The sequence below is a fragment of the Artemia franciscana genome, chromosome 11, assembly GCF_032884065.1.
Source record: "Artemia franciscana chromosome 11, ASM3288406v1, whole genome shotgun sequence".
Classification (NCBI taxonomy): Eukaryota; Metazoa; Arthropoda; class Branchiopoda; order Anostraca; family Artemiidae; genus Artemia; species Artemia franciscana.
This window is the reverse complement of record NC_088873.1, coordinates 29,507,462-29,624,095: the sequence shown is the minus strand read 5'-3', so window position 1 is coordinate 29,624,095 and position 116,634 is coordinate 29,507,462. Positions and strand designations below refer to the sequence as shown.

Below are 116,634 nucleotides of genomic sequence, written 5' to 3'. Positions count from 1 at the left end.
CACATCTTCTACCTCTTCTAAAACCACACTACTCTTCTCTTAAAACTTTGTCTACAGAATCCAGACCACACTAATGCCTCGATAATTACTAACATTCACTCTTATCACCTTTCTAATACAGTGTTTTAATTAAGGTTTTTCTAAAATCACTTGGTACTCCCCCTTTTCCAAATATGATTTTCATAATCTTCAGTAGCTTATTTCTAACCTTAGAGCCATACTTAAGAAATTCATTTACCACACTATCAACCCCTGGAGACTTATTATTTTTTAATACTTTAAGTACTTTCACTAATTCTTATTCACAAAACAAATCTTCCTTCACCAGGTATCACAAACTTTTTCATTTCCTCTGTATCTTTTTCTGCATTTCTATTTCGGTTTAACATATTCTCCAAATTTTCTCCCCAACTCACCTTGACTGAGACAAGTCTGGACTGTCCCAGTCCCTATACAAAATGTTCAAATATATTTAAACATAAGTGTATAATGAATTTAAATATCAGAAAACACTACTGTGAAGGTCGTGATGACTTCAGCCGAGTAAAAGAACAAGTCATGCATAATTTCCATCCACGTATACAATAATACTCGTCTCTGTCCACCCACATTTCTTTAGAGAAATTAAATAAAAAAACTAATTTTTTTAGCTGAAAGTAAGGAGCGACATTAAAACTTAAAACGAACAGAAATTACTCCGTATATGAAATGGTTTGTCCCCTCTGCAATCCCTCGCTCTTTACGCTAAAGCTTTTAATTGTTTTAAAAAGCATAATTGTGGCAAAGAGTCAAACTTTAGCGTAAAGAGCGAGCCACCCTATATCCCATCCTGGCATATATATATAATAACAAAATTATTAAAAAAAAAATGGTCAGAAGAATTCAGAAATGAAGTTAAGGGAAAAATGTATTCTAGATATGAGTTTCAATTTATTACTTGTCTTGTTTTTTCAAAGGTTGCTTGAGGTATGTGGTGGAGTAAGGTGGAATGTTTTGATTTTGTTTTGTTATTATTATTATTATTACTGTGACTCCAGTATTTGCATTATGAGCATTTGTTGTGTAGTTAGTTCATGCGTATAATCAGTCTTAAGGCAATTTCTGTTCCTTAAACGCGCCTGTAAGACAGCTTGTTCTTGCAAGCTCATGGACAGGACAGAAGATTTATTTAAAAGATGGGGATGAGTATTTCATCCCCAAAGACATAGTTATCATGGTTTTCGACTATGTTGAACAAAATGGCTATCTCAAAATTTTGATCCGTTGAATTTGGGAAAAAAGAGAGTGGGAGGGGGCCTAGATGCCCTCCAATTTTTGGTCACTTAAAAAGGGCACTAGAAATTTTCGTTTCCGTTAGAATGAGCCCTCTTGCGACATTCTAGGACCACTTGGTCGATACGATGACCCCTGGGAAAAAGAAAAAAAACAAACAAATAAACACGCACCCGTGATTTGTCTTCTGGCAAAAAATACAAAAGTCCACATTTTTGTAGATAGGAGCTTGAAACTTCTACAGTAGGGTTCTCTGATACGCTGAATCTGATGGTCCTTTTCGTTAAGATCCTACGACTTTTAGGGGGTGTTTCCTCCTATTTTCTTAAATAAGGCAAATTTTCTCAGGCTCGTAACATTTGATGGGTAAGACTAAACTTGATGAAACGTATATATTTAAAATCAGCATTAAAATGCGATTCTTTTGATGTATCTATTGATATCAAAATTCAATTTTTTAGAGTTTTGGTTACTATTGAGACGGGTCGCTCCTTACTACAGTTCCTTACCACGAACTGTTTGATTATTATAAAGACTGTTCATCGAAAATTATGACTACATAACCAAATCTTGTCCACAATTTTACGTACAATCCAATGTTTTGAATTATCAAGCAGAGAACTGAAAAACCAGGAAGCTACCAACCAATTTACAATTATTGGTACATACACTTTAAAAGCAATAAATGGTGTGTTTATTTTGCTGATAGCCCACATCATAACCTGGTTGAGCCTGGGCATCATTTGAAAAAATATCAGAAGCTAAATAAAAAAAAAATATCTTTTTTTCAACTAAAATTAAGGAGTAAAGTTAAAACTTACAACAAACAAAATGCTCTGCATATGAGAGGGGCTACCCCACTCCAAAACCTTACTCTTTATGCTAAAGTTGGACCTTTTATCTAAGTTCCTTGAAAATGACTGCTAAATACACTCAAATCGTTGAACTAGAATGAGAATGTTTTATGATACTATACTCGGTAACAGCTCATTCGGTAGCTTTGGTTGAAAAACAGGCTAAATCTTGAAAAAGGGCTTGGGAAATTTAGATTTTATATTGAATTTAGGCCCCTCCAAAGTTTATTTGACCATCCTTTCCTTAAAAATCTTACATCTTAAAAATTGGCAACTTCAATAGCTTACAGCCTTTACTCTGGGGGCTGAAAGGGGGGTTGTCGAACCCGAAGGCATAGTCATTTCATTTTTGAACTATCGGGAACAAAATGGCTATCTCAAAATTTTGATCGGATACGTTTGAGGAAAAATCAGAGGGGTGGGTGGCTTGTTGCCCTCATATCACTTTTGACTCTTTGAAAAGGGACTAGAATTTTTAATTCGTAATTGAATGAGCCCCCTCCAGAATTAATAAAGTGTCTCTAGGAAAAAAAAATAAACAAATAGTACCACATCGAACCTTTCGTCTCTTTATTATAGGCAATGCTATAAGATTGCCTCTGACTTATAGAGGTGAGTAGAACTTTCAATTTCCCTTCTAATGAACATCCACAATTATTCAGGGAGATTATCCAGGGGGGGGGTGTTAACATCCGCTTCCAAAACTTCAATTTCAATCTGCCAGTTGTTTACTGAGACAATACGTATTTTGATAACCTGGACACTGCGTGCACCCTTGTTTTAACCCTTTAGAAAACCAAGTGTCTATACTTTCAATTCAAGCTATTCATTCAGTTTCTCAGTAAAGCGGAAATGACACTGACTTTCTGGGGCAGCTAGGGAAAGAAAACCCGCACTTGCTAGCGGTAAAATTCTTACTTTAAAAGGTAGGTGATAATCCATTTGGTCTTACTGTCTTAAAAGACTTGGTTATTTTAACTAACATTAACGTAAGAGCTATATCTTAGACGTAAGATCTGGCTCACCTTATATTTAGTTTAATCTAATTTCATTTTCAGTTTTAAAATACAGTGGCGTCAAGCGGCTCAACAGTAACCGATAATCTAAAAAATAGAATTTTGATACCAATAGTTACATCAAAAGAATCGCATTTTAATGCTGATTTTAAATATATAAGTTTCATCAAGATCAGTTATACCCATCGAAAGTTACGAGCCTGAGAATATTTGCTTCATTTTGGAAAATAGGGGAAAACACCCCCTAGAAGTCATACAATCTTAACGAAAATCACACCATCAGATTCAACGTATCAGAGAACCTAATTGTAGAAGTTTCAAGCGCCTATCTACAAAAATGTGGAATTTCGTATTTTTTGCCAGAAGACAGATCACAGATGCGTGTTTATTTGTTTTTTTTCCCATGGGTGATTGTATCGACTGAGTGGTCCTAGGATGTCACGTGAGGGCTCATCCTAATGGAAATGAAAAGTTCTAGTGCCTTTTTAAGTGACCAAAAAATTGAAGGGGAACCTAGGCCCCCTCCCACGCTCATTTTTTTCCAAAAGTCACCGGATCAAAATTCTGAGATAGCCATTTTATTCACCATAGTCGAAAAACATAATAACTATGTCTTTAGGGACGACTTACTCCCCCGCAGTCCCCGTGGGAGGGGCTGCAAGTTACAAACTTTGACCTGTTTTTACATATAGTAATGGTTACTGGGAAGTGTACAGACGTTTTCAGAGGGATTTTTTTGGTTCGGGGGGAGGAAGGGGAGAGTTGAGGTGGGGGGGCTACGTGGGAGGATATATCCATGGAGGAAATTTTCATGGGGGAAGAGAATTTCAATGAAGGGGGCGCGGGATTTTCTAGCATTATTTGTCAAAACGATAAAAAAAATAAATATGAAAAGTTTTTTCTACTGAAAGTAACTATTTATTCTACGGCCTTTGTGATTCAGAGGTCATTCTTAAGGAATTGGGACATTTAAGCTTTAGTGTAAAGAGCGAGGTATCGACGAGGGTTGAACCCCCTCATATATGCAATAAAAACATACGAATATAGAAGTTCGTTACGTAATTTAATTCGTAAGTTACGTATAATTTTTACCAATGAAAATGTTTGCAAAAAAATTGAAAGTTCTAGTTGCATTTTTAAGTAATCAAAAAATTGGAGGGGAACTAGGCCTCCTCCTTCACTCCTTTTTTCTCAAAGTCTTCCGATTAATTGCAATTAATTAATATGCGAATTTTGTTTTAATTATTTATGTGCGGAGAGCCAAGATCAAAACATGCATTAATTCAAAAACGTCCAGAAATTAAATAAAAAAAAAAAGTTTTTTTAAATGATAGCAAGGAGCAAAATAAAAGCTTATAACGAAGAGAAATTACTCCGTATACGAAAGGGGCTTTTCCTCCTCAATATCCCGCTCTTTACTCTAAAGTTTCTTACTGTTTTAAAAAGTAGAGTTAAGAGAAAGAGTCAAACTTTAGCGTAAAGAGCGGGGCGTCGAGGAGGAAAAGCCCCTTTCATATACGGAGTAATTTCTGTTCGTCTTAAGTTTTAATTTTTCTCCTTACTTTCATTTAAAAAAAAAACCTTTTTTTTTTTATTTATGCTTTCATGAAAGCATTTTTATGCAATTTTATGAGTAACTGCTACTACAATTCAGGTCAAAACATTAGCAAAATTTACAACTTACGTTTTTGATTGGAACCTTATCCGTTAACAGCTTGTCTGAGTTTGAAAATAACTTCGGCAAAAATATAACTTTTATACCTAAAGTCAGCCTAATTAATAGTAAAAGCAATTATGCAAAATTTATTTCTTGATTTCCTGCCTTAGCTTTCATTAAACATCTTGTCTTATTTGAACATTCAGGTCAAATAGTAATTAGGAATAAATCAACTAGCTATGACGAAATCAACAAAACCTGGTTAAAAAACTCAAGGGAAAACATTTTATTTTCAGGCGACTAAAAAATATACCTGACCCAATTGCATTTATTACATTTTTTCAAATAAATTACGAATTTGTCCATTATGCAGTATTTTGGGGGATGCATTGTGATATTTTCTTTTTAGGTGCAATGACTTGGCAAATTTGGGGGGACGGGGATCCCCAATCCCAGGATCCATCAGTGGCCAAAGGGAAGTTAAGAAAAATAAAAAGAGTGAAGAATAGGAGAGTCTATGGAAATTCGACCTATATGTCAAAATAAATGTAGAATTTATGGTGCAGAATCAGACAGTTCGTTGTAACGAACGGTTAGTAAGGAGCAACTCGGGCCAGTATTTACCAAACTCTAAAAAAAAGGAATTATGGTAACAACTAATACATTAGAAGAATTCTTTTGTTACATATCAAACAGCATGAGCCTAAGATAATTTGCCTGATCTTTAAAAATGGGTTAAACACTCACAAAAAGACAAATGATCGTTTTTGGAGACATAGGATCAAACACAGGCTCTGGGGGGTCATGCCATCCCCAGAGGCATAGTTTCTAGACCCTTACATAGGACAAAATGGCTATCTCAAAATTTTGGTCGGATGTATTGGGGGGATGGCAGCTAAAAGGAGTGAAGAAAACTTCGGCATACAATTACTTTTTATTCTTATAAAGGCACAGGAACTTTCAATTTCAAATTGAATGGACACCCTCCGAAGTTTCTACGACAACTCCTTCCTTACGATGTGGCTTGGAATAAAATAGTAACCCATTAAAGCCTCATCGCTCTCTAATTAGGTATTATGGTGGCACTGCCTATGGTTATTGGTTAAATAAAACATGTCGAAAAATGACCAAAAATCAGTGGAATTTACTTCCCCTACCCCCCAAACATTTTGGCTAGTGATGCCTTGCATAGAAGTGGCTTGTTACCAACATAGGGCTTGCTGCGGTGACGATTTCCGTACCTTCCTTAGTCTCCCAGTCAATGCTCTTTGGGCCACCATGTAGAATATCTCCTCTTTTCTAAGGAAAACTACCTTAAATTTTTCCTAAAGACATATATAATCAAAAATTGCGTTTTTTCTACTGTGTTTGAGAAGAAATAGGTGAAATTCTAAATTTAGATATTTTTGCTTATTAATGATTTTTTTTCAAGATTTTGTTGATTCTATGTTTGATCTGGCTTTAACTCTGCTTTTAATGTTTTCTCAGCGCAACTGCCACAATTGCATTCCCTTCCCCATATTGTAGGAACCTGCAGGAACCTGCAGGAACTATGCAAGAACTTGGTTACTTCCTTGGTTTAAATTATTTTTGTGGCTGAGTTTCGTCTTCGTTTGTTTAAAATAGCAAAATGATATCATCAAGAAACAAAATAAGCTAATCAGCTTTTTTGTTATGTCCAACGGGTATACTTGGGCACTGGGATGTAATTGTGAAGGTAGCGATTATTATAGTCAGAGCGCCAGATTCTGTATCTCGCTTCCTTCGATTAGTACCCATGCCGGAAGGTACAAAAATGTTAAGGGTGGATCCCATGGTAGTCGACCATGCTGATAACGAATATCGTAGGGCGCATGTTCGCCGTTGGGGCGTTTCTGAGATATAGGCCAAAAACACCAAATTTGGCCTATAATGGGGTTCGATGATTCTAATTTTTTTTTGAGATAAGATTGGTCAAATCCAGCGTACTCTTACATCAATAGAAAGAAGAGACTTGGGGCTACACGAATATGATTTTTGTTTGTAAAAAAAAAAAAGAAAAATAGTACACTTTTTACCGTAGTTTAAAAAAAAGTCAGACTTTTGTCAACAAATTTCTAACAGAAAAGCTAAAAACTCGAAATTTTTTCAAGATAAAGTATTTTTTTTTGTATATTAAAAAAGAAAGCACGTTTAATTCCGAACACATTGAGCTAAGAATAAAAAGTTTAAATTGTTATATCTGGGTGGTCTGCAACTTTTTTAGCGAGTGTACCCGATAATATGAGTTTTGTTTAGTAACCTGCTACCTAGCGGGAAGTTGATTGATAAGCTAAGCAGAAGAAATTGATAAGCAGAAGATGAAAAAGAAAAGTGAGTCAGGTAGGCCAAGATAAAAAAAAACAAACAGTTAATTCAGGTTGATTCAACATGTTATTCTGACTCAAATACTGATTTGCTGATGGATGATAATGAAGAATATGACACAAATTTGGAAGATCAAAAAACAATTTTTAAAGAAATAGAATTTTTAAAAGCACTTTTGGTGTTGTAAAGTTGGCTGGAAAAATGAGTGTAATTTTTTTTTGCAGAAGTGAGAGACTTAATGAAAGTAATTTACAAAATTAAATATTAGAAGAAACTAGGTGATACTGACTAATTTAGATTTATAAGGACTGATAAAAAGGCATGTTACATTGATCAATCAGATTTAGTATTGGAACTTCCAGCTCTAATGAAAATGCTTGTCAAATGGAACATCTGTGATTTGAAATTGATTTGTCAATATTTAATCTAATATCTTGCTTTTCCTTTATGAAGCACCAAACAACCATGCAACAGTCGAAAAATTTCTGCGAACGTTCACGACGATAAGTAAAGCTGTCGGATGTGACGATACGGTGGTCACGCAAGATCTCTTCATTTATCAGCTAGCACAGGGAGTGAAAAGTAAATGCCCAGATGACTTCAAAAACGTAATCCTACGGATGGGAGGCTTCCACCTCCTGCTCAACTAACTCAAGGCAGTTGGTAAGATAATGGACAGCTCCGGACTCAAAGAGAGCTGCTGCTACCTGGTAAATGCGAAAAGGTATTCCAAGGGAAAGGCTACTACCAAGATATCAATGCCTACTGCATACTGTACGAGATCTTGCTATCCCTCTACTGGGAGTCCTTGGAAGAGTATTACTCCGAAGCACAAGAAGACTTATCCCGTCTGAACCAGCTGGGTAGTGCCATTGAGTTATTCAGGACTTCCTTGGCAAACGGTGCTAACGCGCGAATTGCACTTCAGAAGGCAAACGATACCTTAATCACTTTGGCTCCCATAATGAATGCCTTCGAAACCCTTCGAAATGCGTCACCCACGTTTGCTTTCTGGCGGTAGTTCTTTGGAATACTTGAAATAGCGATGCAATTCAATCATGCTGAACGAGACTGTGACTGGGAGTCTTACTTGACAGCAACTGCTCGGATATTGCCATACTTGGTGGTGGCTGACCGTCCTCAGTATACAAGATGTCTCATACAGTACCTATATGACATGCGAAGTTTACCATAAACCTTTCCTGATGTACACAGAAGGCTCATGAAAGATATTTCGCAGTGAAGAGAACGCACACCAGGTTTACGGCCACCTGTTCCGATCAGATACTGGAATGTACAGTGAACAAGGATGCAAAGACGACGGCCGGAATAATAGTAGAACCAATGGATGAGAGACAGACTGAAGCTTGGATTCAGTTGGATTCAAGATAAGGTCATATCGGCCTGCCAGGTTTGAAACAGTGAAATCCTTCGCGGAAAGATTGCTTCTGTCATTGCTGAATTATCTTCCAGTGGGTATTCCTGAGGTCCACATTGTCGCACATCGGTACAACGGGCTGTTTGGGAAGCTCACGGACACCGGAGAGTTGATCTCCTTGAAATTAGCATGCAGATTCAGACAAGAGAAAGGGAAAAACCTCCAGATTTCCGCTCTTAGCACAATTGAAGAATAGGATGCCATACTTGCAAGCTCAGCGTCTAAAAGCCGGCTCCTCTAAATTTTGTATGAAACCTGGGAGCCGATGAGTGACCAGCTTCCGAACGCACTCAACCTTTTTCTCTCAGGTGGGTTCAAGGACAGATTCAAAGTGGTGAAGCGTGGCTGCAGTCCAATTTTACCAGAACACTGTTACTACGAGGAATGCTTGTCCTCCAGCCACGAAGAGGCTGACCAACGCCTTATGACACATGTCAAGTACGCTAGCCGTTACGCTTGTAGCATCGTAGCATCGTTGTGCATGCCAACGACACAGACGTAACAGTAGCCTGTGTTCATTTTTTTGAAGAGCTTCAAGCTGAAGGAATGAACGAACTTTTCTTGAAGTTCCCAACTTACATTATCCCAGTACACGAGCCGGCGGATGGAGTCCACTTGTCCAAAGAGGAGCAGATTATGTTACCGTTCGTGCACTGTCTGGCAGGTTGTGACACAACGAACTTTTTCTTCGGCGTCGGGAAAGCTTCTTTCTTAAACACCGCGGTGTCTCCAACTTTTGCCTCAAAAATGGTGTCTGTGACGGAGCAGATCAAGGATGCAGAAGGGAAGTTTTCATTCGACGCGTTTAGAGAATTTTACGACCTATCAAAATTCCTGGTCATTGTAAACAATACGGTAAACAGGCCTGATTCAATTCACTGGCCTGTGTAAGGGCTTACATTCGGTGCCAGAAACAAGATATGAAAAGACTTCCACCTTGTGACAACACCTTCGAGCCATGCATACGTAGAGCCTTATTCGCTACATAGATAATATTGTCATTAGTACAGGCTCGTCCGAGCATTCCAGATCCACCTCTCCTTGGATGGAAGATGGTTGAAGCGGGAGTAGATGCGGTTGTCTCAAACTGTAAAGAAGCATCAAGCCTGGAATCGTACTGCAGATGTAAAAGTGGAAGATGCAGGAAAGACTGTAGCTGCTCAAAAATGAAAGGATGCTGCAACTTATGCTCCTGCCGCAGAACGAGGAGGGCATGCATGGAGTCTGACCTTGCCCCATCTGAATTCTCGGAAGAAGAAAATGAGGAATATTTGTGAAAGTTTTATTTGATACCTTTTACTTTTAATTACAACAGGTCCCTAATCAGTTACTATTACCTAATTTTACGGGCAGGCCGAGTAAGACAACTCCAATGCGCCGACTGAACCCATCTGTGAAGCTGAATTCTTTTATGTAGTAAATAGCTCAGTCGTATTACTGGTAAATCAGGTCCCAAAAAGGTAATTGCAGACGCCTTAGTACACCAGAGAACATATTCGTCCATTCTAAAAAAAAAAAAAAAAAAAAAAAAAAAAAACTTTTATTAGTCATCATTTTTTAAAATCTATTTTTATTTTTAAGTAAAAGTTACAAATTTTAAACAGTTGGGAGTTTGAAGTATTCCTACCCTTCGAAGAAAAAAAAATATTATGTCCCTTTTCACGATACGGCTAGTGACAGTGACACTACAAAAAAAATCGCAGACCTTATAAAAATAAAAATAGCTTATATGTTTTTAGCTCAAATTGTACGGAATTAAATGCAATTTCTTTTCAAATAGGAAAAAAAATTGTTACCTTGAAGAAATTTCGAGTTTTTAGCCTTTCTTTGAGATATTTGTTGAATTTTACAGCACTTATTTTGAAACTGCAGTAAATAGAGAAAAAATTAGTATTTTTTTTTTTATTTAAAAATCATATTCTTGTAGATCTATATCTCTTCTTTTGATTGATATAACATTACGCTAGATTTCTCATCCCAATAAGTCGCAAAAAAATCCTGAATCGTCACACTTAGTTATAGGCTAAATTTGGCGTTTTTGGCCTATATCTCAGAAACGCCCCAACGGCGAACATGCGCCCTACGATATTCGTTTTCAGAATGGTCGATTACCCTAGGGTCCGTCCTCAGCATTTTTGTACCTTCCAATGGGTGGGTGCACGATACAGAATCTGGCGCTCTATTAGATTTGGAAAGAGATTTAGCGATTTTATATAGTGATAAATCACTAGGGATGGCAACCCTGTGCACCTGTCTGTCCTTTTATCAGTTCTACAACTTTTTAATCAGGGACCTAATAAGACTTAAATAATTTTCTCATCTCGAAGAATTTTATACAAAAATGTCACCTCAGATAACTGAAATGCCAAGTGACAGATGATGAATAAAACAAAGCATAATTTTTATCACATGCGTTTTCAAAATGAAGGATTGCTACTGTCGACAAATCTTTTGAATACCACTCTCCTATTTGGAACATCTTCCCCCACATCTTAAGCTATGATAATTTCATACACATTACATTTGACAAGAAAATTCGAACTTAAAAAAGTCAAACTTGTTTGGAATTTCTACACACGCTCGACTCTATAGACTGATTTAAAGAAAACTTTTTCCAAGAGAAAAATTGAAGCAAATAAAAAGCGAAATCGTATAGTTCGCGGTAACAAACTGTAAGTAAGGAGCGACGCGATTCAATACGCTGAATCTGATGGTGTGATTTTCGTTAAGATCGTATGACTTTTAAGGCTGCTCCTTCAACCTCCTCTCTTTCCGGTAACCTAAAGAATGACTTTTTTCTCATTACTTCATTTAAGAATGCTTTCGAACAAGAGTAATCTAAAAATAGTTATACCAACCTGCTTCTATGGTTATACTGCCACTACGGTATAGTAAATACAAAAATTAAGTTTTCAACTGAAAGTAAGGAGAAACATTAAAATCTAAAACGAATAGATATTAATCCTTATATGAGGGGGTGTCCCCCTCTTCAATACCTCGCTCTTTACGATAAAGATTGACTTTTCGTGCCAATTCTTTAAGAATAACTTCTGAAACCAAAGGGACCTTTAATTAGAATTGATTTTAAAAACTTTTTCCAAGAAAATTTTTTTTCATAGAAAAGTAAAGAGCTTCATTAAGCCAAGAATGTGCAGAAAAAAAGTAAAAAAATCTTCCAAGCATAAAACTACCACAAATGACTATCAATAAACAAATGAATCTCAAAACGAACAGAAAACAAACAGTTCGTGATAACGAACTTTAGTAAAGAGCCACTCGGCTCAATAGTAAGCAAAGCTCTAAAAACTGAATTTTGATACTAATAGATACATCAAAAGAATCAGATTTTTATGCTGATTTTTAATATATAAGTTTCATTAATTTTAGTTTTACACATCAAAAGTTACGAGTCTGAGAAAATATGTCTTATTTTGGACAATAGCCCCATTAAACGTCATAGTATATTTTCGAAAATCACACCATCACCTTCAGATTATTAGAGAACTCTACTGTAGAAGCTTCGAGTGCCTGTCTACATAAATGTGGAATTTTGTGTTTTTGGCCAGAAGACGGATTTGGCCAGAAGAGATTTTTCATAGGGATAGTTTTCTGTGGGGCGAGAAGCTTCTGGGAATGGAATTTCAAGGGGCAATGAACCCCCTCCCCCCCTAATTGCCGGCACCAGTGGAAATTTTACTCTGGGCGAATTTGCCAGAATTCCCAAATATACAGCTATAGAAAAGAATTGTCTTGGGGGAGCCACATTTTTGTCGAGATTCTTCATTGTAGAATATTTGAGAAAAGGACAAAAAAGGATGATCTGGCTTAACGGAAACTTCATTGTTTTTGCTTCTTTTCTATTTGTTTTTTTTTTACGGTGGCTACAGTCCAAAAGATTACTTTTGTCAATCGTTTACTTCATTAATCGATTCCTTATGCCCACTATCGTTATTGATTAGCTGAGCCTATATCATATTTAAACTTTACTGTAGGTTAGAAATATTGGCTTTAAGATCAGGAATGATTGCCACATTTTTGTCGAGATTCTTCATTGTAGAATATTTGAGAAAAGGACAAAAAAGGATGATCTGGCTTAACGGAAATGACAACTCTTGTTTGATCATGCAATTACTTGTTAAATAACCTTCTTTATGCTAATTTTTTAAATAATTTTAAAAAAGCTTCTTGTTTTTCTAATTTAACGACCCTGGTGGTTCAGGAGACAGTCTTAAAAAAGCTGCAACAAAAAGTCAAACTTCCGCTCAAGGAGCGAGTTAATGAAGAGGGGGCAGCCCCATCATATACTTAACAATTTCAGTTCGTGGTAAGTCTATGGCGGATTTGATTACAATAATAAAAAAAAGGCTAATCCTCCCGCCAATATAAAACAAGATAATTTGCGTGACCTAAGAATTCTATCCAATCTCCGCAAAGATCCGTCCGTTATTATAACTAAAGCAGATAAAAGCAATTCTTTGGTTGTCATGGATACAAAAGATTACGACACAAAAATTTATGCACATCTAAATGACAAAACTACATATAAAACTATAACCCACGACCATACTGATCAGTTTGCTAACAGAATTATAAAAGAATTAAAAGATCTAAAATAAAATGGTAAAATTACTCCACAATTATGTATTAAATTTTCCCCCGAGGCAGCTTTTGTTAATATTACATGTGGAGATCTTACGGAGTAATATTCCAGGGGAAGTTTTCATCGGGTGGCATTGTCTGGAGGATTTTTTCGTGGGGGGATTTTCTATGGGAGCAATTTTCCACTGGGGGGGGGGATTTTCCGTTAGAATTTTCCACGGAGGGGGATATCCGGCATGACTTGAGAACGATCAGAAATTAAAGCCTTTATAAACTGAAAATTTGCTAAGGAGAATTTTTCTGGCGGAATCGTTTGCAACAAATTTTTCAGGTGGGAATTTTTAGGTAAGATAGAATAGTCCGAAAAAATTTCCTCGGTGTATTTTGCATAGGAGGTACTTTCATTAGAGAAATTTCCTTGGGAGGGGGAGATCTTACTTGGAGGTCTAGCTTGATATCCTAGTATTAATTGAAAAACAATGAGAAATTAAATAAAGAAAAAAAATTTCAACTGAAAGCAAGGAGCTTCAAGTGAAATTTTAGCGTAAAGGGCGAGATATTCAGGAAGGGACAACCCCCATAACATACGGGATAATTTCTGTTTTTTAAGTTTTAATATTGTTCAGTGCTTTCAGTCGAAAAAACTATTTGTACTTCGTTCTTGTTGAATTAGAGTAGTTCTTAAAGAATTGGGACAAAATGCCAAAACTTTAGTTTGAAGAGTGAGGGATTGAGGGCAATCTCCTCAAATGCGAAATAATTTCTGTTCGTTTTAAAGGTTAATGTTGCTCCTTACATTCAATTGAAAACGTTTTTTAATAGCTCACAGGATTCATATTCTTGATATTAATAATTTTTATATATTGTATATATTTAATTGCAGCAAAGTCAACTATAGAATAGTCCTGAAGCTCACATCTTCTGGTTTGATTGGTCCATAAGAAAATAAAGAAAGAAAGCAGATTGAAAAGATACCAATTTCCTTTAATTGAAGGGACAAAGGAGAAGAAGAATTAAAGACAGAAGTTTCTCTAAGGTTGGGTAGATATCGAGGGGCTATGGCCACGAAACAAGCCTTCAGCTATTTGTCAATGACGAGAATTAAATTCAGGGAACTGTAATCGGGTGCTTGTTAAGGGTCTAACGATATATTTATCACACCTTGTTTTTTTTTAAATTGGATGTAGGTCTATTTACAAGCTTTGGAATCTAGACAGAGGGACAGGGGGGCAGACATGGAACCATCTCCTTTTATCTTTAAAGAACTTTAATGCATAAAATTTTGGAACATTTGGAAAAATATTGTGAGTTTCTAAAAAGAAACTATTTTTGAACCTTTATTCCCCCTCCCAAACCTTGAAAAATATGTGTAGTCTTGCAATTTCTGTCACTAATACATACATACACACACACACACACACATATATATATATATATATATATATATATATATATATATATATATATATATATATATATATATATATATATGTATATATATATATATATATATATATATATATATATATATATATATATATATATATATATACTACAACCTTTTGCATAAGATTTGCAAATTAGTAATAGTCTAAGTTCATTCTAATTTGGTAATTCATTTTTTAGTTCTAAACAGAAATTAACACAGAAGATAAGTTTTCCCATTATAAACAAGTTTTAGGTTACACAGTGTGCAAAATTGAAAGATTTGCAAATGTTTTAGGGTGGTCGAAATGACGACAGTGGGTTTTACGAGGCTTTACGTTTCAAACAATGTTTTGTCTATGATACAGACAAAAAGATACAATGTATCTATTTCTTGCATTCTGACATGTTCCACAGAAACCATATAGGATTCAAATTACCTTCGTCCGTTGTTATGCAGCCAAGAAAAAAGGGGATTTTCTGGAATTAAAAATATGGTTTTACTTTGATCTAGCTCTAATGTTGGTATATTTCGAGCTTTCAGTTAGTTTTTTTTAATTACAGACAAATATCGTAGTAAATTAATCCTTGGACTAGTTGTTGCTTTTACAGGGAGATGAGTTATACATCAGGAGGGTTTACAGGGAGGAGGATACAGGGAGAGGACTTAGGGGGTTTGAACCCCCCCCCCCCAACTGAAGTGTTTTTCTGACTCGTAAAAACGTAAAATAATGAATATAAACACATTTTTGATGCGTTTTATAAAGTTTTTTTTTTGTAAAACCCCCCGAAAAAAGATCCTTTTAAACCCCTCCGTGTAAAATATCCCCTGTGAAGTTTATCCCTGGAGATTTCCCTTGCAACAGAAAATTCTACCCGATGAAAATCACCCCCCTCCCCCACAGAAAATTCTTCATAAGGAACATTTTTTGCACATAGGATAATATCCTGTATCCCTCACTGTGTAGTATTTTAATTTGTCTAGGCCTACTCGAGCTTGTCTCTCATATGGCCTAATCTAATATGTGTATATGCACGTATTTGGAATAATAAATAGTTGAACTCGAACTTACTATTTTGCTACGCCATTTATATGGTATTGTTGGTGACTAGCTTTCAAGTTTTTATTTTGATTACTAATTGTTGCTGGTGAATGGATCAGCAACAACAGTATAGTGGTAAGGAGCTAACTTGCGGGGGTTAGGGGGAGTAGACTCAATTCTGATACTTTACCCAAGTGAGAAAAATCTTAGGATTTGTACGATCCACGCTCCCAAAATTTGAGGTCACTACTTAAAAGGCTGTTTTAATATATTGACGATTAAATTTATCCGTTAACGGCATGGATAACAAACTGTGTCCGACTTACGAAACAAAAAAATTTATTCTGCAAGAGAGAACACAAAGAACGAAAATAAGAAACTAACACACAATAAACTATAAATACTGCTACAAATCTTGTCCAATTATAGAATCAACTGAGAACGATATCTTTGGCTTCTTTGTAATGGGTGACTTCAGGGGACTTTTGGGACACAGATCGGACTGAGTAGACTGTTTGATCGTCGAACTCTCATGCAACATAGTTGCGATTTTTTGTGTTTCGAATAATTCACCAGCGAGAAGTAGCTTTCGCTGAAATTCCTGCTGCTGACGATATAGCATCAGTCCTAGCTCCAGTGTCAGTAGTGGTGATTGAAAACCAGCAGAAAGCATAAGTCTTTGCTGGTTTTCTACGGCTACTTGCTCCCTATGTAGCATTACCTCTTCCAGTTCTTTGTCAGCGAAAGCACGTCGTTTCCGCATTCTTTCACATACACTTTGAGGAAGCATTGGGCTAGGGGCGACTGATGTCAATCGAGTCATTTTTTGTTGATAACCTGAAAAATAAACATTTTGAAACATTGCTACTTCTAAAAAATATTGATTGGTAAAGTTATCTTCAATTATTTTCCCTTTATGCTTAAGTTTTTACTATGGATTTCAAATGGATTTCAAATGGATTTTTCCCAGTGTTATTGTCAAACAGTTAGTGATAACGAACTGTAATAAGGAGCGACCCGGCTCAATAGTAACCGAAACTCTAAAAAAATGGAATTTCGATACTAATAGTTACATCAAAAGAATTGAATTTTAATGCTAATTTTAAATATATAAGTTTCATCAAGATTAGTCTTACCCATCAAAAGTTACGAGCCTGAGAAAATTTGCCACATTTTAGAGAATAGGGGGAAACATCCCCCTTAAAGGCATACAATCTTAACGAAAATCACACCATTAGATTCAGCGTATCAGAGAACCCTATTTTAGAGGTTTCAAGCTCCTATCTACAAAAATGTGGAATTTCGCACATTTTGTCAGAAGACAAATAACGGATGTATGTTTATTTGTTGTTGTTTTTTTTTTCCCCAGGGGTGATGGTCTCGACTCATTGGTCCTAAGATGTCGCGAGAGGGCTCATTCTAATGGAAATTAAAAGTTTTAGTGCCCTTTTTAAGTGACCAAAAATTGGAGGGCACCTAGGCCCCCTCCCACGCTCATTTTTTCCCCAAAGTCACCGGATCAAAATTCTGAGATAGACATTTTATTAACCATAGTCGAAAAACCTAATAACTATGTCTTTAGGGACGACTTACTCCCCCACAGTCCCCGTGGGAGGGGCTGCAAGTTACAAACTTTGACCTGTGTTTACATATAGTAATGGTTACTGGGAAGTGTACAGACGTTTTCAGGGGGATTTTTTGGTTTGGAGGGGGGAGAAGTTAAGGGGAGTTACGTGGGAGGATCTTTCCATGGAGAAATTTGTCATGGGGGAAAAGAATTTCAATGAAGGGGGCGCAGGATTTTCTAGCATTATTTAAAAAAACAATGAAAAACAAATATGAAAAGTTTTTTCAACTGAAAGTAAGGAGCAGCATTAAAACTTAAAACGAACAGAAATTATTACGCATGTGAGGGGTTAAGCTCCTCTTAATACCTCACTCTTCACGCTAAAGTATTTTTAGTAATTTCAACTATTTATTCTACGGCCTTTGTGATTCAGGGGTAATTCTTGAGGAATTGGGACAAAATTTAAGCTTTAGTGTAAAGAGCGAGGCATTGACGAGGGGTTGAACCCCCTCATATACGCAATAAAACATACGAAAATAGAAGTTCGTTACCTAAGTTAATTCGTAAGTTACGTATGTTTTTTACTAATGAAAACGTTCGTATAAAAATTAGTAGTTCTAGTTGCCTTTTTAAGTAATCAAAAAATTGGAGGGCAACTAGGCGTCCTCCCTCGCTCTGTTTTTCCTCAAAATCTTCTGACTAAAACTATGAGAAAGCCATTTACCCAAAAAAATGATATGCAAATTTCGTTTTAATTATTTATTTGCGGAGAGCCAAGATCAAAACATGCATTAATTCAAAAACGTCCAGAAATTAAATAAAAAAAAACAAGTTTTTTTTTAACTGCGACACTGCGACATTGAAACTTAAAACAAACAGAAATTACTTCGTATACGAAAGGGGTTTTTCCTCCTCAACGCCCCGCACTTTACGCTAAAGTTTTTTACTGTTTTAAAAAGTAGAGTTGAGAGAAAGAGTCAAACTTTAGCGTAAAGAGCGGGAAGTTGAGGATGAAAAGCCCCTTTCATATACGAAGTAATTTCTGTTCGTTTTAAGTTTTAATGTCATTCCTTACTTTCAGTTAAAAAAAACTTATTTTTTTTAAAATTTAATTAGACTAAAAACTGAGGGAAACCTTTGGTAATTTACGCATAGGCATGACTTAAACAGCGGCAAGCTAGGTAGACGGTTTGAGAGTCCAGAACCTCTTTCACAGATGATAGAAATCACGAAATATTTTTTTTAAGGGCTTCATACAAAGAAGGGTAAGCACTCAGAGAAGTGCAGCAATTACCACCATTTTTTCAATCGCCACCTACTTTTCGCTATGTTTCCCAGGATTTTCATAGTTTTACTTGAAAAAGGTTGACTGGAATAAAAGGAACAGCGACAACAGTATTACAATGCACTGCTTCTGTTTGAGAAGTTTTATTTCCGATGAAACGCAGGAAGAACGGGTTAACAAGGTTACACTGGACGTGGATTTAGAAAGACCAAGCCAAACAAAGGATATTTTAGCCCAAGATGGTTCAAAAAGGTCGCAACGGTTTTTCTTCAAGCCAATGCCGACAACAAGCGGTGCCTTTGTCGATCTTCTGCAAAGACGCTAATGAGTCATTTTAGGCAAAGAAATGTGATGCAGCCTCTTCAATGATTATCAGAAGGCTGACATACGCGTGCTAAAAGATCAACATCTCAAATTTATGTCGTTATCACCAGAACATCAGACCTTAATGGTCATTTTTCATTTGAAGAACTTCCAGAAGTCCTTTGTAAAGTATAATAGTGCCATATTTTTTCTACCTGACTTAGTGTTCATGTAGCCAAGGTCTACTGGATATCATGTAAAAACACAATTTCCTTTTTAAATCTATTGAACCTATATTTCTATTTTGTCAAAAAATAGTGTAGACCATCTATCTGATACAAAAATGCAAGATATATTCTTCATTAGGTAAAATGGGCATTTTTTTTGTAATAGTGAAAAGAACGAAATCGTTGTAGAAATTATTAGAAATAACGGGGCAATTATAAAATCAGGATAAGCTGAAGCTATTAAGTTAATACTTCCAGGGCATGTTAAGCAAAACTTTGAACTAAATCAAAAGACATCCAATTACTTGAATAATATATCATGTACCAATCCTTCCAAAGTTCTATAGTACTTTTATCTTTTAAACTTGTTGCAAAATTTTGTCCAAAGTACTAAACCAAAGACAAGCTGAAACAAAGTCAGTTACAATAAATTCAAGCGTAAAACGCCCATAAGTCACCATTAATAAGCAAATAAAATCCAAAAGAAGGATAAATTTTAATACATATTCAAGTCAAAACTTAAAACATACAGAAAATACCACATACAGAAGTAGGGCTGATGCCCTCTATACAGGGTTGCCACCAAATGATAAAAGAAATCACTAGATTCTTGAAAGAAAAATAGCTGAACGGCAACATCACTAGATTCTTGAAAAAAAAAAATACTAAATCAGAAAGAAAAATCATTAAATTTCCAGTTTAGCTACTATGACAGGCAATATACATTTGTCCCTTTAAATAATCGGTTTTAGTTTTTATTTTTTGCTTTTATCAATATTATGTTTTTTTAGCATATTCAACAGAAAAGCACCAGTGGGAGGATGAGCGGAATTCACACCTAAATTCTGAAAATACCTTTACTTTTATATCTTTATTTTTCTAAAGCGAAATTCACCAAATTATGGCGGCCCTACCTCCTGCATTTTTTTTAATTGGTACCCTTGGCTTATTCAATCAATCTGTGAACCATAGTTAGCGGTGGTCTAACCAATATGCTTACTTTTCCTTTTTAGGGATTTTTTTTTGTCCACTGTAAACCCCTACAAATCAGGAACCCTTTTCCTCCTAAGTGAAAATTTCTCCCTTTGGAAAATCCCTTCCTGCAGAAAATCTCTTGCCAGAGAAAATGTCCCCTCGAAGAATTTCTTCATTTTCTCCAATAACAAACACTATATAGAAAGAATTGGCAAAGTGCGAAACTTACTGCACTTTCCCTGGGGCTTGAGGGAAGTCATGTCATCCCCAGAAGCAGAGTTATTGGATCTTTCAACTATGCTGAATCGAGGACCCGGCGTCCCCCCTCGCCCATGGAAAACGTGAGGAAAAGGTGGGCAAGGCAAGGCGAAGAGCCTTGCCAGAAAATTCTTGGGACAGGGGGGGGGGGGTTGACATGTACTACCAGGTGCTTTGTTTTCATCAATTTTCAATGGGTTTTTTCCTATAAAAAATGTTTAAATGTATTTCAAAAATCCGTATACAACGCATTTAACCATCAGAAAAAACTAGTGCGAAGGTCATGATGGCTTCAGTAACGTAGAAGAATAAGTCACACAGAGCTTCCATTCGCATGATTAATACCACTCATCTCCGTCCAACCTAATTTTGTTAGTAAAATTATTACTAAGAACTTATTTAACAAAACTACTGTTTGTCGAAACGAGAAGCTACCACCCAATTATACATTTTAATAGAGTAAATCGTGGGTTTATTGGGCTGGTAGCCCACATTGTATCTTGGTTAAGCTTGGGTATAAATTGAAAAACGATCAACGATAAAATATAAAAAAAACTTTTTTCAACTGAAAGTAAAGAGTAACATTAAAATTTAATACTGGTTGGTAGCAGCTCTTGTGGTAGTAACTGGTTGAAAAGCAGACTAAATTTAAAAAAAAAGGCACTTGAACTTCCAATTTCCAATTAAATGAGCCACCTCCAAAGTTTATAGGAACCAACCTTTCCATAATAATTTATATCGTAACAATGGCAACTTGTATAGCATACAACCCTTGCCCTGTGGGATCTAGAGGGGGGCTGTCAAACCCGGTGGCATGGTTGTTTTACCTTTGGACTATTTAGACAAAATAGCTATCTCAAAATTTTAATTAGATCCGTTTGGAGACAAATCGGCTATGGGGTGGCTTGTTGCCCTGAAATCATTTTTGACTCTTAAGAAAGTGCCCTAGAACTTTTAATTTGTAATTGAATGAGATCCTTCCGAAGTTCATACGACCACCTCTTCCATATTAAGTGCCTCTTAAAAAATTAATACGTTGAACGCTTGTGATTCTCTACTATAGGCAATACTATAGCATTGCCTCTGAATTAGACACGTGAGTAGAACTTTTCATTTCCATTCTAATGAATATCTGAAAATATCCAGGGGAAATTTTGAAGGGGAGAAATTTCCAGGGGAATTTTCCGTGGAAAGAACTTTCCGGGGGTGCTTTTTAGGGGGGGGGGTCTACACCCACTGAATCGAAAGTTATCTCAAAATTTTGATCAGATGTCTTTGGCGAAAAAATGGGCGCGAGAAGGGGGCTAGTTATCCTCCAATCTTTTTGGTCACTTAAAAAGGGCACAAAAATTTTTAATTTCCGTTCGAGTCAGCCATCTCCCGATCTTCTAGGGCCATTAGCTCTAATACGATCATCAGTAGAAAAAACCGCATTCGTGATCTTTCTTCTAGCAAAATGTACAAAATTCCATATTGTTGTGAGAGGAGCTTAAAGCATATATTAGAGTTCTTCGATAATTTGAGCCTAATGTTTTGATTTTCTTTAAATTTGCTTAATTTACAGGGATTACTTAATTTTTGGGGAGACATTTTTCAAAAACCAAGCAATTTTTCTCATGCTCGTAGCTTTTGATGAGTAACGTTAAACTTCATAAATTGTATATATTTGGATTAATATAAAAAGTCTATTTTTTATGTATTGTTATCAAAATTACTTGTTTTTAAAGTTTCGGTTACCAGAAACGCAGCTTGGGTTTTAAGTTTGGAGGGGGGATATAAAGAATGTGCCGACAAAATGGTCCAGTGAGCCAGCAAATGCAGACACATAATCTAATTTAAACTAAATATACAAGGTAAATTCCCAGGTGTAAGCGCTGTGCGTCGATACCTTGGAAAGGTGGTGGAGGGAGGGGGATACCACCTTCCCCTCCCCTTAGCTACGCCCCTGGTGGTTACTATTTGGCCAAGACTTTCTTTACTTATGTTTCGTTACTAAGAACTGTTTGATCTTACAATAGCTTTTGCTATATACGATAGGGAGAAATTAGGAATATTTAAAATAAAAGTATGGAAACCTGGTTTAACAATCAAACAGTTCGTTGTAACGAATTGTAAGTAAGAACCGGCCCGGCTCAATAGTGACCGAAACTCTAAAACACAGAATTTTGATACTAATAGATACAACAAAATGATCAGATTATTATGCTGATTTAAAATATATATATTTCATCAACTTTAGTCTCTCTTATCAAAATTTACTTGCCCGAGAAAATTTCCCTTATCTTTGAAAAAAGGGAGGAACATCCCCTAAAATTAATAGAATCTTAATGAAAATCACACCATCGGATTTAGTATATCAGAGAACCCTACTGTAGATATTTCAAGCTCCTATATATAAATATGTGGAATTTTGTATTTTTTGCGAGAAGAAAGATCACAGATGCGAATTTAACGGTTTTTTTTTCCAGGGGTGATCTTATCGACCCAGTAGTCCTAAAATGTTGTAAGAGGGCTCATTGTAACGGAAATTAAACGTCCTAGTACCCTTAATAAGTGACCCAAAAATGGAGGGCAACTAGGCCCCCTCCAACACTCATTTTTTCCCACAGTTACCGGATTAAAATTTCGAGATGTCCATTTTGTTCAGCATTGTCAAAAATCTAACAACTATGTCTTTGAAGACGACTTAATTCCCCACAGTCCCCGGGGAAAGGGCTGCAAGTTATGAACTTTGCCCATTGTTTCCATATGGTATTGGTTATTGGGAAGTATACAGACGTTTTCGTTTTCAGGGAGAATTTTTTCTGGTGGGAGGGGGGTTGGGATTTACGTGGGAAGATTTTCCAGCATTATTGAAAAAAAAGAGAAATCAGGTAAAAAAGTTTTTTCGACTGAAAGTTAGGAGCAACGTTAAACTTAACAAGAACAGAAATTTATTACGTATGTGAGAGGGTTCAATAAAAGTATATTTTGAGGAATTGTCAAAAAAAAGAAAGATTATCTGACTCCTGGAGATTCTGGGCCAGAGTCTCTTCCCTTGTAAATGCATCGATGTTTCTGGTTGATTGATCTATCTTCAAACGCATTTTGGAAAGCTCAGATCCAAGACTAGTGATTTGTCCATTATCAAAATCAAACATTTCCAGAATCTCAACCTGAGGGGCGTGCCTCAGGAAAAGAATCCCCTCATTAGGAAAGAAGACAAGAACAACTCATTTAGGCCTTGACCTTGTTTGTCCACAGGCAACTAATCAAATAGACGAAAGCGGATGTAACAATCAGTAAGAGGAAATGAGATATAGGAAGTGAAATGAGAGATATAATGCTACTAATTTCATAGGAATTCAAAAATTCTTATTAGACAGAATGACGCCAAACCGTGGGACTGTGTACAGGATTGAAACGCGAACCTTCACGCTCATGGGAAGTGACAATTGGTGTACTGTATTCTTAAGCGTGATTCATCACGCAAGACATACCGCTTTTTTATCCGTATGCTGTGTTAGCCCAAGGAGAGGAAGGTATGCTCCCACAGATACGATATCATTAGGTATCCACCCCCCAGTTATGACCATAGCCCAAAGAAAATAAATAATTACGTTGAAAGTAATCTGAGATTAAATTAGTAATAATTAGATTTAAATTTGTGATATCACCAGATGGGTGACACTATACTGGGCATTGTTTAAGGTTATGTGGTTGTTTATGTACAATACCGATTAAGTCTCGACTCGGTCAACGTTAATATTTTTGAGCCCAGGTTGTCTAACTGTGCTTAAAATTTTGATAAAATAAAACAATGTATTTGGCGTCATAGTTGATAAAAGAATAATGATTCCGTTGTATGGTGTGCTAAATGTATGCCAAACCGTTGAGAATAAATTATGACGAAAGATTAATAGGGAACAAATTAAATTTTAACTTCGTGTTTCCTTCAATTACGCGCTCTCTGCATGATCACTACAATTCTTCCTTTGACAATCATATTCCCCGTTTATTCTGGACGTAGTTCCCAGAGGGCAACATAAATAATCAGGATATTTTTATTCATTTTTTATTGGAACATCATTTTCTGGAGGACCAGTTACTTTGACATACAGAGGTCAATAGATTTTGTTAACATGCTCATAGTTGGCAATTCTATGTTGGTCATTAGGCAATTTCTTTGAGTAAATCATTTTTTAAATTTAAGTTACTATGGGTCGTCGCTCGCTCTTTGCTAGATTACAAGTATGACAAAGGGGCCACTTTGACGCTCAAATAGAAGAAAGGCGCGCTTTAAAGAATACGTTTTTGCGTCTTAGGAGAGAAGGGGAGAGACCTCTGGGCCCTAAAGCTTCAATTACCACCGTAGATTCCCCAGAACGCAACCGATTATAGTTGCCTGTGTTTGAAGCAATTGACATGCATCACATGACTGTGTCCATCGCTTGCTAAAGTATACAGACGTGCCAAACGTTTCCAAGTGCTAAAAGCCACAATTTCAATGATTGCTTAGTTTCCGGGATGTGTAATTTTGGGCAATTCACAATAACCTCACCTCAAATCATTCGTTATTATGACCGATAAGCAAAGAGCGATCCTTGTCAATACTGACAAGGACTATAAAAAAAATGAAAAGACTAAAATAATACAAGGAATATAAAAACAGATATTTGGAAAAGAGCATGCACTTCGGCAAAACCTTGTCTTTATATTGATTACAATTATATACACCTAGATTAATTTTTCAGTAATATATCAAAAATTATTTGCCGAAAATATTTGCGTTTTTTAGAAAAGAAGAAAACGTTACCAGAATATGGCGTTATTTTCACAAAAATAAACTGTAAAAACAAAGAGTTTCAAAGCTCTTTACTGAAGATTCAGCCCTGTAGCTGAAGAAAAATTGAAAGATTCGCTGGGTTTTTCTGGGAAGGGGTATCGCGTAAGGGAATTTCTGTTTTTTTCTTGTTTCACATAGTTTTTTTTTTAAGGGTTGTAGGTATCGAACCAGTGGTCTCACAACATATTTCAGCGTAAACGGGTATTTCTAGGTCCTCTTTGAGTAGAAAAGGAGGTCAATTGGAGCCTAGGTGACGTTTTATTGCCATCTTATACCGTAAATCGCCAATTTTGGCGAAACTTGACCAAAATACAGTAAAACAAAAATTCCAAGATTGACGACTAGTTTGAACCTATTCTGAGCCCTTCAATACCAGGTTTTAGGTAAAACCAAGCACAGTTTTCGAAATATGGTTGGTCTGGCTACAATATTGTAATATTAGCCTTGTAATCAAAAAGTCCAGAAACTAAAAAGTACAGACTGTGATAATGCGAATGCTCGAGGCTACATACTGTGTTTTGTTTCGGATACGCACATTGCAATTGAAGCCTGGCGTTTGTAATTAATGACCTCAGAAACTGTCAAATCCCAATTTTGGTGAAATACTGCATGGGGTTCGCTACGCTCTTATACTATTTTCATTTGTTATGAATCAGCGAAGAGAGGCAAAGATGCATTATCAAGTGAGACTATCTTAGAATATACTTTATTGTCACCACCCTTGGCTTGCTGAGACATCTACGGTTGGGAGGTTTGGCCTTCGACCCTCACTAATGGAATTGAGACTTTGGAAATTGCCAAAAACTAACCTGATAAAAGATTAATCTATATTTTGATCGAAATTGGATCGGAATTCTATTGTGGCACCCAATTTACAAAATAAAACTAAACCCGAAGCGTTTTACTTTGTCATGTAGGCTATTGGATTAAGAGTATATCACCCTTAGACACGTTGCATTTGAGGAATCATGCTTTTTTCAACCGACAATTTTTATAATATCATGTTCGTATTTTGAAAGAGAGTTTCATAAAAAAAAACTGGGATTTATTTCAAAAAGGCCATATTTCAATAAAGAAATATTGGGCAAGTACCAAAACTGCAGTAGCTTATAGGTAAATTTATATGGGAAGGAACGGGGCAATAGAAATAAAACTGCGGGTACTAGTATATGTTGGTGAAAAGCCTTTGTATAGAAAAGGCTTTTCAAATCGAGCTTGACTGATCTTTTGTTAAACTTATACATTTTCTATAAAAAAAACGACGAAAAATTGGCCTATATGGCTATTTTAATATATCTATTTGGCAACAATTCACAATCTCTCTAAAATTTGAATTTCTGGCCTTTTAACTCGAAGTCGAAGCAATTAAATTTGACAACTCTCGTATTACAATTCCTCTCTTCATATTTGGGTGTTACATGTCGAAGGAAGCTCTTGACTCCGAGTGGTCGTTTGACCTTTCGGCAGCTGGATGGTGTCTTGGAGGTTACGACGGACACTGCCATTAAAACCATGTCGAAGCATTAATGATGAGTTTAGTGAAATCAGATATTTCAAAAATTATTAACACGGTTAATACAATACGGAAGATATGTGGTTTCGAAAGGTTTAGAAATGAAACAGCTGACTATATCAGTCTGCCCTAATCGTAAGGAAGCTGACTTGAAAAGGGAAAAACAAACTCAAGCGTAATTACAAACATTTAAATTGAGACTTGTTATGATTGTAGTGGTGGCAATCAAGGGAAAGGGCTTTTGCCCTTCCTAGATCTTGGAAAATGCCTTTTTTAGGGATATTCATTAAAGTTGATTTTTTGTTTTTTCATTGAGAAAACTTAAAAAAAAAACGAAATCACCCCCTTAGATTTAAGAAAATACAATTTGCTTCCCCCCTTTCCCCACCTCGCTGAATCTTGATAATTTGTAGCCCCTGATGAAATGCCATTAAAACAAATTAAAAAAAAAAGGTTTAGGTATACTGAATATATACTAAGTTGATTTGTATTTTCTTTTTTCTATTCTTACTCCATGACGAGTGGCTACTTAAAAAAGATATTCAAAGGTAGTGTTCACTCCGAAGAGGTTCAAGGTAATAGAGGCATGAGGTTTAAATTTTTTTTATGTTATAAGGTTTAAAGGAAAGATCTTAGAAATAAACATTGATCGCTAGGGTAATTTGAAATATTATTGCTCATTCTTTTAAACCCTATTCACCAAGAGTTTCTACTAATACTAAGATTTGGCTAGCACTAATTCAAAACAATCACAATTTTCAATAGAACTTTTAAAATTAGCTGAAAAATCTATAAACATTGGCTCAAATTAGTGCTATCGAGAAGGCACCCATTTTCAGAAATCACATTAACAAGGTGGTTCGTGGCAAACGTGGTTTAAATGTGCTAGGCTTGGCGGAATCTGTATCAAGAACGGCAAAAACTGTGCCAAGCTTGGCGGACTATGCTGCACATGTGGTATTCTTAGATGTGCACAAGGTGACGCAAACTAGGTACCCCCTCGAGCGCTAGGCAAATCTCACTGTAGGTGGGACTTAATTAATATCTTTTACTCAGTAAGTAATATATCATAACCACAGGAATTTTAGCATTCCGTTAGAATTTCTTACGATCAATAAAACAAAAAAGACTTACTCTGCAAGACTTCTTTTGCAAATGAGCTTTGTTGAATTGCTCTGAGATGTTTTTGGTATTGTTTCTTTTGCTCTAAAAGTGCTTCCACAGACTGAGGTTGTCTGTGAGTCTTTAATCCCTCTCCACTTTGATGCCTGAAATCAAACGGGCCTTGTGTCTATAAATTAGTCTAAAAAAGTTGATAACAAAGCAACAACACAGACTGCGTTTACGCATGTGTTTCTTGGGGGTCCAGCGTATACCACAGGAAAATTCCTCCCGTTAAACTCCTTCCCATGGGAAATTCTCCTTGAAAAACTCCCCCTGACCATTCCCCTTGGAAAATTCCCTTCGCATATTAGACCGAGCAAACAAAGAGAAATTAAGACAATGAAAATAATAAAGAGCAGAAAGTATTCTAGAATATTCTACCTGCTTTCCGAAATAAATCTAGGATAATATGGTTTTTAGAATATTCATTATGTTTAATGTTACACATCAAACGCTACAAGTCTGAGAAAAATTACCTGATCTTCGAAAAATGGGGAAAACACAAAAAAAATCTCGTGAACCTTATGAAAATAAAATAAAAAAAAACTGCAAGTAAGGAGCGACATTAAAACTTAAAACGAACAGAAATTATTCCGCATATGAAAGGGATTGTCCCCTCCTCAATGCCAGGCTCTTTACGCTAAAGTTTGACTCTTTCTCACAGCTCTACTTTTTAAAGCAATAAAAAACTTTACCGTAAAGAGCGAGGGGTTAAGGAGGGGACAACCCCTTTACTATACGGAATAATTTCTGTTCGTTAGTTTTAATGTCCCTCCTTACATGCAGTTAAAAAAACTTGTTTTTTTTTTAATTTAATTTCTGGACGTTTTTAAATTAATACGTGTTTTAATTTTGGCTAACCGCAAATGAATAATTAAAACGAAATTTGCATATTACTTTTTTTTTACTAACTGGCTATTTCATAGTTTTGATCGGATGATTTTGATAAGAAAAAAGGGGTTGGGGAGGAGGCCTAGTTGCCCTTCATTTTTTGGTTACTTAAAAAGGCAACTAGATTTTTTTTGTTTACGAACGTTTTTATTAGTAATAAATATACGGAACTTGCGAATTAACTTACGCAACGAAATTCTATATTTGCATATTTTGATTACGTATATGAAGGGGTTTGCTTCCTTGTCAATACCTCATTCTTTACACTAAAGCTGGAATATTGTCCCAATTCTTAAAGATGGACCCCTGAATCATAAAGGCCGTAGAATAAATAGTTGAAATTACTGAAAATACTTTAGCGTAAAGAGCGAGGTATTGTGGAGGAGAAGCAAACAAAGAGGAGAAATTTCTGTTCATTTTAGGTTTTAATGCTGCTTCTTACTTCCAGCTGATTTTTTTTCTCATTGTTTTTTTTTTTAATAATGCTAGAAAATCTCAAAGTTCCTTCTTGAAAATTAAATTAAAAAAACAAGTTTTTTTTAACAGAAAGTAAGGAGTGACATTAAAACTTAAAACGAACAGAAATTACTTCGTATATGAAAGGGGCTGCTTCCTCATCAATGCCCCGCTCTTTACGCTAAAGTTTGATTCTTTCTCTTAACTCAACTTTTTGAAACAGTAGAAAACTTTAGCGTAAAGAGCGGGGCGTTGATGAGGAAGCAGCCCCTTTCATATACGAAGTAATTTCTGTTCGTTTTAAGTTTTAATGCCGCTCCTTTCTTTCTGTTAAAAAAAATATGTTTTTTATTTAATTTGTGAACGTTTTTGAATCAATGCATGTTTTGATTTTGGCTCTCCGCAGATGAATAATTAAAACAAAATTTGCATATTTATTTTTTTGGCTAAATGGCTTTCTCATAGTTTTGATCGAATGATTTTGAGAAAAAAGGAGCAGGGGAGGAGGCCTAGTTGCCCTCCGATTTTTTGGTTACTTAAAAGGCAACTAGAGCTTTTAATTTTTTACGAATGTTTTTATTAGTAAAAGATATACGTAACTTACAAACTAGCTTACGTAACGAACTTCTGTATTCTCATGTTTTTATTACATATTTGAGGGGATTGACCCCCTGGTCAGTACCTCGTTCTTCACACTGAAGCTTAAATTTTGTCCCCATTTCTTAAGAATGACCCCTGAATCACAAAAGCCGTAGAATAAATAGTTGAAATTACTAAAAATACTTTAGCGCAAATAGCGGGGTATTAGGAGGAGGCGATCCCATCATATGCATAATAATTTTTGTTCGTTTTAAGTTTTAATGCTTCTCCTTACTTTTATTTGAAAAAAAACTTTTTCATATTTGTTTTTTCATTGTTTTTTTAAATAATGCTAGAAAATCCTGTGCTCCCTTCGTGAAATTTTCCCCCCATGACAAATTCCTCCAAGGAAAGCTCCTCTAACATACCTCCCTCTTCTCAACCCCCCCCAACCTAAAAATCCCCCAGAATACGTATGTACGCTTCCAAATAACCGTTACTATATGTAAGCACTAGTCAAAGTTTTTAACTTGTAGCCCCTCCCACGGGACTGTGGGGGAGTAAGTCGTCCCAAAGGCATAGTTATAAGCTTTTTCGACTACGCTGAATAAAATGGCTATCTCAGAATTTTGATCCGGTGACCTTGGGAAAATAATTAGCGTGGAAGGGGGCCTAGGTGCCCTCCAAATTTTGGTCACTTATCAAGGGCACTAGAACTTTTCATTTCCGTTAGAATGAGCCCTCTCGCAAGATTCTAGTACCACTGGGTCGATACGATCATCCCTGGGGGAAAAAAAACAAACAAACAAATAAACACGCATCCGTGATCTGCCTTCTGGCAAAAAATACAAAATTACACATTTTGTAGATAGGAGCTTGAAACTTTTATATTAGGGTCCTCTGATACGCTGAATCTGATGGTTTGATTTTCGTTAAGATTCTATGTCTTTTAGGGGTTGTTTCTCCCTATTTTCTAAAATAAAGCAAATTTTCCAAAATAAACCCAAACTCTAAAAAATGGAATTTTGATACCAATAGCTACATCAAAAGAATCGCATTTTAATGCTGGTTTTAAATATATAAGTTTCATCAAGTTTAGTTTTACCCATCAAAAGTTACGAGCCTGAGAAAATTTGCGTTATTTAGAAAATAGGGGGAAACGCCCCTTAAAAGTCATAGAATCTTAACGAAAATCACACCATCAGATTCAGCGTATCAGAGAACCCTACTGTAGAAGTTTCGAGCTCCTATCTACAAAAATGTGGAATTTTGCATTTTTTGCCAGAAGGCAGATCACGGATGCGTGTTTATTTGTTTTTTTGTTTGTTTTTTTTTTCTTTTTCCCAGGGGTGATCGTATCGACCCAGTTGTCCTAGATTGTTGTAAGAGGGCTCATTCTAACGGAAATGCAAAGTTCTAGTGCCCTTTTTAAGTGACCAAATAAATTGGAGGGCACCTAGGCCCCCTCCCACGCTAATTATTTTCCCAAAGTCAACGGATCAAAATTCTGAGATAGCCATTTTATTCAGCGTAGTCGAAAAACCTTATAACTATGTCTTTGGGGACGACTTACTCCCCCACAGTCCCCGTGGGAGGGGCAACAAGTTACAAACTTTGACCTGTGCTTACATATAGTAATGGTTATTGGGAAGTATACAGGCGTTTTCAGGAGGATTTTTTTTGGTTTGGGGGAGGGGTTGAGAAGAGGGGGATATGCTGGGGGAACTTTCCTTCGAGAATTGTAATGGGAGAAGAAATTTTCCATGAAGGGAGAGCAGGATTTACTAGCATTATTAAAAAAAAAAACAATTAAAAAATAAAATTGAAAAAGCTTTTTCAGCTGGAAGTAAGGAACAGCAATAAAACTTAAAACAAATAGAAATTATTACCCATATGAGGGGCTCACCTCCTTCTAATACCTCGCTCTTTACGCTAAAGTATTTTCGGTAATTTCAACTACTTATTCTACGGCTTTTGTGATTCAGGGGGTCATTCTTAATGAATTGGGATAAAATTTAAGTTTTAGTGTAAAGAGCGAGGTACTGACGATGGGGCGAATCCCCTCATATATGTAATAAAAACATGAGAATACAAAAGTTCTTTACGTAAGCTAATTTATAAGTTACGTAAATCTTTTACCAATAAAAAGATTCGTAAAAAAATAAAAGTTCTAGTTGCCTTTTTAATTAACCAAAAAATCGGGGGGCAACTAGCTTCGTCCCCCGCTCTTTTTTTCTCAAAATCATTCGATCAAAGTTACGAGAAAGCCATTGAGCCAAAAAAAAAAATATGCAAATTTCGTTTTGATTATTCCTCTGCGGAGAGCCAAAATCAAAACATGCATTGATTCAAAAACGTTCAGAAATTATATAAAAAAAAACAAGTTTTTTCAGCCGAAAGTAAGGAGTGACATCAAAACTTAAAACGCACAGAAATTACTTCGTACATGAAAGAGGCTGCTTCCCCATCAACGCCCCGCTCTTTACGCTAAAGTTTTTTACTGTTTTAGAAAGAAGAATTGAGAGAAAGAGTCAAACTTTAGCGTAAAGAGCGGGGCGTTGATGAGGAAGCAGCCTCTTTCATGTACGAAGTAATTTCTGTGCGTTTTAAGTTTTGATGTCACTCCTTACTTTCGGCTGAAAAAACTTGTTTTTTTTATTTAATAATCTTCTAGGACCATCGGTCGATACGATCACCTCTGGAAAAACAACAACAAATAAAAACATCCGTCACCATTTTTCCTAGAAAAAAATGCAAAATTCTATAGAATTGTGATAGAAGTAAGGTTTTCTTACTCAGGAGTGTGTAAACACTCTCTTATAGAGTGTGTAAAAGCTCTAAAGTAAGGTTTTCCTTAATAATGTGAATCTAATGCTATGATCAAACAGCTCGTGGTAACAAACTGTAGTGAGGAGCAACCCGGCTCAATAGTAACAGAAAATCTAAAAAACGGAAGATTAATACCAATTGTTACATTCAAAGAATTGCATTTTTATGCTGATTTTAAATATATAAGTTTCATCTTGTTTAGTCTTACCCATCAAAAGCTACGAGCCTAAGAAAATTTGCCTTTTATCACAAAATAGGAGAAAAAATCCATTAAAAGTCAATGAATCGTAACAAAAATCACACCATCAAGTTCCGCCTATTGGAAAACCCTACCAGAGAAGAGTTGAAGAGTTTCAAGCTCCTATCTACAAAAATGTGGAATTTAGCATTTTTTATTGCAAGAATACAACAGATCACATATGCGTGTTTTTTGTTTTTTTTGTTTTTTTTTCTCGGGTTGAACGCATCAACCCCATGATCCTAAAATGTCGCAAGGGGGCTCATTCTAACGGGAATTAGAAATTCTAGTGCCCCTTTTTTAGTGACCAATAGAATTGGAGGACACCTAGTTATTAATAGTAGTAGTCCCAGGCTCGTTTTTCCCGAAGTCACCGGATCAAAACTCTAAGATAACTATTTTATTCACTATAGTCGAAAAACCTCTCCGCAGAGGAATAATCAAAACGAAATTTGCATATTTTTTTTTTTTGCTCAATGGCTTTCTCATAACTTTGATCGAATGATTTTGAGAAAAAAAGAGCGGGGGACGAAGCCTAGTTGCCCCCCGATTTTTTGGTTAATTAAAAAGGCAACTAGAACTTTTAATTTTTTACGAATCTTTTTATTGGTAAAAGATTTACGTAACTTATAAATTAGCTTACGTAAAGAACTTTTGTATTCTCATGTTTTTATTACATATACGAGGGGATTCGCCCCATCGTCAGTACCTCGCTCTTTACACTAAAACTTAAATTTTATCCCAATTCATTAAGAATGACCCCCTGAATCACAAAAGCCGTAGAATAAGTAGTTGAAATTACCGAAAATACTTTAGCGTAAAGAGCGAGGTATTAGAAGGAGGTGAGCCCCTCATATGGGTAATAATTTCTATTTGTTTTAAGTTTTATTGCTGTTCCTTACTTCCAGCTGAAAAAGCTTTTTCACTTTTATTTTTAATTGTTTTTTTTTAAATAATGCTAGTAAATCCTGCTCTCCCTTCATGGAAAATTTCTTCTCCCATTACAATTCTCGAAGGAAAGTTCCCCCAGCATATCCCCCTCTTCTCAACCCCTCCCCCAAACCAAAAAAATCCTCCTGAAAACGCCTGTATACTTCCCAATAACCATTACTATATGTAAGCACAGGTCAAAGTTTGTAACTTGTTGCCCCTCCCACGGGGACTGTGGGGGAGTAAGTCGTCCCCAAAGACATAGTTATAAGGTTTTTCGACTACGCTGAATAAAAGGGCTATCTCAGAATTTTGATCCGTTGACTTTGGGAAAATAATTAGCGTGGGAGGGGGCCTAGGTGCCCTCCAATTTTTTTGGTCACTTAAAAAGGGCACTAGAACTTTTCATTTCAGTTAGAATGAGCCCTCTTACAACAATCTAGGACAACTGGGTCGATACGATCACCCCTGGGAAAAAAAAACAAAAAAACAAAAAAACAAATAAACACGCATCCGTGATCTGCCTTCTGGCAAAAAATGCAAAATTCCACATTTTTGTAGATAGGAGCTCGAAACTTCTACAGTAGGGTTCTCTGATACGCTGAATCTGATGGTGTGATTTTCGTTAAGATTCTATGACTTTTAGGGGGCGTTTCCCCCTATTTTCTAAAATAACGCAAATTTTCTCAGGCTCGTAAATTTTAATGGGTATAACTAAACTTAATGAAACTTATATATTTAAAATCAGCATTAAAATTCGATTCTTTTGATGTAGCTATTGGTATCGAAATTCCATTTTTTAGAGTTTTGGTTACTATTGAGCCGGGTCGCTCCTTACTACAGTTCGTTACCACGAACTGTTTGATTATTACCGTCCATTATATCGTCCACTATTACTGTTACCACTGTTCACATTTTTGTGAACAGGGCTTGATGACTTTTTGAAAACTTTCTTTTTTTGAACTACTGCTTGTGCATTGTCGATCGCAAGGGGTGAGCTGGTATCATGCAATGTTTTTGTTGGTAGTGCAATAAAGTATAGGAGGAAGGTTGAGACCCTTCCCAAATATTTTCAGCCAGTTCGATGAGAAGTTTGAGTCGGTAAAATAGTAGTGTAAAGCCCAACTATTTGTGGTGAGATGCCCAATCGTAAGGCAACTCTTATACAGTTGCCATTAATTTAGGATCTTCAAGTTATTTTCTTTAACCTTTATTTTACCTTGCTATGAAAGTTCAACCTCAAAAATATAAAAATAAAATAAATGAAATGTAAAAATAAATACTATATAATATTCTACTTACACTATACATTCTCCGTATATTTTGAAATATAGGTAGAATATTCAAAAAATTCTTCTTTTCTTCGTCATTTTTATTTGTAATACTTATTATTTTGCCGCTCAATTTTGTTAGGGGGATTTTTCGCAGGGGATATGTTCCGAGGGGATTTTCCCGCGGGATAATTTTCTGCAGTGGGGATTTTCGAGGTGAAAAGGGGGGGGGGGGAGAATCACCTATAGCACTGTGTTTCTTTACCTGATGGACTCATAGAAACAATTCGTAATTACCTTACATAAGATGACAAACCTAAATATTCAAACTATTTTTTTCTCTAATGTAAGTAAAAAGTAACTTACAAATAAGCCGGCAGAAATCACATTAGACATTGGGGGATAGCCAACCTCTGGCAGACCCAGGGGGCCAGACCCCCCAAGATTTTTCTGGAGCCCTCTTTCCCCTTTTTTCATTCTTTATTTAGAATACATTTGTCAATTTAGTCAATTATTGGTACCTTTGTCATATTAACCCCCCCCCCTCTCCCCAGAGACATTACTGGCGGATAAGGTGTCAAATCGATGCTGTCACCGCTATTTTTTACAGAGACACGTGAGAAGCCAATCAGGACAGGTAGTGGGTATCGATTCCTGGGTCCCTTTTTGGTAAGCAGTGCGTTAATCCTCTGTGCTACCACAGAGCAAGAATAGCAATATGATTTTTTATTTCATATTGACAATACAAAATAACCCTTATTTCAAAAAATCAATCTCAAGCTCTAATTTGCCTCAAATATTAAGCAAAAAAAAAGAGAATAAGAATGGAAAAGTAACTTCCTAAATCGCCAGTTTTGGCCGGGAAACTTGACCAAAATACAGTAAAACAAAAATACCAGGTTTTAGTGAAAACCAAGCACAGTTTGTGAAATATAGTTGGTTGGGCTACCATATTGTATTATTAGCCTTGTAGTCAAAAGGTTCAGAAGCTATCAAGTACAGACTGATATAATACGAATGCACGAGGCTAAATACTGTGTTTTGTTTCGGATATGTACATAGCAATTGAAGCCTGACGTTTGTAGTTTATGACCTCAAAAACTCTTAAATACCAACTTTGGTGAAATACTGCATAGGGTACGCTACGCTCTTACTATTTTGTTTGTTATTAATCAACGAAGAGAGGCAAAGATGCATTATCAAGTGAGACTATCATACTTTTATACTTTATTATACTTTATTGTCACCACCCTTAGCTTGCTGAGACATCTACGGTCGGGAGGTTGGGCCTTCGACCATCAATTATGGAATTGAGGCTTTGGAAATAGTGATTTTCTTTCGCGAGACTTTCTCTCGTATATTTCAGTGGAATATACAATTGAGATAAAAAGGGAGATTTTCTGGTTCTAAGGAGGATATAACTAGGGGTGTCTCGATTCGTTTTGGGGCGATGGGGAGGCATGTTGGCCAAATAGGTGCAATTTTTTTCTCCTTAACCAGGTTGGTTCCATGCAGAAAGGAGATATAAGGAGCTTTACCTTCATGAAAGATAATTCTCAGGCTTCTTTTGTCTTGATCTATTCTGCCCAAAAGTTCTTTAGAGATGCCAGGGTGTCAAGCAGTGCCAGTGTACTAAGAGATTGGGTGTATAAATAAATGCACTGTTTTTAAACAGTGTCATTGAAGACGCATAAATTTTCTAGGGGCTTAAAGAAGGAGAATTCAGCTTTTACAGTTGCAAAATATCTTTATTATTGGATCTTCATTTCAAATAAGTTAAGACTGTGCCCCCCCCCCCACCCCGAGTATTTTTGTAGTCACTAACCTGCATTTCAGGAGGCGGTAGGGTGAGTGATTGCCTGGTCTAAGGGGTGGACAACTAGGCCAATGCTAATTTGTTCAGAGGTAATGGGGAGGGCTATTGACAAACTGGGAGCAGTTTTCATCCTCCTTTTACTAGGGCTAATCATATTGGCTCTCTACAGAAAGGAGGCATAAGGAGCTTAACTTTCATGAAAGAATGACTCTCGTGTTTTTTTGGGTTTTTTTTTGGTCTTGGTCTATTCTGGCCAACAATTCTTTAGAGATGCCGGGATGTCAAGCAGTGCAGGTGTAGGCTACTAAAGGATTGAGTGTATAAATGAGCAGACAATTGTTAAACAATGTGATTTAAGAGACGTAAGCTTTTAAGGGGCTTAAAGAAGGAGAATTTAGCTTTTGTAGTTGCAATACATCTTTGTTATGGTAGCTTCATTTCAGATAAGTTATGATTGTATCCCCCTGAAATTTCATGGTTACTAGCCTGAATTTCAGGGGGAGGGGGGGAGGGAAAATGAAGGAAGAAAAGTTTTGAAAAGTTTTTGTTGTGAAATTGTTGAGTTTTTAGGATTGGCTATCATGTTATTAGGTGATAGCTTCATCTGATAATTCTTAGAGAATATCTGTTGGCGTGCATTTTATATTTTAGTAAAATGTCTCTAAATCAATTCTTTTGTAAAAAGAAGAAGAAAAGCGTAAATGGTAGATTCATGAGATCATGAAAAATTTAAATAATTTAAAAATGACTGAGGTTGTACTCGAAGTTGTTGGAATCACAAAAAAAAAAAAATAAATAAAAAATGTAAGAAGTCTAAATGCAAGCCCTAGACGGCCAATCTTCTAGGGCTAAACAGAAAACAGGTCATCTTCATCTGGGGTGGGAGGACGTCATACAGAAAGATTTAAAGGAAATGGGAACTTCCCTAGGAGGGTATAAAAAGGGAGGCTTTGAATAGATTGGGATGGAGGAGGAGTGTGCGCAGCTGTGTTGGCCTCAAGTGGCTTGGTGCTGCGGTGAGTTTTTAGTACTAGTAGGAGTAGTAGCAGAAGTAGTAGTAGCAGGTACAAAATTATTTGTTTCTGATAAACTATATATATGATAAATATATGTTGCCAGATGAACTATAGTAAAGTATAAGTTTAGTATTTTTTTAGTTTTCTGTTGGAAATATTTAAGAAAACAGCCAGGAAAATTACTATTACCTTGGAGAAATTAAAGAAATGGCATCTAACAAAAAAAAAACTAGACTCATCAGCTCCTTTATGCACAAGCACAACAATCATCTAATAAACAATAAACATCTAATAAACATGCTTAAACAAGAAAATGGGTTCGCCAATATGACTATGCATACCTTCTTAAAGAAACCTGTGCCGCCATTATTTTCTGCCTTTCTACTACCAGCAAACAATTTGGGCATTTGCAATCACGCCATCTGCACAACTTTTTGTGCCCTTTTAAGCAAGAAACGACTCCGTGGTTGCGACATCGAGCACATTTTGGTGTTCTTAAATGCCGTTTTCGACCTTTTGATTCTTCACATATTTCATAACTGAGTTCGGAGTCGATCGACGACGAGGAAGAACACGGACGTCGAAAAGAATCATTCATCTGAAAAATCATACTATTCTATGAAAAAAGAATACAAAAAGAAATTATTTCTGCGGCTTACCCATACAAGTTCTTAATTCAAACATAGGTGATAGTATTGCTAAAACACCTAAGATTGATGGAGGGCTCTTTGTGCAAGAAAAAAAATGATTTTCGTAAACAAAATCCACAGATTTCCCAGTAACTTGTTTCATGCAAAAAAAAAGGGAAAAAAAAGTAGTTGAAAGTTCAGCGTTCTAGCTGGCATGGAAGTTTTTAAGTTTCACTAGCTGATTCTGTGCAGGATTTCCCATTTTTACCAGATTTTTCAGTTTTATATAGCGTAAGGTTGATTAATTCTTTTTAAACTACAAGTTTTCAAAGGGAGCCATAGAGTCAAGCACGTATCCAGGATTATTTTGGAGAGGGGATGAAAGAGAATATCTAAAAAAAAACGCGTATATAATTTTTTGTATACATTTTTGTTATGTTTTTATGAGTCAGTCAAAATTTCTGTGGGGGGGGGGGGGTCAAACCCACTAACCTATTTCCTGGACACGGCCTTGCATGAAGGCATAACAAAAAGAAATAGCTGAGGTAATTAAGCATTGAGCATATCAAATGAGATCAAACGCTCACAATAACCTTTTCCAAATATCAAACTTAAACGTAACTAAAGGGACAAGAGAGTGGTAGCATCCTTCATCTTTGAGACAGCCCTCGATCAAACATCTTGTTGTGACAATCTCTTAATAAACAGCGACAATTCTTGCATTGGCGTTCATTCACATAAATTCAGGGGAAGGGAGAAATTCCCTTTCCAAAATTCAAGGGGACAAACTTGTCTTCTTTGTTCAATAATAACATAAAAAAGGCATTTAAAAAAAATACTACCAAAGCACGTATTTCCTAAACCTAGAAAAGAGAGGGGGATCTAGGCCCTTACCCCCAGGAGTAAAGGTTGTGTTTTGAGTTGGGAGGGAAGATAAACAAAATTTGCCGATAAAATCTTCCAGTATGCCGACAAATGCTGACACTTACGCTAAATTAAAGTAAAAACACAAGCTAAATTTCAAGGTTGTCCACCGACGCTGCCCACCGGCACCATGAAACTTGGGGGACACCTTAGAACCTGCCATGCTTTCATGCGTGTTTCTCCTCAGGGATGATATTATCGAAATGTGGTCTTATATTATACAAATATGGCTCGATCGAATAAAATTTTTGATGCGGAAGCTCCTTCACACACTCCTTTGACCGAACGAGAAGTATTGAAAGGACATTCGTGTATCCTCCCAGTTTCAGACGTCTTACAGGAGCATGGTATTACGTTCACCGCTAAACATACATGCAGTCCATAAGGAATTAGCCGTTGTCAGGCATTACTGTGTGAGATCAACAGACCATTTATCCAATACAGCTGATGGTTATAGAATATGGCGTTGTTACGCACCAGTTATGAGGGCAGAATCATATTGATTTTATTATGGAGGGGGGGATACCTAACACCCGAAAAGTGTATTTTTCATGTTGAAAGCCGCTGTTGCAGAAACAATATTTTAAAACAAAAATTTCACAAGTTTCTCGTGTTCTTTTGCACATTCTGCGACGAAGTTTGTAAAATGTTTGTCGAATGACAAGATATATCCCAGATTTTATTATCAGATTCATGTGGACATTCCAAATATTGACTAAGATCGTACCCTACCCCCTCAAAAAAGTAATCTTAGTTAATCAGCTGATAGAAAATAACAAATCATTTCCCGCGGGGGTAGTTCCACAGCAGCAATGATACTCTTCAAAAAAATGTTTTCTTAACTACACCAATCAAAACATTTTGGGAATAGAAAGGCATCATCTAATTGCAACGTTGCCTGTAACCACTACTGTTCTTGAATAAAGTTTCTCCAAATTCAGCAGGATAAGAAATTGGCTAAGAAATGCAAAGGACAAGAAAAGCTAAGTGGTTTAGCCCTGCTCACCGTCTGTTGAAACATTCACATCTGCTCTAAAAAGTTAATGGACATTTTGCAGGGAAGTAAAATCACCATTCATAGTTTGTTTTGTAAATACTTACCGTACTGAGCTTGACAGACCTCTTGGTCAACTTTGCGAATCTATGATGTACATCAATACTTGGCTTGCTTATGTGTCATAGGTTAAACGCAAATATGGAAATAATCATTTGATTTTTTTTTTACATATAAGCCCTTTTCCTAGAGTACACATATAGATATATTCGCAAACATTATACAAAAAGTCTTTCCGTGGGGGACGGAATAGTTTTTAGTACAAAATATTAAAACCAACAACAATTAAAAAAAATGGCATAGTGTGCTTTCCTACCGTACAATGCTTCAAGTAAACTCCTTTGAAATCCTATTGTTGTCTTAGAAATGTAATTTTTCACACTGGAAAAGTTTCTAGAGCTAGATCGTTTTCCTCTCTGAAAAGGGTGTCTCCATCCTTGTCAAATAGACCAATCAGGCAAAAGTTTTGGTAATTAACATATCACGTAGAAACCTCCATCGTGGAATGCTTTCTTATTTCTATTTATCTTATCTACAGGCTGTAAACTTAAACAATATTTCCGAAATTTACGCAATATCCTGAGGATATAATATCAGTTCAAAATACTTAATATTAAATATCACGAAATCTATTCTAAGTATTTTCGCAGCTTAGAAACTTAAAAAAAATGTGCTAAGAGTATCTTTAGCTTTGTATTTTAAGACTAATCAAGGTAATGAAAGGTAAGCTTAGAGCAAACCCGGTCAACAAAAAGGGAAACTAAGGGAAAAAATTGAACTTTGACCGAAATTTATAAACCAGAGGAATTTGTATTTTACGGTGATCAATACAGAAAATTAAATTTAGTGGGGCTACCGACCCGTCAGCCCTATAAAAGCCGGAATGTAATTTTCAGATAATTTTGATAAATCAATTTTTTTGGGTTTTTTGATATTCAACATGATTTGTCCTTTACTAAAAACAATTTGTATTTCAAGCAGTGTGTTTTCATTTTTAATAATATCAACAGCAACAAAATAATATCCCAAGACCAGTCGAAGCTTACAAGTAAGACCTACTGGAAATAAGAGTTGTACTATCCCCCCCCCCTCTTGGTCTCAAGTCATTTAAAAGACTTGAGTGTCATTTGTGCTTTACTGAGAGCAATGTGTATTTTGAACAGAGCAGTTCCAATTGACGAAATATCAACAACTAAAAAGACAAAATATTGATCAGGTTTACAGAAAAGAAAGAAGTTTCCCCTACTACAATCACATTTGTGAGTTACAACTTGATTTTACGTTTTTAACAGGACACTTTCTGTCAAACCTTTTTCTTTTGAGTGTATTTCGTTCAAAGATAAAGCAAACTATACCTAAATAAAACCAAACAGTTCTAAAATAATTAAATGTATTTAAAAGACAAAAAGTTTGGATCTAAATTTATTGCATATTAGACTATTAAGTCTATATTAATATAGACTATATCAGAAGATCTCAGGATATAATTTTGATTTGCTCATTTTATAGGGGGATTTGCCCTTTAGGGGGACTGAGGTGGGCATACTTTTCATATGATATTGTCTTATCAGTTTAAGTTTCATTTAATTATTCATGTTAAGTTTTGTTCGTTTTTGAATTCATATATTCATCCATAGCAATGTCTGGTAACTTTATGTTTACAGTGATTATTCATTTTCATTTCCATTCCTTTGGGTTTCATTAGTCGTGTTATTGTAATTTCTCTTCGTTTTAAGTTTGAATTGTAAAATACAAATTAAGTTACAAAAATAGTTTTTTTCAAATTAAAGTAAGGAGCAATATTAAAACTTAAAACGAACAAAATCTATTCCGTATATGATAGGGATTGTACCCTTCTGAACCGCGCACTCTTTGGCCAAAAGTTTTATTTTTTTTTTCTCCATACTTTTAATACCGACTGCAAAAATACAGGGGTAATTGATATGATATAAGGAGTATCTCTAAACCACTATAAACATTTTGCGTAAAGAGCAAGGTGAGGTTCAGGAAGAGGCAGCCCCCCCAAACACTGAATAATACCTGTTTGTTCAGAATTTTAATGTCACAGCTTACTTTCATTTGAAAAATAACTGGTTTAATAATTTAATTCCTGAGTATTTTTCAAGTCATGCCCAGGCCTAACCAACAAATAATGGGGGCTACCGCCCGCATATATGCACTGCCTTGGATACTTATCTCTAATAGTGCCTATGCTAAGTTCTTCTTAGAGTTCTGCCGACTTTAGAACCAGCTTCTTCGTTAGTTCCTTTCAACTTAGCGTGAGAAAAGACAAATACAAGTGACAGAATAGACAGAAAATATATAATTTGCGCTTTCTGTTTGCGCATTAAGAGGGGGAGGGTAGGGTAAAGTATTTGGACAGTTTGAAGTTAAAGAACAATTCTTACTTCATAATATTTGAGAATAATTGTACCTAACACATTTTGCATGCAGTCCCGCTATACTTTACACACCTCCCTCTAATATGCAAATGTACAGCCCAATTTTTTTTATAAAGTATTATATTTTCGTCATATTTTGTGATATTTCATTAGGATTAGTCAGAGAAACAGGTTTTACGTCTTAAATTAGAAGCGTAAAAATTTGCTTAAGGGTTAACACAATTTTTCTGGCACTTCTTATGAAGTAACAAGTGACTAAAGTGATCGAATACATTTAAAAAAAAATGAATGGCAGAAGATTAGCTAGGATGAATTTGGAACGTATACTGCAAAATCGTATTATTCCATGAAAAAAGAATAGAAAAAAGAAACGATTTATGCTGCATACCCATATGTGTTCTTAATAATACCTTAGGTGATAATATTGTTAAAACAACTAAGATTGATGGAGGGCTCTTTGTGCAAGGAAACTAATGTTTTTCTGTCTTTATTTTAAACTAAATCCACAGATTTCCCGGTAACATGTCTTATGCAAAAAAAAGTAGTTGAAAATTCAGCGTTCTAGCTTGAATGAAAGTTTTGAAGTTCCACTAGCTAATACTGTGTATGATTTCCAAGATTAAACAAATTTTTCAGTTTTATAGAACCTAAGGGTTGATTATTTCTTTTTAAACTACAAGTTTTCCAAGGAAAGCATAGAGCACGTATCCGAGATATTTTTTTTTGGGGGGGGGGGGATTAAAGAGAATATCTAAAAACACGTAAATATTTCAATTTATATACATTTTTGTTAATGTTTCTATGAGGCGGTCAAAAATTTCTGATGGCGGAGGGTCTGACCCCCTAACCCCTCTCCTGGACATGGCCTTGTATGCAGGCTTTAACACAAAAATATAGCTGGGTAATTAAGTATTGAGCATGTCAAATGAGATCAAATGCTCACAAAAACCTTTTCTTCAACAGAAACCCTTTTTGCTCAACAGAAACTTTTTCCAAATATTAAACTTAAACGTAAATAAAGAGGGAAGAGAGTGGTAGCATCCCTCATTTTTTAGACAACCCTAGATCAAACAGCTTGCTCTGACAATCCCTTAATAAATATTGACAGTCCTTGCATTGACGTTCATTCATAAGAATCTAGGGGAGGAGGGAGAAAAATTCACTTTCCAAAATTTAAAGGGACAAACTTGTCTTTTTTGTTCAAAACTTCGTTTTCTTAAAGAGTTAAAGAGGCTGCGTCCCAAAGTCGAACCTTAAAACGTACAGGAATTAGGAGAGGCAGTTGGGGGTCTGCCGCCCCCCAAACCCCCCGCTTTTAAAGACTCTTTTGTACAGGTTTTTTGTTGTGGGGGACTGCCGCCCCCCTAACCCCCCGCTCTTGGCTTCGAAAAGGCCCACTTTACAAAAATATTTACTCCTATGATTTTTTTGAATGCAAGAAAAGTAATAATGTTCAAAACGTACTTAGTTTCCAGTAAAGAGCAAATTGTGCTCTGGTCCTGAGAAGGCATCGGGATTTTTAGCCCTACTGACGTTAATTTTTGCTCGTTTTGAGTTTGACTCTGCTATTTATTGTAATTTCTGTTCGTTTTGAGTTTCATTTGTTTATTGATAGTTATTTGTGGTCGTCTTACGTTTGAAAGATTATTTGACGTTATATATGCTCATTCTTGGCTTGAAGGGATTCTTTACTTTTCTTCGGAAAACTTGTTTTGTGAAAAAAGTTTTTCAAATTAATTTCTGTTCATTTTTTTTGACGTAGTCTTTTCATGAAAAAAATAGTATTTTATATATTTTAAGTTTTTTCTATGAGAATTCATAGTATAGGTTGCCAATTGTACGTTGAAAAAACTTTTTCAACAATTTTTAATACTGAAAAAACAGTATTTTTGAATTTATTTTTATGCATTCTGAAGTTGACCTGAAAAATAAAACTCAATAACATTCCCAAAAGATTCTATCTATGCTCCTTGACAACCTGGATATACTTGCACTATTTTTATTTATTTAAATTGTAAGTACAGAAGTAGTAATAGTAGTGTCCCAAAAAGTTTCAACTTAATAACCCCGGTTGTTCTTGATATTTTCCTGAGGTGTCTTATTGGCAACCATAAACATGACGCCTTTTGAACTATTTTAAAGCAACGCATAGTTTTAAGGTATAAAGGGCCAATTGCGTATTGTGGGGGTTGACATACCAAATATATCTAAAGAAATAGTTGCTTGACCGTTCTATTATGCTGAACAAAATGGCTGTCCCAAAATTTTGATTGGATGCGTTTGGAAAATCAATAGTATTGAGGGAAGGGCTGCTCGCCCTCCAATCTCTTTTTATTCTTAAAAAAGGGCACCAGAACTTTTCATTTTGAATTGAATTAGCTCCTTTAAAAGTTTCAATGATATTTCTAGCTATTATAGAGTGGCGCTGCCTATGATATTGCTTATATGCCCCTTTGAAAACCTGCATGCATACAGTTTTTTTTGCTTAACTGAAACTCCTAAACGTTCCCTATAAGTTTTATCTTAATACCCTTATTGTCTTTAGTTACAGTAGCAGTGGTAGTATTAAAACTGTACATATAGTGCCTTCTGGCTAGTCCATCGTCCCCCACAACTTACCTTTAGAGGTTTAAATTAATAATATATGTTGCTTTTCAAGTATTACTTTGAAGCCTTTTTGAAAGTCCACATGCTCATAGTTTGTTTGATTTAGTTCAACCTCCATGTAAATATTCCTTAACAGCTTCAAGCTTTGCGCAGTAGCAATAGTTGTAGCAGCATTAGTAGCAGTATGCATATTGCACCTTAGACTTCTTTAACATCCCCTTCAACACACGCTGAAAGTTCTAGCTTAATACATACCGTCAACCGTTCCTAAAGCATTTCGGGTGCGTCCGCTGGGCATAGTGTGTTTCAGTTTAGTTAAGATATTGCTGTTACAAGCTTTTGACTATCTATATACAGAGTGTGTGTTCTGATTCAGTTCATCTTCCCCCCTCAAAATATGCTGAAAGTTTCACCTTCATACCCTAAGGCATGATTGCAATAGTAGTCACAGTAGTAGTATTGACATCACTAGTAACAGTATTTAATAATGGCAGTACTACTCACGGGCGTACGCAGCTTCTTCTATAGGGGAGGGGGCAATTTTGTGATGAGGGGTGGGGGGTTCTGAAGTTGTATTTGTTGTTAACGAAGCCTGACATTGTCTGTAAGTTCTATCATAACTTTAAAATCTTTATTAATACGTAATCACAAAAATCATAAGTCATTATTAAGCTTCCGCATTATTCTTGCTGGATTAGAAATAAACCTTTCCAAGACGTTATGGATAATTGCTTCTGTTTATTTCCAGCTTTTTCAACCATCTACCTTTTATCAACTACTTTTTTAGCTATCTATCTTTTTCGAATCTTTTCCAACCAAATACTTTTTCAGTCATAGCTAGTGTAAATCTTAGGTTCTAGGGGGGAGGCAGCTGTCCCCCTTCAAACGCCCAGGGTACTACTAGCAGACATAGCTAGTGTAAATCTGAGGTTCTAAGGGAGGAGGCAGCTGTCCCCCCTTCAAACGCCCAGGGTACTACTAGCAGAAGTAGCAGAATCTATTGACTTTTTGTCACTAGAACACCCTGTTCATCAAGTCCTGAAAGTTTCAACTTAAAACGATTAGACATCACTTGACATTTCTGATATGTCCTTTTGATAACCTGTTTGTTCATATACTTCTTGAAATTTTCATCTCAATACTCTTAGCCCTACAAAGAGGGGCAATAGAAATAATAGTAGTAGTAAATGTAGCAGTAACAGTATGCTACTATTAGCAGTAGTGTGCACACATTGCCTTTTCGTAAGATAATCTTCTCCTTTAAGTATTCTCTAAAAGTTTTAACTTAATACCCAAATCAATTCTTGAGATACGCTATTTTGACAATGTGTATGTACATTGTCAGTTATTCCTGTGTTGCACCTTTTTGACAATCTGTATGCACGTAACGTGTCTTGATTTAGTTCAAAACTTCCCTCAAAATTCTCGGAAAGTCTCACCTGAATACCCTTCTTCTTCTTGGAAAGTAAATTTCAAACATGTATACCTTTCTCAATAATATAAACAATGAACGAATGGACTAACTTACAGCCCTTGTTCTGAGGACTGTGGGGAGGGTGACATCCCCAAAGACATAATTATTTAACCTTGTAACAAGGCTGAACAAAACATATATCTCAAAATTTCGATCGGATATGTTTTGGCAAATGATAGGTATGAGGGAAGGGGGCTGATTGGCCTCCATTAACTTTTGACTCTTAAAAAGGACACTAAAACTTCCAACTTCCAATCAAATAAGCTCCATCCGATTCAAAGTTTTTACGACTACTCGTTCAATAAAAACCTTATATGCCCCAGGGCATAACTTACAAGGCCTGCCAATGGACTCTGGGGGATTGTGTCCACTCTAAAGACATTCTTATATGATTTTTGGACTATTGGTAACAAAATGGCTATCTCTAAATTTCAATTGAATGCGTTTGAGAAAAGAGGATAACTTACAAACCCTGCCAACAGACTCTGGGAGATTGTGACCGCTCTAGAGACATTGTTACATGATTTTTGGACTATTGGTTACAAAATGGCTATCTCACAATTTCAGTTGAATGCGTTTCAGAAAAGAGGATGTCAGGGAGGAAGGCCGCCTGCTCCCAATCATTTTTTACTCTTAAAAAGGAACTAGAACTATACATTTCAAATCAAATGAGCCTCTTCTAAAGTTCACACGACCACCCCTTCCATAAGAACCTTGTATGCCCCTGGGACAGAACTTACAACCCTCATTCCAGACTCTGGGGGATTCGGTTAAGATCAAACTGCTTATTATATGATCTTTGGACTATTTTTGAACAAAAGGCTATCTCAAAATTTTTATCAGATGCATTTGTGGAAAATACGACGTACGGAGGGGGAAGCGAGTGCCCCCGACCACTTTGACTCTTAAAATGGGAACTAAAACCTCTGATTTCCAATCCAACAAGTTCCCTCCGGCGTTTATACAACCACCCTTTCAATGAAAACTTTACATACCCTCAGGGTAGAACTTTCAATTTCCAATCGAAAGAGCCTTTTCTGAAGTTTCTGCGAAAACAAATTGCCATCTCAATATTTATATCAGATGCATTTAAGGAAAATACGAGGTGTGTGGGGGATATCTGCCATCCAATCACTTTGAATCTTAAAAAGAGTACTAAAAGGTGTGACTACCGATTCAATGAACTCCCTCCAAAGCTTATACGGACACGCTTTCTATAAAAACTTTATATGCCCCTGGGATATTTCTTACAACCCTTGCCCTGAGGGCTGTGTGGAGGGGGATTGCCATCCTCAAAGGCGTATTTTCTGGACCTTTTAATTACGCTGAACAAAATAGCTATTTCAGAATTTTGATTTGATGTGTTTGGTAGGCGTAGGAGGGAGGTGAGTTGCCCTATAAAGCCCTATAGCTAGACCCTTCTATTTTCATTCGAATGAGCCTTTTTAAAAGTTCCTAAGACAGCAAATTGTCATATCAAAATTTCTATCAGACGCATTTCAGGGGAAAGCGAGGTGTGGATGGGGCTATCCGCCCTCCGATCATTTCTATCTTAAAAAGTGTACTGAAACTTCTGATTAGTCCAATGAGCCCTCTCCGAAGTTTGTGCTAACACCCTTTCTATATAAACCTCAAATCCCCCCGGGCATAACCTAAGACCCTTGCCCTTAGGGCTTTGGCGGGTTGTCATCCTCAAAGACATAATTTTTGGACTTTCCAACTATATTGAACAAAATGGCTGTTTCAAGATTTTCATTGGATGTGTCTGGGAAAGTGGTGGGCGTGGGAGGGGGGTTCTTTTAATCACTTTTGACTATTAAAAGGGCACTATCCCTATCAATTTTCAATCGAATGAGCCTTTTTCAAAGTTTGTATGACAACTCCTTCGATTCGAAGTGTCCTGGTCTAAAACAAAAAACAATAAAGAAAAAAAAATAATACATTGTGCCAGCATCGCTCTTTACTTAGGCAGTACTATTGCACTGCCTATAATAAAAAATAAATTTTTATATGTTAACAATAGACAAATTGCATAATACGTAACCCTTATCCGGAAGCTGGGGGGAGTTGTGTTTCAACCCTGGAGATAAATCTATTTTGGAGGCAATCCTTTGGAGGCAAAAAATGGCTATCTCAAAATTTTGATATGATACACTTGGGTAAAAGAGCGTTGGGGGGGGGGACTGGCTGTCTTTTGATCTCTTTTGACTATTAGCAAGGGTACTAAAACTTACGATTTTCAATCAAAGTTTATACGATCACCCCCTCAGAAAAGAAGCTTATATGTTAGCAATAAGCCGCCTGCTCAGCTTACAGCCCTTGCCAGGGAGTGGAGTTCACACCCGGAAGCATAATTATTCGACCTTCGGACTATTTCGAAAAAAATGGCTATCTAAAAATTTTGATCGGATGCATTTTGGGAAAAGGAGCATGGAGGTCTGGTTGTTCTTTGGTCGCTTTGAACTCTAAAAAAGGATTTAGAACTTTCGATTTCCAATACATTGGGTCCCCTTCAATTCCTATACGACCAAAACCTCCACAAAAGCCTTGTATGTAGACAATAGGCACTTGCATAATTTACAACCATTGCCCCAGGGGCCGGTGGGATTCGTCAACCCCTATGTTATAGTGATTTGACTTAAGGATTCTTTATTCAACAGAATGGCTATCTCAAAATTTTGATAGGATTCATTTGAGAAAAAACGGGCATGAGAAGGGGGAGAGCTTGTTACCCTCTGATCACATTTGACGGTTCAAAAGGGGACTATAACTTTCAATTTCCATTCGAATGAATTCCATTCAAAGCTTACACGACCACCCTTCAATAAAAACCTTATATGTTTACATATATACAGTGTTGTGGAAGTTAGTGACTTAAACCTGTCAAATGTTATTGATCTTCTTTTCCTGTATTATTTTGTTATGCTTTATTTATTTTTGTTTTTGTGTATATGGTAACTGGTTTAAGTCTTTTTTTTTGTAAAATCTTGAATCGCTTCAAGACTTTATAGATGTATGGCTAAAAAAGATAATTGTGTATTTTTAAACATTTGGTCATATCCAATCAGGTACGCGTGAATATATTTTGGAGGCCTGAATCATTTTCGAGAGCTCAACTTATATGTTTGAAAAGAAATATGTAATATTACTCAGGAAACGTAAGGCAAATACGGATGATTTGTGTAAATCACAAATTCCAAGGAAGAGATGGGTTAAGGGCCCCAAAACTCCTACCCTCTGTGCATTTTTGGTCCCTTCATTTATCGAATGTATGTGAAATCAATAATGTAATATTAACGAAAATGAACAAAGCCAGGAAAAGTTACGAAAAATAAATAAATACTTGGGAAAACGTGTTTTTAATCTTTGATCTGTTTAAAAAAAAGAACCAAAAAAAAGTTAAGTGAAATTTTAAAGCCTGAAAAATAAAAAGGGATAACAAGACATGTTGCCAAATATGGCCGGTTCTCGGAGTTAAGAAAACTACCAAAAGAGGTATCCTCAATAATTAATGCTTGATAGTTCAAAATGAGGAGATAAAAAACAACAACAATAAGATCGACCTTGACAAAATCCTTTTTGTGACTGACAATTCATTTGTGTTAAACATTCTTTCGATGGTCAGTTCATTAGGTCTCAATCATAAAACAGAAATGGAAAATTTAACGCTCAATAAAGGATTTGGAATAAACACGGCGTAGTCGGATATCCTCAACAGTTCCGGAGCGGGTGCAGTAAGTTATCGCAAAACCGGGTGTTCCATTTTATAAGATGTGTCACACGGTCCATATCTCACGGTATGAGATATTGTATGGATGCCGACTTTTCTCCTATGGAGTATCGAATGACAGCTTTCTTTAACTTTTTCCTCCGCACGAAGCACTCCCTTCTTCTCAAAACAAATCGAAGTATTTAATCGTATTCAATGAACTGGTGTTTGGAGATATGCTGAGGCGTAGGTATATGAGCTATACACGGGTACTCCAATGGTAAAAAGTGAACCAGCTTCTACGTCCTTTTATCTTTTTCCCTTTGGAAATATCATAGAAACTTCATATAGGGGTAATCTTTTCATAGAGGGGTAAAATTTCATAGAGGGTAATCATAGAAACTTCAGAGAGGGCAAATTTGATTGCAAAACGAGAATTTTAGAGCCCTTCTTGGGGATCAAATTTGATTGAAGGGAAACTCTTTTGCCTTTGTCCCTCTCTGTTTGCCCACTCTTTTGCCTTTGTCCCTCTCCCTTGCCTTTGTTACAGTAAATAGTCAATACTAGTTTAAGACGAACAGAAATTACCATAAACAGGAGTAAGACTAAAGCCCCCTAAGCCTTCTGAAGGTGAGAGTGTCATTGGCACTTTACTGTAAGCTATTTGTATTTATAAGAACAAAAAACGACATTTCAAAGCTAATTACGGCTTAGATTTGAGGGTAGTGCTACCTATCCTCTTTCCTCCGTCTCAAAACCTCTAGACAGCTTGGATATTATCTGTTTCTTATTGAAAATGAAAATTATTTTTGACAGTATGATTTTTATAATTCAAAAGACCAATAAACACAAAAAAAGCACGAAAATCGCAATAATAGCTAAATTTACGGAAAAGAACTAATTGAAGCTTGCTTATTGCTTAAAATGCAATGGCACTCATTCCTGAAAATCGTGATAAGTTTTGATCTATTGATCTTGTAAAAGCGGTAAATAGCAACGAAGACCGCACTGCCTTTCCATATCAAACAAATAGAACTTAGAAACAATAGGGATATTTTCTCAAGACAGTGGAATTCAATTTGGTGAATGTTTCGGCCCTATGTCCAAGGGCTGTCTTCAGCACAACAAAAAAAGACATTTTTTTTAGTGTTATGCTGAAGACGGTCCTTGGACAGAGGGCCGAAATATTCAATGAATTGAATTCCACTGTCTAGAAAAAATTTCCCTATTGTTTCTAAGTTGTGTTTGCTTGTAAAAGAGAGAAAATATTGAATATATTATGTTGTTTTGAGTTTAGAGTAAAGTAAAAATTACACTAAGGCTTCTAGAATGATCAAATGACGTTAGCTTTAAATCCCTAATGGGTTTGAATTATTTCTGCTCATGGATAGTTTGATATGGCTTTTTACTTTTCCTTGAAAAGCTTGGTTACAATATTTTTTGAATTGATTTACATTGTTTTTTAATTGAAAAACATTTCTTTTTTTGATTGATGTTCCCTTCAAAAGTTTTTGGCATTTATTTTTCTGTTCTTGTTCCATTTTACAAGTAGTGATGATAGAAATAATCGGTAAATCTATAGAACTGAATCTCAGCGATAGTGTAGTAGCAACATTTTAATCTTTCGTGGAGACAGTAAAAGTAGTGATGATAGCAATACTCCTACGCTTACCTCATTAGCATATACCCAAAAATTAATTGCATATACAATAAACCTTCTGAGGCTTTAAAGAAACTAGATCCAATGATTTACTTACATGATCATAGTACAAAAGATATATCATTAGCTTGCCCAGACAGGTATCCGACGCTTGCATAATTTTGCATTACTTGTTTACATAGCAATTAGATCCTTTGAACTGACCTACATATTCCTTTCAGGACGTGTTTAACGAATATTCAACCTTCAATGAACCAGAGGAACGACAAGTTATTCTAATACTTAATATGCAGCTCTTGGCAATTATATGAATATTTTCTTTATTTGGGTTGAATGAAATCGGTGTTATGACCCGGGCCTGGGTAAAATAAATTGTATACATTTTATAATACGAACCAAATTTTAATTAACCAAAACTTGAGAAATCTACTACCCTTTTTTCATATGACACGCGCTTGGGAAAAGTACTCCGGCAAACACATGTTTGAAAATGAATCAATTGCTATGGCACTTTTTTAAAGGAACTGATAATCGTCCAATTCCCTCCTCAAAGAACCCCAATATCCGTCCCCAGACTCTTTTCTGAAAAGAAAAAACAACAAAAAAAATAACAATTTAAACATGAAAAATAACGGAAAATAAAAACAAATTTAAAAATAAAAGAATAAAAGAAGTGAAAAAAATTTTTAAATGAAAATAAATAACGGAAAATAAAAACAAATTTTGAAAAGTATTGCTTAGTATTAGAGAATGCATAAAGTCGAAATGAATAAAGTCGTATATATTTTAAGCAAGGATACGACAGCCCTATGAGGGAATGTTAAAGCCTATTGAAAAGCACTGCTTAGTATTGGGGTATGCGTAATATTGAAATTAATAAAGTCACATGTATTTTAAGCGATGATTCAACAGCCCTATGATGGAGATGATCCAATGAAGCCTTTTGAAAAGGATTACTTAGGATTGGGATATGCATAAAGTCGAAAGTAATAGAGTCGTATATATTTTCAGTGACAATACGATAGCCCTATGACGGAAATGACACAGTAAAGCATTTTGAAAATATTGCTTAGTATCGAGGTATGCATAAAGTCAAAATTAATAAAGTTGTATATATTTTAAGCGATGATACGACAGCCCTACTAGGAAAATGATACAGTAAAGCCCTTTGAAAGGTATTACTTAGTATTAAGGTTATGCATAAAACCGAAATTAATAAAGTTGTATGTATCTTAAGTGATGATACGACAGCCCTATGAGGGAAATGTTAAAGCACATTGAAAAATGTTCCTTAGTATTGAGGTATGCATAAAATCGAAATTAATAAAGTCATATATATTCTAAGCGATGTTACTACAGCCTTATGAGGGAAATGATAAAATAAAGCCTTTTGAAAAGGATTGCTTAGGATTGGGGTATGCAAAAAGTCGAAAATAATAAAGATGTGTATATTTCATGCGATGTTACGACAGAACTATTAGGAAAATGATAATAAAGCCTTTTAAAAATATACAAACCTGTATATTTTAAGCGATGATACAACAGTCTAATGTGGGTAATTATATAATAAAGCCTATTGAAAAGTATTGCTTGGTATATAGGTATGCATAAAGTCAAAATTAATAAAATCTTATATGTTTCAAGTAAGGATACGACAGCCCTATAGTGAAATGATACAATACACCCTGTTGAAAAGTATTGCTGAGTATTTGGTAATGCTTAAACTCGAAATTAAAGAAGTCGTATATATTTTAAGCAATCATACGACAGCCCTATGAAGGACATGATAGAATAAAGCCCATTGAACAGTATTGCTTAGTATTTGGATAAAAACTACACTGTAAAATATCACAAATTCTACTTACAAAATACAAAATACTTATTTCACAGAAAACAATCTTACAAAACAAAAACACCACCTAAGAAATTACCAATTCTTATTACATAGCAAATGATACTTCTTACACAACACAAGTATACTTCTTACAAAGCAAAAAATAATTCTTACAAAACAAAAATACATCCTAGGAAATCGCAAATTCTTCTTATAAAATACAAAATATTTCTTACGAGACGGAAAATAATTCTTATAAGACGACAATACATATTAAACAATCACAAACAGTTCTTACAAAATACAAAACACTTGTTTTGTATTTTATTTTTTTGTACAAAAACCAAAAAAATAATTCTTACAAAACAAAATACATCATAAAACATCCAAGATCGTTCTCACAAAATATAAAATACTTCTGACAAAACAAAAAAATACTTCTTAAAAAGTAAGAATAATTTTTAAAAAAAGAAAATAAATCCTAAAACATCCGAAATTGTTTCTAAAAAAATTAAAAATACATCTGAAAAAAAATACATCTTAAAAAGCAACAAAAATTCATACAAAGTGAAAATAAATCTTAAGAAACAACAAATTCTTATTGCAAAATACAAAGTATTTCTTGCGAAAAAAAGATAATTCTTACAAAATGAAAATACATTACAAACAATCACAAACTGTTTTAATAAAATACGAAATCCTTTTTAAAAAATTAAAATATGCTTCGTACAAAACATAGAATAATTCTTACAAAACAAAATGTATCCTAAAATATACCAAATGCTGCTTAAAAGCATACAAAACACTTCTTAAAAAAACAGAAAAAAGTTAATACAAAACAAAATACACCCAAAGAAATTACAAATTCTTACTAAATAAAAAAAAATTATCTTTCAAAACAAAAAATAATTCTTACAAAAAAAATAAACATCCTAAACAATCACAAATTCTTCTTAAAAAATATGAAATACTTATACAAACAAAATATAATTTTTACAATACAAAAATACCTCCTAAACAATCCGAAATAGTTATTACAAAATACAAAATACTTCTCACCAAACAAAAAGGTAATTCTTACAAAACAAAAATATATCATAAGACATCACAAATTCTTATTAGAAATATTTATTACAAAACAAAACATAATTCTTACAAAACCAAAATATATCCTAAGCAATAACATTTTCTCTGCAAAAAATACTTCTTACAAAACAAAAATACACCCTAAAAATTATAGATTGTTCTGACAAAATACAAACTACTTCTTGCAAAGCAAAAAATAATTCTTAAGAAAACAAAATTAAGAAATCAAAATTTCTCATTACAAAATACAAAATGCTTCTTACGAAAAAAATATTCTTATAAAACAAAAATACATGCTAAACAATCACAAACTATTCTTACAAAATACAAAATAATTGTTACAAAATACAGAATACTGCTTACAAAAAAAATTCTTTCAAAAAAAATCTTACCTAAGAAATCTCACCAAAAAAATATATCCTAGAAAGCAAATATTTCTTACAAAACAAAAAATACCTCTTATAAAGCATAAAATAATTCTTACAAAAAAATACATCATAAAAAATAAACATTCTTATTATAAAATAAAAAGAAATTCTTACAAAACGAAAATATATCCTGAACGATCACAAACTGTTCACACCAAAAAATACCTGTCACAAAAAAGTTTTTTATAAAACACAAAAATTCTTACAAAACAAAAAATAAAAAAATGCTTCTAATCAAACAAAAAATAATTCTTACAAAACCAAAAATATTTCATGCAAAACAAAAATAAATCCTGGACAATAAAAAATTCTTATTACAAGATACTTCTTATCAAACAAAAATAATTCTTACAAAAATACATTTCCTAAAAAATCAGAGATTGTTCTTATAAAACACAACTTATAACAACTGTTCTTAAACAACTGTTGTTCTTATAACAACTGTTCTTAAAAGCTACAAAATACTTGTTACAAAACAAACAATGCTTCTTACAAAACAAAACAAAATTCTTACAAAGAAAAATCCTAAAAAAAGATATTGTTCTTACAAAATACTTCATACAATACAAAAAACTACTTCTTAAAAAGCAAAAATAATTCTTGCAAAACTAAAATACATAGTAAATATCACAAATTCTTATTACAAATAACAAAATACTTCTTACAAAACAAAAAATGATTCTTACAAAACGAAAATAATTTATAAGCGATCATAAACTGTTTTTACAAAATACAAAATCCTTGTTACAAAACATAAACATACTTCTAACAAAACGTAAAATAATTCTTACCAAACAAAAATTCATCCCAATAGATCACAGATTCTTCTTACAAAATAAAAATACTTCTTAAAAAAACTGATTATTAAAAACAAAAATAACTAGTAAAAAACGAAAATGTATTTCTTACAAAACAAAAGACATCCTAAGAAATCAAAGATTTTTCTATAAAATACTTCTTACAGAGCAAAACACAATTCTTACAAAACAAAAATACATCCTAGGAAATCACAAATTCTATTTACAAAATATTTCTTTTGAAAAAAAAATTCTCGCAAAACGAAATTACATCCTACGTAATCACAAAACTGTTCTTACAAAACACAAAATACTTGTAACAAAACAAAAAATACTTATTACAAAACAAAATACTTCGTACAAAATAAAAATACATCCTTAAAGACCAGAAATTTTTCTTACCAAACAAAAATTACTTCTTGTAAAACGAAAATAAGTCTTAAAAAACAAAAATACATCCTAAACAATCACAAATCCTCCTTAAAAACTACAAAATATTTCTTACAAAACAAAAATAATTCTTACAAGACAAAAACACATCCTGAGAAATCAAAAATTCCTACTACAAAAAAAACTTCTTACAAAACAAATGAAAATTCTTATATAACAGAAACACATCCAAAACAATCACAAATTCTTCTTACAAAATGTAAATTACTTCTTAAAAAACAAAAAATAATTCTTGCACGACAAAAATACATCCTAAGAAATCAGAGATTGTTCTTACGAATTTTTACAAATCAAAAAGTTATTCTTGCAAAGCAAAAAATAATTCCTACAAAACCAAATCAAACAGTTCGTGGTAACGAATTGTAGTGAGGAGCGATCCGGCTCAATAGTAACCAAAACTCTAAAAAATTGAATTTTGATATAAATAGCTACATCAAAAGAATTGCATTTTAATGCTGATTTTAAATATATAAGTTTCATCAAGTTTAGTCTTAGCCATCAAAAGTTACGAACCTGAGAAAATTTGCCTTATTTAGGAAAATAGGGGGAAACACCCCCTAAAAGTCGTAGGATCTTAACGAAAATGACACCATCAGATTCAGCGTATCAGAGAACCCTACTGTAGAAGTTTCAAGCTCCTATCTACAAAAATGTGGAATTTTGCATTTTTTGCCAGAAGACAAATCACGGGTGCGTGTTTATTTGTTTGTTTGTTTTTTTTTCCAGGGGTCATCGTATCGACCAAGTGGTCCTAGAATGTCACAAGAGGGCTCATTCTAACGGAAATGAATAGTTCTAGTGCCCTTTTTATGTGACAAAAAAATTGGAGGGAATCTAGGCCCCCTCCCACGCTCATTTTTTTCCCAAAGTCAATGGATCAAAATTTTGAGATAGCCATTTTGTTTGGCATAGTCGAAAATCTTAATAACTATGTTTTTGGGGATGACTTACTCCCCCACAGTCCCTGGGGGAGGGGTTGCAAGTTACAAACTTCAACCAGTGTTTACATATAATAATAGTTATTGGGAAGTGTACAGACGTTTTCAGGGGGATTTTTTTTGGTTTTGGGGGTAGGGTTGAGGGAGGGGGCTATGTGGGAGGATCTTTCCTTGGAAAAATATGCCATGGGGGAAAAATATTCAATGAAAAGGGCGCAGGATTTTCTAGCATTACTATAAAAAAAAACAATGAAAAAATAAACATGAAAACGTTTTTTCAAATGAAAGTAAGGAATAGCATTGAAATTTAAAACAAACAGAGATTATTACGCATATGAAGGGTCCTAAAAATACTTTAGCATAAAGAGCGAGGTATTTAGGAGGAGATAAATACCTCGCTCTTTATGCTGAAATATTTTTAGTGATTTCAACTATTTATTCTACGGCCTATTTGATTCAGGGTTCATTCTTAAAGAATTGGAACAAAACTTACGATTTAGTGTAAAGAGCGAGGTATTAACGAGGGTACAAACCCCCTCGTACACATAATAAAAATATAAGAATATAAAAGTTTGTTACGTAAGTTAATTCTTAAGTTACGTATATTTTTTATTAATAAAAACGTTCGTTGAATATTAAAAGTTCTAGTAGCCTTTTTAAGTAACCAAAAAATTGGAGGGCAGTTAGGCCTCCTTCCCCATCCCTTATTTCTCAAAATCGTCTGATCAAAACTAAGAGAAAGCCATTTAGCCAAAAAAAATTAATATACTAATTTCATTTCAATAATTTATGTGCGGAGAGCCAAAATCAAACATGCATTAATTCAAAAACGTTCAGAAATTAAATAAAAAAAACTAGTTTTTTTAACTGAAAGTAAGGAGCGACATTAAAACTTAAAACGAACAGAAATTACTCCGTATATGAAATGGGTTGTCCCCTCCGCAGTCCCACGCTCTTTACGCTAAAGTTTTTAGTTGTTTTAAAAAGTAGAATTGTGGCAAAGAGTCAAACTTTAGCGTAAAGAGCGTGGGACTGCGGAGGGGACAACCCATTTCATATACGGAGTAATTTCTGTTCGTTTTAAGTTTTAATGTCGCTCCTTACTTTCAGTTAAAAAAACTAGTTTTTTTTATTTAATTTTACATTCTAAGGCATCACAAATTCATATTACAAGATACAAAACATTTCTTACCAAAAAGAATTTATTCCTTTAAAACGAAAATACCTCCCACACAATCACAAACAAAACACTTCTTACAAGACAAAAAAAACTTCCTACAAAACAAAAAACAATTTTACAAAACAAAAAAACCTTCCTAGAAGATCATTTTAACCAATCAAAAATTAATCCCGAGAAATCAAAAATACTTTATACCAAAAACAAGCTTTTTACAAAATAAAAAATAATTCCTACAAAACAAAAATACATCAGAAACAATCTCAGCTTCTTCTTACATAATACAAAATACTTCTGACAAAAGGTAAAATTATTCTTACTAAACAAAAATATATTCTAAGAAATCAGATTGTCCTTACTAAATTCAAAATTCTTTTTACATAACCAAAAATACTTCTTACAAAGAAAAAAAATTCTTACAAAACAAAAATATATCTTAAAAACCCAAAAATTCTGATTACAAAATACACAATACTTTGACAAAACAAAAATAAATTCTAAAAAAACTAAAATACATTCTAAAAATCACGAACTTTTCTTACAAAATACTTGCTAAGAAACAAAAAAAAATATTACAAAACAAAAAATAATTCTTACCAAACAAAATTACATACTAAAAAATCAGAGATTATTCTTACAAAATACTTCTTTTAAAAAAATTCTTTTTACAAAGCAAAAAATAATTTTACAAACTAAAATAAAACTACAAAATATTTCTTAAGAAACAATAAATATATTTCTTACAAAACAAAAGCACATCCAATACAGTCACGAACTATTCTTGCAAAATGCAAAACTCCTATTACAAAACAAAAAATTCTCCTTACAAAACAAAAATAATTCTTACAAAACAAAATTATATCCTAAAAGATCACAAATCCTTCTGAAAAAATACAAAATACTTCTTACAAAATACTACATACAATACAAAAAACTACTTCTTACATTTATTCTTAAAAAACAAAAATACATCCGAAGAAACAAAAAATTCTCATTACAAAAAAAACATACTTCTTACAAAAAAAATATAATTCTTACAAAACAAAAATACATCCTAAACCATCACAATTTATTCTTACAAAATACAAAATGCTTCTTACAAAACAAAATTAATATTTACAAAAAAAATTATTCTTACAAGACAAAAATAATTCTTACAAAACAAAAATATATCCTAAGAAATCACAAATTCTTATTACAAATACAAAATACTTATTACAAAACAAAGCATAATTCTTACAAAACAAAAACACATCCTAAGCAATCACAATTTTTTAAGAAAAATACTTCTTACAAAACAAAAATTAATTCATACGAAACAAATATAAAACTCTTGTAAAACAGAAAATAATTCTTACAAAACAAGAATACATCCTAAAAATCCCAAATTCTTCTTAAAATATACAAAATTCTTCTTCCAAAACAAGAAACAATTCTCAAGGGTTTAGAGTAAGAGACTTATGAATTGGAGAATTTATAAAGATTCAGACCTGAAGAGATTATTAACAGGTTCATGTTAGAATCTCTACTGCTATCGCTTATTCATTTACAATCATGGATGGTGATATTTTTCACTACCCCAAGTTCTGCCATCTTGCCACATCCAGGATACATACAGCCTAGCTGCCACACCCTGTGAACCTATAGAAAACCTTTTTTTACTTAGGATACTTTATAATAACTTTTTAAGCTAGGTTCTTCTGGGTTCAAAGAGCGTGTCCGCTGGGTATGAAAATAATGGAAACCTCGGATACCCCTCTGAGAATGCTAATGATGTACCTCATGTACTATGCTTATGTAGGTAGGTCATCAGATCTAGTTTCTTTAGAACCTAAGGAGGTTTATGGCGTATACAATTAGGTTAGAATATATGCTAATGAGGTACGCGTAGGAGAATTGGTACTTTTACTGTCTCAACAAAAGATTAAAATGTTGCCATGATGCTATCGCTGAGATTCACTTCTATAGATCTATCGAATCTTTTTTTTGAAGTTGGGTGTACAGGGTTTTTTCGTTTAAAATCAGTTGAAAGTTCGTTAAAAATTATCGATATAAGGACAACTTTCCTATTTCTTAAGCAAGTGTAGACCATTCTCTGGGGGAAATTCTAATTATTATCGACTCTCAATTATCCACAGGGTTGCGTGGCGAGAGTGCCATGGATAATCAAATTTCGCGATAATCCACACATTAGAAAAAAGGTTGTAAGAACATAGAACAACAAAATTATAACACTTATTAAACGTGTATCTAAAGCAAAAAAATGGGAACGAGTAATAAATGGATGCAATTACAGTAATCAATCGAAAATAGATGAGCAAATCATAGTATTTTTTACGATTATGGAATTTTTAACTTTTTTTAAATATACATTGCCGTGGTTAACCCGCATTGCGGATAATCGAACCGTGGATAGTCGAAAGTCGACTGTAATATAATGATTCTGGATCATTGAATGATATGTATAGATGATCAGGGTTACCAACCGGTCCAAAAATTACTAGATTCTTGAAAAAATCATTAAAATAGTACAATCACTAGATTATTGATATAAAATCACTAGGAGTCACTAAAATTATAATACTTTTTATCATTGTAATTGATAATTGTCTTATGTCTTTACCCTGTATTATACAGGCGCACCTACAGGAAGGGGGCTAAAATTACCCCCCCCCCCCGTAATAAATGTGGAAAAATACCTAGATTGATGTTGTTGTTTTTTTTGCAAGCGAAAATTACCCTTAAAATTTTGAAAAATGCCTTTTGCGTCTTTATGTAGAGAATATGACAAAATCCATGCTTCAAGGATTGATACCATTGGCTTATACACCGATCACTGAAAATTGGTTATCAATGATCTCATCGAAATGTTTGCTGTTTCTTTTTAATTTTCTTTCCTTGTCGATTTCTTTCCTTGTCGATTCAAAACCTCAGTTTTTTCCCAAAAAATATAGAAACTATTTTCTTTTCACTCTAGTTGAGCTGGTATAACTACTGTGACAACAGCGAAAATTTTGTAAATAGACTTTTTATATTTTCCTGGAAAAAATTTATCTCATCCTTCGCAAATTTCGATAAGCATCGGTCTTATTGTTTCTCTAATAAAAAAGAGGTACTTGTTAATTATCATGTTTAATAGTACAATTATATTATATTACATGATAATAATACAATTTGGATTATATATTTGCAATTTAGGAGGGTGAGGGGTAAAGTAACTTAACTGAGCTTAAACTAACGTTACCCCTAACCCCCGCCCAATGTGCGAATATATAGCCCAAGCTATACAAGTCCAACGTACTCCGTCAACCGTTATTTGTCTCTCTGGCTACGAAACTGATTTTTGTAGATTGTACATTATTTTTAGCAAATTAACCTTAGCATAAATCCATCCCCACACCTATCCTCAGGGGATGCTTGGGGCATGCTAAACCTAAATGGATAGTTTGGAAACCTTTCAACTATGCTAACCAAAATGGCTATCTCAAATCTTGATCGAACAATTTTTGGGGAAAAAGAGAGGTGGAACGGTGGCTATTAGCCGTTCGGTCTTTCCAGGAATTTTAATTTCCGTTCCAATGAGCCCTTTCCATATGTTCTAGGAACGTTGGTCCGATACGATCGTCCCTGAGAAACAAAACAACAAATTAACGCGCATCGGTAATTTTTTTTCTGGCAAATAATATAAAATTCAACGCTTTTGCAGATAGGGGCTTGAAATCTCTAAAGTAGGGTTCTCTGATACGCTGAAAATAATGGTTTAATTTTAATTAAAATTCTTTGACTTCGGCAAGTTTTCACAGTTTCATAGCCTTTTATGGGTAAAACTAAGCTAGATGAATCTTATATGTTTGGAATCAACTTAATAAGCCGACGATATATCGATTTTTCCGTTTCTAGATATTCGGTTACTATTGCCAGTTCATTCTTACAGTTCGTTGCCACAAACCGTTTGATATGTTAGCACAAGAATCCAAATACTTAGAGAATAGGACGTTAGCTGCGCATATTAGGTGTTTAATTACAAATAAGAGAATTTGGAGAACTATTGGAGTTTCGATCAGATATTAGAAGTAAAGATTAAAGCCATTAGACAATTCCCAGAGTAGTCACCCCAACCCCTTGCTCCCAATTGACTTCGATCATCAAAATACAATCGATTTAATCTATCTAGTTATATTATAAATCGTATTATAAAAAGCACAAGGTCCTATTTTCTTTCCAATGATTTTTTTTTTCATTTAGAAAATTATACTTATCCTATACCTACCTTCTTGTTTTTCGATGACTTCATTTCTGTTCTATTTGCAGATGTAGATGGTGCATACATAATTATCCACCATTCACTCGACTTTCAAAGGTTTTAACAGAAGAAACAAAAAATTAAAACAACCTTTTACTTTAGAACTGGCAGTTTTATTTATATTTTAGCTAGAGTTTATTTAGTACCAGTAACTGAGAAGGGGTACCTAAAATATATTGTGGGTAAAAATAGGTAGTGTCTAAATAAGGCTGAAAACCACTGGTCTAAGTTGGTCATTATCACCCGTCGTACATTTACGTTTCACATGTCGATCTCTTGACTGTCAGTTCGATCTCATGTCGATCTCATTGCATGCTTCAGTTTTTACATTTTGAGCTGACTGCTTTTTACTCTTTTGTTCTATTTTATACTCATTTTGTGCTAACATTAATTGACGTTTGTGTCCCCTAGATATTATGAAACTGCTGAAAATGCCCTTTAAAATTTACGTCACATAATATAGGCACATGAATTTACATATTTCTAAGTTTTTGTTCTGCAAATCCTTTTACAACGGTTTTTAAATCTATTTTCATTGTGTCTTCACTTTCAGTCAACATGATTGCTTAACTATTAAGTGTAGCCTGATTTATCATTGATATTACATAACTTTTTAATGACCTTAGCCTGGAAAACGATCTCTCTCCAGAAGCAACACTTACTGAAATTGTTAAGAAGACTTCATGATTTCGAAAACCAATTGTTCGTTTTGATGGTGGCGTAGTGGCCCTTTCAAACGGGGGGCCCGATTTGGCCTAATCGTTCCAATTGCCCTTTTTCCGGCCCTGTTAAGGTATGTAGTAATATGAATACATTACTATACACCTCATGTACTTATGTATTCACGTAGTACTAATCTAATATGAATTTTTGCAAAGTTTTTTTCTTAGTTTTTATACTTCAGAACAAAGATTTTGGCATGATATTTGAATTTTGGACACTCTGTCCAAATTTTCGAATAATTGCAACTTCTTGCAACAAAGTTTAATAATAGTTTTACTGTAGATTTTTTGAATGGTAGGGAATCTTATTCAAATAGATATAAAATAATCATAACTTTCAGCCTTCTACGGGGCTGAACCCTTCCTGATCCCCATCCAGTTACAATCTTGAATACAGACACATATTAATCCGCTATTTTGTTATGAGAACCTTATTGTATTACTATTTTGTAATTGTTTCTTAGTTTAAATAAATATATTTATAGGTCATTTAAGAAAAAAAAAACATATTACGTGTAGGATTAAAAAAAAAATAGATAAATATAAATCGGACGTCGAGAATCATGGAGTCTAATTTATCTCCTATTTAGGCTTTATTGGTCCAGAAATTTTTATTGAGGTGTCTTCATAGCCCCAAATCTTAAAGCTCATCAGCGTGAAAATTAAATTGAATTTTCGGCACTAAGAATTGATAAATCTAGATTTTGCTTTCAAAATTTATTGTTCTCGATAATTTACCTTAGGTCCATTCTGCATGTCCTGATTAGTTCAGAAAGCGGAGAAAAACAATATTTGGCAATAACAACAAAAGTAAAGTCGATCAGTTATTGGTCACGAACTGTAAGTAGCGAGTGACTTCGTTACTCGTAAAGCAAACAATTTAAATCGAATAGATTTAAGCAATCTATTTTGTTTTAATTAATGTGGAAATGACATTTCAACCTATGGGTGTTTGGGGACAGCTGAACTACACTTATTTGTTCTAATTTCTGTTATTTTTAAGCTTTACTTTATTATTTTAAGTTTCCATTCCATTTCACTTTCTTTGCATTGTTTACAATAATTTATGTTTATTTTACGTCTGATATCTTTCAGAAGTTACATTAAGAGCTCGTTTGAAGTTTTAATTTTACGTCTTTACTTTTAATATAAAACTAAGTCATTTTTTATTTTTCATGGCGTTGGATACGGTGATTGAAGTCCAGCTGAGGGAAGTAATAAAAACTTTATTCAATTCCAAAATTCGTTTAAACGTATTAATCTTGAATATGGTGTTGCTTAAATTTACCCCTCGTCCTCGTCCATAATTTTGTTTTAGTCACACTCCATCAATTATGTGTGAACCGTGAAAAAGAGAGGTTGCCGATTCACCCTCTTACCTGGGTGGGCTCTCGCTAAAAAGAAAGAAAAAACAATGTGGATCACATGCTAGGATAAACTTTCTCATGGATATTTGGTGTACAAATTGACATATTTGTTGGTGATCCAAGCAAAATGGGGTATTATTGTTTATAATTTTGACTTTCTAAGATAAAAGCTGTTAGATTCTAATGACTCGATCATCTTTCCTCGTTTCTTTGTTGAAACCTATCAAATTCTAATGCTGTATATCAATCAAAGGAGAAGGGTGTAAAACACATGTCGTCAATTGGATGTTAAGTCAAGTTTGTTCTTCGTTTTGAGTCCAAATCGAATTCAAATATGTGACAGGGAAAGCATCATCTCAAATATTAGAAGTATTGCTACAAGTATGGTCTCCATATCGAAAATTGGCCCATTTACAGGATTTGGACGTATCTTTCATTTAGTTGAAATTACACGTCTTCTTAAATATTCCTGCAATTTTATTCAGATTGAGAATTTAAGTCTATCTAGAAGAGATTTTCTGCGGGAGGGAATTATTGGGGGTATTTATACGTGGATGGAGTATTTATGCGGGAAGAATTCTATATAGGAGAATTCTATTAATGAGACACTTTCCACTGGGTGGGGGGTTGATTTCTAGGAAAAAGAATTCCACAGAGGTGCTGGGATTCCCGGCATCAATTGAAAAACCGTTACTTTTTTTTCAAATAAAAGTAAGGACGGTTTTCCAGGAAGAATTGCCCGCAAGAAATTTTCTAGGGGATGGGGATTTTCAGCTCGAACGGAAGTGTCTGGGGGAACATACCAGAGGAGGTATTATGTCGAAGACATTTTCAAGAAGGAAAGTTTCGTAGAGGCAATTTTCCACGGAGGGGGAGGTGGATTTCCTGGCACGATTTAAAAAACAATCAGAAATTAAAAGAAATAAAGTAATTTCTTTCAAATGAAATGAAGGAGGAACATTGAAACCTAAAACAAGCAGAAATTATTTTAAATGTGAGGGGATTTCCCCATCTTCAATTCTTCCCTCCTTACGCTAAAGTTTGACTTTTTGTCCAACTCTTTAAGAACGACTCTTGAAACACAAGGGCAGTTTAAAAGGAATAAGGATCTTTTTTAAAGTGCTAAAAAAATTTAACGTAAGGAGCAAGGGAATGGAGAGGGAACAGCTCTCCTCATATACGGTATGATTTTTGTTCTATACATCTCTTCTTATTGAAAAAAAAATTCTGAAAGTTGGTATAAAGTTTCATTTAACCGAACTGGCTTGCTTTAAATTACATAAAATTACATGAAATGAAATTTAAGTGCCTACCGCCTATTATGAAGGTGGAGTGGCAAGTCATTCCTAGGCTCGGGATGCCATTTCCCTTAAAGAGACAATTTTAATTTCCAAATTTCATTGAGCCCTCAGATAAACATAGAATGAGTTTTCGGAAAGGGGAGCGGTAGAAATTCATATCTAACCGCTCTTGATTTTCGGGAGTATTTTTGGTCTCTGCCTTCATCATTTGTGCTGTGGGAGGTCGGGAGGGTAATATTGCCACTCCCATTGTAGTATTTTTTCAATATAGCACAAAATATTACATGTTAATGCCTAAAGGCGTAGAAGTAGAAAATCTAGGCGGGACATCACGATCCTTACCAGGAAATTTCTTAGGGGATGGGAGAATTTGTTGGCAATTGGAACCAGGAACTCTGTTTTCATCGACTTTAAATATTAATGTTTCTCTTTACATATTCATATACAATGTTTCAGTGTATTTAACAAAATGTATACAATGTATTTAAACATCAGAAAACCCATTGTTGAGGACGCGAGGGCCTTAGAAGGTTAAAAGCCACTCAAGTTTTCTAAACATATGAATTCTATTATCCCCCTCTTCCCACCCAAACTTGTGAAGCAAAAATGTTATTGAGAAATTATTCAAAAAACTACTGTTAACTGAAAATTTTGATGTAGCATTCGAATTTTGTCGAAACTTTTCAATTATAATCCAATATTTTAATTTTTTAGGCAGAAAAACTTAAAAATTGGGACACTACCAGTAAATTTACAATTATTGATGCATACATTTTAGCAGTGCGAATTCGGGGGCTCACGGGGCCGGTATCTCACTCCATATTTTATTTAGGTCTGAGCATGATATAAAAACGATCAAAACTTCAAAAACAGTTTTTCAACTGAAAGTAAGGAGTAGCATTAAAACTGGAAATGAACAGAAAGTAGTCCGCTTATGAAGGGGGTGACCCCCCATTAACCCCTAGCTCTTTTTTAAAAAAAAGTTTAAATTTTTGTTTCTATTCCTTAAGCACGATGTTGTTGAAACCAAAGGCCGTTGAATTGGAATAATAAGCTTTTTTTAAGCACTAAAACACTTTGGCGAAAAGAGTGAGGGTTTGAGGTGGTGACAGCCTCCTCATATACGGACTAGTTTCTATGCCTTTTAATTTTTAATGTTATTCCTTACTTTTAGTTGAAAAACTTTTTTTATTCAATTGTAGATAAGGACTTAAAACTCTGCAATAATGATCGCCTGACACACCGAATTAAATGATATAATTTCTATCAAGATCGCTAGCCCTCTTGGGTGTTATGTCCCTTTTTCAAAAAAACACTGAATTTTCTTCGAGCTCATAACCTTTGGTGATTAATTTTAGCTTAATGAATTTTACATATTTGAACTAACTGTAAAAAGCCAATTATCTTGACGCATAAATTTTCATCAAAACTCTCTTTTTAAGCGTTTTTGTGACAATCATCTTTTTGTGACAATGTGACAATCAGTCGCTCCGTGCCTACAGTTTGTCGCGATTAGCTGGTTGATTAGCGCCCTTGCGAAGAAGCTGGTGAAAACATTAGAAGCATTTCATAGGAATTTGGTGCCACAAATCATGTTTTAAGTGGGAATTGAGGGCTAAATTTTGAATTTTTTAAATGTCTAAAACAAGTGACAACCAAGAATCTAATTACTGACGATCCTTCTTTGACAGTTATTACACATAATATCCCTTATAATGTTAATGTGAAGTATTAATTGAATTATATTCTTTTTTTAGTGACTTTGTAAGCTAATCTTTTATATGGATCACTATATCTTTCTCTTTACTTCCTTCTTACCTGCCAAAAGTTATTGTTTATGTTGCAATTATATCTCTTGGATAGATGATGAATAGCATCCGAGGAAAGAATGATGCCTTTATTCTCAAGACAAGGGGAAATGTGATACTTTCAAGCGGCACCTGCCGGTACTTATTTCAAATCTCGGCGGCGAAACAAGATAGATTTGCTACTTATTTATATATGCCTTAGTTGATGTCCAATCCGTAAATTAGCGTCTCAAGTCAATAATGTTTTTGCAAGCTAATTTCACTTCTTAGAAGAAACTGTCGTAATTGCCAATTTCAAGGAATAGAGAGCCTTCTATCATGCATTTCCCAAGTATTCCAGTGTCAAGAGAGTAATCTCTTGACAAGAAAATAATCATTAAAAGGGCCTATAAAACTTTGACTATAATTTCCCTATGGTAGTGGAAGCCTTACCTCCCCTGTCCTTCTTATTACCGACTTCCTAGCAGAAAGGTAGGCATGCTGTACGTCTTTTGAACCAGGATCATACAATTATTTTCAATTGGTATGATTGGAGAAATACCAAAGACACCTTCACTGCTCTGGGACTTTTTAAGAGAAAAGTAAGCGTGTCGCACAATGCTTGAACTACATGTATCCATTTTTTCAATATGCCTGACTAGATGACCAAATTGGGACCATTGCCTCTCCCACCTCTTCCACTACCATTTGTTTAGTGGAGAGGCAGGTGCGAGCTATATGGCATTTTATTAAATTGAAACCAAGGAATGATTTTAGGGAAAAGGTAGGCACGTTGCACTTTTAATTAAATAAAAGAAATAAAAAAGATTTTCAATCTGCAGTATTTGAGCAGGAAAGTGGCATCGAGGCTCCTGTATAACCCGGCCCTCTTCCTGACAAATTTGTAGCAGAACACTGGGCATGTTGAGCCTTGTTTAAGGTAAGATTGTAAAAAAGCTTTCTATATGTGTAATAGGAGTCACAAAAGCAGCATTTAACCTCTTCATAACCCCCTCCCACCCACTAGCTTTTCAGCAAAAAGGTAAGCAGGCATATTTTCTTAATATACAGGCTTGAAATTTCGGTGACAGGTAATCTGGGCCCAATGGTGGTGGGAATGAATATTTTCAGAGATATACCATCTTTCTCCTACCTTTACGCAAAAGGGCTGTGGTCATTGACATTAATTCAAGAAAATATATGGGAGGAGGCAAATGTTTCTTTTTAAAATAGGGGAAAGGGGACAATTTTGTTGCTTTTTTCAAATTTTCAGTGCAAATACTTAGACGAGAGGCTTTTTTTGTAATGAGAATGCCAAAAGCAATATTTTTCAAAATCTATGGAGGTTCCAGGGAGAGAACACCCTGCCTCCTCCTTATTCCCATCCCTGGTTCAGGTCTGCTTGAAACTTACGGAACAAGTAATTTTTGGGTACTGAATGGATGGACTCTCATAGGGGCTCGCTACTTCTCAGCTTCACCTAATTTCCCCTCTTCAGTTTTCAGATTTACTAGAAATTTGGTTTTAAAATTTGGTTTAAAATTTGCAAGTTTTAATTATCAAAAAAGCCCATAAGAAATAGAAGCTTCAATTATACGTTTTATTGAAAGGTAGACATGCCTTACCTTGTTAAATTCAAAGTCAAACACTAATTCCATTTGACTGATTAGAAGACCCAAACTGGCTCACGTCGCTACCAATTCCCCTTCCCAAATTGGTAATTCCAACCCTGTTGGGCCTCTTGCTGCTAAACATCAGTTCTGTATTATTTAGACTTCAGTTCCACGAATGAATTTTAGCAATTAAACTTCGATGAGACCAATAAATGACTGTCCGAAATCAAAATGTATTTGAGTACGGACTTCATGGTTCCCATGTAACTCAACCCTCGACTAATCCAACCCTCAGCTAAATCAACCCCAATTAACTTAGTCCCGTGCAACTCAGCCCCAATATAATTCAACCTCCATTCATATCCAAACCTACAACAGGTTAGATTAGATTAGACGGGGGAAATTTGTTACGATTGACTACATCTAAAGAAAACATGCTAATAGAGTAACAGTAGTACCGCTAGATTCCTTATTTTACGTTCTTTTTAAATATCATAGTCAACTTCCTAACGATGCATCCCCCCCCCGATGATCTTGAATGGGGCTAGGCGCTTACCCGGAAAATACATCCCCTACGAAAAATACCCGACGGCACATACGGAAAATATCTCCCTAGAAAAAAAAAATTTAAAAACTTGGAAAACCCCCACCGTCCTACGAGAAATACCCCGCCCCATTGCTGATTCCTATCCAATCATTTTCGACTTAAAAAAAGGACTAGAACTCTCAATTTCTGACGTAATGAGCACCTTCTGAAGTTTCTGCGACTCTTTATTTTCATAATAACAGCGTAGACCAGAAATATTCTCAGAAATCAAGGGGGATTAAATATCAATTTCATATTTTTGATGCATTTTTAAGGTTTTCTTTGTACCCCCGCCCCCTCTTTGCTAAAAAATAACTCACCCAAACAAAAGTGCTGGATATCGTCCTTGGGACTACATGTCAACTTTTACTTCCACCCTCCCCACGTCTCTCCTTTAGGGCCATTTCTGTATTTATCTGAAGGCTCAATGAGAGCTGGGATGTTTTGGCATCAAAACGCATCCTTTAAGGTATCTCCCTCCCTCCCTAACTATCTAAAAAACATTTTTAATGTCTAAACAAGTTTCACTGTCCAAGGTAAATTTCTTGTTGTTCTACAATTTGTAACATTTGCATGCAAGGGCTTCGAAGCTCTACAACAAGGTTCTCTAATTGTTTGTAATTAGGGAGGGAGGGACATGCCTCAAAGAGTACATTTTTACGCCAAAACATCTTAATTCTCATTGAACCTTCACATAGGTACAGAATTCGTTTTAAGGGAGAGACCCGAGGAAGGTGGAGGCAGAAACTAATATTTGATCCCCAGGCGGTATCTAAGACTTTCGTTGAAGGGCGGTATTTTTTGCAGGGGGGGGGAGAAACTTTCAAAAACGCATAAAAAATGTTAAATTGATATTTAATCCCTTTTCATTTCTGGTCTTTCCTGTTGCTTTGAAAGTAAAGAGTAACATTAAACCCCGAAATGAGCAGAATTTATTCCGTATAAGATGGGGACTACCCCTTGCTCATCTCTAACTCCAGCTCGTGATTGCATAAACTTTTGAAGGTGCTCATTAAGATAGCAATTGGGAGTTCTTTTTTTTTATAAGTCGAAAGTCATTGGAGACCAACAAGCCACGGGGGAGGGGGATTTTTTGGGGAAATTTTTTTTCTGCGGGAGGGTATTTTCTGTGGGGGGAGATTATTTTTAAAGGCTATTTACCAGGGGAGGGAAACACCAAGTCCCGGTCCTGGATAGCCCTAAATATATATAAAAAAATGGTAAAAGGATCTACTAGAATAATGAAATTCCCACTTTTAAATTGCAGTATATTTCTATTAATCGGATTATCATGCTGCGTTCCATTATTATCCCCGTTAAAAATCATTTCATTTATCATTTTTTACCACGAGATACTAAACAGGAGACAAATATATTATTAGGACTGTGTCTGAGACCTTCGGGGACCGTTGCATTGTGATAAAAGCAACAATGATATTTAACACAAAATGAGGAATCTAATTGTGCTTATATTTTATTTTTATCTTCAGATCTCATTAAACCCAGCAAATTTAAAGAATAAGATGGAGTTGAATGAGGGTTAAGTTAAGTGTGGATTGAGTTGCATTGGGATTATGTGTGGTTGAGTTCGACGGAGGTTGAATTGAACAGGAGTTAAACTGGTTAGGAGTCGAGCTAAACAAGAATTGAGTTGAATGGGGTTGACTTGAACAAGGGTTATGTTAAATAGGTTAAATCGAGCGGGGGTTGAGTTACACTAATATAATATTTCAAAAATGGCTTTTGTTTTTCACCCGAAGTAGTGTATCGTTATTTCAAAGGTTACTGATTATTCCAGTTCAAATACTATATCAAACAGATTATGATAGCAAACTGTAAGTGAGGAGTAACTAGGGCCAATAGTAACTGAAATTAAAAAAAAAGTGTTGTTAACAACTAATACAATCGAAAAATTGCCAGTCTAGGCTGATTCCAAATATATAAAATTCACTAAGTTTAATGTCCTCAATAAAAACCGACCAGTCGGCAAAAATTGGCCTGATTTTTGAAAAAGGAAGGAAACACCACTTAAAAATCAAGCGATTTCAATGAAAATCATATCGTTGGATTTACCATATCAGAAAACCTTAGGAATAGATACCTAATCCCTCTTGATTCTTGGGAATGTTTTCGGTGTACGCCTTTATAATTGATGAAAGGGGGAAATAATAGTGCTCCTCCCATAGCAACAATTTGCTTCTATGCATCATGAACTGTTTCATCTGCTTCTATGTTGCGTTTACCTACCAACCGATACAGAGGTGGAAAAGGCGAAGCAGGGCATCACGAGCCACACCGGGAAATTTCATTCGGGAAAGGGGGGCTTTTAAGTTCTTCCAGGAGTTCAGTTTTCATCAATTTTACATGGTAATATTTCTGTTTTACTATTTACATACAATGTTTTTATGTATTTAAACAGATGTATACAATATACCATGTTTGAACATCAGCACACCCCACTGTAGAGGTGGTGAAAGTTTCAGTTGTAAGGAGATCAAATGTCACGCAGTGTTTTTATCCATATGAATAATAATACTCCTTTCTGTTTTCCTGAATTTCCGTAGTAAAAAAATTATTAAGGAATTATTCAACAAAACTGTTCATAAAAAATTCTGACTAGTGTTCAAGTTTTGCCAAAAATTGTAATTAAAATGTAACATCTCAATGTCCTAAGCAGAAAAACGGAAAAAGCAGGACAGGACCGATTAAATATAATTATTAGTAGAGGGCTTAAAGGGCTGGTACCCCATATCATATTTTGGTTAGGCCTGGGCATGATTTGCTACCAGAAATTAAATTTAAAAAACTTTTTTTTTTATGAAAGCAAGGAGCAATAGTAAAAACGTTACTTGTCTACTATATAAAACACACTCGAGAAGTGAAGTTTGGTTAATTTACCTATATAACGTTTTTGGTTAAAAACGTTGCTTCTCGTAACAGTAATAAGTCATGGTGTGTCCATTGACGCAGTGTTTTGTTTTGGGCAACAGCCCCTTATCCTGGAAAAATACAATTGCATGTTCCTCGGTCCTTGACAAATCCCAAATCTTAATTTGAACATCCATGGTGAGAGACTATATTCTATCACTAGTCAAAGCAAACCAACTGGTGTGAAGGTCAACAATTGACCTTCACAATTTTGCTAATAAAGTATTCTATTTTCATCATATTGTATCGTCACCAAACGTCACTTCTCGAATGTGTTTTCAAACAGTTCGGGGTAACGAACTGTAGTAAAGAGCGACCCAGCTCAATAGTAAACGAAACTCTAAAAAACGGAATTTTGATGCTAAAAGATACATCGAAAGAATCGGATTCTCATGCTGATTTTAAATATATGAGTTTCATGAAATTTAGTCTTTGTCATCAAAAGTTACGATTATGAGAAAATTTGCCTTATTTTGGAAAATAGGGGAAAACACCCCCTAAAAGTCATGAAATCTTAACGAAAATAACACCACCGCATTCAGCGTATCAGAGAACCCTACAGCAAAAATTTCAAGCTCCTATCTACAAAGTTTTGGAATTTCGTATTTTTTGCCAGACGACAGATCACAGGTGCGTGTTTAGTTGTTTTTGTTTTTGTTTTTTTTCCCGGGGGTCATCGTATCGAACAAGTGGTCCTAGAATACCGCAAGAGGACTCATTCTAACAGAAATGAAAAGTTCTAGTACCTTTTATAAGTGACCAAAATAATTGGAGGGCACCTAGGCCCCCTCCCACGCTCATTTTTTCCCAAAGTCAACGGATTAAAATTTTGAGATAGCCATTTTGTTCCGCATAGTCGAAAACCATAATAACTATGTCTTTGGGGATGACTTACTCCCTCACAGTCCCTGGGGGAGGGGCTGCGAGTTACAAACTTGGACCAGTGTTTACATACAGTAATGGTTATTAGGAAGTGTACAGACGTTTTCAGGGTGATTTTTTGTTTGGGAGTGGGGTTGAGGGGAGGGGGCTATGTGGGAGGATCTTTCCTTGGAGGAATATGTCATGGGGGAAGATAAATTCAATGAAAACGGCGCGGGATTCTCTAGCATTACTATAAAAAAAAACGATGAAAAAATAAACATGAAAAAGTTTTTTTTTTCAATTGAAACTAAGGAGTAGCATTAAAACTTAAAACGAACAGAGATCATTACGCATATGAGGGGATCTAAAAATACTTTAGCATAAAGAGCGAGGTATTTAGGAGGAGATCAATACCTCGCTCTTTATGCTAAAGTATTTTTAGTAATTTCAACTATTTATTCTGCGGCCTTTCTGATTCAGGGGTTATTCTTAAAGAATTGGGACAAAACTTGACTTAGTGTAAAGGGCGAGGTATTAACGAGGGGACAAACCCCCTCATACACATAACAAAAATATCAGATAATAATAGTTTGTTACGTAAGTTAATTGTTAAGTTATGTATATTTTTTACTAATAAAAACATTCGTTAAAAATAAAAGTTTTAGTTGCCTTTCTAAGTAACCAAAAAATTGGAGGGCAACTAGGCCTCCTTTTCCACCCCTTATTTCTCAAAATCGTCTGATCAAAACTAAGAGAAAGCCATTTAGCCAAAAAAAGAATTAATATGCAAATGTCATTTGATAATTTATGTGTAGAGAGCCAAAATCAAACATGCATTAATTAAAAAACGTTCAGAAATTAAATAAAAAAACTAGTTGTTTTTAACTGAAAGTAAGGAGCGACATTAAAACTTAAAACGAACAGAAATTACTTCGTATATGAAATGGGTTGTCCCCTCCGCAATCCCTCGCTCTTTACGCTAAAGTTTGACTCTTTGCCACAATTCTACTTTTTAGAACAATTAAAAAACTTTAACGCAAAGAGTGAGGGATTGCGGAGGGGACAACCCATTTTATATATGGAATAATTTCTGTTCGTTTTACGCTCCTTACTTTCAGTTAAAAAAAACTAGTTTTTTTATTTAATTTTATATAATAGACCAGTACCTTAAAAACTTAAGACAACAAGAAATTGTTTGGCATATAAGAGGGGCTGTCCCCTCCCCCTTATCCCCTCACTCTCTACGGGAAATTTTGACTATTTGTCATAATTTCTTAAGAACTACTTCAGAAGCACAAGGACCTTAACAAAAACTTTTGTAAAGCCCTTAAAAAACTCAAGAGTAACGAGCGAAGGGTTGAGAAGGGGAATCCCCCTTCATATACAGTATAACCTCTGTATATTTTAAATTTCAATAAAAACAACTTACTTTTAGATTTTTTTTTTGTTTTATATGAAATTGTAATATAGACGCCAAGAAGTGTTCAGTGTAGGTTTTACAAGTTTTGGCCATGGCATAGTTTGTTGAAAATAGTCATGCACGGAGTTTTGATCTACATGATCGGGGGTAAAAAGCAAAGTGCATGGTTACGTGTCCCTTCCAACCTGCAAATAGACTCCTTTGCTGCAACCGTGCAAATAGAGACACGTTAAAGCACTTGTGACTTATGAACAGGGATTACTCAATGAATAGTCGTAAATAACTAAGTGTCAATTACTAAGAATTACATGATACAAATGTCATAAATAAAAACTCAATGATCACTCATTTCAGAATTACTGTTTTATTTCCTCAATCTGTGTATCTTAGAATTTCTGAGCTTTATTTTATAAATACAAATACACTGCAATATAGACTTTCAAAATCAAAATATATTTCGCTAACGGTGGAGAGAGTGGCTCGGATGTTACATCTCGTTGAAATCGGAGTCACACCAAGATTTTTAATTCTAAAAGACACAAAGTAATGCTCCTGAGGCAATGCCTTCTCCGCCCGCCTTCAACTTCACACTTATATACGTGTCATAACTATCTCTACTCATTATCGTTCAGGGAATAAATAGGAAATTGCCCTAAACAATTTAATGGTTAATAATGTTAAATTAAGTTATCAACATTGATTTCCTCACCTGTTCGTCATTTTTCTTTACTTAAATGATTAGTTTAATATTTATATACAATAGGGCAAGTATCTTGGGTGGCCTCGTTTCATTGTAATAACTAAGTTTCTATTTTTTCTTTTTCCTTGATGACCGTCTCAAATTCGATGGAATGAGAGGCACTTAACGGCTCGAGTTTGTTAGTTTTTCCTATGCTGTCAAGCATTAGCCAAGTGAGAGAACACACCTTGAGTTATTTCCTGGGGAGTCGAACATAATTTCATGTGAAAACAATCGGTCTGGAAAAGTAAGCAATGAACTTGTGAATTTTGGCACATTTCAGAAAGGAATTCGTTGCGGAAGCTTCGATAACCTGTGCAATTCCGTAGGAAAAAGAAAAAGTGACAAACCATTGTTAACGTGGGCCTAGTTCTTCGGGGTGGGCGGGAGCGAGGGATGCCTCTATAGGGTTTTAACCACCTTGTGAACAAAAAGGTTCGTGGTTTATATCACCCATCTAACCCAACTAACAATGATAACTGCAGTTTTTGTTAAGACGGTGGGTACAGAAATGCTATGTATTAATTTGTGGAAACGTAATAATTGAGTGGTATATTCAAAATACAAGCTTGAAAATAAAAAGTTGCAAATTTCGACAAAAATCATTACAGAATCTCTACAAAAGTCACTAAAAACAGAGTTTGGTTAATGATCCCTTTTTCCTCCCTACCCATAAAAGTCTAGAGTCATTTAAATTCTACTTTAGCAGTACTAAAATCGACGTTTTTTTTCTGTGTACCTAGTCAAGAAAATGACACTTCATAGTTACGACATCTTAAAAAGGTGAGTGGAGCCTGGTGTCTTAAGAAAGCAAGCTTGTGGCGTGGGGCCATTGGGTTGCCCCTCCCCAGAATCTCGATGTTAAATCCTGTACGTAAACAATGAGAAAATTGCATAATTTGCAAGCCTCCCTTCGGGGCATTCCTGGTAGTATAAATATTAGACCTTTTGACTAGTTTGACAAAATGACAATTCCAAAATTTTCAATCAGTGTTTGAGCAGAGGGGGAGCCTTAAAATAGCGAGAAGGGTGGTGGCTACTCTAAAATTTCTCCGATATCCCTATCATGTTGCCCAAGAAATTTCAGCTTGATACGGAAAGCCGTCCCAAAGATATCGCTCATACGCCCAGTTGACAATCTGCATGCATATATTATCTTTTGGTTTATTTGAACTCTCCCCACAACATAACTTCAAATTTTCACTTCAATATCCTCAGCCTTGGTAGTACTCACCAAAGAAGCAGTAGCTGTAGTGGTAATAGAGGCAGTAGTAGTGGTGGTAATAGTAGTAGTAGTAGTATGAATGGCACTTTAGCATATATCAGCCTGATAAAACTAGACTGATATTACAAAATATAATCACATTAATTTCGAGAGCTTTTGGTAATTTATTTATATTTCAATGTTGTAATGGTAAAAGAGAAATCACTTAAAATATATATTGCTTTCAGTAAACGACTTCCCAGCTCATATATCTAGTAAAGTATTTTAGATATACCCTGTTGATAACCTGTATATCCATAGCGTGTTTTAAAATTTAGTTGAGCTTCTCCCTCAACACTTCCTGAAATTTTTATCTTAATACCATTAGCGCTGGGAAAGCTGTAATAGAAAGAGTTGAAGTAGTAGTAGTAGTAGTGGCAGTATCCTTGGTAGTAGCGTGCACATATTGCCTTTTTAGTCAATTTATCTTCCCCTTTCAACATTTATTGAAAGATCCAACTTAATTCCCAAAATCCACTCCTTAGATATGTCCTTTTGATAATTTGCATGTACTTAGTGTGTTCTGATTTAGAGGAAATTTTCCCTCTATATTCTCTCAAATTTTCACCTTCATACCCTTAGTATTAATAATACTACTTTTACAGTAGTAGTGGCAGTAGTAGCAGCAGTAGTAGTTTTGTATTAGTAGTAATAACAGTAGTAGCAGCAGTAGCACAAACATGCTGCTTTTGGCCTGTTGAACATCCCTCTCACTATTCTCTAGTATCATCTTGATACGGTAAGCCGTTCCAAAGACATTGCTGATACGCTCTTTTGACGGTGGCCGGCATTTTCCTTCCCCCCTGGCGATTACCCCCGGAAAGTACCCCCCTCCCCCGAAAAATAATCAGCCAGTAAATAACCCCGGCAAACAAACCCCGCAAAAATCACCGCCTATAAAATACCACCCACCAAAAATATCTCCCCTCGCAGAAAATACTCCCCGGAAAATGCCCCCAAGGAAAATAGCCGTGGAACATTTCCTCCCGCCTGGAGGAAATTTCTCGCCGTGGGAAATGCCCCCCGCGGAAAATGCGCCCTTATCGCCAGATATTGACACCGATTCGAAGGGGTAAAAACATCTTATGGTTCGGAATCTTAAAAGCCTAAGGTTACCTTTGAGAAACTATCACGTGCAAGGCCTCAGATTTTTCCACACAAGTATTTTGATTTCACTCTTTTCAAGCAAACAATACCCTTTTTGGCCCTTAATTTTCCTTCGCCTGAAACGTCGGTATTTGGCAACCACGGATGGTATCGATGATCTGAATATGTACTTTTATTATTAAAAAGGCTTGAAGCTATTAGGTTGTCATCAGCAAAAGATTATCTAGGTCGTTAGCTGATGCACTTCTAAAAGTGCTCGAGACCCTCTGGTGCAAGATTATTCAGATTTAAACTTTTAGGTAAGTTTCTTCTTAGTCTTATTCTCCAGTTTGGATCCCTTACTGGAGTTCAAGTAAACAAATAAAATGAAACTGAAGTTAAAATTACGACCGAAGAAGTTGGATGTCTTTTTCTGTGGTTTTCTTTTAGGACCATAGGATACAGAGGCTTTCCTAAGACCCACATAAATAAAGTCGTGTGAAGATTAAAACTCAAACGAACTAACATTGCTATAATTGAATGACTGAAACCTAAAACAACCAAAAATGAAAATGAAAAAGAAATTCAAACTTAAAACGAAGGGAGTTATCACAAACAAGAATGGGAAAAACGTTCCCTGAGACTATACAAAAGCCTGCAGTGTCACCTGTAATGTGTAAAATCATACAACTAATCAAAGTTTTGTTTATAAAACCTTGTTAAAAACCAAAAAAATATATATGTTCAATTTTGTTGTATTTTTCATAAAACTTGATTATTTTCATGAGTAAAGCCTGTAGCACTATTGTGCTAAAGTAGGACAATAGTGCTGACTAAGCAATGAGCAATATGGGTTCAAGGTTTACTTATTTCTTTTTTTTCCTCGGGTCACATCATATTGCAAAATTTGTCATAGAAATTTTGGAAGGGACTCATTCGACTGAAAATTAAAGTTTTTGCTGTCTTTTTAAGAATCAAAAGTAGTTGTGGGAATACCAACGTCTCTGCCATAACCATTTTAGATGGCCTACTCCAAAAGATATCCATTAAAATTTTTCAGGTAGCCATTTCGTCCCAATAAATATACCTTCTCACAGCCCCTGGGACGAGACCTGTAAGCTCTGAAAGTTTTCCATTACTCACTTATAGGGTCTGTTTTCTGGAAAAGGGAAATAAGTTTGATTTATGGTGTTCCAAAAAGAATCAGAGTATCAGGGTGAAACTTTCCTCTCTGCCATGTTTTGAGTGGAATCATAGGCAGTGCAATAGCGCTTCCTAAGTGAAGAGCGATGTGGGCACAATGTATTTTTCTTGTCTTTTCACCAAAACAGTTCGCATAGAAGAAGTTGTCGTAGAAGCTTCGGACTGAGCTCATTCGACTGGAAATTGGATGTTCTAGTACGATTTTAAAGAATCAACATTGAATGCTATCACCCATCCCGCGCCCATTAAATCTTCAAATAGATCCAATCACAAGTTTGAGATAGCAATTTTGTTCAACTTAATTCAAAAATCCAGATACTGTATCTTTGTGGATGTCACCTGAACCACAGTCCTCGGGGCAAGGACTGGAAGCTATTCAATTCGCCTGTGAAGTGTGGGGTATTTCTCTCAAGAAATACCGTCTTATTGGTTCCCAGTAGGGGATGATCAAGCCTCCACGAGAACAAGACTTTGGGGAGCGTGGTAGGCAGAGTTTGTATCTACTCCATATGATGCTAAAACTGCTTTAGTTACCAAATAAACAATATAAAATACTAATACACACTCGTGAACAGCGTTTCTCTTCCTCGTTCGTACGTCTCTTGAAGTTGTGAAGAATCTAAGCTAAAGTCAACTTGCACCGGCCGGCAGAGTTAATTTGGAGGTAGCTACTGCACCCTCCATGCTCACCGTCTATAGTTGGCTAGTAGAGGTTACTGGAACTCTCCAACGGCAGTTGATGTGGATGTTACTGGTAAATTTTTCCAGCTCAACGTATATGAAAGAAAAATGGAGGTTACTCGAACTTTCTACTGGTGTTCCTCTAGCCACTTGTTGTCACTATTGGCTCTAAAGCTGAACTGTCCACTAGTTTTGTCATTTGCCTCTTCTTCTCTTTTAAGTTCCAGGTATAAGCATTCCAGTTCCACGACCCCTAAATTAGCCCCTCATTGGCTGGCAGGTTTTGGTCATGGTCAACTTCTGCCTGGAAGATACAGGAAGGCAGAAACAGGCAGCAAAACACTACATACAGTGAATACAACCTTAAAGTAATAAAACATTAAATACGGGAAATACACTAATATATAGCTTGTCTAGGAAAGCAACAATATTCACATTTGCAACAATCTTTACTCGCTCATTGTTTCAAATATAGTATTTGTTATTGGGAAAGAGGGTATGTTTGTCCTTTAGTGTTCAAAAACACAAAGGGCATTCAGATAAAGCTTTCAGATAGTGTTGGTAGACGTGTTGAGATAAATCGAAAGACAGTATGTGCATACAGGTTGTGAAAAAGGCGTAACTCACAAATGCCTGGGGGTATTAAGATTGAACTTTCAGGGAATGATGAATTGACCAAAAAGGAAATATTTGCACGCTTATATTACTACTACTGCTACTGCTACCACTCCCACTACTACTACTACCACCACTATAATACTGCTACTACAAATACTGCTTCTGAAGCGACTACTACGAAGGCTTAGGATATGGAGGGAACAATTTAAGGAAGTTTTGAGGGGAAAATTGAACTAAATCAAAACATTATATATACATAGAGAACGTCAAAAGGGCGTGTGAGCAGTATCTTAGGAACAGCTTACTGTGTCAAGCTGAAACTTCCAAAGCATTATGAAGGTGATAGTTAACTAAGCAATAGGCAATATGTATGTTATTAAATACATTATTATCTTGAATTTAGAAGGTGTAGAAAGCACTACCCTGTTCGTGAGAATTTATGGTCGTTTAAATTTGACTTGTCCGTTTTACACTTGAATTATTATTTGACTTTATTTCTGCATGTCTTTGGTTTAATATAGCACTTAACTTTATTTTGAAAAACATTTTTTGTTGAATTTTCCAATTAATAAAAACAAGAACGACCTCAAATAAAAGGGATGCTACAATCCCTCCAACCTTCCAAAGCTAGAATTTCATTTGTGGTTTGCTGAAAATAATTTTCAATAGCGTTTATTTTATTTTATTTTAATTATCAACAACCAAAGACAGAGCAAAATTACAATAATAATGTGATGGATGAAAAAAACGCTATATCTTCAGAATAAATAATTCTACGACTTGCAATTTTTTTATGGACACTTTTTTTAAATCAGTTTTTCTGTTTTATGTTATTTATTCTTATGTTCGACTTGATTATTAACTTAAAGTTCTGTTAGTTTTAAGGTTTTGCTTATTAATTCATTGTCGTTTTGCTTGTTTTAAGTTTGACTTATTAAGCGGCTTTGTTTTTGCTCATTTTAAGTTTAAAGATTGTTCTTTGTTTTTCATTAAGCTTTTTTTCTTAATTAATTAATTTGTTTAGTCGACATGCTTTTATTATGTATCAACAAAGTTTGTTTCAACTTTTCTTTCCAACAACTAAATTGTTGAAATGTAAATTAGATATTAAGCCAACCTTCATGTTAAATGAATATGATCGATCAACCGTAGTTTTCCGCATGTTAAGATGAAAAATAATGCTCAGGTTAAATCTCTGTCAATACAAATAGCTGCAGGGTTACTGGGAAACCAAATAAAAGATAACATATTCCTCGTTAAATACAGGAAATTAGCCTATACTCTTGTTGATAATAAATTTTGACTGTATCACTTTCTGGAGAGCTTATCATTTCATTGGTTCTTGCAAATAAAAATTATTCAGAAGATCTAAATATTTCACAGAGCCATTAATAGCTGAACATAATATATTTCTGATGGCTCCCGTCCATGGTAGTGAAACTACCAAGAGATTGAGTAATTATTCCTGATCCAACCATAATTATTTCTACTTGACTTCAATGCTATATATAAAGTTATTATTCAGCCTTGAACTATTTAAGAGCTGAGAGTTCTTGCCAAAATAGTCTTTCATTGGATGAGTTAACTTTGCCTCCTCAGGTTGTTGTAGTTTCGTTTCGGATCAACGACGCTTCTTGACTACTAAGATCCTTGCAATAGCCCTGTAGTGTGCTGCTAAAGCTACTATCATATTGCCTTTGTAATGCGCACTATGTCGTATATGCATTTTTTTTTTCCATTTTCCAGTTCCATTGCGCATGAAAGAAATTTTATGTTATCATTATCAAAATAATAAAATACCATAATTTTGGACGTGGAACCTTCCTGATAAAACAAATAGTCAGCGTTAAAGCAACAAGTTGACGTTGGGGAGTACTCCTACAGTTTTTAATTTTAGGATCTTTCCAAGGATTCATATCACTTTGCTGTGTTGTTGCTGTTGTAGGTTTTGCTTGCGTTTTGAGGCCAATGTCTTTGCAAACCTATACTGCTCTGCTTTGATGGCACATTGTACTTTTAAGTACGCATAGTTCTGTGTATATTACTCATAGATGGCACAAAAGATGATGCTTATAGATGACGCTTATTCTTCGAACTACAAAGGATTCAAAATACTAAGACAAAGTCTGTAACTAGATGAAGAGAGTCTTGTCTCCTGTGGTAGCGCAGTGGCATTGATCTTAGCTTGTCAATACGCGACCTAGAGTTGGAACTCGGAACCTGGCGTTAAGTGAAATGCGACTAATAACAGTTATAATTCTCAACACATGTGTGTTAAATCTTTTTTTGGAGCTAGTTAAAAGAAACATTTAGAAAAGCAAATGTGACGAGAAGTTAGCATGGTGTTTTACAAAGAGGCAGTTCTTAATTTATGGGTTATTATGTTAATCCAAAACTCAAGGAACAGAACGTTATCAGTGCTCACTAGGCACTTCAGTTACAAATAGGAGATTTTGGAGACGTATTGGAGTTTTGATTTAGATATTGGAAGTAAAAAAATAAAAATAATTGATTTCTAGGGCTGATCCCTCCACCTAATCACTTCTATAACGAAGCTACAATCGATTTGACCTATCTATCTATGTTACAAATATTATTGGAAAAAGCACTAAGTTTTATTTTCTGTTTTGATAATTTCTTTTCATGTTTTTCAATAAAAACAATTCTTGTTTTCAATAATTTACTGTTTTCCAGCGACTCCAAGTCTGTCCTCTCTGCAAATGTAGAGGATGTATTCACATTCATTTTTGAAAGTTTCAAAACAAAGGAAATCTTATGTTGAAATAGTTTTAGGAAGTAAAAGACCCTGAACTATCGGGGAACATGATTTGACTTGAGCAAATGTTGCGAAACAGGAAGCACTGTAAATTTTCGCAATTTTTCTATTAACTAGGCTCACCTAATTACTTAATGATAATGTTTCAAAGGCAGTTTATTTGTATAGATGTAAAAAAGATTGGGAAGTATAGCCCCTATTTTCCATATTTATTAATATTTAAGAATGAGGATGCATTATTTTAAAAAAATGTCTGCTCAAAGTAAAGAACAAAGTTAAAACTTAAAATGAGCAATATTTTTAGAGTTACTCAATATTTCTTTCCAAATTATTGGGCGGGGACAACTGCCACATCCCTCCAATGATGCCACTGGGTCTTGGAAATCCTTTCCAGTATTCCTATTGAGATTGTCAATTATTAGTGAAACTACAAGCAATGAAAATAAAAGGGGGTGGTTGCAATACCGTTCCTCCAAGTTATAGAGAAAACAAAAAAAAAATCTATTGAAGTTGTATTCCAGCAAAAAAAGTTTGTGAAGATTCAAAAAAAAATTGAAAAAGTGAAGACACTGAGATATTAATAGAAACAAATTTCTGGTTGAAATAGATGAAACACTCAAATTTTCTTTGCTTCTTTGTACAATTTCTAATTTGTATTGTCTTGACTTCCCCTTCTTAATTCATTTTCTCTGTACTTCAAGTATCAAAATTTGATTCTTTTGATGTATCTACTGTAATCAAGACTTTGCTTTTTAGAGTTTTGGTAACTTTTGAGCTACATCACTCTTTACTTACAGTTCATTACCACAAACTGTTTGACAAAAGATTTCGACTAGACACCTTATCTGCTGTGGCAATGTAAGTTTTAACTTTATGTCCTATTTCTGCAGGTTATTAATTTTGTTCTTCCAAAGATAATTTGTTAGAAAATCTCTTCATTTGACCATTTCTGTGAGTTTTTTGAAGCCTCTTTATCATTTTTGGTTAGACTCATAGCTCCTTTTTGAAAATAATTGCTTGATAAGGCTGCTAGAAAGTAAAACAAACCGTCTTCACTTTCTGATTTTGGCATCTTTTTGTGCCGCACCCAGAAACCAAAAATGGAAGGGCAGTGGGTAGTAGCAGTCTACCAGAGTTGCGTTGGATTCGACTCGAAAAAGTTAGCTTAAAAGTTGACTTTTTTCTCTGCTGCCGTTTTATTTAGTAAGAAGTCGACCTTGCAAGTCAACACAGAATTGCCAATCGAACACTTCACTGGCAAAAACTTTAGACATGTGAAATCGTTTAGTCTAAAGAAAAGACAAGGAAACTGTTAATAGTGGAAATAATATTAGCTTTTCAGTGACCTGTAAGAAATCTTATGCATACTCCTTAGGATTTAAAGGGTTTTTGGTGCTCTAGGACCATCTTGCATAGGCTAAGCTTAATAAAGAATCAGAAGAAAAGTTTTATGTTGTTAAAAACGATGGTTCTTAGGAAGGCAGCTATCACATTGGTGAGTTATTCAAATATTACCAAATCAAACAGGCCTGTTTTTAAACCAGCCTATAATTTTTAGTTGAAAAAAATTTAGAATGGTTAGGTCAATGCCTATATTATATAGTCTATATTCATTGAGATTGCTGTTTAAACTGGATTTTTAATGTAATGTAGGGGTAAAATTTTACTTTAGCTACTTTTGGCTATCTTTGAAAGAGGTTAGGTTAGGAAAATGAAACTTTCAGGGATGTGTTTAGAGGCTAAAGTATGTCCCAGGAAGGTATTTAAAGTACCTACCTCCATTTCTTTTCCCTCTAGAGGGTCCTGACATTTTTGGGTGCCTCAATTTTTGGTTATCAGTTTTTTTCTCTCTGGCCTTAGTTCTGAAAAGACAATTCCTGTTGATTTAACAAAACTTTAAGCCATAATACTGGGTTTTTCTAAATTTAAACATAATATTATATGCCACTTCATTGTAGGTTAAATATATGGCTGATATTATTTATTCTCCATGAATTTTTTTTTTATTTGATTTCATGGATGTCAGTTGCTTTCTGTTAAAAATACATTTATTTTTTTAAATCAATCTTCTTTTGTGAAAAAAATTTGAATGTTTTTCTTTTTACATGTTGCATAAAATGTAAAGGAATGCCTGGCCCTTCATTTCATAGATTTAACTAAAAGTCTTTGAGGCATCTTATATCAAAATTTATCTGACACATTTTAATATTTTTTTTTTTTGAGAAGACATAGGACACCATTAAAGTTTTGCATTTGCTGTGCTAAAGAGTTGTCTTAGAAAGTTCCAAGTTTAGAGAGTTATTTTAATATTCTTCTTGCTAATCACTATAATTCTTTTTTAAATTCCTTCTGTTTAAAGGATTTTAGAGAGATTCTAAGCCAACCATGGGTATATTGCTGTCACAAATGATTTTGCTCAAGTGAGCTGGTAGAAAACAAATAGAACACATGATTTTTCTTTTTTTATTATTTCAAGACTAGAATATCACAAAACTGAGCATTCATATTGCTAATTGTATTGTAAGTAAATACAATCCCTGATGGGAGTTTTGTTGATACCTGTCTCAAAATTAATTTGTCTAAATGAAATACATATTGTTTATGGGACAGCAGTGAAAAATGGTAGGAATTATGACTTAAGTTCTTTTTTCCAATATTTTCTTTTTTCAAATAATTTTTGTTTTCTGGTCATATTTTTGTTCCTTCCTAAGTGGCTGGCACTCTAGGTTGAGAATACTTTGTCCAAAGGGCACAGGTTTAATTCCTGGCATTACCAGTTTATTTGGTTTGGGACAAAGGTCAGTGATGTGACTCTGTAGGTTCAGCCAGAACTGGCCCTACCTTGAAAGGTTACCTAGAGAAAGCTAGGGTCAGTAAGCAGGAAGGGCATGCAAAAGCATAGGGTGACTGGTCCCTAGCTTGCTATTGTACTTCCTGGCTAAAGGACCACCTGGTTCTTTACTGGGCTTCTGACTTAGCCATAGAAGCTTTCTTTTAAACCAATTAAATGTAAGTCCAAAGGAAGAAATGCCAGTAAGGTGGTCGTTCCTTTTCAATGAATTGTTGATGTACAGACAAGAGTGTAGGTCATAAGAGGTGGCTAGTGAATGTTTTGCAAGGTTTAAAAATTTAGGACAATTGCTCAGGTTGGCAACTGAGCACAAAAGTAAAATTTTGTGAATGGTTTTTCTTTGTGACTGTTATATTTATGTATTGTCAAGTATTTTAAAGTTAATATTCATTATTTGGTTTTAATTGCCATGGCTTTAGGAATTTAGTGTATCAAAACCTACTTATGTCCATTGATTTTCTTTTAAACAGACAGGAGTTATATGTTTCCTAGCTTAAATAAATTTATATGCAATTTTGAGACCTTGGGCTACAAAGTAGTTCAACACTTGCAAATGTAACTGCAGTGTGACTAATTAATTTGTAAGAAATGTATATCAATTTAAAGATTAAAAAAACAATCATGTAGAAAACAAACAAGACAAATAAATAAAAGTACCCCTTTACAACCATTTAATGAAGTGTCACAAATGTAGGTCACCCTTAAGATTGGAATGAACAAAGGTTCAATTATGAATCTGTTTTCTTTAAACAGACTGAAGGGGCAAACCTCCAAGCTTTGACAAATTCAATCTCACTTTTGGGCTCTCCTTTTCAATAGGAACTTTCTTTGGATTTTTTTTTTCAACCAAGTAAAAACAGTAGGGACAGGATCAGGTGTAAGTGACCTTCCATTTAGCCTACATACCCAGGAGAAAATCATGCAATTCTATACTAATAATTGGTAAATTTTTTGTTGTTCATATATTTGACTTATAAAGTGAACATACCCCTTGATGCCCTTTTTATGTTCTTTACAAACATAATAAGTGCTTTGATTGCAAGTTCAAATTTAAGCACTTTTGAGTTCTTGAAAATGACCAAAATATTTCTAGTTTTTGGGTATAAAAAAAGCTTAAAACATTGGTCTCAAACTTACTGTTTCATTCTTAATCCATTTTCTAAATATTATATAATCCACAAGCAGTGATTTTCCACAGTTAAGTTGAATTAATAAATTTTACAATTCTATGCTGTTTTCTTCTTCTTTGATGCCAAATTTTCAATTAAAATATGTATTTTTGGTCATTTTTGACAAAATAATGTATGTTTTTCATTGCCAAAATTAGTTAAGTTAGGTCAAAAAGTGCTTAAATTTGAATTAGCAATATAAGCAATTATTATATTTGTAAAGAACATACAAAAAGGCATCAAGTGGTATATTCACTTTATTTGTAAGTCAAAATACAAAGAAAAAAATTTACCCTCAACCTGCCTAATTTGAAAATATATAGCCCAAATTATATATTTGCAATGTATTCTGCAACCTTTTAGCTGACTTGTTTTTCCAGTTTTTGTTTTGCCACAGTTGCTTCAATTATCAGGTACTAGGGTTGAGGGATAGATTGGCAGAATCAATAGGAAATATGTAATTTCAGCTTTAGATTTCTATATTAGGAGGGTTGGGGCTAAAGTAGAGCAGGGCTGCATGTAGAATGTGTTAACTATAATTATTATGTAAATTATAAAGAATCACCCTTTTTTAAACAGATTTTTTTCTATAGGCCTACAGGTCCTTCTCATGGCTTATACCACATCAAGAATTGTATACCCAGAGAAGAATAAGTAGCAACAAGCTATATATACATAAGTACATGTTATTTAACAATGACTTCTCTAGAGCTTAACTATGAACCCTTAGTAATATTGACAAGAAATGAGTAATAGAAAAAATGAAATTTAGGCTAAATGGCAATCAGGAACTGGATACAGGCTAAAGGAGGCCAAAAACAGGGCTGTATAACTGAGTTCAAACAACTCCAATTATACAGTGATTTTAGAAAAAATCACTGTATACAAATGATTTTTTAGTGAAATAAACACTTCCCTTGCTAATTTAGGACTTTAAATTGATTAGCCTACTGAAATTTTCCTATCCTATGCAATTAAAATGTTTTCCCTTTTCAGAGCATTAAGACAATCTATCACAATAAAAAAATATCCAAAGCATTTTGAATGGAATGACTAAAAGAAGACAAATGAAAATCACAATTTGAGGATCATGCACTTTGGATGAACACTGCTGAAATAAAGAAAGTCAATCATAGGGATTTATCCCTTGAGATCTTGTGTAAGAATTCAACTATTGCTGAAATCACTGTTACATTCTCATCAATTGCTGATGAGCTACCAAGAAGATCATGGTAGTCTTTAAGTTTGTTTACACACATAAGATCATGAAGTTTTTGTCTATGCCTGTCAGTGACTGGGCACTGTAGTACAAGATGATTTACTGTTTCCACTTGATCACAGTACCTACACTTTGGGTTTTCATTATAGAAGCGGGCTAAGTATGAATTTGTTCCTACATGTTCTGATCGCAGCCTGAATAGTATTTTGCCCTGTTGTCTTGATAACTTACTGTAAAGTTCTTTTTCAAAAAACTGTTTTTGTTTCCAGGTAACAAACCAGTTTGAACTTTTAGCTTGATTATTTATGAAAGATTCGTGTTTTAACTTCTGTATAATTGAACTAATAGCATATACTATAGATGGTGTTACAGCACTGGATGTCTCCTCTCCTGATATAGTTGCATCTTTAGCTGCCAGATCTGCTTGTTCGTTTCCTGGTATGCCCATATGACCAGGTATCCATTGAAGGGTTAAGTGTATACCCATATTGACAACTTCTTGTAATGATGTGTGGCATAAAACGGTTTCTGGGGCTGGTTTCTTAGACCAATAAAAACTTTTAAGGGCCGAAATAGCACTTTTAGAGTCAGAGCAGATTCTTACATTAGCTCCCAGGGTAAATGAGAGAGATACAAAGTTTACAGCCTTGGTCACTCAAATACAGCTCGCATCAAATACAGTCAAGTTTCCATCAGGCTTGAATTTCTGCACTATGGACTTGGATGGGACAACAAATGCAGCTCCAACTCCATTTTCATTTTTAGAAGCATCCGTATATATGTCAATATGGTCAGTAAAACTTACTTCTGTGAGGTACTTAAACGAGTTTGCAAGATCCAGCCCTTCCCAGATTTCAAGGTCTTCAAAGAACTCTATACTCTGGTAGTCCCATATGGGGGTGGGTATTAGATCTCTTATATGAAGCATTTCAGATAATTTGGGCTCAATGCCTTTTTCTCTAAGAGCATTAATGCCAGCTGACCAGCCATTATTTTTATTTGTTGAAAGCCAAAGTTGTCCATGTTTCAGCAGGCAAGATTTCAGAGGATGATCTTTTTCAGTCATGCTTATTTTCTTCAGGTGTTTAAGTCCACTGATAACACGTCGTACCTCTAAGTCTGCTACGCCACTTTCAGATATTAAGAATGTTACGGGTGTGGTTTTTCGAGCCTGGAATGCTATGCGAAGGGCAGAATTCTGAATACCCTCCAGTTTTCTGAGGGTGGTTTTACTGGCTATTTGATAAATTATTGAACCATATTCCAATTTTGGCCTAATGTATTTTGTGTAGAATTCAATTAAGAAGTCACATTTGGGACCCCAACTTGTGGCAGATCATCTTCATTATATTTAACCTCCTAATACAGGCAGCTTTAGTTTGATTTATATGAGTTCTGAATGTAAGTCTCCTGTCAAAGTAACACCCTAGCCACTTGATTTCATCAACAACATCCAGTAGAGTACTATTTAATGAGATTTTAGGATTATTGACTTTTGTTTTCCTAGTAAATATCATTACTTTGGTTCTCTCTACTGAGAATGAAATATCAGCTTCCTTAGCCCAACAGCTTATCTGATTGAGTGAATCTTGAAGAATTGATTCTACTTCATTAACTGATCTACCAACAGCCCAAAGACAATTATCATCTGCAAAAATACCCCCTCTGACGTTTCCAGTTTCAATGGGGATGTTAAACTCACTAATGTTATAATAGACAGGACCTAAAACTGACCCTTGAGGTACCCCTCTTTTTCTGTGTATCAGATTTGATGATGCAGCTTTTCCGAAAATGACCTACATATCTCTATCCTCAAGGAAAGACAAGGAAAAGGCCAATAATCTGCCTCTTATCTTTGCTTCAAGGACTCCATCCAAGATTTGACGATGGACCATGGTCTCAAATGCTGCCTTTACATCCAGAAACACAGCAACAAGGACTTTTTTATTTTCAAGGGCATATAGGGCATCATTCAAGAACCTAAACATGATATCATCTGTGTTTCTGCCTTTTCTGAATCCATACTGTATATCTTGTAGCCCTTTATTTATTTCAATCATTGTGGTCAATCTTTGCTTGACAAGTCGTTCATATATTTTCCCAGCAACAGGTAGTAAGGTGATAGTTCTACAGTTTTCAATCTTACTTTTATCTTTACCTTGTTTTGGTATGAGTTTTACTGTACCGTCTTTCCATGATTTGGGGAACAAGCCATGATCCCATGTTTCATTTATGATGCCTAGTAGAATTTGCACCCAGTCTATTGGTAGGTTTTGAATAAAATGAGGGTAAATGCCATCATCTCCAGGCGAAGTTTTTGGGAGTGACTTGATTACAGTAGTCAATTCATGGAGAGAAAAGGGGCTGTTATATGGTATGTTGTTGTCTATCTGGGACATGCGCTTCATCTTGGATTTTTGAGCAATGGCTTCTTCAACAAAGGGGTCCTCAACACTAACAATACTTGGAAGATGCTCTGCAGCAGCATTTGCCTTATCAATATCTGATATTAAAAACCTGTTTTTATAAACTAAAGGTGGGTTTATAGTTTCTTGACTGTCTCTGGATAACAGTTTCTTAATGGTAGTGTATGTTTTAGTCACTGGTGTACGAAAGTCCAGACCATCTAGGAATTTAATCCATGAATCTTTTTTTGCTCTAACTATTGTCTTTTAGAGTCTTGCATTATTTCTTTGCATTTCTACATACAGCTCATAGGTTCTATATCGCCTGTAAGGCCTTTTAGCTGTATCTAAATTATACTTGGTAATAGAGCATTCTTTGTTCCACCAAATTGTGACTTTATGATGTTTCCCATCTCTTCTGATGTGAGTAGCCTTCTTTCCAGCTTTTATTAATAAATTTTGGAATATTTCAATTTTTTCATCGGTGTTAGTAGTTTGCAATAGTTGGACATTCACATTAGATCTATTAAGTACATTTCTAAATACATTCCAATCCATACATCTTAATTGAGACATTGATAATCTACTGCCATCAGTATTTCTATCAGGATTTGGCACATGATAATTTTTATCTAACTCTAGCAGGATAGGGTTATGGTCACTACATAATGAGCTGTCTTCACAACAGGATATGTTTGATCTATTCAAAAGTGCAGGGGAAGAAAACATCAAATCAATTGTGGTATATGAGCCTGTGTTACTATTCAGTCGAGTTGGTAAATTCTTTGGGGTTAGGAGACAAATATTATCACTATTCATCAAAAGTTCTTCTATATGATTACCACTTCTATTTGTAGTTCCACAATTACACCATATATTAGAATGTGAATTAAAATCACCAACAATGATAAACATGTCTCTTGGGGGGATATTTGTGACTATTGTAGACAAAACATCACTAATTTGAGGAGAATCACCTTAAGGGTTATACACATTGAATATATTAACAGTCATATTTTTACATAAAAATACTCTACAGCCCTGAACTTCAATTTTATCAAATTTGTCTAGGTATTGGGTTCTGATTGGAACAAAATGGATATTTTTCTTTATTCCAACTAAGATTCCCCCTTTATCTGATTTGATTCTATCCTTCCTTAAAATGTTGAATCCTTTAAAAGTTGGGTTAATATGGGGTTTAAGATGTGTTTCTTGTATACAGAAGATGTTTACACCATTCATAAGGCAATAGTTGACTAGCATATCTTTATTTGTTTTAACTATGGATCTTGCATTCCAGGATAATAATTTAAGGGAACTGGTCATTTTCTTGTACATTCTGAATTGACTTGGACAGCCTCTACTTCACCAATATTTAGGTTTATCAAAAAGGAGCAAACCTTTTGGATTTTTTGATATAGACTAAAATTGTCAAATTTTACAGTCTTCAGAAAATACCAATGAAATGGCCATTTCAGTCATAATTTCTCTTTTTGTCTCTTTAATAATTGCATCAAAAGTATGGTTCAATGTTGAGTGGGTTGAGGTGTTTATCTTATAGGCTTCTTTGTGTAAAGTTTGTGCATAAGTCTTGTGTACAGCAGAGGCTCTTTTATACCCTACTTGGTATTTTTCAGCAACATTTAGTATTTGCTGATTTTTCTGTCTCTCAGGGCAGGTTAGAGAAGTTGATGAATGATTTCCCTTACAATTAATACACCTATATTTAGAAGCCCTGCTCTGGGCATCCTCAAGTTTCAATGGGCAATCCTTGGATGCATGTTAAACTAGAGCACCGCAGGCATGTAGAATGTTCTGCTTTACAATACTTAGCAGTGTGACCATATTTTTGACATTTGAAACACTGTAAAACTTTTCTGTTATATTCCTTAATTTCTCTTTCTCTTCCAAAGCATGTAACTTTTGGGAATGAGTGTTGCCACAAAATGTAATTAGTACTGACAAACTATCCTCTAAGATTTTGGATTCTCTATTGAAACGTTTCATTCTTTTTGCAGATTTTACAGTCACTGTAGAGTAAACACTTTCAATAATTTCCTCTTCAGATAAGTATTTTGGTATGCCTTTGATGACACCTCGAGAGATTTTTTCCTGTAGTTCAATTGATACATTCTGGTCACAAATTGAGTTTAATGATAATAGTTTCTCTGCTGTATTGTTGGAATCTACATGTATGACCATTTTTGGAATTTTACTGAATATTTCAAATGCAAACTTTTTGTGACCAACCACACTAGTTAGGAATTTAAAAACTTTTGAGTCTTCTGGGAATTGCTTTCCATTTTCATTTAGGGACACTTTCACTGCAGTAGGAAAAATCTCATAATCAGGAATATATTCTTTTTGTAGTAGCTGGTGAGCATTGTTAACACTTTGGCTTCTTTTCTCATAGTTTTGTACCTTAGAGGTATTAGGGGAGTGGTTTTGCCTGGGTGAACTACACTGGCTCATACTGTTTGTGATGATTCCTTCAGCTGCAAAAGGATTGATAGCACTTAAATTTTCATTACAGTCTTCCATCTGTGGTAGTGGTGGGAAGTCTGGGTCATTTGCCCAAGATTCTGGAAATCTGTTGTTCATTCTCATAGGGGATAAGTCAGGCAAGTGATTCAATGTGGGATAATTAATTGGAGATAGCTGAATTTGGGTTCCAGTCACTGATGATGGAGCAGTAATGTACACCGGTTGCCCATTTTGAAGAAAGCCATAGATGAGCAGGTTGGAATTAGTGATCATGTTTCTATCAGGTGGTTCTGACCCCATCACTTCACTTGGCAGTAAAAACCACTTTTACTAAGCCTAGATTTGACAGATTTCTTACTTACACAAAAATAATTCAGACTTCAAGAAAAAAAAATATTAATCCTACCGTTTAATCTTTTCTTCCCCATCTGAGGACATAGAGGGTGTTCCAGGTGAAAAATCAAGTAACTTTAAAGTAACTAGAGAAGTTACTTGAATTTTACATTCATCAGGAACGGCTTTTGAAGTAACTAAGGTCTTATTCAGATAGAAAAAATACTACGACCAAGATTTTCATAAAACATTTGTTTTAGACTCATTTAGTCTGAATTTAGAATAACTTCCTGTGCATAAGTCCTTGTAAATATTGTAGCTAAGGCCACCGACCAGTAGAGGAAACTCTTAGAATATTTTGGAACTGATCTTGAAATAAAAAAAATTAGATACACTCTAGGGGTGTATGAATAGGATATTCTAGGCTAGTTGCATGTTTAAACTTGTTTGTCTTGGGTATAGTTTGAATAACGTAACCTCTTGCCAAGATAGCAAAAAGTAGCTAAACTAGAATTTTACCACAATTATTTTTTCTGCATTGTTTCCTGATTGATTAAGCTAGCCTAACCTATATCTTAAATTTAACCCACTGTATAAAATTGACCTACATTGTTCACAAAAAGAAAAGCAGAATGCTGCATAAATAACTTAATGCCAAATTCATTATGAAAAGGTATTAATTTTGCAATAAATCTGTGGGCATTAACCTAGATTTGGTTTAAATATCCTGTTTCTATACTAATTTCAGTGCATTAGTGTCTGAGATAGCATACAGTAGTGTTGATTATTGAAACTATTTGGCTTAGGCCTATCACTTTCTTACATTCAGTTGAACTATTAAGATTAGAATTTAGACTAGGCTAGTTAAAATTTCCAAATGATGGCCTTTTCACTAGGCTATCTTGAAAAGTATTTGAGCTTACTAAATGATTTTTTAATAATGGATCTGCATCAAATGAGAAGGAGTTCCCCCAGATTTGGCAAAATACTTTGAGAATTTTCATTGAAATATATATATTTTGGTACATCCATCAAGGAACCCCCCTCCTCAGATTTTCAAAATACATTGCCTTCCCCCTCCTATGTACAGTTTTGTAAATTAGTGCCATTTGTGAATTAGCATAGCAGAAAGACTTTGGTTTTGTCCTAGATTTTGTTTTATTTTATACTTGACAGATTTCAGCTTATTCATAGAAAATTGTAAGGGTTTCATGTCTTCATTTTTATGGACTTTGTTTTTTTATTTATTTGCATAATTTTATAGTATTTGCTTATGAATAGGTCAAACTTGTATCAGATCAAAGGTATAAGCTATATAAAAAATGCCAATTTTTCATGATAATTAAAAATGTTTTCTTGGGCATTAATTTGTGAACATGGAACATTTTGTTGTTAGGGCAATATGATCTTCAGAAACTTGTTTAATAACCAAATCAGGCTCATACTTAGGCCCATGACCTAAACTTAACAAGAGAAAGAAACAGAAACTTGCAGGTAGGATTTAATTTAGAGTAAAGTGGATGACATATATTTGAAATATTCAGTTCACCAAGTTTAACCTTTATAAAGCAGAGTAGTCACAACACAGTTTTCAGTTTACTGTATTTGCTTCTAATTAAATTTAGGCTTTCTTTGAGACCACAGTCCAAGATAAAAATGATTTATTCAAAGCCCAATAAAGGAACAAATTTTACAGCCTCCATCAAATATTCCAAAATTCATGAAAAATATAGCATAGAGATGGGTGCATAAAAATTCAATGGCTGATTTAGGATTTTTCTGTGAAGGGAAATTTCTCTCTTCTGATGGCTGTTCAAAAACCATTGTCTTTTGATAGGTAGAAAACAAAAATAACTGAACCTATAGACTTTGTATGCATTCCTTTCATCTCAAATACTTGATACTCTTCAAAACACTCACTATTATTGAAACAGATATCTTACAAAATCCTAAATATCAAATAACTTCAAAAATTCAATAGATAATCTCAGCTAGAAACAATTTTAGATTTTACAATTTTACAGCTTTTTTCAAATCTTCATACAATGAACTCTGCCAGTGGTACATCAGAAATGGCACAACATTATTTAGTTCTACAGTTGCTTATTGATGAAATAATGGATACTGATGTAGGATCAGATGAAAACGAAGAAAAATGGTGGTAAGTTGTAATATAATATTCAGTTTAATCTTGCAAGTTATTATTTTTCTAGACACAATCTTGTATATTCAGATATGGACAAAGTTCCAAAGCTGCCAATAGCACAATTAAATAGAATTCCAAAAGCTGCTGACACTTTAGCAGCAACTGCCAAATAGCATTACTACTTACCTACACCATTTTCTCTATTGTGGGGTATATGTATAAATGAATGTTGGAGTGGAGACAAGTATTATGTTGACTAGTAATTTGTAATTTTACATTATTTTGTTTTGCTACAAAGTCATTTATTGTTGTAACCTGCGATTATGATGTTATTCATCATCTTGTATACAAAGATGTCATCTTGTATACAATCATTGTGAGTCTTTATTTTGATGTGCGTATTTGAAGAAAAAGTTTACCATATGTATAGACCAACTAACCCAATAGGAACATTTTGACTAAATACCTGACAGCCTGTACAACCAAAAAGTCTCTTTTTGCTTCCTGGCTTTTGGCTATGGTCTGTTTTATGCTTTCTATTTAGCTAATTTTGTTTTGCTGGTTAAATAGCAGAAATATTCTTTATCTGACTATGTTTTTGAGTTTAGGCTATTTTATGGTTTTCATTTTGTTATTTTCTTTTTTCCCAAGAAAGAATGTTGGTTAAATAGCAGCAATAATCATATAGGCTACATCACCTATCACTGTCTTTGTAGAATAAACTTCTAATTTCTTGGAATTAATTTTTTCAGGTTTGGCATTAATAAATTTACTCATAGATAACATTGGCCTCCAAAATTACAGTTTTGAAAATTCCATAAAGTATTTTGCCAAGTTTCATGCTATTTGATATGTTAATTCCAAAAATGGTTCCCATCATTCCCATAATGTCAGGATTTTCTTGAAAAATACATATTATTTTAAACAAAACCCAATTTGGAAAAGAATGATGTTACCCAATTTCTCGTGTACTATCTGGTAACATTAGTTTCACCCAAAGCCAATAATTTGTTATTTCTTTATATTACATAGGAACAGTTTTTTAGGACTTAAAAGTTTCTGATTTTATTCAAATGGCCCTTGTGTTTCAAGAGTTAAAGAATTAAGACAAAAGGTCAAACTGTAGCATAAAGAGCAGAGTATTGTGGAGGGGAAATCAAATCACATAACTTTCCCTAGCAAGAATTTCCTCTTTGTGAAGAATTTTTCCTCCAGAAAATTCTCCCATCAAATATTTATTTTCCTCAGAAATGCATTGATAAGCATCTTATCATTTTGGTTATGGATGCAGCTGTTGGCTTGTTGCAAAATTACAAATTTCTGATGGAATGTAAACATTAACTTGCTTTTCTGAATTTACAACAAATTAGTGCAAACATAAACACTTAATTTGGTGGTGTCCATTGTAATTCTGAGTAACTTGCAATGTCAAGGATAATAACATCTTTGTTTTATTATACTTGACATCTAAAGTTTGTGTTTCCAAGATTTGTCAGGGGCTAATAGCTACAGTAAATTCTTAAATGATTCATAAATGAGGGTAGCTTCCCCCTCCTTAATAACTCATTTTTCACCCTGAAGTTTTTAATATCTTATAAAAGTTTCTTAGGGGCCATTTTCACAAGGATTCAAGTTCAACTAAAATCCTTGTGAAACCAACAAAAGATGGATAAAATTCATCTTTTGTTCAACTTAGAGATGGGCTTCATAATCCAGTTAAAAATGCGGCAAAAAACATAATCCATCTCAGTGATACCTTAACTCATATAGCAAATTTCAAGCAGAACTAACTTAGCCTACTAGCAGTTGTCTTGCATTTTGGAGAGGCCAGGCCACCCAAGCAAAGGGTGTATTGTCATTACAAATGATTTTTCTGAAATGAGCTGGTGGAAAACTATTAGGAAATGTAAGGAATCTAGTTTACTGTTTAGAGATTAGGATATCACAAAATTAAGCATTCAATATGCTTGTTTGTAAATCTTAAGTAAATACAAACCCTGTTGGAATTTTGTTGATATCCATTTCACAATTAGTGTGTCTAAAGAAAGTTTCCAAAGAGCATTCAGTTTTAAGCATGCATTTTATCTTTATTGATGGTTAAAGAAAGCAATAGATATACCTGCTGTAGTTGATTAGTAATAAATAACTTGCTGCCTTTCTGCATAGAAATGTGCATTTTTATGTATAATGTATAGCTTTTAAAGTCATTAATTCCTGAGAAGCCCCTTCTCCAGTTATGCCAGCTTTATGGGTAGTAAAGCCTTTTTAAAATAATCTGAAACAATTCTTTGGGGATCCTTACGAGTGGCTTTCCTTTCTACTGCAATTAGCAATAGGTGAAATATATTGCAGTCACTAAAAATTTACGATCTTACCTATTTTACCACTATTAAGTTGCAAAAAGGGTGAACCAAATATTTACCATTAAATTTGCCACAAAAGAAATTTCTAGCTTCAAGAAATTCAATCATGCCTTTAGAACAAGGGATCCTAAGTTAGGTCAAAGTCTTGAAAATGTGCTTCTAGTATAAGTAATTTGTAAATAAAAATTTGTATCTTTCTAAAAATGAGACAAAAAAAAATCCTGCAGAAAAGAAACAAGACAGATTAATAAAGGAAGAAATACCATGGATGCCCATGAAATGTAAGATAGAAATGAACAAAACTTCAAGTATGCATCTGTTTTCTTTAAACAGACAGGAGGAATAAACCTCCAAGCTTTGACAAATTCAATCTCACTTTTGAAACCAGGTATAAGACTAATTTCCAGGGAATGAAAACATTTTGTTCTGCCTATTTGTTCAACTTCTCTGTCTGTTCTACAAATTCTGTATTATATTTATTTGAAAAAAAAAGGCAAAATGTCATAGATAAGATTTATTTGCAAAAAAGCCTGCAGGCCATAGCAAACACATGCAACTTTATACAAGCACCTAATTCCAAACAACTTAAAAAAGCAAACAAACTTGCAAACAACTTAAACAAGCAAAAAAACTTTCAAACACTTTATGAATTCAGAAACACCCATAAATAAACTCTTACCAAGCTAACTCCTCAAACATGATTCCCTATGCTTAATCCCTAAACAAAGATTAAAAAAAAACTAGTTTTTTAAACTGAAAGTAAGGAGCAATATTAAAACTTAAAATGAACAGAAATTACTCCATATATGAAATGGGTTGTCCCCTCTGCAATCCCTAAATCTCAACTCAAAAGTTTTTAATTGTTTTAAAAAGTAGAATTGTGCTCTTAACATAAAGAGCAAGGAATTACAGAGGGGACAACCCATTTCATATACAGAGTAATTTCTGTTTGTTTTAAGTTTTAATATTGCTCCTTACTTTCAGTTTAAAAACTGTTTTTTTTTTATTTAATTTCTGAACATTTTCAAATTAATGCATTTTTGATTCTGGCTCTCCGCACATAAATTATTAAAATGAAATTTGCATATTAATTTTTTTTTGGCTAAATGGTTTTCTCTTAGTTTTGATCAGACAATTTTGAGAAATAAGGGGTGGGGAAGGAGGCCTAGTTGCCCTCCAATTTTTTGGTTACTTAAAAAGGCAACTAGAACTTTTAATTTTTAACAAACGTTTTTATTAGTAAAAAATATACATAACTTAAGAATTAACTTACATAACAAACTTTTATACTCTTATATTTTTTTATTGTGTATATGAGGGGTTTGTCCCCTTGTTAATACCTTGCCTTTTATACTAAATCTTAAGTTTTGTCCCAATTCTTTAAGAATGACCCCTGAATCAGAAAGGCTGTGGAATAAATAGTTGAAATGACCACCACTACTACTATATCATCTACAAATAATATACATGATAGCCTGAACCAATCCAAAGATACAAATGGGGCTCCATTATTTTTTCATAAAACTGTCTAAATCATTAACAAACAAGGAGAAAAGCTTTGGGGATAAAGTACATCCTTGTTTCACACCCAAATGAGACATAACTAGTCTAGAAAATTTCCCCATCACCTTTACAACAAACTTCACCCTCCTATACCTTGCAAACTTCACCTTGCATTATATCAAATACCTAACCTAACCACCTCTATATATAAATATTAATTTAAATGTAATTGCATCATAGTTTGTTTCACAAAAGAACCTAACTTTACTTATTGAGTGTGTTCTGAATAACACAAGTAACTAACAACCATATTGATGCATAGCTTAGATTTTTTGCTATGCATTGATGTATACAATTCTTCTCAATTCCTATTTTGATAGCAATACATGAGGGTTTGAGTTTCACATTATTTTGCATAATTGGACAGCCTACTAGTTTTGACCCTATTTTCTAATGTAGCAAGAAGTTAGGCTTACTTAAAAAAAGAAAAAATTGTATGCTGACCAATGGTCAGCATTGCACAGCAAGTGATATCCTGATTCAATGTCTGTAGCTGGGAGTGTTACAAAACATTGATTCTTCATTTGAGTGCAAAAAACATTTGATTCTTCTTTAGTTTTTCCTCTAAATTTCTCCAGGTAGGCTAATCATTATAGCTGGATGTACTGTGGCTAAGCTTACAGAGTCACACCATTGACCCTTTCCCCAACCAAAATAAGAGCAACACCAGGCCTTAAACTCCTAAGCTTAGGTTTTCAAGCCAGGAGTAGCCTACAAGAAACTTTGCTAGGAGGGCTCAAATGTATCTATAAATTAATATTTAAAAGTTGTTACAGGCTACCAATAAACTGAAAAGTTTTTTGAAGAACTTCAATGAATTACAGGATTCAATCTAGCCAAGTCTAGCTTAAGTAATTATCATTGAATGTTTTAAATCAGCTTCCAGAGTAACACAGTGTTTCTTTCTGTCAAGTGGGATTGAACTAAGCTTTCTTTGAACTATATACATTTTTTTCTGGACAATTAGACCTATTACTCACTCTAGGCTATGCCATCTCTACAAAACAATTAACCACTGACTTTGGGTAGGCTAGCAACTGAACAAGGATTACAGGAATTTAATTAGAAGCTTCCTAAAGCAAGACCTGAAGACTTCACCCCCAACAAACTATTCAAGCAAGCTTCTCTAGATATGCCCAGCAGATCACATTAATGCTTGAACTTTACCAATGAATTTTTTATTAAAAATCATTTTAAGGTCAAAATAAGATTGTTTACCATCACTGGTTCTTTGAACAATTGCAGTTCCATTCTCTTCACTGCATAAAGGCTCATAGTCTTCAAACTTTTGTTTGTTAGCCATCAGAAAAGTTTTATATTATTGTAGTGATGATAATGATGTTAAGTTACTTAACTAAAGATGCTCGTTAACTATCTTTAGCAAAAGTTACTGAAAAAGTTACTTTGAAGTAACTTTTCTGTCGTTCCAGCTGAGCGTCTGTGTCGCTGCGGTAATGTAGAAACCTAAACACCTTTTTTGGAAAGTGCTCACGTACTAAAGGGTTATTTTACCCCTATGCACTGATGTCAAAAGATATTGGGCACACTCATCTCCTAAAAAGACATATTCTAATGATCAAAAATGACTCGGGTTTAACGGATTGATCTTTGTAGAGTATCTTAGAAACCTTTCTTGGATGAAGTTGCTACATAGAGTCTTAATGATTTTTTCACACTCAGACTGCAAATCTCCGATTAGAATCTTTGCCGATTGGAACAAGGCGTTTAAGGAGTTGAAATCGTTGAGAGCATAATTAAGAAAAAGCAAATACACTTCCGTGAATGGGTTTTTCATTTCTAACAAGGTTTTGTCTGGAGGAACTTGGCGGTCTTCTGCTGAAGCTAGCACGAAAAACTGTTCAAGAGCACTCCACAGGTCAAAAAGCTCGCAATGAACTGGAGAGCGGCAAGCCATCTCGTGTCTGCGAGTTTAAGCAGCCTGTTCAAGGTTGTTTTATAAAACTCCTGAAACTCCATAAGAATTGCAGTTCTTTTTAAATTTAAGGAAACGTAATTAACAACCATCTCCACAAATTCATCGAGATTCTTTAGTATCTCAGCTCTAGCGGCAGCAGCACATAAATGGGCTGAATGGCAAATACATTCGCTTTTCTTTGCCATAGACCATAGACCAAAGGATCAGAACAAAATATACCAGATGGTTCGTAGTCTTTCACTGTGCCGAAAATTTTACTTTAGTTTGGTCGAGTAATTCGATAAGCCATCTTTGGTGTTCATTTTATTGATGTGACATTATGTTTTGTTCTACATCGTCTTAGATTATGCTATCATAAGGAGGATTATGCTTGGATGCTGTTGGTTCCTAATTATGCTACGTTCTGCATAATTATATTACATCTGGCAAAACTGCTTGAGACGAACGTACAAATTCAAAATTAAAAGTCTGCTTTTCATTAACATTCAGTCAACTTTTGACAAATCGAACGTTCTAAGTTAACGAAGCATCGCAAATAAAACGTCGGAATGACGGTTTCAGTCAACTTGAAAAGTGAATCAAACGCAACTCAGAAAAACGTTAGGGTGCCCCGTCTCTTATCACCCGATTTATTCCGGAAACGAACGAAGCTGTGAACGCGGAAAATTTAAAAAGAACAGAGTCATAAGTCAACTTTTATGGTAAGATTAGTAAAGACGATAGCCATTCTCAACTATTATGGCTGTAAAGATTTTTGAATGTCTCAACTCCAACACTGGGTATACCCAACACTTAATTCAGTGTGGATTTTGTAACAGTGGTAAAATCTAGGAGAGTGGCTCTTGTGAAGGAAACACTAAAAAAGAGCATTTTTTAATAAGTGAAAGAATTGTTAATAGGCAAGGCTTGGCTGTAGCTTAACTTGAAATTCTGAAGTTTCATTCTTTCTAAACCTAATTTTGAGCAAAGCCAATTTGTAAAAAATCAACAAGATTATATACATATTTTTGGCCATTCATTTTGTCCATAAGGAGGGGAGTGGGGCTAGGTACATGTGTAAGGATAGCAATTAGTATATTTGGAATCACTGTTGAAAGGTATATTGATTGGTATGTTCATGTTTTAGCTAGCAGAGTTGTTTAAACAGCAATACATTTACCTAAAAGGTTAATCGGTAATTGGCATAGCAATAATGATAAAAGGTTAGCCTATTTATGGTAAAATTCTAGTTAATTGACTTCTTGCTATCTCAGAAAGGGTTTAGGTTAGGAAAATGAAACTTTCAGGGATGGGTCTACAGGCTAAAATATGTGCCACGAAGGTATTTTAAAGTACCTACCTCCACTCCTTCCCCCTCTAGAGGGCCCCAAAAATTTGCCCACATGACAGGTCTTTACCTATTGAAATTTTGACAAAACAATATTCTACCTTAATTTTCAGTTACTAGTTGCTTTTTCTCTGCCTTTAGTTCTGAAAATGCAATTCCTGCTATTTGTGTAGAATTTTGAGCCATAACAATATTTTTTTTCTCCAAAATTTAGGCAATGTATTTGCATATCTTTAAAACCGTATAAAATGGGATTGAGCAAAGTTATGAAGCTGAAAATAATTTTGTTGTACTTCAATTAAGCAGAAGATCTATTTTGCAAGGTTTCACTTTTATAACATGTAACATTTAAGATTAATGCATTTATTTAACCCAAGCTCCTATAAAGAAAAAGCAATATAAGCAAGCATAGCACACACAGCAAGAATAAACACAATAACTAGCAAAGCAATCATAATCACTACATCTCCCTTCTTTTCACTTTAAACTAATTGGTTCACAATATACCAGTACTGCACATATCATTACTATCTGAGATATTACTAAATTTATTTACATCCTGAGAAGGCACTAGGCTTGCTTCTCTATTGTGTATTCTAAGTACACATAAGGTTTGTTACACTAGTAAAATCTACTATCACACTTAACACTTTTTTTTTTTTTTTTTTTTTTTTTTTTTTAATGAGTATGAGAAGGCGCTAGGCTCACTTCTCTCATATGTAGGCCTACTCCTGGTATACACATTGCATACTTTTCACTTCACACAACTATTTACAGGTTCAATCTCTTTGGCGGGTTGATCACTCTTGGGGATCATGTTCTTGCACCAACTTGGGGAAGAGGTGCTGCTCCACATGGCTGAATTGAGGCTTCAGATGAGGTGAGCTCTGTCTCCATTCAGTCTAGTGGTGCTGAGGAGCGCAGTGGTGATCTGCTGAGCTGATTTCCGGGTGGTGACAGTGATTTTTGAGCTGGAATTTCTTTGTTTGGAGTAGAGAATGGGGCCAAAGATATGACAGTTGGCCCACCAAGGTCTTTAGTCTCCAAGTCAATGCCAAGGTGGCTTGAGAGATGGACTCTATTCCGTTGTCTGTGATAGACCTGTTGTCTGTCTCAACTATGTAAGATTAAGGGGCCTCAGACTGGGCAATTACTCTTGTTGGGCTCCATTTGCCACCCAGAGTCTTCTGCACATATACTGATTTCCCTACTTCTACTGACAGAAGAGGCCTAGACGTCGCATCATACTGACACTTCTGTTGTCTCTGGAGAGCTGTGCGTTTCTCCAAAAACTTGTGATTGCTGACCACTTTCTTTTTTAGGTGGTCAGTGGTACATGGCAGAAGTGTCCCCAATTGACAACACATCAGAAGCTGGGACGGCAAGGCTAGTCCATCCACGGGTGTGTTCCTGTATTTGAGCAGTCCTAAGTATGGGTCTTCACTGTTTTCTGATGTCTTTGTCATGAGGCTCTTTGCTGTCTGGACAGTCTTTTCCACAAGTCTGTTGGACTGGGGGTAGATTGGACTTGATGTTCTGTGAGTGAATCCCCATGTCCTGGCAAAATCTTGGAATTCAACCAAAGAGTACTGAGGGCCATTGTCAGATATTACTATAGATGGGATGCCATATCTGGCAAAATGAGATTTGAGTTTGGAGATGACGGCCTTTGAGGTAGTGGAGCTGAGTTTGTCTACTTCAAAAAAATGGCTATGATAGTCCACTGTTACATGATAGTCATTATTGTTGAGCGTGAATAGGTTGGATGCAACTTTTTACCAAGGAAGACATGGTATTTTGTGACTGATCATAGGCTCTCTTTGGTTCGATGGCATGTTTCTAGCACATGTTTGGCAACTACGAACATACTGCTCAATGTCTGTGTTCAGGCCAGGCCAATAAACCAGCATTATGGCTCTTTGCTTGGTCTTTTCTACTCCAAGATGAGCAGCGTGGAGTTGTCTCAGGATGTCTGGCTGTAATATCTTGGGTATGACCAATATCTTGCCTTGGAAGATGATCCCTTGGTTTGTTGACAGTTCATGCTGGATATTCCAGAACAGACGTGCCTCTGACTGGCATGTTTTTCTGCTTTTTGGCCAGCCTTCATGGATTGTTTTTGCCAGAATCCTGAGTTGGCTATCTTTGGAAGTTTCTTCCTGGATTCGTAGGATTTTCTCATCACTTACAGGAAGATGTCTAGAGATCTGATGAACATACATGTCTATTTCTGTTGCTAGTTTCTCATCAATATCCGGAAGGTGGAGATGAGAAAGAGCGTTGGCAATTGGTATTTCTGAACCTGGCCGGAATTGCAGATGAAGATTGTATGCTTGGAGTTGTAGCATTAGTCTCTGTACCCTTGGAGGGGCCTTGTGGATAGGATTTCTGACTATTGTCTCAAGTGGGCAGTGATCAGTGATTACGTTGACACGTCTCCCATAGAGGTAGTGGTGAAAGTGCTTGCATCCATAGACAATAGTGTACAGCTCCTTTTCAAGTTGGGAGTACTTTTGCTCGGTTTTGCTAAGTGCATGGGATGCATATGCTACTACCTCTCCATCACTACAGAGGTTTGCTCCCAAGCCATGGCTGGACGCGTCGACTTTCAGCTCCACATTCAAGCTCTTGTAGTTGAAGAAGGAGATGCCTGACACGATTTACTGCTTGAGCTCTACCAGCGTCTGGTCATTTTCGGAACTCCAAGAGAATGGCTCACATTTGAGTATGTCTTGAAGCCTTTTATTTCTAGTAGACAGGTCGGGAATGTATTTTGCAAGGTAGATCAACATTCCAAGGAGGGTAAGCAGCTCTTTGCAACTCTGAGGTCTGGGCATCTCTTCAATGGCTCTCAGTTTTTCTGGGTCTGGTTTCATGCCATCGGCTCCAATTACGTGCCCAAAATAGCATACACTGCTTGCACTGAAGCTACATTTATCCTTGTTGTATTTAACACCTTTTTCTAGTGCTCTTTCCATAACGGCTTGGAGTCTTTCATCGTGCTCTTCTTGGTTTGCTCCATACACTAGAATATCATCAATAATGATGGCTACTCCTTCCAGCCCTTCAAATGCTTCTTCCATATGGCTCTGGAACTCATCTTGTGCTGAAAGTAAGCCAAAGGGCATTCTTAGGAATCAATAACGCCCATATATAGTGCTGAATGTTGTCATCTCAGATGCAGTTGCAGAAAGGACTAATGACCAGTACCCTGACCGAGCATCCATTTTGCTTAACACCTTTGCACCATGCAGCTTAGCTGTAACATCTTCTAAGGTAGGAATGGGATAGTAAGGGCGCTTTATGCATTTGTTGAGGTCTACTGGGTCTATGCATAGCCTTACAGTTCCGTTCTTCTTTTTGATCATCACCATTGAATTTACCCATTCTGTGGGCTTCATGACTTTTTCAATGATTCTGTCTCTTTCTATTCTGTTAAGTTCATCCTGGAGTTTGTCTTTTAGTGCCTCTGGTACCCTTCTGGCCGGATAGACGGTTGGTATGGACCCATCTTTTAGATGGATGTTGCATTCCCCTTCAAGTCGGCCAATGCCTTCAAAGGGGCTTTTGTACTTCTCGTCTATGCTGGTTTGTTCCACATTAACATTGAGTACCAGTTTGATGAGGTTCAAGTCTATGCTGGATCGATATCCCACTATTGGGGTTTATGCTGAGTCAACTACATAGAATCTGTGAGCGCCCCTAGGATACTGTTTGTGGCTACAGGTAAGGTCACAAGTGCCAATGACAGGGATTCTAGCACCACAGTAGCTGGTCAGTCGCTGTTTAGTTGATTGCAGATTCGGTTTTGGGTCAAGCTTGTTGAAAATGTTTTTGGGAATGACATTTGCTTGGGCTCCTGTGTCAATTTTGAAGTTGACTGAAAGCTGGTTGTTTAAGGTCAGTGGGACAGGGGCTTCATCTTTGCCACTACCTTTGTCAATGGCATACAGGAAAATTGTTTCTTGATCATCAAGTGCCTCTCTGAATGACTCAGTTTCTTCATCAATGGTGTTTACGTTTTTGTTGCTGCGACAGACCCTTGCAAAATGGTTTGGCTTCTTGCACTGTGTATATATTTTCCCCTTTGCTGGACATGCATGATTAGTTGAGTAAGATCCACCACAAAAATAGCATTCTCTACCCTTGGTGTGGTTATTAGCAGAAGCTTTCTGATTTTGGAAGCTATTCCGGCTTGGACCACATGTGATTGCATCAACTTCCTGCTTGATAGATATTGGTTTACTACCACTGAAAGATTTTAGCTGGGCTTGGGTTGTTTCGTAGGTTCTACATCTTGACACTGCACTCTCAAGAGTTAATGAGTCATCTTCTGCTAACAGATTCTCTTGAACAGCTTGGTTTCGAATTCCACAGACAATTTGGTCACAAATCATTTCATCTTGTTCTGTGTACAGACATGGTTTGACCAATGTTTTTAATTCTGTGATGTACCTTTCAATACTTTCGTTTTCTAACTGGTCCCTCTTCTGGAAGATGTATCTTGCAAACACAGTGTTTTTCTTTGGGCTTGCATAGTCTTTAAAGTATTTGATAAGGGGTTCAATTTTGTTGGCTACACTCTTTTCCATTTTGAAAGTATTGAAGATCTCTCGTCCCTTTTCTCCCATCCAGATAAGCAGGTAGGCACACTGAGATTTTTCTGCCAGTGGTCCTATAAACATCAACCGGGCATGCTGTTCAAATCGATTCCATTCATCTGCCAAGGAGGTGGCATCCCAGTTGATGGATGGCTGTTGGACTTCCATAGTGCTGTTAGATTTCAATGCCAAGATCCCACTTCTGATACCGTGTAACGTTTGAGATTAATGCATTTATTTAACCGAAGCTCCTATAAAGAAAAAGCTATATAAGCAAGCATAGCACACACAGCAAGAATAAACACAAGCACTAGCAAAGCAATCATAATCACTACATAACACACATATTTTTAAAGGTCATCAAAGGTGAGGGTCCTCTAGAGGGAGAAGGAGTAGAGATAGGTACTTCAAAATACCTTCCTGGGACATACTTTAGCCTGTAGACCCATCCCTGAAAGTTTCATTTTCCTAACCTAAACCATTTCCAAGATAACAAGAAGTCAATTAACTAGAATTTTACCCTATTTATTTTTCATTAATACATGTGATGCAACTGCAGAAAATAATTACTAGGCTGCAGTAACTTTACAAAAGATAATACATCCTCCTTTACAAAAGGAACATATAGAGTTAGTTGGTCAATAAGGTTCAAACGATGCTCAAATTTCGGTCCGGGGACATGCTGAAGTCTTGAACGGTAAAAAGAAGATCGATCATCCGAGGCAATAACATCACTATTCGTTGCAATTAGGTTCGGGTGGAGGGTCGCAAGCCCAACCGACCCTAGGCCTAGGACCTGATTAGCTAGAGGAGTCTAACTATTGAGTGTCCCTGGGGTGGGCTCCACCCACCTTGTGAGGTCAAGGCCACCCTTTACGTGGAGCGTTTAGTTAGGGGATTCCCCCATATCCAGTGGCCCGTGGTCGGCAGACCAAGGTCTGCTTCATTCCGGACGAGCTCCACCTTGGAGCTCGTTGAGAGCCACCTCGGAGGGGCATCAAAAGTGGTGTCAATCAGCACAGTCAATCAGCTAAAACAGCAGTAGCCTACTACTGCTACTACTTCTCCTACTACCACCACTACTACTATGATGCTAGTACTATTAAGGATAAGTCTATGAAGGTGAACATTGGAGATAATATTGAGTTGAAATTTGGACTATATCAAAAGACACTATGTGCATGCAGATTGTCAAAAAGGCATATCTCAAGAATGGATATGGGTATTAAGTTGGAACTTTCAGAAAATGCTTAAAGGGGAAGATCAATTGACCTAAAGGTAACATCTGTACACTACTACTAATACTCTTACCACTACTACATCTACTACTCCAACTACTAATTCTATTGCAGCCGCTTATAAGGCTAAGAACATTAAGTTCAACTGACCAAAAGGCAATATGTACTCTTGCTACTAGTACTGTTGCTATTACTATTGTTACTACTACTAGTTCTTCCAATACTTTTACTGTGACTACTACAAATATGCCTAAGAGTATGAAATTGAAATTTTCAAGATATTTTGATGAGGGAACTTGAACTGAATCATAACATGCTGTCAGTCTGCAGGCTGTCAAAAAGGCATATCTGAGATATATTAGGAAAAGTTTGTTATTGAAGTTGAAACTTACACGGCCTGTTGTGGGAGATTTTGAGCTAACCAAAAACACTATTTGCATCCTAATGCTACTGCTTCTACTCATACTACTGCTAATACCACTATTATTACTACTGCTACTGTTATAACTGGTATTGCTACTACAGCTACTAAAGCTAAGGGTATTAAGGTGAAAATTTTGGGGAACATTGAAACTGTATTGAACTAAATCAAAACACACTACGCCCCCACAGGCTGTGAAGAAGATGTATCAGCAACGCTTCAGGAATGGTTTTTGATATTAAGAAGAAACTTTCAGTGTGTGTTGCAGGGGATGTAGAAGGAAACCAAAGCGCTAAGGGTATTAAGTTGAAACTTTTAGGAAACGTTTAGAGAGTGTTTAAATAACAAACAAATATATACATGCAGGTTTTCAAAAGGGTATATAAGCAATGGCATGTAAGCTGGTATAAAAGGGTATATAAGCTGCTCTATCAGAGCTAGCAATATAGTTGAAACTTTTAAAGGAGCTCATACGATTAATAATTAAAAGTTCTAGTACCCTGTCTAAGAGTAAAAAGTGATTGTAGGGCAAGCAGCCCTCCTTCCAAGCCTATTAATTTTCCAAACACTTCCAATGAAAATTTTGAGTCAGCCATTTTGTTCAGTGTAGTTGAATCCAGTAACTATGTCTCTAAGAATACTGGGTATATCAACCGTTCACAGTTATGCAATTTGCCCATTGTATTTTTACAACTAAATGTTGATTTTAAACTAAATCAAAGGGCACTGTGTGTATGCTGGTTGTCATTAAGACATCTCAGCAATATCCCAAGAATGGATGAAGATATTAAGTTGAAACTTTTAGGGCTACTATTATTACTACTTCCGCTCTTACAATTTAACTAAACAAAAAGAGCGTAAATGTATTCAGATGGCAAACAGCATAGGTACAATATGACATGGGAATGACATTAAGTTTTACTTTTCAGGTCAACTTGAGGAGGTATAAAACTAAATTAAACAATACCATTTTGTTCAAGATTTCAAGACTGTCAAGATTTCTAAAAGACTGTGTGATATTAAAAATAGCTGGAAAAGTTGATCCAATATACAAATAGCAAGCAAAACTATAAAAAAACAAAAAAAAACAAAAACACTTAAAATATTGTTTTATGTTTCCATGAAAAAGACAATAAAACATCAATAAAACATGAAAGTCAATAAAAGTCATAAAATCATAAAAGTCAATAAAACATGAACATAAATTAATTTGAAAATACTTTTTCCATAAAAAAAGTTTTCAAAGAAAAGTAAAGAGCTTCATTAAATCAGAAAGGATCAGAAATTAAGTCGATTAATCTTCTACATACAAATAGCAAGCCAAACTATGAATTCTTATAGAAAAAAACAAAAACATATAAAATACTATTTTATTTTTCCATGGAAAAGAATATGTCAATAAAACACGAATAGAAATTCATTTGAAAAAAGTAAAGAGCTCGGTTAGATCAAAAAGGAGCAGAATTTAAGTCAACTAATTTTCCAAGCATAAAACTACCATAAATCACCATCAATAAATAAATGAAACCAAAAACGAGCAGAAATTACAATAAATAACCAAGTCAAAGTCAAAACAAGCAAAAATTAATATTGGTAGGGCTGATAACCCCCATGCCTTTTCCAGACCAGAACACAATTTGCACTTTATTAAAAACAAACTACATTTTAAATGTTTTCATTTTTTTTAAACTTAAATAAATTAGAGATTATTAAGATGTTAAGGAATAAATATCAGTATATGCATGTTAAGCTGACAATCCATGTTAATTTGTTCTTTTTTTCGGTATAGTGCAAATTATGTTCTGGTCTTGAGAGAGCATGGGTGTTGTCAGTCCTACCAATATTAATTTCCGCTCATTTTGAGTTTGTCTTGGTTATTTATTGTATTTATCTCTGTTTGTTTTGGGTTTCATTTATTTATTGATGTCGATTTGTGGTAATCTTATGCTAGAAAGATTGGTTGACTTAATTTCTGCTCATTTTGGGTTTAATGGTTCTCTTTATTTTTCTTCGAAAAACTTATTTTGAGGAATGTTTTTTCTTAAAATTAGTGTTTATGAATGAAGGCAAGTGAGCATTGCATACAGTTGAGAATTGTTTTCAGTAAGTAGCTTTTGTTAAAAGGTGGCAAATCTTATACATAGTCTGGTAGGTATTCCCTATTTTGTCTCAATGTTAGTTTAAGCTGTTAGAATTTTTTTTCCAGGATGGGGCAAAGAGACTCAGAATTTTGTATTTGGGAGAAAGCGGAATTTTTTTCCAATAGTGGGATAAAGAGACTCAGGATTTTGTGTTTGGGAGAAAGGGGAAATTTTTTTCCTGTGCTGAGGTAAAGAGACTTAGAATTTTGTGTTTGGGAGAAAGAAAAACTTTCTTCCAGTGCTGGGGTAAAGAGACTCAGAATTTTGTGTTTGGGAGAAGGGATTTTTTTTCCGATGCTGGGGTAAAGAGAATCAGAATTTTGTGTTTGGGAGAAAGGAAAATTTTTTTTTCGATGCTGGGGTGAAGAGACTCAGAATATTGTATTTGGGAGAAAGGAGAATTTTTTTCTGGTGCTGGGGTAAAGAGACTCAGAATTTTGTGTTTGGAAGAAAGGGGAATTTTTTTCCAGTTCTGGGGTAAAGAGACTCATTTTTTTGTGTATGGGAGAAGGTCATCGGCGATTTCTAAATATAAGTAAAGGTTGACGCCACCTCTACCCAAAACAATCTTGCCAAAGCATGGATCGTTTTATTGAAAGCAATATAGAGCCCAGACATGTAACCAACCGGTCAATAATTCCATGTCTTTAATATACCCTTTCCCATGCAAAGCGTTTTAACCGAACATATTACTGTGCAAAGCAAAAAAAATCTAACTTATAAATCTTGTCGTTAACTAAATGTAAACACCGGTTTTGATTTATCTAATTTTTGTAAACATATGTTTGGTACACCTGTTTGCTTTTAGCCTGAAAAGAGGATTTAACTATCTAACCAGAATTTACTCTTGATCCCTTTCCTGAACACGACTTGGTTGAGCTAGTGTTTCTTTTGCAACTGTGTTCCTGAAAATAACTTTTTTTTTCATATTTTCAGGTTTATAGAGATCGTAATGCCACCTATATTTGACATGCATCGTCTTCGCGAACATCTTCGCGAGAGGGTTGACATTTTGAGTCGTGATTTTCGTAGTTGGCTTAGGCCATCCTTAAGAATGGAAGGTCAAGGAACACGTCCAAACGATTTTCCATTACTGTTACATCCATTTCAAGTAGCGGACGTTGATGGCTTTGTTCAATGGAGAAATATGTTTTATTGCTTGTCTTGCAGAAAATTTAGTATGGCATATGATCAATATGTTCCTGTGATGCTTAGAAGAATAATTGAATGGGTATTTCTTGTAGTTGTAAGTTCTGTTCCTTGTTTTAAAAAACTAACTTGTTTTTGTATTAACGATTACTACTTTTTGGATAGATACAACGTAGATGGTATTTTATTGTTTATATGTAAATCCGTGATGTCTGCTACATTTTGTCGTTCCTACCTTTAACTGGGACAAGTCCAGATCGACTACTCCCTCTCAATTTATTAACGTGCTAGTAAAATATTTTATTATTATGCCGCCTGGCTGCATCTTCCTGATCTTCAGCAATTTTATCATTGGCTTCTTCTTCACACCTTCTTAATTCATATTTTGATGTTTTTTTCACTTTCTTTACATTCCTCTTATTTTTATGATGTATCTTTCAGATAATTCTTTTACAAGCACCTCCTTCTCTATTAAGCATAAAGCATTCTCACTAATTTTCTCATCTTAGTTTCTAACTTTCATCCCTAACGCTATATCAGCGACTTCACAAACTATTATCCTAAGATTTTTCCACCCTTCTACATTTTCAATTTTTAAACTCTCCAGTTTAGTATTCAAGTGTTCCTGGAAAACATCTCTCAAATTCTCATCCGGAAGTCTACCAACATCATAGCTTCCTGGAAGGTAGTTACCCATCCTAAATTTCTGCTTTAAATTAACCCTAGATACTGCTAGATGATGATCTTTACTTTTAACATCAATAACGGCACTCCTATTTACCATAGTATTTTGTATTGATTCTGCCAGTCTTCGGTTTACAATAACAATCAATGAGGCTAGCTGTCTTACCACCATGTGGGTACCATGCTAACTTATGGGCCATTGTATGAACAAATACTCTACTCTGGAAATTAAACCTCTTTTAGTGTTTTACAGAAATCGTGTTTTATACACCGACGTTATTTCTAGACTACTTGTTTTCTTTCACCTTTTTGTTTTTGATAACGAGCAGTAGATTAATCGATTTAGACTAATAATCTTCCTTATTATTAAGAATCATTTGAAAAAAACTTTTCTGCAAAGAAGTTTTTGCAAGAAAATAAAGAGCTACTCTAAACGAAAGATGAGCAGAACTAAAGTAAAATATTTTTAAAGCGTAAAATTACCATAAATAACTGTCAATAAATAAATGGAAACCCAAAACAAACTGAAATTACAATAAATAACTGAGTCCAAAGTCACAAAGTTCCGAATTAAAAATTGGATATAATTTCCTTCCTCACTATCAATAATAATGTCACTTACTAAATGGCCAGAATATTTTTAGCTAATTGAGAATTGTCAAACAGTTCGTGGTAATGAACTGTAAGTAAGGAGCGATGTGGCTCAATAGTAGTAACCGAAATTATAAGAAACAGAGTCATAACAATAGATACATCAAAATAATCGGGTTTTGATGACTATTCAAAATATGTAGAGTTCATCATATATAATGTTATCCAATAAAAGTTACAAGCCTAAGAAAATTCGCTCACTCTTTGAAAAAGGGGGGAAACACCCCCAACATCAAGTGATCTTAGTGGAAAACAACGCCATAAGATTCAGCATACTAGAGAATAAAGATCATGGATATTTGTTTATTTATTTTTAATTTTTTATTTGATTTTTCCAGAGATGGTCGCATCGAACCAGCGATCGTAGAAGATCGAAAGAGGGCTCATTTGATGGGAAATGAAAAAGTTCTAGTGCCATTTTTAAGTGACCAAAATATTGGAGGGCAGCTAGCCCCTCCTACGCTCATTTCTTCCCTCAAGTCGCCCGATGAAAAGTTCGAGATAGCCCTTTTATTCAGCTAAAAGTCGAAAAATCTAATAACTATGTCTTTCTGGATCACTTGACCCCCCAGAGTTCCCGGCGGAAGAGCTGCAATCTATGAACTTTACCCATAGTTTACATATATTTTTGATTATTGGGGAGTATACAGATGTTTTTCATTGGGGATTTTTCAGGTAAAGGGGGGAATACCCGAGAGGATTTTTCCATGGAGGAATTTTTGTGGGAGAAGGTTACTTTTTATGGAGGGGAGTCAAATTTTATAGCATTATTTGAAAAAAGATCAGAAATTAAATAAAAACAAGTTATTTCAACTTAAAGTAAGGAGCAACATTAAAACTTAAAACGAACAGGAATTATTACATAAATGAGGGGGTTTCGTCCTCTCCTCAATACTTTGTTCTGGACGGTTAAATCGGAAAAATTAGAAAAAATTAGGTATTTGTAACTTACAAACGTGTCATAGGATCTTAATAAATTTGATATTTTGAAGGGTATCGTGTCTCAGAACCCTTATTTTAAATCCCGACCGGATCTGGTGACATTGGGGGGGGTTGGAGTTGAGGGGACCTAAAATCTTGGAAAATGCTTAGAGTGGAGGGATCGGGGTGAAAATTAGCAGGAACAATAATCAGAAGTCCTAGATACGTGATTTACATAACCAGAACGGATTTCCTCTATTTAGGGGAGTTGGGGGGGGGGGGTTAATTCTGAAATATTAGAAAAAATGAGAAATTTTTAACTTACGAAGGAGTGATCGGATCTTAATAAAATATCATATTTAGAAGGATCTTGTAACTCAGATTTCTTATTTCCAATCCTGACCGGGTCCAGCGTCATTGGGGGGGGGGGGGAACCGGAAATCTTGGAAAACACTTAAGGCGGAGAAATCAGGATGAAACTAGGTGGGAAGAATAAGAACAAGTCCAAGATACGTGACGGACATAATCAGACCGGATCCGCTCTCTTTGGTGGAGTTGGGGGGAGGGGGAGTAATTCGGAAAAATTAGAAAAAATGAAGTATTTGTAACTTGCGAACGGGTGATCAGATCTTAATGAAATTTGATATTTAGAAGGATCTTGTGCTTTAGAGCTCTCATTTTAAATCCCGACCAGATCCGGTGACATTGGAGGGAGTTGGAGGGGAAACCGGAATTCTTGGAAAATGTAAAAATCGAGATATCTTTATCTTACGAATGGGTTACCGGATCTTAATGAAACTTGATATATAGAA

General features: G+C 35.0%; 3 protein-coding genes across 6 annotated transcripts in view; 1 reads left to right on the top strand and 2 right to left on the bottom strand.

The window, feature by feature from the left end:
* Window positions 1-15,972: 15,972 nt before the first annotated feature.
* On the bottom strand, window positions 15,973-94,774 carry LOC136033061 (protein male abnormal 3-like). 2 transcript variants are annotated; one of them, XM_065713654.1, is made up of 5 exons: window positions 94,755-94,774; window positions 85,997-86,082; window positions 38,135-38,391; window positions 27,738-27,871; window positions 15,973-16,487 (listed from the first exon to the last, which is right to left on the bottom strand). In XM_065713654.1, exons 2-5 carry the CDS (start codon window positions 86,000-86,002, stop codon window positions 16,057-16,059), a joined length of 828 nt encoding a protein of 275 aa, XP_065569726.1. In that variant the 5' UTR covers window positions 86,003-86,082; window positions 94,755-94,774; the 3' UTR covers window positions 15,973-16,056. The 2 variants fall into 2 exon arrangements, with proteins under 2 accessions (XP_065569726.1, XP_065569727.1); XM_065713655.1 differs by lacking the exons at window positions 85,997-86,082; window positions 94,755-94,774 and adding an exon at window positions 40,717-40,783.
* LOC136032591 (uncharacterized) lies at window positions 89,371-89,946 on the bottom strand. The gene has a single exon (XM_065712859.1). The coding sequence runs from the start codon at window positions 89,944-89,946 to the stop codon at window positions 89,371-89,373; it is 576 nt and encodes a 191-aa protein (XP_065568931.1).
* Window positions 94,775-103,398: 8,624 nt separating the features above from the next.
* The window catches only part of LOC136033060 (membralin-like), a 226,060-nt gene continuing 212,824 nt past the window's right edge, over window positions 103,399-116,634 (top strand). For all 3 annotated transcript variants that reach the window (XM_065713652.1, XM_065713651.1, XM_065713653.1), the window contains exons 1-2: window positions 103,399-103,468; window positions 113,354-113,663. In XM_065713652.1, the coding sequence (XP_065569724.1) occupies window positions 103,428-103,468; window positions 113,354-113,663 (351 nt within the window). In that variant the 5' untranslated portion in view covers window positions 103,399-103,427. The remainder of the gene's footprint in view (window positions 103,469-113,353; window positions 113,664-116,634) is intronic.

What these genes read in the sequence shown, in the direction of transcription:
- LOC136032591 (XM_065712859.1), bottom strand. Translation starts at nt 89,946, where the DNA reads ATGGGTATACACTTAACCCTTCAATGGATACCTGGTCATATGGGCATA.
- LOC136033061 (XM_065713654.1), bottom strand. An exon ending in GCACAGGTTTCTTTAAGAAG is followed by an intron (nt 27,872 to 38,134) that starts GTATGCATAGTC and finishes GTTTGATTTCAG; the next exon opens with GCATCAAAGTGGAGAGGGAT. An exon ending in TGCAAAAGAAGTCTTGCAGA is followed by an intron (nt 16,488 to 27,737) that starts GTAAGTCTTTTT and finishes TTTATTTTTCAG; the next exon opens with GTTATCAACAAAAAATGACT.